This window comes from Protomyctophum bolini, assembly GCF_963924005.1.
Source record: "Protomyctophum bolini genome assembly, chromosome: 22".
NCBI lineage: Eukaryota > Metazoa > Chordata > Actinopteri > Myctophiformes > Myctophidae > Protomyctophum > Protomyctophum bolini.
This window is the reverse complement of record NC_137883.1, coordinates 19,659,518-19,803,696: the sequence shown is the minus strand read 5'-3', so window position 1 is coordinate 19,803,696 and position 144,179 is coordinate 19,659,518. Positions and strand designations below refer to the sequence as shown.

The 144,179-nt window shown below is 41.6% G+C and overlaps 6 protein-coding genes across 9 annotated transcripts in view; all 6 read right to left on the bottom strand.

Annotated features, from left to right (window-relative positions):
- Positions 1-5,533, bottom strand: part of rgs3a (regulator of G protein signaling 3a) — a 178,780-nt gene extending 173,247 nt beyond the window's left edge. Inside the window, exons 1-4 of the mRNA XM_080756473.1 lie at positions 5,483-5,533; positions 4,022-4,116; positions 3,488-3,556; positions 1,272-1,332 (exon numbers count right to left, since the gene is read on the bottom strand). Coding sequence (XP_080612599.1) covers positions 1,272-1,332; positions 3,488-3,556; positions 4,022-4,116; positions 5,483-5,524 — 267 coding nt within the window. The 5' untranslated portion in view covers positions 5,525-5,533. The remainder of the gene's footprint in view (positions 1-1,271; positions 1,333-3,487; positions 3,557-4,021; positions 4,117-5,482) is intronic.
- A 21,961-nt stretch (positions 5,534-27,494) lies between these two features.
- Positions 27,495-71,653, bottom strand: abl1 (c-abl oncogene 1, non-receptor tyrosine kinase). 2 transcript variants are annotated; one of them, XM_080755287.1, is made up of 11 exons: positions 69,757-71,653; positions 40,904-41,068; positions 38,288-38,583; positions 35,741-36,013; positions 35,314-35,398; positions 34,676-34,853; positions 33,379-33,563; positions 32,877-33,029; positions 32,138-32,227; positions 31,518-31,646; positions 27,495-31,206 (listed from the first exon to the last, which is right to left on the bottom strand). In XM_080755287.1, the coding sequence occupies exons 1-11, from the start codon at positions 69,881-69,883 to the stop codon at positions 29,546-29,548; spliced, it is 3,342 nt and encodes a 1,113-aa protein (XP_080611413.1). In that variant the 5' UTR covers positions 69,884-71,653; the 3' UTR covers positions 27,495-29,545. The 2 variants fall into 2 exon arrangements, with proteins under 2 accessions (XP_080611413.1, XP_080611414.1); XM_080755288.1 differs by lacking the exon at positions 69,757-71,653 and adding an exon at positions 49,743-50,399.
- A 1,122-nt stretch (positions 71,654-72,775) lies between these two features.
- On the bottom strand, positions 72,776-79,221 carry exosc2 (exosome component 2). The gene is made up of 9 exons (XM_080755794.1): positions 79,088-79,221; positions 78,668-78,769; positions 77,795-77,840; positions 76,981-77,070; positions 76,482-76,547; positions 76,320-76,388; positions 75,674-75,850; positions 75,064-75,192; positions 72,776-73,365 (listed from the first exon to the last, which is right to left on the bottom strand). Exons 1-9 carry the CDS (start codon positions 79,207-79,209, stop codon positions 73,285-73,287), a joined length of 882 nt encoding a protein of 293 aa, XP_080611920.1. The 5' UTR covers positions 79,210-79,221; the 3' UTR covers positions 72,776-73,284.
- A 5,231-nt stretch (positions 79,222-84,452) lies between these two features.
- prdm12a (PR domain containing 12a) lies at positions 84,453-88,219 on the bottom strand (the record flags this gene model as incomplete). The annotated part of the gene is made up of 5 exons (XM_080755380.1): positions 84,453-84,886; positions 85,103-85,217; positions 85,463-85,618; positions 86,144-86,334; positions 87,997-88,219. The coding sequence occupies 5 exons, from the start codon at positions 88,217-88,219 to the stop codon at positions 84,453-84,455; spliced, it is 1,119 nt and encodes a 372-aa protein (XP_080611506.1).
- A 4,820-nt stretch (positions 88,220-93,039) lies between these two features.
- fubp3 (far upstream element (FUSE) binding protein 3) lies at positions 93,040-124,900 on the bottom strand. 3 transcript variants are annotated; one of them, XM_080755997.1, is made up of 19 exons: positions 124,625-124,900; positions 117,370-117,442; positions 111,995-112,025; positions 111,477-111,526; positions 111,272-111,343; positions 109,876-109,933; positions 108,625-108,784; positions 106,717-106,815; positions 106,214-106,318; positions 105,671-105,791; positions 104,665-104,765; positions 102,492-102,621; positions 99,023-99,183; positions 98,665-98,738; positions 98,160-98,239; positions 97,647-97,703; positions 97,301-97,345; positions 95,462-95,665; positions 93,040-94,741 (listed from the first exon to the last, which is right to left on the bottom strand). In XM_080755997.1, the coding sequence occupies exons 1-19, from the start codon at positions 124,760-124,762 to the stop codon at positions 94,719-94,721; spliced, it is 1,782 nt and encodes a 593-aa protein (XP_080612123.1). In that variant the 5' UTR covers positions 124,763-124,900; the 3' UTR covers positions 93,040-94,718. The 3 variants fall into 3 exon arrangements, with proteins under 3 accessions (XP_080612123.1, XP_080612124.1, XP_080612125.1); XM_080755998.1 differs by having other exon boundaries at positions 105,671-105,773; XM_080755999.1 differs by lacking the exon at positions 97,647-97,703.
- Positions 124,901-137,244: 12,344 nt separating this feature from the next.
- The window catches only part of ass1 (argininosuccinate synthase 1), a 36,234-nt gene continuing 29,299 nt past the window's right edge, over positions 137,245-144,179 (bottom strand). The window contains exons 13-15 of the mRNA XM_080755441.1: positions 142,281-142,437; positions 138,191-138,256; positions 137,245-137,970 (exon numbers count right to left, since the gene is read on the bottom strand). Of these exons, the coding sequence (XP_080611567.1) occupies positions 137,922-137,970; positions 138,191-138,256; positions 142,281-142,437 (272 nt within the window). The 3' untranslated portion in view covers positions 137,245-137,921. The remainder of the gene's footprint in view (positions 137,971-138,190; positions 138,257-142,280; positions 142,438-144,179) is intronic.

Below are 144,179 nucleotides of genomic sequence, written 5' to 3'. Positions count from 1 at the left end.
CCCAAAATATATGTATTTGGCTGGCCTATTCAACAACTTCATGATTTTTCGCAAATGTATATACACTCGCACGTGTGTGTGTGTGTGTGTGTGTGTATGTACAGTATATAGCAGATGCTTTCCCGGTTTAATGGGCTAAGTGGCGATCGTCTGAGAGATGAATACTTTTGGGACCATTATAATGCACCTGCACTCATAATGAGCATTCATGTGTCTCCCTATCTTCCTCAGACTCTTCACAAATTGTAGTCAATACTCCTAAAATGTCAGACTCTTCACAAATTGTAGTCAATACTCAAAATGTTTGTTGTATTTGGGCAAAACAGGCTCTGCAAATGCTACTGAGAAACAGTTAGATGAATGAAAGTTGAATAATTAAAAGGTGAAATGGAAAGAGGAAGGGCTAAGACAAGCAGCCGTGAGGCTACAGCGCAGCAGAGGAGAAACCAAGCAGCCTGCAGCCAGAGAATGAAGCTGAACTCCTGGAACCAAGCTCATCTGTCATCACCTGGGATAGCTCGGCAAAAAATACATGTGTGTCTCTGTCGGTATAGTGAGTGTGCGCGCGTGCGTGTGTGTGTGAGATCACAAAATAAATTCCAGTTTTATGGTTGAAAATGATTTGGGGAGTAGTTTTTAGCAAAGGATTCAGGTAAGGGTTAGGATTCGGATTACCTCCACCTTATCGAGTATGTTTACTTCAAGCAGGTGTGTATTATCGTGTGTGTGTGTGTGTGTGTGTGTGTGTGTGTGTGTGTGTGTGTGTGTGTGTGTGTTTATTCCAGATTGCCAGATGTCATTATAGGCTAACTTTTTAAAATTAGTTGATAAAAAATAGTTGATCTACAAGGTCACAACCTGTCACACTGTGATACATAAATGTGAGAAAGATGGGCCATTACAGAAATTCAGATCGTACTAGTCAGCTTGTAGTGAAAACCTGGCCCAGTGCTGCAAGGTTAGTTAACAGGTCTCCCTTTCCCAATGAAACTCTATGTTGGTTAGAGAAGGGAGGGGGTGACTGGGCTAATGACCCTTTCTTTACTGAAAGAGGAATGTGAAAATAGCTGATCTTATCTGAAGGGAGAAGGGCCAGGGGGAAACCATTTCCTTAGATAGCTAATGTCATATCATACATCATCTGTATAATGCCATGTCATCATGTGTTGCAACACAGAAGTCAGCAACAATAGTCAAGTAGAAACCATTATAATATCCTGCCTCAGTGATACGTCCATGTTGAAAGGTACAGTATATGCAAACAAACTTACCTTGTCTGGTTCCATCAGGGAATGTACACCGAAGCTCATACAACCCAGTAGTTCACTTTTCCTGTACAGTCAGAGAAGATGATAAATGGATAATTAGAGAGATTTCTGTTTAATATGTTCCTGTAATGTAGAGTAGCCAATTATTTTTAACCCCTTTTTTCTTAATTTTTTGTCATGGTGCCAATCAAACCTCGCCACTGCTATTTTACCCCTGTGCCACCCAAGAAAGCACCGATGTGGCAGGTTTTAAAAGACAGAAGAATATAGCAATTTGGGGTATCTTGGGTGTCCATCAATTACATTCTTCACTTCGCTGTGTGAAATGCACGGTGTCTCTACATATCGTTGGCGCTATCGGGCAGAAACCAGCTATCTCCATTTCTTCAACAAAAAAAAAAGCAGTGCTATTGAACACTGTTTACGTCTGTGTGTGGATTGTACAAATATTGAACCAATGAAAGTGTGTTTTCCAACATTGATTAGAATGACGGTCAGAAGTCAGACGGAAAAACAATCTCCATGGTCAAAATTCACTTGAGCTGTATTTGGGTAAAGTGATGATAATATGCCCTTTCGAGTATCTAACAATGTATAAAGTTATCGCACCAACTTTGGTGAGGCAGTATTGTGTTGTTCTAAAAATGGGTTTATTTATTTTTTCCTGAAAAGTTGTTTTCTGCACAACAGCAGATATACAGTATTGTTGATGTCGGGACGAAACAGACACTTTGATACTGGCATCCCTATTTTTGGAATGTCATAGTTGAGGATTATAAAACTTAACACCATTCCCATGTGGATCCTAAGATCCACATGATCAGGTGTTAAACACCCAATGTTTTACCACAGAATGGATAGTATAATAATTCATCAGTGGATGCTCTCCCTCCAGCTCCACTCAATAAAATATAACACAGCTAGAAGGTCCTGGGTTTGATTCCCGCTCGGGACGCTGTGGGTGCTGGCGGCGTGTTTCCTCCTCCGCGTCATCAGTGCCCATACCCGAAGGCGGGGTTGGCGAAAGGGCCTTTCTGTGTGGAGTTTGCATGTTCTCCCCGTGTCCCCTAGGGTAGGTACCCTCACAAAAAACATGCAGTAATCCTGGTCACTAAACTGCCTCCCCCTGGCCAGCGGAGGCGCCTGATGGAGGGGAAAGGAACTGGTTGGAATAACGTGTTCCTTCCACGCGCTACATCCAACCAGGGAAACTCCCCCATGCCAGGTGTAAAGGAGCAACTTGGACATTCAGGCATGAAGGAAGCATGAGTTCAAGTCCGTTGCTCTCCCCATATATGGGGACTAGGTTGGTGGAGTGTGTAGAGCCCAGGGGTGAAAAATGGGTTACAAAATCGTGGGATAATAAATATATAAAAATAAATAAAAACATGTGATGATGTTCAGAGATTGTTGGTTCATCTGACCATATGTGCTCCGTCCCCAACCATGAGCCTGTTCCAGCACAAATCTACAGAGGCAAGGAGGCGAGAGTAACTCCAGACACATCACACACACACACACACACACACACACACAAGTATATACTCATGTACGCACACACACTCTCACACATGCACATACACACCAAAAGCTGCCCACTAGAGCAGCAAAATGTCATTTTATAATTGATGCTTCTGCCCAAAAATGGAAAGAAACGATACAGAAAATATTGGAGAGAATAACTTACATAATGAGAAACGATAAGCCTGAGTGAGTATAACAGACGATCGAATAAGTGGACAAATTATGGGGCCATTAAATTTATCATTATTTATATCACTATTATTACTTAAGTGTTATTAATATCACTATATTTATTTTGACTTTTGTTTGTGAAAGTCAAATACAATACTGCCTCATCAAAGTTGGTATTGGTTGGTATTGTGACATTAAATATCGTCAGACACTTGCATGAGAGTGGGTGGAGTTAGCTGCTTTAGCAGACAGTTTGAGGGTCCAATGAAGTTAGCTGCTTTTGTCAGAAGCACTTCTTAACAGACACCGACACACAGACGTAAACCGTGTTCAATAGCACTGATTTATGGGAAGAAGAAAAAAATGGAGAACCGAGTTAGCTGGTGTACTGAAATATGAATTAACTGCAATAAAAGTATATATATATATATATATATATATATATATATATATATATACTACAGCTACGGTACCTAGCTGTGCAACAAAAATGTGCAACATGACTATTCTTCTCACTCAGGTACCTGGTTTTGGTGTCCGAGTTCCACATGGTGAAGAGCAGTCGTTTATGAAGGTCCTTCGCACCGACAATGCTGGGGAACAAAGTAAGCTCAAATAAAAATGATCATACAGTAACAAATCCATAAATCTGAAATAAACATAGGGGGTCCAAAAGGTGGGGTGGGGGGGTCCTTGAAATAAAAATACATAGAGTATGAGCTAACGTGGCTAAATGGTTGCGGGGGGTGGGGGTTGTGTGACTGAGCAGTACATAAAAGGGTTGAGGGCATGAAGGTTAGAGCGACAGACTGGCACACTGTGAGTCATGCTGGCCACAACAACAACTGGAGGCTAGGAAAGCACTGGAGTGAGACTGATAAAAGAAAAGGCCCAGAGTCATTTGCACGCAAGAAATTCAAAAATACTTAGATTTAAAATAATATATTTGTACAACTATGTACTATTACGTATGCTTGCACAATAATGTAAGGCCAGTTTAGAGAGGCACAAAATTCACATAGGATTTGGATGGTAGTAGAACTGTTTTGGATGCTTACAAAGAAAAGGTCTGTAAGAAGATAGGGTTCCTACAATGCGGAACCATCTGGGTCTTCTGTCTGTCTTTAGGGTCACTATCTGGGACCATACCGATCTGGATAACACAGAGAGACACAGAATAACGCTAGAATTGGCTGATATTCCATTGATGTATTTCCATTAATACAGCCATTGGACACTTAAAGTATGTAGTCTCGCTTGTGTAGCCAGCCAGACAATCAGACTTCTCCGCTATACTGATACTGTATGTCTGACGACATCTAAGTTCAATGTATGCATGACCATTGACCACGGGCGCTGACAAACCTATGCCCACCGCTTTGAAAACCAATCCTGACACCGTCCCAATATGAAGGACTGCCCTTAAGTCTTTGTGTTGGGTCTGTGATGCTGTGATATGATCTCTGATCGTTTGACTACACGAGACCAAAGAACATTCTATGAAATTTCTTGGAGGAAATATGAATTGATCTCTGCAGCATTCTAATTTGTCGTGCTCTGTGTCTACTCGCCCAATAATACATTGCTGCGAATGGAGGTAAGTCTTTGTTATATAGTGTAATTCCCTTTGATCGTTTTAGCAGAAAATGTGGAGCCAAATATTTCCACTTTTTCACAGGATTCGCACAGGTTGTCATTCGCATCAGCAGTAAACATGCTGATGTCTTGATGAAAGGGTTGTCAGGAGCTCTCTGGTGGAGCTGTTGCCCCCGACTACAGATAAACGGTTGAAGATTTATCCATGGATGGATGGCTGGATGGATGGACTAAACATAATAATAATACATTTTATTTATATGGCGCCTTTCAGGTCACTCAAGGTCGCCTAACAAAACAGAAAAGAAATACAATACAATAAAGCAAGTTTAAAATACACACAAAGGCCTGCAGCAGACTTTTACTCAAGGTGGGAGTAAGCTTGTCTGAATAGGTGAGTTTTGAGGTGGCATTTGAAGGTGGGGAGTGAGTCCATGTTTCGAATGTCGGGGGGAAGGCTGTTCCAGAGGCGAGGGGCAGAGCGGCTGAAAGCTCTACCCCCCATGGCTTAACATGTACATTTCCTTCATTGAATTTGAATCCCTAGCCTACATTGAATTGCATTGAGTGTTCTATTGCTGTATATGAAATGCTATATCAGCCATTATCTCACTAAATCCTTATTTATGAATTTTGTACATAAATACTTATTTCTTTTTACATGTTAACCCTTCCCTTTGTTTGTGGCTGCAACGGAAGGAACGTATTCATATACAGGAACCCCTAGACTGGGTCATAACAGCGCTTTTTGTGTTCTCCTTTTTAGCATCATTGTATAATCGTACCACTGTACTATTTGCAAACTGTTACTAGAGTATTCAATCAATCAAAGCAATTAAACCAAATATATCATCCTCGGCTCATGTAAGCTAAATTACATGAACAGTGCCTAAATGTTTACAGTATATTCAATGTTTACATACCTTAACATAAGAGTCACATGTCCCTGCATCATCTACAAGCATGTCCTTAGCCTCCAGAACTGTGGACAAAGTATTACATCAATAGAAATGATTATTTATTGACCCGATAGTTCCTACTATATATGGTCTGTAACTGATAACACCTTGCAACAGGGTCATGTTTCTGTTTGTCTCCGAGTGTTGAGGGTGCACGCTCGGCAAGTGCCGATGTTTAAAGACAGATAACCTGCACTCAGGTTCCTCTATAATTGACAAAACATTACCAAACAGCAGCAGCTCCTTTAAAGAACCTGTAATCCAATTATGTATTTGATCGTACAATGTGCCTAACAAACTCAAATCTAGCCATGCAGGTTGGCTATTTATAAGAAGCATTGAGGGTTAAGCCAGTGCCCAGACATTTACTTGAGCTGAAATAATAATGATAAACCTTATTTACAGTTTGTATAGAACAGCTTTATTAACAATGTTACAAAGTGCTTATACCAATTATCAAAAAAATACATTATATTAAAACAATAAGAACAAGGCAAGTAAACAACAATATGGAACATACAGACAATAAACTTAAACTTGGAAACTACTACCTTAAAAGGCTTTTTTGTTTGTTTTGTTTTTTAAAGGGGTGGGGGGTACACCTTAACCTGACGCTGCCAGATCCAAAAAGCTTGCTACACAAATTTGTTTAATAAGCTGTGAAACAAATTTGTGTAGCAAGCTTTTTGGATCTGGCAGCGTCAGGTTAGGTACACCTGTGCACATTATGACATGAATCATGATGGTTGCAGTTATACTAGCCTTAGCCTATAGCACGATATATGGCCTACAGGCATAGTAGTATAAACATTACATTGGCCCTACGCCCTGATGCCAAATTCACAAATTATTAATGCAGGACTTTAGGTAGGCCTAGGTCACGCAATGAAATGACATGCAATATATCACGTCGTCTACTCGCCTTAACTTGCCTCGTCTCTCTCTCCCTCTCTCCAAAACAGGTTTGGGAATTGATTACATGAATCCGGCACGTGAGCAGAGTGCGCATGTACCCTCAATGTTTGTAAACAATTAACCCGCCTACCGGTATAAAACGTCTAACTAATTATTGTTATGGACTGCTTTATCAAGACAATAAATAAGTGAATGTTCTTACACCCTACTTTAGAAAATAAGCAATGCATCACTCGCTCTGCGGCTTGGCCAGACCTGTTTTGAATTTGTGCAGGTGTCGAGTGGAAAACTTAAAAAAAACGAGCATTAGCCTAGCCTATGGCTGCAATGTATAGCGTACTACATCAATTGTTATCCCTAATAAATATAGTAGGCTACTTGTAATTTAAACAAAATACCAACCTCTTGACGGTGAAAATCACTGGTTCAATCACTGTTCTCAAGTAGAATTGGTTACACATTCACATAATATATGGCCACACGTCTGTATGAAGTGAAGGTAACCTCGTCGCGTCACCAGACTTTGGCAACCTAGACTGAAGCAGTAGAGTACTGTAGACAGAGTAGGAGCAAAGCGGAGGTGCCTATGGGCTATACTATAGTTCCAAACACTGCTCCTATGGCTGGAACTATCCCATTTAGCTAGAATGAGCACTTCCGCATTCCATTGTTACAATGGGAGTCATCAACGCTAGTGTCGCCACAAGTTAGAGCATGAGCTGTACTGTAATGAGTCTAATGACACGAGGTTAACTGTGTAATTAAAATGTCTACATTGTGTAGCCTATGCCAATCAACTGCTCCGCCTAAAGTCCCTCCGCCGGAGAAAGTAGTCCTTTCTTGTTCACCAGTACGTCCTGAGCGTTCGACCTGAGCAGTCGCATTCCCAGGAGCTCTCTCCAACCAAGAACCGGTAGCTATGTTTTCAACTTGTTCCGCCTTTTACCTATTCTTCATCCTATGGATTACGGACGCATGCTTTAATTCAACATGGAGTTTACACCAAGAAGAGATGGAACGATACGGAAACGAAGCAGAGGAGTTTGAGTTTCACAGCGACTATTTCCTCCTAAATGGTTTGGAATGCAAACACATTTCTTTTGGGTCGGCGGCGATTCATGGCCTGTTAACAGCGAACCCGAATCGCAAGTACAAGCCCCCGACTGGCAAAATGGATCGCAGAACTGTGATTATTTTATGCCTGTTGCTATCGGGAGACATTCATTTCAATCCTGGACCGGTTACACGATCACAAGCGGTCTCACAAGCGAGACTGCTCCTACAGCAAGAGGTACTTCCGCAAGCCACAGCCGTTTCCATCGCAACGCGCCACGGCTTCCAGAGCGCCGCCTCCATGGACTTGACCACGGACGCAACTCCAAGATCAGCCTGGGAACGCTCTCCAGCCTCTCCCCCACAGCATACAACCAACGCCAGCGGACCCCCTTATTTCACCGCGGGCGTTATGTTTGCTGAAACCAACCCGGCTGTGATCGAAACCGAGGAACACCCCCCCCTCCCCCACACCCCCAGTCAATCCAGGACTACTGAGGACAATGGCATTGACATGTGCAGGACATGTCCTGACATGCACAGTCAATCCAGGACTACTGAGGACAATGGCATTGATATTCCACCGCCCCTCCCCACTCACACCTCAGCCACGGAAATTCCACCGCCCATCCACATTCACACCTCAGACTATTTCAACACCGACGAAATTAACACAATCGTCGAAACCAACGGCCTTCATCTGTTTCATTTGAATGTGAATAGCCTCAGTCGCAAACTGGCAGAGATCAGACATCTATTTCAAAACGGTAAGGCAAACATCCTGTGTTTTTCTGAAACTAAGCTTGACGAGTCCACTAAGGACCCAGAGATAGAAATAGAAAACTATACTGTCATTAGGAACGACAGAAACAGGCATGGTGGTGGCGTGTGCATGTATATTCACAAAGACACTGAATATGTTACTCGTACTGAATTACAGCATGATGAAATTGAAACTGTGTGGGTTGAATTAATTTTCAAAAATGCTAAATCAGTACTAGTTGGCACCGTCTATAGACCGCCTGATCAGCACGGGTTCTATGATATTCTTGAGGGGTGCTTAGCTGGGGAGGAATCTGTAGAGAAAATCCTGATTGGCGACTGGAATACGGACATGCATCGTAAGGAAGTGCCTGTGTTTAAATCGTTTAGTCGGCTCTGTGATCTGCATGGTTTCAGCCAGCTAATTACCCAACCCACAAGAGTGTGTGATTCTACTCAAACTGTCATTGATCTCATTCTGACCTCGGACAAATCCAGAATCTCCAAGAAAGGGGTTATTGTATGTGGGCTCAGTGATCATTTTATGATTTTCTGTACCCGCAAAATACAGAAACTAAAATTTGACTGTCACAAAACAGTCATATCTAGGGACCTCAAAACCTACTCTAGTGAGGCCTTTAACCTAGAACTGGAGAGACTGGATTGGTCCGATGTGCTCAGGAGCTCACTAGTCGAAGAAGCATGGCTTGGCTTTAAAACCAAATTTACAACAGTACTAAACAACATGGCTCCTCTGAGAACCATCAGGGTCAAAACCCGCTCGGAGCCATGGATGAATTCGGACATACTGACTGCAATGAAAGCCAGAGACAACAAATGCTCTGAACTTCTTAAATGCAAGTCCAAGCTAGCTAAGCGCTTCGACAGTGATCTCCAAACCAAACTGTGCATCCTTAAAACCCAATGTAACAAGCTAAGAAACGGTGTAATTGCCATGACCAAATCAGCCAAAAGTAACTTTATCAATGATAAAGCCGAGGAAATCAAAAACAATCCTCGGGAGCTCTGGAAGCTACTAAACAACCAACTAGGCTGTGGTCAGAAACTTAAAACCAGGTTTACTAACATAAACATCAAATCAAATAACACCCTCATCACTGACAAGGTTGATGTAGCCAATCACTTGAACATCTTCTTTACAAACATTGCAACAATGCTGGTTAACAAACTGCCCTCCCACTCTGGGCGTTTTGGTGTAGAGCACATCAAAGGCTTCTACAAAAACCTAGGTGTTTGTAAAGATGATTTTAAAATGACAATGGTAACAACTGAGGAGGTACTTAAGAAACTGAGTGCCCTCCAACCCCACAAGGCCACTGGCCATGACAATATTCCCTCCAAATTTCTCAGAGACTCAGCCATTTCCATAGCTCCAGTCATCACCCACATAGTTAACCTCTCCATCAAACAAGGACAGGTCCCCAGAGATTTTAAACTGGCCAAAGTAACCCCCCTGTACAAAAAAGGGAGCAAATTAGAACCCGGCAACTACCGCCCTATTTCTATTCTAAGCTCCATCTCGAAAGTGATGGAAAAAATAGTCTATGAACAGGTTGAAAAGTATCTTGCCACTAATAAATTGTTGTACGAGTTCCAATCTGGTTTCAGAACATCCCACTCCACTGACACATGCCTTCTCTATTTGAGCGACCACATCAAACACGAGGTGGATGCTGGAAAATACTGCGGCATGGTCATGCTGGACCTCCAAAAGGCTTTTGACACCGTGAACCACTCCATACTGGTTAACAAGCTTAAAGCTATTGGTTTTGATAGCACATCAGTGAGCTGGATGCAATCCTACCTGGAGGGGAGAGAACAGATGGTGGAAGTGAACGGAACACTGTCCCCCCCCCTCCCAGTGAGCTGTGGCGTCCCACAAGGAAGCATACTAGGGCCTTTACTGTTCCTAATATATGTAAACGACATGACTTCAGCTTGTGACTGCAACTTGTTCCTGTTCGCAGACGACTCAGCACTGCTGGTCTCGGACAGGAACAAACTGCAGGTTGAAAAGACCCTCAGCTCTGAACTCGGTAGAATCTGCACCTGGCTCGCTGATAACAAACTATCCTTACACCTGGGAAAAACTGAATCCATTCTCTTCGGATCAAATAGTAATCTCAAAAAGGCAGATGGCTTCTTGGTTAGAGTTGGTGATGATATTATCACACGGAAGGATCAAATTACCTACCTAGGTTCCATCCTGGAGGCCAATCTTTCCGGTGATAAGATGGCCACCAACGTAATCAAAAAAGTCAATCAAAGAACAAGATTCCTCTACAGGATCTCCTCACTGGTCGACAAAAACACCTTGAAGACCTTAACAGGAGCCCTTGTACAAGGTTTCTTTGACTATGCATCCACCTCCTGGTACCACAGCACCTCAAAGGCCCTTAAAACAAGGCTCCAGACCTCCCAAAACAAACTGGTCAGGCTCCTACTTGGCCTCACCCCCCGAACCCACCTCACCCCTGCCCACTTTGACAGGCTGGGATGGCTTAGGGTCGACGACAGAGTACAGCATCTTGCAATGGGTCTGGTCCACAAGATTAGATACACCACCAAGATACCCATGTACCTGTCTAAATACTTCCTTAATGTAAACGAAGTCCACACCCACAACACCAGAGGGAGTGCAACAAACCATGTACAACCCAGATTCGGCACAAACAAGGGACTAAATTCTTTTCGCTCCTATGCGACCAAAATGTGGAACGCCCTACCAACAGTCATTAAGACATGTGAATCCCTTGGCTCCTTCAAAACTGCTCTCAAAGGGCACCTACGGATGGCTGCAATTCGAAACTGGCCTCTGTAAAAGCTGAATTTGTATCTGGATTGTACTATGTTTTTGTATGGACGTGGTGTTGGGTGCCTGCACATATGCACACATGGCATCAACGCATGGTGTTGTGTGCAGGCGCCCTACACTCTGTCTTTGTACTATGGATTGTACTATGTTTTTGTATGGACGTGGTGTTGGGTGCCTGCACATATGCACACATGGCATCAACGCATGGTGTTGTGTGCAGGCGCCCTACACTCTGTCTTTCGTTTTCTTTTCTTTTATCCCCCTGTTCCCCTCACTGACTGTATATATACTTTTTTTCCCTTTTCGCTTCCTATATGATGAATTCCTGTTCTGTTCTTTAACTACATAGAAGTGTCTATTTGTTTGTCTCTAAATGTTTTGATGAATTGAACAATGTGGACCCTGTTGTAAACAAGTGTAAGGCTTAATTGGGTCGTCCACTCACAGTTAACAGTCTTTGTATTGAGTTTGTGCTTGAAATGTACTGTAATTCTGCAAACTGTTAATAAAGATTTCAATCAATCAATCAAAACCAAAGTGTCTATTTTATTTGGAATTTCAATATGTCTATGTATACATTAGTGGTGTAAAGTACATTTACTCAAGTAGCCTACTCAGCCTACTGTACTTGTAAATTATGATTTTATTTATTTTTTACTTTACTGGAGTATTTCCAGTCCCACAGACAAGTGATAACGGATTATAGCTGAAACAGTAGGCCTATAGTTCATGTGATTGGTCTTTGTAACCGGCTCAATAATTACGGGACAGGAGACAGCAACAACTTTTAATATTTTCCTTCAAGTTTTTTGTCTTTATTTCTGTACAGCACAGCTACAGTATATTCACCTCTAGCCTAGGCTGTATTATCAGTAGATGTCACCACACACAAATAAAATAATAATAGAAAGGGAGTTTGAGAGGAATGTAGCCTACATTCAATTTCAAATCTACAAAGACAGTGAGCAGTTGAGACAAATAAGCATATAAACCCAAAATGTATTCTGACCTCTCCACGAAAAGGCCTATCTGCCCTGACCCCTTATCCATAGTTTATACATTATGGATTTAGCATGGACTTAAATGGTTATTCGTCATCCGTTAACTGCATAATAGGTATATTATTGAAAATAATGGGTTTAAATTAATTAGCATTTGACTGCAATGTAACAGAATTAGTGTTTGAGTGGAATGATTGATAATGAATTAAACAATTTAAAACATAAATGATTTTGAAAGAGAAGAAAACAATGAGTGAAAGTAGCATGCGCAGCCGCTCAGATTGGTTCTTAGGCGGTTGCTTTCAGTGGTGGAATTAAAAGTATTATTTTCTTTATTTTTTCACATAACTGCAGTGATATTGATGAATTCCAAATCAACGCATTCTAATCTAAGGCACCCCTGGAATGGTGTCACGGCACCCACTTTGAGAAACCCTACGCTCCATCCCATAGCTCTATCCTCACTTGAACCAGAATTTAATTGCGGTCCGCCTGACTCCGCCATGATGACAGTCACGGAGGAACTCTTATTCTTGATCCAAGCAGTGAGGAGCATGGATTAGGAGGCCTCTCTGAGGATCTGTGAGCGAGGATACACGAGTACATCCTTTCCAGCAAGTCTTTCCAAATTGAAATAAGCCCCATGATGAAAGCACCATAAAAAATGCCACTGTGTGACTCATCATATCCCAGAGTAGCTGAATTACACTGTGACAGATGGGTGGTTTTAGGGAAATAAAGTCTGAGGAGATTCATCCTGAGGAGGATTATTATGTGCTGAAATTGAGTGGTGAACTTTTAGCCAAATGTATTCTACTTGTTGTACCTTGCATTTCCGTTTGCTGTGTCGTCCATTCCACTGTTTGCCTCCATGGAAGTTTTGAAAAGGGTTTAAAACGGTTTCAGTCTCTGAAGTCACTCAGGTGTGACAGTAACTATTCCTACACAGTAAATATTATCCAGATACTGTAAACGGTGAAGGAAGGGAGAATGTGAGGAAATTGAGTTTTCTTGTTAGCTCATACTGCAGTGGAGGGAAAAGTATTCACATAAGGATCAATACTGCAATGTATAAATACTCTGTTACAAGTAAAAGTCACAATTTACTACTTGTAAAAGTACAAAAATATTGGTATCTAAATGTACTTAAAGTACCAAAAGTAGAAAGGACACATATAGAATGTCCCACTTCACATGTTTTCAAATGTATAGATTGTATAAGTGAGATGGGTGTCAGCTGGCATGGAGCAAGGTGAGTCGCCAGGCTCCGGAGCAAATGGACGTGAATCGTCGCCCAATGTTCCAATAGGAATGGGAGGAACTAAGTCCGAGTAAGATTGTATAAAATCATTTAGAAAATAGCAGATCTGCAAGCTCACAATGCTTGCTTCATCATACACCCTTCCCCACACCCCTGCACCGCTTCAAACACACACAAACCCAAAACAATATCATCATCGTATAACCCACACAGACAGAAAGATGGCAAGAGGTATATGGCATGCCACCTGGCAGAGTTTTGCACTCTACCGAGTGCCCGGTGCCACTTTCTAGTTCACACATTAAATCAAAACATTACCATATAGTAACAAACATTTCGGAAGGTAATTGTGTTTTGAAACCCTTTAGAGGCATATTTGCATGAGGATTTATTTAAGACTGACATGACATACGCACAAAAGAAGTTTGTGTGGTTTTCACTTTATGGGTCTTTTCTACTCACAATTGTTTCAGAGAAAGAGGCATCATTTGTAATAGATTGATTGTCTGTCTGTCGGACTGTGTCTGACTGTCTGCATGTCATCTGTATGCTTCAACAATTTAATCACTTTCAACCTGGAAAAGGCTGGCATCCATATTTCCATATGTCCAAACATTTCCAAAAATCATAGGGCTTAAGTGGTTTAAGTGCCCCCTTCCTACAAAGACTCTAGAGGTTTGCAGACTAACGAGAATGATGATGGTATGAAGTGAATCAGACTTGTCTGACATACACTGACAACTGAGGTTATAAAATTAATGGCTATAGCTTTGGTTTTTATCCGATTATTAATTGCATACTCACCACTAACAACAAGCAATCCATCCCCTGGAACAACTGAGAGCTTCAGCTGTCCTATGGGAAAACAGAGAGAAGAAAAGCAGGACAATTATGATAGGGCTCTGTGAACTGTACCATGGTTCATTATAATAGTAGACTTCATGGAATCCAAGTTAACCAGTTAACCCGCTCAGGGGTCTATCCATGGCACACTCCTCCACCATAAATAGACGATTTTCATGCTGTGAGCATCTGCTATGTTCACTGAATGTTTGATTGTTCGCCTATTGTGACAAAGCCAGAATAGTTTATGGTGTGACTGTTTTTCTAGTTGAACTTTCCCAATGTCTCCTGGTCTCTGTAATTTCACTGCTGTTTTCTCTCGGTCTCTCCAACTCTGCTAGAGGGTCCCGCCTGCACTGTTGACATAGGCACTGTTAACACTGGCATCATGATTCTAAATTAAATCCTCCTCATAATAGCAAACTAGGCAAAGATGTGGGAGACTTGTAGTGTGATCACACTCCTGGAACTTCAGGGTTTGGGTACACGAGATGTTTGTCATTCCCACACTGAACTTGGCATGGTAATCAGCTTCTGGCCACCTAGGTCAAAATACTGTTTAAAATACCTTTTCTGGGAATGACCAGACACAATGGGACTAGCCTCGGAAACCCAGACCTTTAATTTCCAGGGACGAAAGTGTGCGGGTTGATGAAAACAGGTTTGACAACTTATATATTTTGGGTAAATGTAGGCCATCTATATTAAGTTAATATTACTATTTTTTACTAAGAATGTAATGTTTGCTAAACCATTTAAGCCCTCTATACTCTGCCATACAAATAGTGGATTTCCTTTTTCCTTATTACCGGTAGTTTTACATTTTAAATGTTGAGCTATTAGCATATTAGTGTAGATGGCTCAAATATATAGTGTAAATAATCATAGTTGCAGCATTTGATCTATAGCCATTGTACCCCTAAAATCACAAATGACCCACAATAATTTGATGCAATTGAATCTCCTCCCAAATTCACAGAAATTGAAACAGTCTTCATTGTATTTGTAAATTGTGCTTTCCTGTTCTTCGGAAACTCAAAGCAATTCACTGCATTTACATTTGGTAATTCAGATCACACACTGTGGTCAAGCTGAGCAGACGGTTTGTACGAGTATCATATGGTCGATGACAAGGACAAGTACATGGAACAGGGTAAAGAGGCCAACTGGGAATCAGGAGTCCAACTCGCTCGCCCTTGTATACACGTCCAAGTGTCCCTGAGCAAGTCACTTAACCCCTAACAGCTAGCCCTATCTACTCCCAGTGGAGACAAAGAAAACAGAGTAGACATCTTGGTGTCTCAACCCATACACACACATATCGTGTAACATAACATGAAATTATGTCTTGATCACAGCACTCAAAGGTGTTATTTTGAAGCATTCTCATTTGGCAACACAAATGTCTGTGATTTCAACACAGTGCTGAATTAGTGTTTATTAAGTTTAGGTGCATGCTTTGGCTGTGGGGAAAAGCTTTTGTTTAACTGACTTAAGACTAAGACAGCTCGTACGGAGAGTAATTTGTGCAGACAATAATAAGACTCATAATTAGCTTTTAGTTTATGTTGGCACAATATAAATGTATATTTTATAGTGAATCCAACATTGGTTGTTTGTATCAACAAACTTGTTTAAGCCGCAGGGACAGGACTCGGGAGCATTGTAATTGGCAAGCCTGGCTTGGCATTTATCCCATAGCCTGTAGCTAGGTACGACTAATTGAAGAGATGGCATAGTTGTCATTGACAGATTTGAGAAATATGAGAATGGAGGTCATTGATTGGCCTGCCCTGCTGTCAGTGTGCAAAGAAATATGATGCTGATCGGCCTAGTTGGTAGAATGTGAGTTTTGCTGACATACAGGCTATTTTACATCTGCTCTATGTGCAGTCAGTGTACATACAGGCATTTGACTCCGTCCACAGTGGAAAGATGCTGGACAGCACGCTGCTCATAACCATGACCAAGTTCAAATATATTTGAGCTTACATAAACTACACTGATGGCCTCAGGAGGAGACTGGTGTGGTCAGCATCAAAGTGTGGATGAGGACTCTCTCAACGACTGCAGTCAATCCTTCACTACTGCTCAGATACGTAGACTGCCATGGCCGAGATTGAGAAGTCACCAGATGGCCGCGCAAGGCCCTTGGTTTAACGAAATGTATGACAGCATGCTTAAGAGTAAGAGACAAGATCAAGGGTCGCTGTCTGAAACCTTCTGGCCACAATACCCGACACCCTGAGCATGCCACCTGTCAAACTAATCTGTTTGAGAAAGCAGGGCCCTGCCTCAAGAGGGACAAGACGACTGACCAGCTCAACGGGGACAGCGGCCTCACAACCGCAGAGGAGCTGCACTCCTGCATGGAGGATTGGGACAGCTGGAGGAAGAGGACTAATCTTACTGGCTCGTTGCTACTACCCACTAGATTTGGATTTGAAGTATTATGCTCCACATGCAGATAATTAAAATATATAAATAGTTGAAGGTAGTAAGTGGAAAGGAGGACTTACTAACTGTAAGAGTTATTAAGACATAATTAAAGTATTGAATGTATTGGTCAGTATTCTCTGTGTGTGTGTGTGTGTGTGTGTGTGTGTGTGTGTGTGTGTGTGAGAGCGAGAGCGAGAGCGAGAGAATTCTCAATTTTTTGGTCAAATATCAGTCCAATAATGGCAATGGGCAGCTATAGACCGGAACAAGCCAATTGCAGTAGGCAGTGGAACATGCATGCTCTGACATTGGTGTTACTATTTTACAGAGACAGAGATAGCGTGAGAGACACTCATTACGCCACCAAACCATAGTTCTATTAACTATAAGGGACTATAGTTTTAGTTATAAAGCCACTATTTGGGCATTTAGCATTGGGGAAGGGGCTTTCCCCTACTAAAGTGGTTATTTTGGTCACCTGTCTAAATCCCTAAAACACCTCCGCTACCCGTTACATTATGCATATAGGTGTGGTTACAATAATGAAACCAATCACCGTGCCACATGCCATTGCCTTGAAGAGATCCCTTATACGTTACCCGTTATGCCAAGTGCTATATTGCTTCATATAGCCTTACGGTCTATGCTCATAGCCCATGGAAGAGTGATGCGTTGCTGTCTCACTTGTGCATTTCTTTTCCCACGCACACAGAGCCAAGAACACTCATCTTTTCATTGAGTAAGAACTCGCTCAGATCTCGCTCATTTTTTACATTTCTGTGCCCGGCACAAGTTAAATAACTTCTTTGACTATTATATAACTATTATCCATCTATAAATGCACCGAAAAATGTCTGTCACTCAGTCATTCTGTCTGTCTGTCCTTCTGTCTGTCTGTACTGTAGCCTACACTTCATTATATTAACCAAACTCCGCCAGATGGGGCAGTAGAGAGTACTCTCTTGCTGTTCATATATTCAGAACGGGTAAGGACTAGTATACTACTATTATATAAACACAATCGACACAAGGAAGTGACAGGCACTCACTTCAAGTTCTGCTGATTATAGGAAAATTACAAATAGATGCGTAGGAGAATAAGGAGAGATGACGCAGCCTGACTGCCAAATGTGTGACACCAAAATAGCCATTTAGGGGAAAGCGTGCCAACACGTCCATGACCACACCTCTAGCGGGTGACGCTGGACCAAAATACCATTTAGGGACAGAGCAAGACCAGTGGCTGACTGGGTAACGGCAGTGACGAAAATAGAGCCCTATGTGGCACCGCTAAAAACACCCCGACATTAAACAATAAAATATAGGCTAAGTAATAAAAAGTAATAAAGTGCAGGGTGGTTAGCTTTAAAATAAAGGCAGAGACAGAGACTCTCAGACTCTAGGTAATACTTTTATTTGTTCACCTTGAACGCTCTGTGGCCCTGAACCCCTGCTAGTGCCCTCAGTAGCCAACACAATGGCTACTTTTTTCCATAATTTAATTTGTGGGACCCCAGCAACCTTTGCATTTGCTCTTGCCTTTAAATGTAGGCAGCCAAGGGGCACCTGGGGATACAGGCATCATCATTATTTAAAAGCTTTTGGCTTTTAAAAGGTTGTCCTTGCCGACTACGTCAAAATGTGGCACCGCTTAAAACACCCTGCACTTTATTAGCCTACTTTATCACTTATATTTTATTGTTTCATTTATAAATGTACTTTTTAGTGTCAGGGGTGTTTTTAGCGGGGCAACACTTGGATCACAACTCAGCCAATTTGTGTATAGCCCCAGATTCCCAGTCATCTGACAATGATAATATCAAGTGGAAGCTCCCAGTGGGAACTATGTAAGATGCTGTCTAACACTTTGTCAGATTTGACAGAGAGTAGAGAGAGGCCGACAGAGAGTAGAGAGAGAGAGAGATAGAGGATGATATTGCTTGCTTCAGACTTGCATTAAAGAGCAGTGCATTAAAGACATGTTTGGGGCAGCATATATGGTATAAATACTCCACCATCTAGTGGACTCTTAACTGTAATGCAGCAACGGCAACCAAATAAATAAAACAAATCTGACTTTTGAACAATTAAGCTAGGCAGGCTACACTTGGTAGGCTGAACATGGTTGGACATTATTCATTGACACGGTCCCAGAGGGCAGGGTCTGTACTTGGCCCCCTTCATTTCCCCCCCTTCATCAAATCTTTTTGCAGGAAATCTATGACATGACACAACGCAATGTGAACTAACATTTTCACCAAATGGATCCCATATGTCTCTTTTAAGTGCCTTCTTAAAACTCACCCTTTCATGTTGTCTGATTTGAATGGTTACGCATTTTTCTTTTCTTTTCTTATTTTCTTGATGTAATTTTTACCATGTTTACTTCCTACTGTGAAGCACTTTGGTCAATTTTTGTTGTGTGAAATGTGCTATATAATTAAAGCAATACTGGCAATGTAGAACTCTGGTAACAGATACACGTACAGTGAAAGTCTGAATTCAAAATTACCTGAGTAAAAAAGTACAAATGTATTGATATAAAAAAGTACTCATTCAACAGAATGTCCCATTTCACAAGTCAAATGAATACAAATATTAAAAAAATAGGCTAGTTGTATTCAGTATTAAATGCAAACATATAGTAATTGGCTTAAACAGTACTGTACATCCAATACCTAGACATACTATACATACTTTAGTGGTAGACGATTGAAGAAGAGGCATAGTGAGAATAGCAAAGAGACAGCATGGGCATGGCAATCAATTTGACTGAACCCATCATAGCTCAGTGAGGACTGTAGATGTTCAAAACACAAAGATAAGAAATATGCAGAAAGCATGGTTCCCATCCCATACATATCATTGCAGGAAGCACATTGAATGTTTTCAAAGATGCAACCACCTTTCCAAAGGAAACCCTGATCCTGTTGTGTTGCTCAGGTTAGGTCTGCTCTAGGCTTGTAAATCCTGATACTGTTGTGTTGCTCAGGTTAGGTCTGCTCTAGGCTTGTTGTGTTGCTCAGGTTAGGTCTGCTCTAGGCTTGTTGTGTTGCTCAGGTTAGGTCTGCTCTAGGCTTGTTGTGTTGCTCAGGTTAGGTCTGCTCTAGGCTTGCCACCTTTGAGATCTTGAAATAAGGAACATACGACCACGCAGCGAAGCAGCACGGTTATCGGATCACACAGACTGACTGGCCTTGGAACGCCTCAGGATCCCCCAGGAGGAAGTTACTAATGTTGCTCTGGAGAGGGAAGTCTGGGGCTCTCTGGTGGAGCCGTTTCCCCCGTGACCCGACTACGGATAAGCTGTTGAAGATGGATGGATGATTTCACATACCATATTAGCCTCTGGGGTCACTTGGTGGTCACTGTGGTAACATCAGCTATTCCTCCTCGGCTATTCAGGTTGTGAGCTTGTAGATATTATATTCAATCACAGTGGGGCTTTCCTAGAACTGCGGTGAGATCCATAATAATGCAGCACCGAGCCCTTAAAACAATGTACAAGGACTGTGTGGGCAACTGGGCATACATCGTCGTTAGAGTTTGTCAAGTTGAGTTGCATTTTTCCGAAAGACTTTGGTTGTTTTCGAATGTGTGTCATGATTTGTCAATGTGGCTGTTGGCTTTGTCCGAGGCTTACAGGTCTTTAAATAAATGTGTTTTGAACCGCCGGCGTCGGGAAACCATGGGAAAGTTAATGGCAAATTCTCTTCCGGTGCCCTTGCAGGGGGCGGGACTGGGACGCTCTATTACCTCACCTCCCTACTACTACTGGGGGCGAGTCCTACCTGGCCCTCCTTACGTAGTATAGTTAATCTACTTCTGATATAGTGCATCTTTTGTATGAAAATGTATTGATAAAATTGATTGGATTCTGTGTTTGTAAGATGTCCAGGTCCACATACAAGCACACAAAAATGACATTCACCACATCCCAAAGCCCACCTTTTAAAACCATGTAATGTCTCATGCATATTACAGGTGATAAGCCATAGTCTTTTGCAGAGCAGATGCACCCCCTCTCATCTGCCTGTTACACCATCAATTATTCAGGGTGTCATTAGATGAGGAGGGACACCCTCATTACCAGTCTAAATGACTTGTTGCTACACCTGAGCCCACTCAACACTGCAAATATCGATGTCATGGTCAGGTACACTGGGAGGCGATGAAGCCAGGCTGCCAGCCTATTTCATAGTAGGCAGTTTAGAGAGATAAAGCATGGCCGGTAGCAAGCATTACACAGCAGCATCTCGTAATAGTATAGTAAAGTATAGTACAGTACAGTATAAATTAGTACAGACAGACAGAAAGGCACTTAAGGCAGATAGATACGAGTTTAGATATAGAAAGACAGATAAAGACAGGCAGACAGATTGAGAGCACCCTGTTTATGCACAGTAAAGAAACTAGTCGGTTCCTACTGTAGGCTACCCCGAAGACAAATGTATGCTCCATCGCACGACGGCATTGCATGCTGAAAATAGCAGACGTACAAGCTCTACGGTATGTCTTGCGGATGCAATGTAGCTTGAGCTGCAGCGTGAGCTCACTGAAGTGCATCCACCAACAGATTACAGGCTGGTCCCCTGTGTCACATACTGACACACTCAAATGTCAATACCTGCCAAACTGGCAATATAGTGGATAGTTCTCACCGTGAGTTTGGAGGAGGAAGGAGGAGGCGTCAGGGGAGTTGGCTGATGGCTTCCCCAGGTGGATTTTATTGACTTTCAGACAGGCCATCCTGGAAGAAGCTTGCGACAGTATCAGTGGAGCTACAGGCAAAGAGAAACTTGACGCTTGTCTCTCTGTGTGTGGGGAGGGGGGGGGGGGGGGGGGGGGGGGGGGAGAGAAAGAGACATTGAGAGAATAGTGTCAAAACACTCACGACAACTTGAGAGAATGTATACTAGAAGAAGAAACCACCTAACTTTTTCATTAAATGATTTTTTTTTTTTTGAAACCTTATATTTTGAAAACTAAGCAATAATGCCTCATCAAAGTTGGTTTTGTGACTTTATATATTGGCAAACAGAGGCTGAAAAACAGCCAAAAAGAGACACAAACTATTAGGCTGGGTTCCAGATAAAAAACAGTGATAGTTCAATAAATAAAAGAGTCCGCACACCATTTTCAGCTCCAAGGAAATGTTTTTTTTAACACAGACGTAAAGGGTGTTCAATCGCATGAATATGAATAAAAATATAAATCCTCAAATGGAGGAGTTGGGTGGTTTCCTCCCGACAGCAACGTATAAACAATAAATGTAAAAAAATAAGCAACGAATGGGGAAAGTGGCCTACGTGCATGTACGGTGAATGGACAATATATGTATGGTTATGCAGTAGGCTATAGTAGGCCTACTTTAAATTAGTGTTTTGGCTTCACCCAGATTATCGTGTGACAGGACATAGCACACATTCTGGGAGAAACATTATGCAGTGAAACAAATGCAGCAAAATTTATATTTTGTCGTGTAGCCTTGTGCACCGAGATTAACTTTTGATATAATCCTGATTACCTCCCAGAAGGTCCCCAAATCAAGCTTAATGTAATGGAGATGAAAAGCTTTAGTGGAAAGAGAGGCTTAACTAGGGATTGACATTGATGACACAGAGCATTTTACGACAACAAAAAGCATGCACACACTCACACAGTCAGACTTATTAGCAGACAAATATCAGTTGTCTTTTGTTCGTTTCCTTTGTTTAGCTTTTCCCCATAGCTCTGAATCTCCATGAAAGCCGCTGATTCATCTGCTGCTTATCAGTATCAGTGAAGGCAAAACAAAGGAGTTCTCTCAAACTTCTACTCAACTTCCCGAAGGGAAAACTGATCTGAGATTATACTAGGACAGGATGGCAACCCTGTGTGTAGGAATAGATGCAAAAAAGTCCCCACATCAAACTTGCATTCACACACACACAATAGAAATGCATGAGCGTGATAAAATTCTCTATAGGAAAAGAAAAAGCTTTGAATGGCAATCTCCATAAGTCCCCCACTTCTCTCTCATCATAACCTATATAGATATTCCACTGTTAGGTAACTTCTTAGCTTACATATGATTCATGACGACAATTTTTATGTATTTTATGTATTACCATGTTTTTGTTCTTGCTTACTGTAAATCACTCTGGATTAAGAGCATCTGCTAAATTGTAAATTATAACGTTAGATTCTAGTGGAGAGGGACAGAAAAGAAAAGCCGTTTGTGTGAGACAACTCGGCCACCTGAAGTAGGTGGTGTACAGTAAATGGACAACAACTAGTACCGGTAGTTACTAGTTGTCTTTTGACTTTGAGGGTCAACTAATTTCATACTAACCTCACGTCAACTACCTGTCAGTGGGGAGTGTTACTGTGTTGGCTGGGCGGAGGAGTAGGACTAAGGCCCTATATGTCCTCTCTGGGGGGGGTGTAACTACCTGTCAGTGGGGAGTGTTGGCTGGGAGGATGAGTAGGACTAAGGCCCTATATGTCCTCTCTGGGGGGGTACTACATGTCAGTGGGGAGTGTTGATGAATGAATATCAACATCCTAATATGACCCCCCCCCAGTCAAAAAACACTTTGTTTGAAATAGACACTCATGCTTTCCAAGGTGTGATTTGGGGTCCTAAGGATGAATACAAAATTAATATCAACATCTTAAAACCAAAATGTTGAATTGTGCATGGGTTTGAGGGGGTAACTACCTGTCAGTGGGGAGTGTTGGCTGAAGAATGAATATCAACATCCTGATACATCCTAATACATATTATGACAGGCAATTCCTGCTGTCAAAATATGACCCACCAGTCAAAAATACTTTGTTTGAAATAGACACTCATATTTTCCAAGGTGTGATAGTAATCATTGCTATTTTGTGTGTTTATTCATTAAAAAGGGGTCTACCCGGCTCTTCAATAAAGAGAAAATTCATTTTCAGGTAGGTTGCACATTTTCAACTAACCAGGAGAGAGAACCAAATCAGCTGTTATATTGTTCCAGTTCCAATGTTGTCTGCTAATTTCTTTGATTTGTTGTGCACACTACAATTGTAGTAATGTAAACTGCTATAGTAATGGTATGTGCCTTTCTTCACAACTTCCTAATTATGGGAAAGGCTTTTTTTCCACACTCTTCACAGAATCCCCAAACATAAAATAACAGAACAGCACAACCTACTGGGAAATATGTGCAATATCAAAAGGAAAGCAAATGCTTGCTTTGCTACAAGCAGAATAAAGGCATTTACTCTTTTGCTTGGAAAGCAGACTAATACTAGGCCAATACCTTGTAGTCAGGCATGTGGTGTTTTTATTATTATTTTATTTGTTTTTATTTGTTTTTATTTATTTTATGTTCTTATATTCAATTTTGTTCTTTGCCATTGTTTTATCATTTTAACTACTTATTTTTATTGTATTCTATTTTTGCCCTGTGAAGCACTTTGCGCTACATTTATGTATGAAAGGTGCTATACAAATAAAGTTTATTATTATTATTATTATTAATACCAATACTAGACTAATACCTAGGCGTTACAGGGCCTGCCATTATTATTGCTTGCTTTACAATACATGAAAGATGGTGGTGATCACAGGCAGATCCAATAAAGCCGACATAAAGCAAAGATTCTCAAGCGACTCATACTAGTCATGTAAAAATACAGTATTTAGTTTGAAATTCCTATGGACTTTACAAATCAAATATTTCTAACACTAGTACATATTGTCAATATTAATCAATTCATAGGTTAAGGGAGTGGTTTATATACCAAAACTGCAGTGGATTCGTATTAATGCTCTTTTGTTGAAAAGCATCCTCAAGTATTTTCGTTGGGCCCACATGAGTTTGTTATTATACGCGAGAATCGACCTATAGTCCACAAAAGCCATAAAAAAAATACTTTAAGCCCTATACGGAGCCCTGGAATGGCCATAGAACAGAATATCTCGACCGGTCGAGATCTTAATATAACTAAAAGATACATCGCATGGATGCACCTGGGACGTATCCTCAGTGATGTTTCGGGTTTTCCAACATAACAGTCACCTTTCAAATAACCATTGTACACACACGCGCGCACAAAAATATGGTTTGTGGACAGTCAACTGTTTCCTAGCTGCAATATGACCAGCAGATGGAGGTGTTGGATATCACAGTCAGTCTGACATTTAATAAAGCTTTAATTAGTGTGTGTATGAATTTGCCATCTCAAGTGAAGTGTTACTGAAGAGACATTTTCAGTGTCACCAATTGCATCCAATCTGTACTTCCATTTGAGTTCCAATCCAGTTTCAATGTTCTCTGCTGCATGCTTCCATCTTATTGTTTATCATGTTTACTGTAAGGGAGTTCTCTGCTGATTGGATACAAGTATCCCAACCTGAAAATGCATTTTCTAAAGAGCTGGAGAGACAGGTCTCTCTCCTTGTTATATTACTGAACAAGCCGTAACTGAACAACATAAAACCGAAAAAGATTCCACGTAAATTGCACACTGCCTTCATGATGAGTCATTTTCAAAAATCCACCTTATCCGCTTATCAGCTTGTCAACATTGTGATTTGAAGCACAACGTACTCTAAAATATCCTGGTTGTGTTGAAACCTCAGTGTTTTATCATCAAGTCCAGTCTCAACACAACCGTCTATATAGGCTATGTCATAGCCGCTATGATATATTACAGCACTGTGGCTTTGGCCCACAGTGAGCTAAAAAGTTGTGAATCGCTTCAAGTATTCAAGATCTCAATCATTAATGGAGTTCATAATAAGGTGGCAAAATGTCTTTTCAATGTGCTTGTTCACCCCCGCAGCCCCGCTGTAGGTTGAGAACAAACAGTGGTTAGATGATCCAATATTCCAACAAATATTCAGGTTAGGATCAAATCTCAAAGGTTTGTAACTTACGCACACAAGTGGAGATTGGAGAATTGGTTGTGCAGGAAGATTTCGGTGTAGGAGAGGTTACAGGTAGAAAGTTTTGTGAGGATCTGAACCATTAGGAAGTGAGTGTCTGCCTACCAGAGTGTAGAGTAGGAGAGTAGCGACACGCTTTGATCTCTATGGGCTATAGTTCCAAACATTTCTCCTGCGGCTGGAACTATCCCATTGAGATAGAATGAGCACTTCCGCATTCCAGCCATTCTGCATCTGCAGTGCTGTCTACCTAAGTAAACAAGCTGCCATTCACTCAGGCTTGATTGGATGTTGCCTCTCCATGAGCCTTTTGACATACATGGAGCACTTATGCCATTTTTCACTATTTTGAAAATATTTTTTTAATAATTCAGCTAGCCTACATCATAGCTGTGTCACATGCTGTAAGCTTGTAGATTGGTTATTTTAAAAGGTTTCAAAATAGTAAAAAATTGCAAATAAATTTAGGGATAGGGATAACAATAATCCGTGCCTTTTCTGGTTTTATCCTCTTAGCAGACTTTAACCTGTAGCTTCCTCAGACTGTACCCTTTCTGCAAATAATTTCAATCAAAACCATCATCCTGTCTAGAACACAATAAGCGTAGCAAGGTAACCCTCAGCATCAAGCAGCCACAGACAACGTAATGTCACCACTCACCATAGGGCCTTTCTTGGCCCCACCCCTCTCTCATTTGTTTATTGCGAACGCAGTGAGCACTTACTATGAGACCTAGCAGATCATGTCTGTCTGTCTGTGTGTCTGTCTGTCTGTCCCGCTTTTGTGCCCATACATGGAGCTGAGTGATTTGTGTCACCATGACTCAGCCATAACCATATAAGGAGTCCCCAAAGCAGCTATACGTCCAAAACCCAAATACCCAAGTACGAGCTGCGTTCGCTTCCCGCGTCTTACCGGTATTATGTTAAGGATCCAAGATGACCCCAGCACCAGGAGGGGGTGGGGTGGAGGCTTAAGGCCTATTCATAATAGTCAGGATTTTCGGTGACGAGGTGACCACCGCTCCAGTGGTGAGCTGACCACTGGAGCGGTGGTGAGTAAAAACAGAGAGAAGGGCTGGAGTGGTGGCGGTGGTTTGCTCTTCACCGCGGCTCGTGACGTCATGTTGTAGTTCGTGGTCACCTAACCACCGTAAATCCAGACTATGTATGAGCCTTTAGGGTGCGTTCGGAAATGCGCACCGGGAATAGTCAGTTTGTTGAGTGTGGTGGGCGGTGACGTCAGTGTGCCTTATTTACGAACGACCACAGCTGTGACGCATTCACACCACCTACACCGGACAACCCCAGCTTCAGGGTAGGGTTGCTCAGTGCGGGCACTGGGCACACCCAGTGCGCAATGCACTGGATTTTCGAACAACAACGCACCGAGTGCACTGAATAAACGAACAACAAGAGAGCACAACAGTACGTTCAGGGCGCATTTCCGAACGTACCCTTAGATATAGGGTGTGTGGGGTTGTCCGGTGTGAATGCGTCACAGCTGTGGTCGTTCGTAAATAAGGTACAATGAACGCACTCTGTGACGTCACCGCCCACCACACTCAACAAACTGACCACATTTCCGAACGCACCCATATACTCTAAGGGTGGAGGTGAGCGAGAGGGGAGTTGCACCACTCAGTTCACACAGGTGAGATTTTTCTTCTTACAAATGATTTGATCGGCCCAAAACATTGTGTTTACGGACAGGATTTGTCACAACTCGAGTTGGCTTTGTCCGCGGTGTAAACATCTTTATATACACCGGTAAATACTTTTTGAAAAGTCTGAGGGAAATGAACAGGGAATTCACTTCTGGTCCTCAGGAGGGGGCGGGACTGCGAAACGAAGTTACCATGCCATCATGGAAGCCATTGTTCTCGAGATAATAAAAATCCTATATATTACACACACACACACACACACATGCCGATATATATTTCAAGTAACACAATTGCTTTGTATTTTATTGCAACAAAAATTGCACCAAGGCTAGAGTGAGGAACAAAGACAAAAATAAATGATCTATTTACAAAAATAGAAATGAAAAAAAAAAAAGTAGTGGCATGATTGGTATTAAAGGAGGAAGAAATTAAAATGACTAAGAACGAGCCAACATTGACAGTACCATGTTATGTTGAAATCAAGGCAGCTTGTGGTCGACTTGTGTCCCTAGGCATCGCAGTCAGACAGGGCACATGGAGTACAGCACAAATACTGTCAAATAGAGTGTTCCCACAGGAGCTACAGAAGTGTGTACAAGGAACATATAGGCTACAGTGGAATTGTTTTTGGCATTTATTTTTTTACAGTTTATAATGGTCAGCTTGGTTAAAAATCTTGTAAGAGAGCAAGTGACAGGTATCATCCACAGTTATATTTTTCAGTCCAGTGTTTCCCCCAGGTTGTTTTTTAATTATCTCTCTTTTTTTATAGCTGGGGTGTAAAAGACCTCTGAAACAGCATTTGAACCATGACACCAAAATCCCAATTGAGAGCAACACAAATTAAAAGCTCCCTCAGATGCCTGTTCAGTGGTAGGGGAAACACTATATTCAGTCCGATTTCTCTTGACAGAAGAGAGAGAGAAAGGAAGGAAGAGAGAGCGAGAGATTAGGAAAGATGCTACTGATGGCTTTTGTGACTGGTGCGTACTGTAGATACTAGATACTGTTGAATAAAAGTCATTAAAAACAGGAAAGCACTCACTCTCAGGACAGCAGAAAAACATTCAGATCCATAGAGTCCCTGACACTGCACCCTGTGGTTCCCCCTCCAGTGTAGACTGGAGACAGTGGTGTTTGGTTTACAGATCAGATGATTCAGTCCAACAGAGACAGATTAGCAAGGCTACCACATTGTTGCACTTCTTAACCACTTTCAACCTGGCATCCCTATTTAGGGTATGTCATATAGGTGGTGAACACTTTCAAAACATGTCAAAAAAAGATAAGAAAATGGTAGATCTACAATCTCATAACATTTTGTGACGCATTGTGAGCCTGTAGATCGGCCATTTTAGTGTGATACCAGAAGTATATAGTAAGGCTTTAGAGTGGTTAAGGTGGCAACGTTTCTTTTATAAAACGTAGTACTACTGATAGTGTTTAAGGCACTATTATTTATTGCCAACATGTGCTGAGAAGTAAAAATCCGTCTAGTAGGCTTGCATCCATCATTCCTTTATGGCACATAATTGCAAATACTGCAATACGCATTCATTCAGACTAAATACTGACACACATGCACTCGTTTCCACCATTCATACTGTATATATCACACAAACTGCAGAGGAGTCACGATGCATTGACAAGAAATACATAGTACAAGCTACGGGCAAAGGTGATGTGGCTAGTGACATTATGCTATATACACTGTGCGATTCCAGAAGCTCCCTAAATCTTACAGGTTGAAATGCAAAGTATGAGATTAGATATTTTAATGTTAGAGCTAAAGGCATCCTCAAACATAGCGAGGTTTAGCGTTGTTTTTGCACATTGTCAATGGCAACAATGCCAAATGTAACACACTGACAGTAGAAATGAATGTGAAAGTGTTTTAACTAGTAGTGTCATCATAGAGGATAAACAACTAAAAAAACGTAAGACATGATCATTTAAAAAAAATGATTGGCAAAAAGTCATGTTGATGCAGTATTGGCCCCCAGGCCTCTCAGTAAGGCCACTAGACATCATGTCCATTCATAGTTAACATTTTTCAATATTCAACTCAGTTTGAAAACGTCTAGCGAAAGACTCCTTTGATTTCACGCACGGTAACCACAGGCTTTAGCGTTTTGAAGTGTACCACAAAGTGTAAATGTACAACACTTTGCTGTAACACTACCATGCTCTACCATCTCCTCTCCAGCGATCAGCATGGACCACCACATTATCATAACAACCATGGTTCATGCAGTCACCCAGAGAGATGGATAGTAGCATACAGTTATCTATCAGTTCAAGTTTCCTCTCTTATAAGGTCGAGGGGGTCTGTGGCGCTACCTCTGAACAATGTCGCTGATCTCTTTGACAGAGCAAAGCAGTTTGCTGAAGTCCTGCTGGGCGCTGGCACCCCCAGTGGCATTGGGGCAGATCTGCAACTCACGCAGGCTGCTCTCAAGCTTGTTGATGGCTTCACGGAAGGCAAACTTATTCCTCATTTGCTGAATGGACTCCACGTAGCTGATGCAGTATTTCGATAGGTTCTTGCCAGCCTCTAGTACAGCACTGTGGCTACCCGTCTGCTCAGAGTTGCGGCCGATGGCGGCGCGAAGCAGCTCCGTGCCCTCCAGCACCATCTCCCGCGTCACGGCCGAGTTGGGCGTGCGTTCGGCCGGCTGGCGGGGTGCCGTTTTGCGGAGGGAGCGTCTGGTATTCATGAGGGGGATGAAGGCCGTGGGAGAGGTCTGGTCGCCCGCTGAAGAGAGGGAGGAGAATCCCCCCATGCTCTGGCTGGAGGTGAAGGTGGATACCGAGGTGGAGGAGGCGGAGGTCTTTAATGGTTGAGGTTTGGAGCTTGAGCCCAGAGACAGCTTCTTGGAGGCTTGGTCACAGGGAATGGTCGGGTGGTGAGGTTCAGTGGGAAGCACCTTGGCTTTGGTGTCTGAGGGAGAGGGCAACTCATGAGTGGGGCTCCGGGAGTTTTTGCCAGATTTGGCATTCGAGGGTGGGGGTGGAGGTGGCGCTGGCTTGGGCTTCTGGAACCTTCCTCGCTCCCTTGTGGACGAGGAGTCAGTGGTGGTGTGTTTGTTTCGGCGAGCCCTGCACTCGTCGGCAGCTGCACCCAGAGGAGGGAATACGTTGGGCTTAAGGAGCTCAGCCTGTAGGGCACTGGTCTTGGAGTTGTCCAGCATTTGGCCACCTAGTCTCCTGACCAGCTTGGGCGTTAAGGCTTGGGGACTGGAACCCGGACTGGGCTCAGTGTCTTTAAACACTTCATCTGGTGCATCCTCTGCCTTCTTGGGCAGACGTGGTGGGGGCGTGAGGGTCCCCAGTCTAGGGGCGTTCTCCCCTTTATGCTCACTGGCCCGTTTACGCGGGAGCGCCGGCTTGCCCCCAAAGGTGCCCGAGTCAAAATGCCGCTGACCAAGGTCTCTGGGAAGGGTGACAGACTTCCACTCAGTGCCATGTGAGCCAGGAGGCATGCTAGAGGCAGATGAGGACCGCAGGAAGCGCTTGGAGTTGGACACCAGCTCCTCCTCACTGGGCGGAGTGGTAGCCGTCTTGACCCCCTGACCGGGTGCCGCAGGGGCTCCTTTTTTCCTGGGAAAAAGTGGACCTGGAAAGTTGGGTGCCCCGTTGGCGATGCCCCCTGCCCCATTGTTATTTGCTCCAAGGAACTTCAGAGAGTTTAAAGAGTCATTTAATGCTACCGATGCGCCATTGTTGAAGCCATCCATGTCTCTGTGCTCTGGGGTTAAGCCCCCCCGCCTCTCCAGGGTGCCATCCATCTCTCTGAAGGAGGAGCTGCGCTTGGGTGGGGCCGGGGCGTTCTTCTTCTTCTTCTTAATAAGGTTGAGGAAGCTGCTGCCTCGGGTCTTGTCCTTATCCTGGCCTTTAGGTATTAAGCGGTCATCTTCACTCGGGCTGCTGTCGAGAAGCGGCCGCTCTTTCCTGGGTAGCATGGGTGATGATATGGCCCCCTCTGGCTCCACGGGGTCTTAGGGGTGCACGGAAAATACAGGGAACAATCAATGAGTCAGTGACCGGAAAGAGTAAAACAATTTAAAAAACAAACTAAATGTATAAACATACTGTAGGTCAAAGGTTTGCATTTTGACCATGACCTTTTCAAGTATTTTTTGGGGGGAAAGAAATTAATAGCGCAGGTTGGTTGGCTTAATCGGATTAGTACTGTCAGTTATCGCTGTGACAGACACGGATAGACGGAGCGTGTTAACAATACACCCCTGAACCAAGGGTGTAAACACAGAAAACAGGTCTACTCTGGTGTATGTATGCAAGTCTCACCAGGACTGTCTCCGTCTCGGTTTTCCATGTTCCGTCGTACAGGTCTGGTCTTGGTGGGAAGCTCTGGAGCCTGCTGGATAGGTCCCAGTGTCACCTTCTTCCCTTTCTTCCCAAGCTCTTTCTCCACCTCTGCATACAGACATAACAATAGTGAAACATTGCTTCTTTCTGACAACATGGAGCGTGCGAAAGGGACCAAGGAAAAAAAAGATCAGACCCGTCTGAACTAAGTGGTGTACTGTACTACCTCCCTGGCCTGTGTGTGTGTGTGTGTGTGTGTGTGTGTGTGTGTGTGTGTGTGTGTGTGTGTGTGTGTGTGTGTGTGTGTGTGTGTGTGGCTGCACAACAGTGACACTTGCCAGGATCACACATTGTTGGGCAATGGAGTGGCTGCACCACTCAAATAATAATAATAAAACTTTATTTGTATAGCACCTTTCATGACATGAAATGCAGCTCATAGTGCTTTACAGAGCAATGGAGAAAAAAAGAAAAGAAAAGAAAAGCAAGGCATACAATACAATGTCATAATGAACACTTATTATATGGAAAATGTTTATCATCTCGGATTGCTGGAACTACAATATAGAGGCCATACATGTATGAAAGCAAGTACTGACCATCACAGATACTGGACTCTTGAAACATCGTCTCGAAGGCCTGATGAGTCTCGGCAAAAGACGGACGCTCTGCAGGGTTCCACTTCCAACCTGGTATGAATGAACACCAAAACACCCCATCAGTCTGTACATCAATCCTCCAGCTGACATTGACAAGTACTGTATATATTGATCGATTTGATAGTTTATTTTATTTTCGTGTCCTGCACACAAAGTGCCTAACACACACATGCGTTTAAAAGACACCATTTTACACTTACAGCATGTTTACAGTAGATTCATATAATACATTAAATTACATTATATAAGACATATCTAATTGCAAGTCTTCTTTTTGTCTGATTGACATTTTTATTTGATTTTGTTAGCTTTTATGTTTTGCTATGGGTTAGCAGTAGCAGATAGAGACTGAAAATAGAAACGTTGCCCTCTGAACTATCACTAGAGTTCTCTCCTACAGCATGTTATCAACCCTAGTGGAGTACAGCAGTGGTCCGGACTACCTGTGGTCCTTGATGGGGTTCCAGGTGGTCCCCAGCTAAGTGATGAGTTTGTAATGTACCCTTATTCATTCTTTAACTTTTGAGAGTGTAAAATGAAACCAAATTCAACGATAACAATTCTTTAGTTTTGGTTCAGCAAGTCTAAATCTCATCAAATGGTGGTCCATGGCTCAAATGCCTTGACATGAAAAAGGTTGATAACCACTGGAGTATATTTATGATTTTTTTCAACTCACAGGCCCTCATGAGTTCATAGACCTTCTCAGGGCAGCCCTCTGGCCGGTCCATACGGTAGTCTTTCTCCAGCAGCTCATAGACTTGGGACAGGTCAATGCCAGGGTAAGGAGACATGCCGTAGGTAGCAATCTCCCAAAGCAGCACGCCAAATGCTGGAGATGTCACAAAGGTTTTATTAGTGGTTTAGTTCACAAGTTCGCACAATAATGAATGACGGTGACATTATCCAATTGTAATGGCATAGTGAAATGGACATATTTGGCAGATGTTTTCCAAGACATGATTTGTGTATCTTCAGCAAGAAGCAATATGAAAGCAACTTCTCTAGTGACAAAGACAAACCAGGCATAATCTATACATTACCAATATTTGGGTAAACTAATATTATGTCCAAAACAGATACTTTTCTGGAAATGCAACAAAGAACCTGTGTTCTTGCTCTTATTTAGTCAAATGCTCTAGTTTGTGATAGCTACTACAAGTGAGATTCGGTGTGCTCACCCCAGACATCTGACTTAATCGAGAACTTGTTATAGGCCAGACTTTCTGGAGCAGTCCATTTGATGGGAAACTTGGCTCCAGCATGTGCTGTGTAGGTGTCTCCAGTCATCAGCCTGCTCAGGCCAAAGTCAGCTACCTTCACCAGGTGGTTCTCCCCTACCAGACAATTACGAGCAGCCAAGTCCCTGGAGCAGAGATGACATACAGCAGAATCCAGTTATTTAAGGACATAATGTGCAAATCAGATTTTGTTTTGTCAAAATGTTTTTCATGTTTTGAGATTATTAAATAGACAATAGTTATATTTAAAAAATAATCAATGTGTTTTTATCACATCCATTGCAGAGTTCGCATTCCACTTGTGTTGTGTGTAGAGCGGAGTAATGGGCCGCGTCTCGACAGGCTTGAACATTTGGACGAAGATTGTCAAATATAAAAAGACATAAATTATCACTGCCTCTAGAGGGATACCTCATTAAACATGCCAGAACAAACACTAGCTATCTTGCAACACAGCCTCGACCACGGCACATTTCAGTATGTCTGTGACAAAAGATGTCTTTCCGTCTGTGAGCTGTGAGAAAAGGAGCTGGACAGAATGGAGAGAAAGAGCGAGCATGGAAGCAGTGAGTGGGTCGGGACCCACATGTAGGTCACATATTTACGGGTACCTTTATTTGTTGTTTCCTACATTTTGTTTTAATTATTATTTCAAAACATTATCAAAAAAGAAAATTCCATGAATTAGAACAAATATTTAAGAAGTAGTGAACGATCTACAAGCTCACAAATTGGCACGAAGCTGTTTTGGGTCACGGGCTAAAAGGTTTGGGAGCCACTGACGCTCCTTGACTTGGACAAGGTATCACCCCGATCAGAGCAAAAAGAGCTGGCAGTGTGTATACTAAATGTTTGTGAGATTAGCATAACAGCCACAGCATCATGCTTTGGGAAGTAAGAGCATCATTTAATAAAGTGGCATTACATGAGCTCCACTGTGACTTTAGAAGCTAATCTATTTGTAGGTCAAATAGGCTAATCTATTTGTAGAGCAAAACAGGCCATTCACAAGGCCTGCCCGGCTTATGAACAGACAACATACCGATCTACAATCTCACAACAGGTCGCACTGTGACGAGTTGACTTTTGAGCTCGTATATTGGCCATGTTCGCCACATGACACCATTGGATGATTAAGTATAAAATAGGGCTTAGCCTCGGAAGCCCCAAAAAAGCAATTTATTGCTTTTTGACCATGGCCCAAAGTGAAGTCAGATACTGATGTGGTTCCGCATACCTGTGAATGAAGTTCTTTCTCTCCAAGTATTCCATGGCAGAGGAGATCTGCGTAGCCATGTAGAGAAGCACCACTGCGTTGACTTCCTCTCTGTTGCACTCCCTCAGGTAGTCGAGCAAGTTGCCATGCGTCATGAACTCTGTGATGATGTAGAATGGTGGCTCTCTCGTGCACACCCCTAGTAAATAAGAAAAAAAAACAGTCACATACTGTAGTGTAGTCGCTCAAGACAGACATTTTCTAATGACATTTTCTAATGACAATGACAATGTGTACATTGGAAAGTGCTGAAATGCAAAGAAAATAAAGCAGATGTGTACTCTCCCCACTTACGTTTCGCATTTGTAGACCGTAAATAAATCCTGCAGTAAATTTAACTCCATCTACTTTCTAATATAAATTAGAAAATATCTTTAAAGATATCTTAAAATACATTATCATGATGAACACAGGCAGCATCATAATTGGTCACCCCACCGTTCCTGTCTGAGGGGGAGAAGAGTCGTCTGCCTTGGTAGACGCATTACGGTATGCCTAGACATACCTTTACTGATGAAACATCCAATGCATAGATTTCCGTACCGATAAAGGCATATTTGAGGGGGTAAGACATGTGATGGACGGGGTGGCCAACATACCCAGTAGCTGAACCAGATTGGGGTGTTTAATCTCTTTCATGACAGCCGCCTCTTTGAGAAACTCCTCCACTTCCATCGTGTCCTCCTTAACAGAATGGCAAAAAAGCACAGAGTCAATGTTTGTCCAAGCACTACCACAAGTAAAGTTGCCAGCTGTTGCATCGCTGCACCACCAGGTGGCGGTATAATGAACACCACACAGCCAAGCAAAATTCAACCTACTAGTGTGTGTGTGTGTGTGTGTGTGTGTGTGTGTGTGTGTGTGTGTGTGTGTGTGTGTGTTTGTGCGCAAGCGTGCGTTTTCAGAAGCCTGGCATTTTAGAATTGGCCTCAGGTCTAAATAGGCTAGTGGTGCACTACAAAAACAAGCTTCTCGATTAATCGAAAAAGTAAATCGACAGTATAATCACTAACGAATATTGCACACCTTAAGCGTCTTGACAGCCACTGTTAGACTGTACTTCTTCCAGACGCCCTCGTAAACCTCCCCGTACTGGCCCCCTCCCAGCTTGTGCTTCATGGTGATGTCGGTGCGCTCCATCTCCCACTTGTCGTAGTTGGGCGACACGCCATAGATGGTGGGCTTATTGCGCTTGGGAGCCGGATAGTGTAGAGTGGTGATGAGTCCGTCGGCCACCGTGGAGTGGTGATGCACCAGCTCCGCCAGCGTGTTGAAGCGGCTCTCCGACGACACGTACAGCTGGAGGAAACGATATACAATGACACCTGATGAGTCCATTGTCATGTTAGCAATGTCATATGGAGGGTAATCTGCTGTGCTTGTCAAATAAGTTATTAAAATATGTCACTCTTGACTGTAAAAAGTCAGGAGATGTCAATGAATATCTAACTTTAACAGCTAATCGCAATTACCTTAATTAAGTCAGCCTATTCTAGTACACTTGCTAAGTTTGTGTATGTAGTCAGTCAGAGCATCTAAATTCACATGTAGGATAATATTCTATTTTGAATTAGAACCAAAACTAAACACAGCCTAAGTTCCTATTAAAGCTTCCATTCTTTAAAAAGAGAGTATATCAGTGTCTGAAATGATTTATAGAGCTCACAGCTCTACCAATATGTACAGATATGTACAGAATATGTACAGATATTCAAAGGGGTTAAAACTGTAATCCGTAACTTTCATGTCCTACCGGAGAGTTGAACCTGAACATCCTCCAACCACCACAGTTATACTCCATATATACTCAAATAACACATTGGTTCTAATACTTTTACATTTCAAGGACCCTAACTCAGTGCATATTCAGTTTCATTTGTAAACTCTCACAGTTAAAGACCTGTAAGGGTCCATTTGGAACCCTCTCAAGGAACCCTGAAGGTTCCTGGACCCCACTTTGAGAACCACCGATTGGTATTATTATTATTCACACCCAATAGTTGCAGCTTGAAGAATTAAAAAATGTGTGCTTAATATTTTCTAAGATCCCTTCACAGATCCCTCACAAGGCTAAGTGAGCATGAGAAAGGCATTTGTCAGGCTGTTTGTTGCATGGGGGGATATTGGTCAGGACTGACTGGACAGTCTTTTCCATTGTCCAGGTCTTACATAACACCCGCAATTACTCATTCTCCACTCCGCTCCATGCATAGCCCGCTTCACCCTGAACACATACAGATCATTTTGTCACTCATGAAAGGGCTCTTTAGCAGTACAGAATTACTGTAAGGGGGGAAAAGACCCTTGAAATCTAAAGGGGATTTTATTGATCTATCATAATCCAAAGCCTTTACAGTATGCTAGCTAACCCTCATGGACACTTTAGCCACTTAAGCCCTATATGCTACTAAACATAATTATACCGAAAAGATGAACACGAGCAATCATGCGAGTTGGGCTTTTTGATCTGCTAGTTTCAAAATGTTCAAGAAAAATCTCGCTTAAGTTATAATGAGGCCCATTCTGCTCCTGTTGGTTTTATTGACAAGGGGCTTGAGTAATCAGTTATTGTTAATCACCCAGTCCGTGTGCTAGTGAGGTTCATGTGTGAGAACTGAAAGTGCTGAACACAGGAGAGGTAGTACTGACTTATTGGAAAAGTCAGACATACCAGACTTGTTAGCAGTGTAGGCAGCAGTACTGTAAGACACTGTGAGGTCTGTGTCATCATACATCTCTGCATGATGTGTGTGTGTGTGTGTGTGTGTGTGTGTGTGTGTGTGTGTGTGTGTGTGTGTGTGTGTGTCACGCTCGCCGTCTGTCCGTTTCTTCAAGCATGTGTCGGCATTAACCACATTTAACATGGCTTCCCTATTTTGGGCATGTCATTGGTGAAAATGTCAATCTTTCCCCACAATTTAAAGATTTCCAAAATGTTCACAAAAGGTTGCCAGGCGACAAAGTATAAAGGCTGAAGTGGTCAAGTGTGCGTGTCGGCCTGTCTGTCCGTGCACGTCTGTGTTTTCATGCATACGTGTCTGTGTAGATGGCCCGTCACAAGATCAGTGTCAGCGTCAGGGCTCGCCTTCTGGTCTGGCCTTCTGTTGACTGGCCATTATGTGCAGGATAGTAGTGGTTAGAGGCATTCCTGGCATGCCTGACGTTCCTTAAACCATCTCACGTCTCTACAGTACAGTTGATGACACAGCCAGGTTGGCAGCCCTAAGCAGACAGTGACATGGCCTGGCCGGGAGGGGGGTCAACTTTATCTTATTTCTTTGAACATCTGACTTCGTACCTCGATCTATAAATTACACTTTATGCAGCCAATGTGTAGTTATGTTTATAAAAGTGCAAGCCAGAGTCAGGGATGTTATTGTAAAGTTTGGGGGACTTTGTAGTTCTCTAAGCCAAATCGAGAACTGAGCTTCAATTTGTAAGCCTAACTGAGCCTCTGTTAGTTCTGTAAAATGCTAATGGTCCATGTTGGTTGGACCACACGTTGACAATCGGTGGTGTAAACAATTGCACTTCCACACCAGCTGTGACTCTCCCGACACCCCCGATGCCTACCTTGCTATCAGAAGCCGTGTTGATTCTGTAGTGGTAGACCCTCCCCTCGTAGCGCAGAGAGATAGACCTCTGGCCGGGACTGCTCTCACTCTCGCGGACCAGGAAGCTTCCGTTGATGCCGGAGCTGAGCAGATACTCGGCTGCGTTGCGCGACACGGGTCCATGGTACCAGCTGTGCTTCTCTAGGCTGTTGACGGGGGTGATGTAGTTGGAGGGCACCCAACCCTGGCCATTCTTGGTCTGTGCCTCACACCATTCACCGTTGTGGTTGTATCCCAGCACACGAAGCTTTTCTCCTGGTTGGGAATACGATGGGACAAAGCATTAGACTGACAATAGCCAGGGCAGTGAGGACATGGTTTACAGTGATTTTTAGAATAACTGGGTACCGAAAGGTGAATATGAAACCATTACACGTGGTTGGCACAGTATTAGTTACACAGTAATAGATACAGGTATGTAGTTATAGTACTGTATAGAGCATTTTCCAACGGCTTCAGCCAGTCATAATCAAGGACAGGAAATATATTTTTTTTTTACGTATTATTCTACCTGCTAGGACCTAGACTAACCACATGAACCTGAGTATCCGTATTCTGGGGGCGAAGGTTCTGCAAAACAATAGCAGATCTACAAGCTCGCAAAGTTATCGGTGTGGTGACATGTTGTGACCTTGCAGATCAGCTAATTTCAATGAAGAAGTTCAGAGCAGATGTAAAAAAGGAGAGGGCCTAGTATAGAGCCGGTCAACAAAGTGTATATATAGGGTTTAAGTGGTTATGGTCTCGTCTCTGTGTTTTTAAGTCAGACATGCAGGAATCCACTGTATCTAATGTCATGTTGACTCAGATTGGGGACGCTGGCTGGGGCTTTTGTTTTCCACTGGTCATGGTGTCGGCTAGGCACACTGACATCACTGCAGTGCTCGTGTGTGAGGTTGGTTTAGATTGGATATGACACCATTGTCACACCATAATGTGTTCCAGACACATCAGTAGTCGTGTTTGAAATATACTGATATACTGTAAAATAATCAAATTATCAGCTAGTATTAATGAATGCATAATCTGTGAAGTAGATTCATATAATACTTACTAAAACGTAATGTAACTGATAAAGCAAGGCTTTTTTGCAGCACAAAACATTAATACTGTATATGTAATTAATAATGGCAAAATAATTATGAATTGTAATCACGATAGTCTTATATTGTAATTTTCGCCACTTCCATAGTAATGGTCGACATTGGAATTATATATATAATTATTTTTATATATATATATATATATATATATATATATAATTATTTTTATATAAAATTGCTTTGAAGAGTGCATTTCCTTGATTATTCCAGTGCATGCGTGCTCTCCTTCCTTCCTCTGTTTGTCTGTGTGCTCCCACTCTCTGCAGTGTTGTTTTCCAGTCGCTTCAGTGGAAAGAACTCATGTGAGAGCCCACGGTCAGGAAGTGAGAGTCACAGAGGCAGTGGCTGATAAACGGGGGATGCGACAGGACGGAAAGCAAATATGTGGCTTTCCAATCAGAGGCTTGTCGTGCTTCTAAACACCTGCAACATATCCCGTCTCAGCCGAGGCTAGTGCCAGGCCCATGCTAATCCCCGTTTTAGAGAAAACTGATTATCGTTTTGAATAATACTACTTAAATTATGAAAATATTGTGTTGGATTCAAATTTGAAAACATTTAACTTGTAAACAAAAAAATATAAACAACCCTAACCCTTTTTTTAAATATAACTTCTATTATAGAACAAGTAAATATAGAATATCCATAAACTGAACATATTTGATTCAACAAATTAAGCCCCATTGCATTTTTTTCAGAGAATTATACTTTAACTATAACTTATATACTGCTGCTGAGACCAAGCTAGGGATGGGAAGTTGATAGTGGTAGCGGTTGAATGCGGAAAGTCACAACATAATGTCTTATTTATACAAATGAACATTACAGTGCATAGCATGACCAACTGACATCAGCATTTCTGAATTCCCCCCACCCCCCCCCCCCCCTTTCCCCTCACTGTATATGTATCTTTTCCCTTTTTGCTTCCTATATGATGAATTCCTGTTCTGTTCTTTAACTACATAGAAGTGTCTATTTGTATGTCTCTAAATGTTTTGATGAATTGAACAATGTGGACCCTGTTGTAAACAAGTGTAATGCTTAATTGGGTCGTCCACTCACAGTTAACAGTCTCTGTACTGTGCTTGAAATGTACTGTAATTCTACAAACTGTTAATAAATATTTCAATCAATCAATCAAAGCACTTGACTGCAGCGAACGTCCAAATAAAGCTTAAACAGTCATCCGTCTTTCTGGAAATGTTTTCCACTACCTTGTGATTTCCTAGATGTCTCATTAACAGCCGTGGTTTCAGATCAAAGCCATTTGTTCATTTGAAAAGACATCCCATTAAAATCCAAAGTGAAAAGTACTGGTGAACACTAGCATCCAAATACAGTTAAAACAGTCCCTGGACATTCTGGAAATGTTTTCCACTGCCTAGCGAAGATGGTAAATGATAGTAGTATTATTTTTTTGCCCTTCAAATCTGTCAGTAAAGCCTAGTCAAAACACAACACATAGGACAGACCTTTTGTGATGCTGAGGGTGTTGTCACCGCTGGCCACAAAGTCGTAGAGGGCAACAAAGAGGTTGGGGTCATTCTCACTGGGCCCAGCCAACAGATTCTCTTTAGAGTTCCAGCGGGCTGCTTCTGTCAGACCCTGGGGTTCAAAGTCTGGTCTCTGGAGAGCTTCTGAAACACAAAGAGAGCAACAACAACACATGAGTATAACTGACTGACATATTACAGTACAGTAGTACACAAAAACACATGGTTGACGGGTGAAAATGTGAAATTAATGATCATGTGTGGATGTATCTCAGTGATATCTGCAACAATTTGGCGTGGTTATATGTTACAGTGTTTGATTTTACCACTCCATATAGCATAGATATTGCTCAACAACATTTATTTAACAGTTTGGGTAATAGTCCCCTTTTCCCCCCCACTGCAGGAAAGGAAACCTCACACAGTCAACAACAATCAATGGTACTTTACTTCAACTTGTCAGCACAGCGGCAGGGATCCCCTCCATATAGTGGAACGATTAACTCCAAAACTTTAATAAAGGGCACTTTAATAACGGAGCATCCACCTGGACATGCTCCCACCATGTCCGCTTTTCATTTCCTGTGCCATCCCCTCCTTTCCAGTTCTACACTAGTCACAATTATGCACTTATGAGAGTGACAAAAGCTAACTTGGCTTCATTTTAACTGTAGAAAGTATTTTAAACATGTCTATAATAAATGATGCAGGAGGATGTGTGTAGAACAGACCTACTGACATCGCTTTTTTAAAATTACATTCTTGCCCGAATGTACTTTTCCTGAGTAATTTAGTTATGTTGTAATTTCTCTTATTTTTGTTTGTCTTGATTTGGCATATTTTAATATAATTGTGTCCATTTACTTAAATACAAAAATCAATACAATTATCAAACTAATTTAGGACAGTGGTTCTCAAACATTTTCATTTCAAGGAAATCCAAAATGTATTGGGGTATGGAGTCATTGGCCATTTGGAAATACCTCGTGCCAGGTACTGCATAAGAGTGCTAGATCAGATTTAGTAGATCATATTTAGTACAGGATTCTGTCTAAATGTAGGTGGGGAGATAGATCTGAATAGTCATATACATTCTGTCACTGGGCTAACTTCTACCCTGTAAAATAATAGCAAAATTAAACTGTCCCTCATCTTGATTAGCCCCTGGAAGCCCATCAAGGACCCCTCTTTGTTGACCACTAATTTAGGAAAACAAAGGTCTGACCAGAAGCTCGATTGTATGCCCTGCAGGCTGCAGCTGCTGTCACGCATGTTAACTAGGGCACCTTACATCTTCACCCCGAAGGCTGGGGTGACATAAATGGCTGCAATGTCAACATGGTCAATACTAAACACTGACACCTCTTCAGCTGTAACAAGTTACAACAGGCTAGAGAACAAGTTTTCAAAGGGTGATGTATTCTGCAAGTAGAAAAGGATATCTGACTATGGCAAAAAGCACTTCATTAATAAATACACAAAAAAGCATACATCTTAAATATTAACACAATGACTGGCTGCCAAGAACGTCTACTCTATAGACATCCTATCAAATCCAACGCTTAGACATTCAAAGGTCTCATCAGTGGTTTACGATAGATCGCACTCTTTGCCAACGTATGAATGGTTCTAGGTTGCTAGATGACCGATACAACCGGAAATTAACCTGAAGTGAAAACTCTGTCCCCATCCGTCTCAATGTAAATAGATTTACAAAATGCATTTTCTGACAGAGACGAGAACCTGTTCTTCTATAAAGCTATACTGGGAGAATGTTCTAAATACAGCTCATCTTTCCTGAAATGGGACTCTGAACCCTACCACACCCTGTCAAGTAATTTCCCCAAATTCAAGGTACCAAAAGTAAACTCTGAACTAGGTAAATCTGCCTTTAGCTTCTGTGGCCCAAATACATGGAACGACCTACAAAAGACATTAAAATTGACCACATTGGTATTACCCTTGCATCGTTTTAAAACCTTGGTGAGCATACAGACCAACAATATGTAACTGTTTTTAGATCATTTTGAAATTAGTTTTAGCTTTAAATTTGTAAACCTATGTAATTCACATGTACAGTATATATATATATATATGTTTTTATTTTCCTGATCTTCTGATTATATTGTGATGTGATTGTACTACTCGACGACACTGAAAATGAGTTTGATTACTCAGTGTAATTTCGAGAATAAATAAAACTTGAATGAATTTATCTCTGATTCTTTTCCCAGATTGCGTTCTTGGTCAAAAAAGAACCGATAAAGAACCGATGATCGTGTCTACAAAATAAATCTTCCGGGTGAATGAAAAGACGATCGTCCGTCACACCACACTGACAGTGGCGTAAGGAAGAATTACTTAATTATTACATGGCAGTTAATGTGTAAATATTAACTGAAGGAAACAGACCACTTGTATTCTTGACTTGTCTTGACTACAGCTCCAAAGATGGAGCCACCACTGATTATACTGTTACCCTATGGGGGAGAATGAAGAAAAGCGAGATTGGAGAAGGAGAGAAAAAAAAAAAGAGATTGGCTTGGAGGCTAGAGAAATACAGACTGATGGACAACTACGTGCAAGAGGCATCTGGCGACCTACTGAGGTCTGGGACAATGAGCCATCCATCTGTTTCACAACATTCATGAGCAATGTCGAACCTTATGCAACACGACACCTACAATGAGAGGACATCATTCCATGGCTTAACCAGAAGGCTTAGGATTTGTCCAATGAGGCATTTGGTGAAAATGTGATTTTAGTGTTAAACTTATCAGACCTAAGGAGTAAAAATACCACTGCTCCATCATCCATGAGCACCGCTCAAATTCTTTCTGACAAAATGACTATGTATTGACCCCATTTACCTTGTGTCCAGAGAAGGGTTATACTCCCCCCAGTTCAAATATATTTGCCAAGTTCAGAATGTATAGTTTAATTTGTCATGAGAAAGTCTAGAGTGTTTAAGCGTGTTAACCTCATTTCCTTTTGAGTTGTACAGTCAGTTTGTGTGTGACTTCGCAAAGTTGGTCTGTTCAGTTCCATCCACTCTCTCCAGCCATTGGCTGTGTGTCAGCGGTCGGAGGCAGAGGGGTCAAATTAGTTTTAACTTAAGTGTAGTTACAGACAGCGGCGATGCGCAGCGCTCACCACGAGACGACATGTCACGACATGATGAGTCTGACAAGCGGCAGCCCACTCCCGATGGATATCAACGGGCCGGCACATTCTCCCTATGCTCGTCCTGTGAAAGCCCCGGCCGTTACTAGTGATGAAGTGTGTTGCCTAAAGGTAATCCATACACATAAATCACACAAACACAAATACACTTTCACATGCACAGATCCACTGAGGAAGCTTAGACTGCACCAACACAGTGATGCAAATAGCCTGCATCCTGCATCCTTACACACTAAATTTGAGAAAGGACGCAATCATGTCACCATCCGGGGGTCCTGGGATACAATACTGTACTTGGATGTCGCCGAAGCAGTACTCGTAAAATGTCCCTGGGACTCATCTAATACCAGTGGGGGTCGAGAAGCCCTAAAGTGCGAGGTCGCGTGCGATGGCACGAGACCTGTGCCCTACATATGGGGCTTTCCCCATGTATGGGGTTTTTAAATGATACACTGAATGACTGACGGGAAATGCATGATGATCCAAAGCCAAAGCGGCAACCACAGTGGTTATCATGAGACTGTCACAATATGATCATATCATATATTGGAATTCCCATGCCCATATCTGACATGGTGTGACATCATAATAATGACTCACTGGCCAAAATCTCTACATTTGACCTCACAGTTCCATATATAGTCTATATAGCTGAGTTGTCATGACATCACTTCCCGGCTGAGGATGTTCCTGTGTAGGATGGTTGTCTAATAGTTGAATTATTCCTGTATAGCAAGTGACAATCTGTTTGAGAGCGATGAAATGTGATGCAATGTGATATGATTATTACTTTCGCAAGCAGAGTGCACAAGTACTAGTTTCACCCAGGACGATATTCGATGCGTATGCACTGTCCCAGCATATTCGATGCGTATGCACTGTCCCAGCATATTCGATGCGTATGCACTGCCCAGCATATTCGATGCGTATGCACTGTCCCAGCATATTCGATGCGTATGCACCGTCCCAGCATATGACGTCAGGGTATAAGTGGTATAACTAGCTCTCAATGATGACGTAATAAAGATGTGGATTAAAGGACCCAATGCCAGAGTGTAATTGGTTTTTGATGGTGACGTAATGACGATATATTTTAGGGTCGGAGGATTAAAGGTAATGCTCCTATGTATGTATGTAATCTGGCACCACTGCCGTATCAGTCACAAGTAGTCATTACGTCATTTTCTGGGACGGTGCATACGCATCAAAAGTGGCGCAAAGTAACCACAGTATACCGCTAATCAACTTACAAATTACATATACACAGAGGCATTTAGTATTAATATCACTATTGTCCAAGATTAAGTAAATTTGAAGCAATTGACAATTTAAAATAAATTAAATAAATATACGTGATAACATATTATATCATTTATATACCTTTTTTTTCATCGGATATCGATGATTTCTGTTTCTTTGAAAAACTAAAAAGAGCCAGAATAATTCTAAATCGATAAAACTGTATTTCTTTTATAGATAGAAACTTGTACCATACTTCATAATACTACTTTTTTACATGCATAAAGTAGGTAGGTAGCAAATAGCTAAACCTAATAATTCAACATTTCAAACGTTCCTTCACAGAGAAGCTGAGATTTGACAGTTTGTAGCAGTCGACAGTATTGCACGCTCTGCTTTCGCAACAAGTAAATAGGCACTCGACAGAGTGCAGTTCTAGTTACCTTTATTGTGTGTCTGTTTTGGTCCTGCATTTCAGTCTTTTATTTATTTATTTTTCTCAAGGTTAATGTATTGTATGCTCATGTGTAGTCTAGTGGTGTATGTGTATGTATGCATGCATGCATGCCTTCTTGTGTAAAATTAAAACAATTTAATAATAATAATAAAACAAAATGCAAGGTTTCATAGTTATCTGCGACCTCTGGTCGCAAAAAAAAGACCACCCCTGCCCTGGGTCCCGGGACCCATTACATTGAAAATCTATTTACATAACATGTAGAAGGCCTACTGCCAGCAACAGTATATACTGTCTGTGTATATATAATTATATGGCTCCATTTCCCATGTATTTGCCAATAAAGATGCCCACGAAAATGATTAGCACAAACATCTGCATTTTAACCACTTGATATGCGATTTCTGCATGGTATCCATTGTCAACACCTAAGAACAATCCCTGTAAATAAACGACTTTGTTGTAATGTAGCAGACACTGTTTCTCAGAGTGGATGATATATAGGGGGCATTCGGAAATACCGGACCGGAACGCACTCTATTAGTTTGCATTGCACAGTGCGCTTAGCGCCCAATATATCATGCGATATATAGTGACGTCATGGTGGGCGTGGTCATGTATTGACTTCAGGTCCATTTGTGTCCACAGAGTACAAATTGTAACCAAATGGACTCCTTGGACATTATAGTTAGATGACAATTGTATAAGTAGCTCTGGATAAAGAATTTGATTTAACAATTATAAATGTTATCACAATACATAAATTGTTTTATCCTGCTGTTCTTATTTCAAAAGTATTAGCCTAGGCTACACTTGTATTGTGCCTTTTGTAATCATTGAAAAGGAAGGCTCTGCCCTCAATTTATTTCTAAGAAAATAAATAAAAGGTTGAATGAATAAAGCACTTTTCTGACTTTAAGGGAAATTCAAGCTTTAGTGCTTTTCATGGTTTAGTCCTCAAAGTAGCCGTTTTTGTGTCGACTTGTGCTTTTGTTTGAAATGTACCCATTCTACACATACTGTGAAGTAAAAATGTCAATAAACAACAATTCAGCATGCATGCATGGATAGCAGCCACAGGTTCATAGTCATAGCCTACCTATCGTGTGCGACTGTCATTCCCTAAACAGAAGCTTTTCACTTTTCAGCACTGAAAAAGCTATGTTTCTATGTCAGTCCTGACATTTTGCTCTTAACATGTACAAATGCAAAATCTAAGGTGCTTACCCGGCACCCCACTTCTCAGGTTAACCTGCGATCTGCGTTTAAAACCCGTAGGTGCATCGTTTTCAATAAAATAAAATAAAAAAGTGTTTTGATCCTCATCTACTGTCTCGGAAATTCGGAATATGTCATCCATCTTGGATCTGTCCTCCAGTGTAACTGCGCAACAGAGCCGCTGGCGATCAGGTTTGCGCATCCAGTCGCACTCATTGGGGGAGACGAGGAGAGATCCAGGATGGACGACAGATTCCACGACAGTGGATCAAAACACTTTTCTCACTTCCTGGACTACATGTTGTCTCAGTAAGACAGCCCTCCGTCTATCCACAAGGAGGAGCAGTGCACCAAAGCATTATGGGAATTGTAGTCCAGGAAGGAAGTGAGCCCAGTGTCCATGACAGAGACACTGGGGGCTCACTGCTAAAATCTAAAACCACACATTACACACATAAAGACCCCCAAGAAAGTGTTCTAAATCTTCTAAACGTGAAAACGTGGAAAATCCATAGGTTTAATCATACTGCTCTTCCAAGATGGAATCTCAGCTTGGTCAGGGGAGATATTAATTGCTCTTCTGAGCTTCATGCAGGGCTGCCTTAGCCTGATGAACCCCTCCCCGTTTACCAGGCTAGGGCTGCCTTTCAACCAGCCTACTGTAGATATTATTTCTCACTAGAAGAGAAGGGAGGCCACTTCCCACCTCTACAGATGTGCTTGTTATTAGCACACTCTTCCATGAAGACTGTTAAGTGAGTGGTGCTGTACTGTACTCCTCCTTGGCCTGCGTGTGTGAGTGTACGTGCACGATCTACTGGCTACTGGGTGTTGCTACACGTACGTACACATACATGTACAAAAAACCCCAGCAGTGTTAATTGAAATCAGAGTGTAAAAGTGGATACAGTCCATTTTGGTGCTTCATTAAAACACTAGACAAACTGTGCATGGCGCGTGTGTCCGGTGCCCTTGAGAGACCTACACCACACACATGTCCATTTTACTGACCACAAACACCACAGGTCTTTGTGAGATAGTCAGACTAGCACATGTACTGAATAGGAGCACAATCACACATTTAAGACTAACTTAGGCTTAGGCAAAACACTGCACGACATGTCACTCAACAGGAAATTACACAGACTTGCCAGAAAAAAAAATGCAAACTTTTCAAGGTGGAAAATGGGTCATTTTGTTTTTGTCAGGGGCACTCAAAGTGATTAAATGAGTGGAATTCTTGAAGTACTCGCGGAACTATGACGGCATCGCTATGCGTAATAGGAGAGCACTTAAAACTCTCACCGCAACATACCGTTATGTGATAAAGAATGTCATGTGTATAGTGTAACTGAGATATTTCAACGACCATCATAATCCAAGTCACACTACTCTACATCCTGGGGAGGGTGAAAGGTACCCTTCCTGGTTGGATACTTTTATGGCATCACCTGGGTGGGAGGGGGTGGAGAACAACACAGAGCTGAACCAGGCCTTAGATCTCAAGGCCCTAAAATGCAGATTGAAGACTGGGGAAGTGTTAATACCAGGGCTGACACGCTACTGAATCTGGGAGAAGTGTTTACAGCCTCTCTGATGGAAGAAGACCATGATGATTATAGTCGTTAGATTAGACTTGAGGAAAAAGTTCTTTGCTCTTTCATTTGTTCATATTGAAGGTGATTGAAGAGTTGGGAGAACCCCAGAAGTCTCTCTATTGAGGCTTACTACCTGACTTTTAGATTTCCTTTTCTTTTTACGAGAGGTTTAATCTACAAAAAGAAAAATAACCATGCCATATTTATGCGTGACATTTTGTATGGCATATCTATGCATGCATGTATGACAGACATTTGACCTCATTGTTTACTGTCATATGATGCCGTTTCAAAAACAGCAGATCTACAAGCCATCTATCTACACATTTAGAGTTATAGATATGCTTTTAGGGAGGCCATGTTGAAAGTGGTTAATCAGTGTTATTCACTTTACTGGGGAGTGTTGCATGGCTTTTTGCTCCATTAAATCATTCGGTTGCACAATCTCTGGCACAGAATGGACTTCACTGACTATTCCATTACAAATCAACTATTCTGCTCGTGTGCCTTGCTTTTCGTTGATTTGCATTAATCTTTCATTCAGACAAGGCAAATTCAATTAGCCCATTTTGCTTAGAGTAAAAAAGTTCCTACGCCAACCTGAAGTAATGGAAAGTAAGTTAACTGTAGCCTGCACACCAACGACAAGGAATTTAAAGCATATAGGGTTTACATTAATGTTTCCACTGCATTATGCATAGAACAAATGACCAGGACGGAAGGATCAAAAAAGCTACAGAAAAGGTTGCAGACTGAGATTAGAGCCCACTCTCCTCATAAACAAACGTTAAATGGGACATGGCTGGGATTCTGATTTCCTTGTATTCTCTTCTCGCTCTTTTTTCCACTTCTCTCTGCAGCTAGCCAGTGTGTCTGGCCTCCCTCACCCTCCCCTGCACTCTACAGCTTTCTAACCCCCTGCCCCTCCTCCACACACACACACACACACACACAGTCAGTCACAGAGAGAGAGAGAGAGCTACGAACAGCCAGGGCTCCAGTAGAGAAAACTTGTCTAATATATCTTGTTCCTAACATTATTTTTCTTTACCATAGATAGACTTTAATGAACAACAAAAACACCCTATGAACGTACAGAAGAGCCTTCCCAAAACATTCTTACCTTCCAAGTAGCAGCTGGATGAGGATGAGAGGCCTTTTTTAGATTTACACCCCACCAATTTCAGGCAAATCTCCAACATTTTCATTTGTTGTTTTTCCACTTCCCGCTTAAAAATGTGCACCTTTTTCAAATCCAATGTCACTCTGATGTCCACCTTCTACTAGTGGCAATAACAAAAAACCTTCTAAAGCGCAAAAGAACCGAAAACAGATGAAAAGGACATAATACAAAGACATCAAGGGTGCTTATATACTTTCTTCTCAGATTCTTCCAGCTGTTGCAACCACTCCTATTTTCTCCAGTCTTCTTGACTTCCAAACAGAAAACTGGACTCCGCTCTAACCAACAAAGTCTACAAACTTTTTCCTCCCAGTGGCTCCATCTTGTTTTTCCCTTTAGTCCTTTGCGAGCCCCGCTTCAAAAAGATCAGAATCAACCAAATAGTGCATCCATTCAATCTAAAAAGTGTGCCGGACATGCAGATGTGTCAGTGGAGTGGGCAGCGTTGCCGTCCAAACACTGCCATTCCTCTCCCCTGTCCCCTGTGTGTGAGTGAGCGTGTGTCCAAAGCAAAGCAGAGGGACTTGCTTCATGCTACAAGCTGCCAACAAAGGCCCTCTTTCAGGCACAGCCTGCTGTGCTGAATGACATCAGCTGGCTAGGCCCCTCCTACCTTCCCTAGCAAACACGCGAGAGAGAGAGAGCAGAGAACCACCACCACACACTTGATAATAAGAACACAAACAAAACCACACCAACATGCAGCACAACGCATGCCAACCAAAGTGATGAAAGCTCATGAGATCCAACTGTAAACAAAGTCAAACTTGGAAAAAAGAACTGGGGAGAAAAGAAATCCCTTGTTCTTGTGTTTGCGAATCACAAGATGATTACAAGAAGCCCCTCCTCCCACATATAAACCCACAACCCGCCTCCCCCCTTTCTCTGCCTTTCCTCTCCCTCTCTCTCTCCCCCCAAGCCATGCTCTTTCCCTTTCCTAAAATGTTTACAGGACAAAGAATGAGTTCTGGAAGCTGGACCGGCTTTTTAAACACAGTTGAAACTTGGGAGTACAGAGCTGATAACACGGAGGAAAGCATAGCCTTCACCGTTCTCCCATCTAAACTTAAAAGCACTACTCAAACAACTGCCAGCCATGCGTTGTCTCAACTGGAGGTGAATTGTGAAATGTATGTTTGAAGTGATCATAATGAAGACATTTGTCTTCAGGGAAACATGCATAGCCATGTGTTTTTGGAAAAGGAACAGTTGTTTGGCCATTTCTGGAGGGAACAAAGAATCCTTGGCAGAAGCCAGGGGCTCTTGCGACATGACTGCACTATCTTCTGCCTTTTCTCAGCTGTCGTCAAGCACGCCTCTACGCAACTCATGACAGGTTGAGTGGTTCGGCCATACTGCTGCAGGAAACGTGCCAAGCAAGAAGGAAAAAAAAGAAGGTGCAAATGTTAGATGGTCTCAGAGTGTTGGCGGCAGTGGCAGCCAACACAGTGGCTAAAAGAACACCCCTTGAAGACTACCCTTCTCCGAACCCAATGGCGGTGGGTTTGGTTTTGTTTAAAGGCCCCTCAACATCAGATTTACATTTGAGGTTGATCGGATGAGGCATTTATGATTTTATTTAGAAAAATAGACCCTTCTTCTGCCCCTTTTTTTTAATGAATATGGAACCTATAGTGCACCTGGTTGCTGCTCAAGTCTTCCACATTGGGCACCAAAATGAGGTGTTCCAATGCGGAAGAGGGTACTTCCAGGTTCTTCATGCACTGGGTGAGCAGCCTAATTGAAATGAATAGGTGGGGGCAGGGCCATTGGTGCATGTGCTGTTAGCCTGTTACGTGTCCCCCCACTGTAGAGCATGTGCACATTTTGTTACGGGGCGGACCGTTTTTTTTTCTAAATCACCTTAATCACTGAATGCTCCTTTAAGTACAATCATGACCTCAGAACCCATTGCAGCTCCAAGTCACATGACACCAGGGCCTACCGCATGACATCATAATGCAGTCACATGAAAATTGAAAAGCACTGATTGAGTTACCGACCGTCGTATGTTATAACGGGAGGAGGCACAGACAATCTATGCCAACCCACTTCAATGACAGATGCTACCCCAGTGCATACATACTCCACCGGAAGTGGAGGTTTGGTCATCAACTTGATGACAATAGAGCGCCGCAGTCCCATTTCGGGCCGAACAAATAATTAGAAAAACGGCTTTGTTTATCGTCATGATTTGTCACAACTCGAGTTGGCTTTGTACGACGCATAAAATGAACCAGGACAATTTACAACACTTGGTCTCATATCACCATATTGAACCATCTACTATACAAGTGAAAAGGTGTACCCATACTCATTCTTTGTGCTCTATCTCCGACCGAACCACACTTTTACCACACATCTCTATATGCAAAATAAATTCGGAACGCTCACCGAACTGACATAGGCTATTTTTTAGCCGTTCAAGTGTCTTATTTACTCTATTAAATATTACTTTTATGAAACATTCCTACACGGAACACGGAATCACTGCTGCCCCAACACGGTCAGAAACAAGCCCAACCAGCCCACAAACAAGCCCTTTAAACCACGCTACTTACATACACTACAACTCGCTTACAATTCGCAAACCTGGCAACACCCTGCCTCATACGTCACCAGCTCTGTTCTGTCCGTTTTTGATGGGCGAGTGGACATTTAATGCAAATAAATTAATTATAGGTCCAGCAAGCAAATCATGATGGTCTGTTTGTGCTCAATAGGTCACAATAACATTCCGAAATTAGGTGTTGGGCTTTGTATGACATTTTCCCCAGTAGTAGTTGCATATCTATCTCAGCTTTGGCTTGATAGCACACATGCTAACAGTGGTGAACACAACGTTAGCAGCATTTGATGACAGGTTGCCATAGCAGCGTACAGTGTGCGCAGACCTAACGTCAGTTGTTTACCACAGAAACACACAATGTAACATTATAAACTCATGTAACCTTGCGTGTCTTGATTGCCCGTTTTTTATTTGACCAAGACAGACCATGCTAACGGTGTTAGCGCGTTAGCATCACACAGCTTATGACAATCCAAACGTTTTTAATGTGAGATGTTCGGGTGAGTTGGTGATCACAGAGGATTTTAATGCAAATAAATTAATTATAGGTCCAGCAAGCAAATCATGGTCTGTTTGTGCTCAATAGGTCACAATAACATTCCGAAATTAGGTGTTGTGCTTTCTATGACATTTTGGCCAGTAGTACTTTCATATCTGTCTCAGCTTTGGCTTGATGATAGCACATGCTAACAGTGGTGAACACAACGTTAGCAGCATTTGATGACAGGTTGCCATAGCAGCGTTGCGCGTACAGTGTGCGCAGACCTAACGTCAGTTGTTTACCACAAAAACACACGATGTAACTTTATAAACTCATGTAACCTAACCTTGCGTGTCTTGATTGCCCGTTTTTTAAGACACACCATGCTAACGGTGTTAGCGCGTTAGCATCACACAGCTTATGACAATCCAAACGTTTTTAATGTCAGATGTTCTGGTGAGTTGCTGATCACAGAGGATTGTGTATTATATCAACCTGGGATTTTATAATAGGCTACAAATTGCATTTCACATTTATTTTTGTCTCATGAAAAGCGTTAATGACCTGACAATGACAAAACAATTATCTTATTTCAATTGAAGTGAAAAACCATTTATTTTATTTCAATTTAAGTTCGTTAGCATCACACAGCTTACAGGCTCAGTGTTGCATGTAGAATACTTTCAAACATGACAATCCAAACGTTTTTAATGAGAGATGTTCTGGTGAGTTGGTGATCACAGAGGATTGTGTATTCTATCAACCTGGGATTTTATAATAGGCTATACATTGCATTTCACATTTATTTTTGACTCATGAAAAGCGTTAATGACCTGACAATGAAAAACCATTTCTTTTATTTCAATTGAAGTTTGCTTTGGACCAACACAACTACACACACTACAACTCGCTTTTCCAATAACCCATCCGTTACTACAGTGGCGGAACAACATTGGGCCGGGCCGGGGGGTGAGACAGCACGACCGGGCCTCAACGAACCTGACTCCCAACAGCGTCCCCCCCCCCCCCCCCAAACGGGGCAAAAAAAAATTATGCTAACAGTTGCTGCTAATTTGAGCAGGCGTACATGAACGAGAGAGGAGTTATATGTGTGAGGAGCTGATCACAGTCACAGATAGAGAGGAAAAGTGTTATATTTTGCCTATTATTTCTGCTATATATTATTGATCGCGTCTGTGTCTGTCTGTGACATTGCGCAGCAGTGCACACACACGAGAGAGAGAGATAGAGAGAGAGAGAGAGACGTAGAGAGAGAGAGGTGCTGCGTGTTAAAAAAAAATAGGCTACTACTCATCTTTGTGTTCTGTTTCAACAATATTGGACAAAGTTTGAGCCACAAACACATTGCTCTCTCTCTCTCTTCTCCTTTTCTATAAATTAAATAGGCCTATTCATGATTCTGCTTATAGAGAAGTAGCCTATGTTAGTTTGTTTTATGGACTTGAGAGCTACTTTCAAATCCCTTTCTCACAATCTACAACACAACGTTATCATTGTCATTGTGCTATAATAATAACTAATAACCCATCCGATGTGGAGTCAACTCCCGCCATTTCCTTCTTCCCATAGTGCGTGGCGAAGTAACTCTGGGATTGAGTGGCCGCGTAGCGGCCACGAAATTCTAGTTACTAATAGTTAGATTCTGTATATAGTTTAAAAAGCAGATGGCTTGCGCACAACCAGATCTTTGCTGGTGCTGGACAAAAGGTAGATACATACAGAGAAGGAGTAGTCCGCACAGTCTTTGCTCCAACAGTGTTTATTTTGTTAAAACACCATTAACTCAGGACACGACGTTTCGGCTGTGAACGGCCTTCATCAGGTGATAGTAATCAGTATATGATAAGCTCCCTTATATAGTTGTCGTAACGTCACGAGACCGACGTTAACAACAGGGCAGGTAACTTTCAAACCCACAGAGCGATATAAAATAAATTGAATAACTATTAACTACCACAACAAGCAAGTTCACAACATTACAACAAAGTTTAAAACTTGCTGGTATTTAGCTTGTTAGACTGTTTAAATATGTTTAAATATTTTGAAATGTATTTAGCCTAAATATAAGAAGAAGATTCTGTATATAGCCCAGCCCTACAAACCCGGCCTACGTCATCACTGCTGTAATGGCATGACAAACATGATTATCAATCATCATGAGGATTCATGCCACAACCAATGCACATACTGTGCTGTAGCTACTAGCTACAATCAAGGCGAAATGCACTCGCTTCCTTGTGCTCCAAGAAAGCCCCATTAACAATACCACAGTCACACAGCTCTGGGGAAATGAGAAGATGAAGGGAAGACGGACTATAAAAACCAAGGAGGAGGAAGAGAAGAGAAAAAAAAAGGTTGCAGATGGAGAAACATGAAGCACATTGTTTGGCAGTGAGCTCATAGGAGAATCACTCGCTGGCGTTTTATAATCCGGTCTCTCTCGGTATGTTAACAGTTAGCTGACGTACACACACACCCACGGGATGGTTTCTGGGCCTTTTCCACTTTTGTGCCCCCTCTCGCTTAGAACCAGACCGTTGCCAGATTTTTGCCGATCCCGACTTTGGAGAGTCCCATCCTAGAACACGGTCATCAACGTTTTGATCGACATTTTGCCAAAGTCTGAAATATCTTAAAAATCTTACATTTGATTTAAGTAGCCATCTCCATTTAAGAATATTGAAATTATAAGCAAGCAAAAAAAGAAAATCACATCCGTGTGAAGTGAGGGGCGCTCTTATCATACTGTTCATCTCATTCTGGCCAATCACAATTTGCGTCCGCACTTTTGTCTTCAATGTTTGTGTTTACACAAACACTCAAAGCTAGCACCCCTCAAAAATAAACACAAATAACATTTTGATTTAAAAAGAAATTGGGCAAGATTGATGTCATCACACATTACGTCAGAGATCCACAGGGAAGCCACACAGTTATTATTAGAACCGGTCTTGTTGCAATTAACACGAAGTACTGTTCCCGATTCAGAATTCTTTAGCAATTGCAGACACCAGTAATGAACCTTCTGGGGGATCCCACAAAATCCAATACTTTGCTATACGCTATATATTTGTTGCCCAGTATCCCCCAAGGAGATACTAGGGTCCATGTGGTTATGACACTATGGCCCATATCAAAACAACTGGTGACTGCTCAGTTAGTTTTACAGCCCATTACAATATATACATGCACACACATTCCTCCTCGGTTTATGCATGAACACACACACACACACACACACACACACACACACACACACACACACACACACACACACACACACACACACACACACACACACACACACACACACACACACACACACACACACACACACACACACACACACACACACACACACACACACACACACACACACACACACACACACACACACACACACACACACACACACACACACACACACACACACACACACACACGAAATCAGACTCTTGTCTAACAATGTCAGAAATGTCAGACGACTTATACTTGGCATCCGTCCTGTCCCACTATGTCGGAACGCCAGTTATTGTACTTAAAACCAGGCAGCCTTCTAATTACAGGGGGCATGGGAGAGGAGAGGAGAGGACTGGGCACCGTGCATGCGTTTGCATTGTGTGTGTGTGTGTGTGTGTGTGTGTGTGTTTACTCGGAAGCCCGCTGGAGAATGTAGCCAGAGTGTCTGAGTCGTGCAGGCATATAGTAGAGATGAGTAGAAGGGGTTTTGGATTCCACCTAATTCCATTGCTAGCATGACCCACAGTAGGGCTGGGAGATGTTACCCTCAGGGTGGGGACCCGTGGCAGTTGGAAGGTTAAGGGCTTAGGCTTGGAGCCTAATGGGAACATGTTCTGAATAAATTATTCATCATGCGCCAGAACCTGAGACTAGCCCAGTTGTCATTCATCACACTGTATTATGATCCACAAAGTCAACCTAGATGATTCAGACAAAATCATTATACACTCAGGCACACACACACACACACACACACACACACACACACACACACACACAAGATCAACAATAAAGTTTGAGTGCATGCCTGCATGCATACACGATTGCACGACACTGCAAGCAATGCATCTGTTTTTTGCGTACTCGGCCGCGCGCCTGTGTGTCTGGTCACGCCAAGACTGAGACGGACCACGTTGGTTCAGCGCAGCAGGCAAGTCTCCTCCCTTTCCGCCCATAAACATCACTTGAAAGTTACGTTTAAGAAAACTTTCATAATTGTGACAACAGCTAAATGTATGCAACATTGTTTACACTGTCGCTACAACATGGACCTGTGGCTATCAACAGCCGTGGGGACGGTGGATGGAGAGCCCGCTCTCGCTAGTAAACGTGCAATGGACAGGGCTGCGGAACAGTATGGATCTCCCTATAATATTACAGTAACATTCATCTAAACGTAGAAATTTAAAGTGGGTAAAGCACAGCCACAGCGCTTGCAAAGAGTCACAAAACCAGCAGTTTTGCCACTATTATGAAAATAATGTAGTATTTCCACTCACCAAACTTCCAAATCACACTGATAAACCAATGGAGTTTGTTCAACATAAGAGGAAGAACTACATGGCCAACAACTAAAAAGGTGTCTTTTCCTCTCATACGCGTGGTAAGAAGTGGTAGCCTAATATTAGTTTACTACGCTCTCATCAAAAACCCAGAAAATGAACTTATACTAAAGCCATAACGTTAACTAATAAGAGTTCACTATTTAGTTTAGCCTGTTATTTAATCTGTTGCCAAAACATCACAGCCCATTAGGCGGTGCTTGCTACAGACAGGCCAGACGGACATGCATACTATAGAGCCTGCCCTGCTCAGATTGGTGCAGGCCAAAGCAGTGTTTTTATAATAGCATGGATTGATAGCAGGTGCCGTAGGACAACACAAGCAGGGTATGCCAGGTGAGGAAGCAGCAGCGGTGCTAATCTCTTCATCGCACACTGGAATGCTGGAAACCAAGACGGAGGAATGTAGGGACAGCCGAAATATGCATATACTGCATGTGCGTGTTATATTATAGTGTGTGTGTGTATAAAAATACAGAAAACACTGTGATCATCATACAGCCACCATTAAAGTATTTTGTTCAACATCAAGTCCACTTAACATTTTCTGCAGAAATTATCTAGCTGATTAGTGTTGTGCAGTCATCTATCAAGTCATCAAGAGCAAACACTCGCTGTTTTTACAGCAATTTGTTTTGGAAAGCTGACTTGATGACATGTGTGTGTGTGTGTGTGTGTGTGTGAACAATACGAGTGGATTGATGCTCGGGTTGATAACTGTTATCAGGCCCTTGGTACTTCATCACATTGCTCACTCAAACAAAAGGTTGGGCATGTGATGATAAGTATACAGCAAACGCATGTATCCTGATCTTATAGATCTTCGATATATCTTCCATATCTTGTGAATCTTTTCTAACATGATTTCAACACAGATATATCTTCCAGACCTGGTTCTCTTTATAAATGTTGTCGGTTAGAAGGATGCATGCCATTGACGCATCGATGCGAGTTACAGTAGCTGAAGCTTCTCTCAATAGTTCCGGCTTAGTCTATTTTTACTATTTGCAAAACAGTGAATCGCTTCATATTCAGGTCAATAACTTTTCGCTTACCTGATCATCTCAGCATATGAAATTGTAAATGTTAGTTTCAGAATCAGAATTCTTACGGCCACCGCAACTGAAAATGAAAAAAGTCCTAATGTAAAAATTCAAATGCTCCAATCTTAAAAATAACTGAAAATAGCTGCTCTACAAGATGTCAATGAGTCGCAGACACTCTGCTATTTTTGCTGTGTAACATGCTTCCATAGAAGATATGCATGGCCTGACTACTATATGGAATCCAAATGACTGAAATCAGTCGTGGTGACTGAGAAGTTAATCCATGAACACCTGACACTCTCAAACACACCTGAACATTTTTAAATAACACACCTGTAGGTTCAGCTAAAGAGATAACGGTTCAGTTCTGCTACTACAGCTTCATTATAGGGGAAACACTGGAATATGTTACCATCTCTACCATTAGCTTGACTCTAGTTTATTCATTTGGCACACATAACAAACATGCTGTGATGATTTAGGATTGGAATGCTATCCAAATAAGCAAAAGTATCTCCATCACTGGGTGATTGCTCCTTAGACCTAAACGAGTACAGTTTATATCCACTTTGGATGGGCACGCGTAGTAAACAGGGCTGAGAAGCCCAGTAAATTCCCTGTCTCTTTTTACAGACTTATCAACCTTGACATAATGCCTTGCAGACGTTGTCTACACGTCTGGGTGAGGTCTATACTTGTATGTCCGTCTGTCCAGGAGGTAAAGAGACGAGACAGAGACACAGTAACAGCAGCTATGACTATGGAGCTTTCAAGACTGCAGCGAGCATTATGGCTGGAGCAGCTTGGGCTCTTCTTTGTGTTTAAGTGGATCCAGATGCAGTGTGCGTAGCAGGCCCCCCTCTTATAGCGCTATGGAGAGGAGCTTAGCAAAACACAAAGAGACAGGACAGAATATCTGCACTGGGTGGACTGGACTGGACTGATGAAAAGACATTAAGCGAGACACTCATTTGAGTCAGCCACCAGATCCTCCATGATGGCTGAAGGAAGGGGAGGTGTACAGATTGTACTATAATCACACTGTAGTTTGTCTTCAATGCATTCATTTATCGTTATCAAACATCCCATGAGGTTACCAATATATCCTGTATACATTTTCCTGAGATTGATGCTGGTCGATGCTTTATCCCTCATAGGCTTATTTATTCACACTGAAAACTAATAAATAGCATTTGATCAACACTTTAATAGGATAAATGGATTGACATCACTGTCAATAAGGAACTGCCCCGGTGAATGGAAGCCATTTCCCAACAATGTGAGCTGGGACATGGCTGAAAACACAGCCGGAGTCGCCATTCTGTGAACCTTTGCAGGTCACTGATTTTCCACTCTGTGTTTTGGTTCCTTTGCGTCCAGATAAACTCATGAATTTTCCTTCCCGAGTTCCCTCAGCAGTGACAGTTCAGCACGTGGTGGCACTACAGCTCACGCTGATTGGTCAGCCGCTGTATCAGCCATAGGGAAAGTAGTACAGCTTTAACTTATGTTGAATGCTCAGGTGCCATATAAGGCAGGGATTGATGGCCATTATAAATTGATAGGTAAAATATGAATTACGGTTCAACACTTATAAGAAATGTCATACCTCCATGTTTATGCCAAATACCTACATAGCTATGAATATGACTATGGGTTCGCACTTATTACACTTATAAGTGTAGTAGTGTACTGTGTAGCAACAGTGAAAACAGCACATTATGGGTAAGCAGTGCTCTTATTTGACTTTCCACAAACCAGAAGACCACGTTCAGGTGTTTGGACAGATATCTCATGTTGTGTTTATAGACGGTTGAGTCCCCTCTCAAACAAGCACTTGCCCGGTCGGGCAACCTGAAAGCAAACTCCACCTGCCCGAAAGTTTTATTTACCTGCCAGGTAGGTGGGCAAGCCTTAGTGTCAACGCCTGTTAGGATAAATATAGAGAATACTTTATATATAAATAAAGGGTCAAGAGGTTGATAGCTTGTGCTAACTGGTCCACTAGTCAGCCATATGATATCAGTTGAGGGCAGTTGACATATCAGTGCAAACTAAAGTGCCAACGTGTGCTGAAAAAGTGAGCTTAATGCAGAAGGAACTCAACTCAGTCACCATTTTATGAAAGTCAGCCTCCAAGCAGGACTGCTTTAGAGTTTATCTGGGTGCAAGGGCAGTTCCTCGTTGACAGTAATGTAATCTAATCATTAACATAAAAGTGCAAATCAAAATAATTTTCTGGTCGTCTTTGGGAATAAATAAGAGTGAATGTGTGCGATACATAATCACCAAGTAGGGGTGGGGGATATCATGATAAATATGGTTGAGAGTGAGACAATACAATGTCTCCACGATATTCCTTTTCAGAGATCATGTGATAGTCTATGATTTGCAATTCTATACCTTAATTTATACTTCTGTATTACGACGGTTTCGTATTTTTGTTACAATGTAGGTGGTTACCGTGGTTTTACTGTTAAGTAACTTGAAAAATAACCATTAAAAACAAATATCGTGATAATATTGTGTATCGTGATACTGCTTGAAAACATAGTGATATTATATTTTTCCATATCGCCCACCCCTATCACCAAGTATTTGTTGTTGCTATCCTCCAACAAGGACTGGAATATCAGTCCGATCCATTAGCAATGGCCGATACAGCTGTGCCCAAGCTTGCAAAGTTATCACAAAATCTCTTCCTAACAGTAACTCGGATACTTGGGTAATATGTAAAGTGAATACAGAATATATATAATGTACGTACATACGACATGTATGACATACTTCATTGTACAACAGTGTCACACAGAAGTAGCTCATAACGCATCGCGATGCTTTGTGAGCTTGTAGTGTGTCTATTTTCACTTTTTAAAAGTGCTATAAAAAAAACTTTTTCACCCGACGGCAACAAAATCCTGAGATAAGATTTAGAATGATTATAAGGTTAATATTCTGCTAATAGACAAATACATGTTGACTACCAAGTAAGCATGACAGACAGACCAAGGACGTCATTCTCAAGAAGACAGAAATTGGCATGACAAGAATTATCCCGATCTTAATTTTTTTTCCCCCTGGGGCAGTTGTGCTCCGTTAGGGGACAGAAGGTTTCAGAATGAGAAGGTCGTGACTGGATGGAATTTTTACCACGGGATGGAGTTGGCATCCTAGGTAGCAGGTTGTCCGCAGAGAAAACAACAGCTGTGTCTGGGACTCTGCCTGCTAGGGCCTGGAAAGAGAAATAGCGGGGTGGGGGTTCTCTCATGTTAGGAGTGGCAGAAAGCTCACACACATAATTCCCATCTAGACGTGGTTTTATGTGTGCAAACAAACATGGCGATTGAACTGAGGGTCTGTAAAGTTACATTTTCAAAATAACAAATTAAGGATTACCGATGTGTAAGGATTATTTCTAAACAAGTTTAATTTTGTATTGGCACACCATCTTCAAATCTACTACATGGTACATGATGGAAACGGTAGAGCATGGAAAACTAGAAAATCAGTTCAAAAATATTAGTCAGTTCTCTCTTTTCTGCCTTGTGCCTTCAAGTCCAAGTTTGAGCAGTTTATAAGGGATATTTCACTTTAAAAACAAACTTTGTCATTTTATCTTAACAGAAGGTTTTTAAGTTGCTTGATTCATATGTTTAATAATATTTGGACAGCTGACAGTAGGCTCTCTTTACTCTTAAAACATAATAATATATATATATTATTTTAGTAAAGAGAGTAAAGAGAGCCTACTGTCAGCTGTCCAGCAGTCCAAATAGTATTACATTAAATTTCAGAATGGTAGACCCGAGGGCCGAGGCCTACCATATCAGGCCTCAGGCCTACCATTGTGTGGCACATCTATGCACAAATTGTCTATGTTCACAGGCTTCTGTGTGCGGCCTATGAGGGCATCTGAGCATTTGCGGCACTACAAGTCTTACACCATATGCGTTTGGGAAACCTAGCCATTGTCCTTCTAATACGTGAGGGGCCGTGTTTTTTCAATTACCATTTTCATTTCTTTTTAATTATTCTTCCAGGAGTAGGCTATAGGAAACCAAAAAATCTAAAAGAATTATTAAAAATAAATGAAAACAGTAAATGAAAAAACACAGCCCCCTCACGTTAAGGCTCAATGACATCATAGTCTGGATTGTCAGTGGTGGGGTGACCACCGAACTACAACATGACGTCACCAGCCGCGGTGAAGAGCAAACCACCGCCACCGCCCCAGCCCTTCTCTGTTTTTACTCACCACCGCTCAACGTTATTTCAACTCCGGTGGTCACCTCACCTGAAAATCCAGACTATGAATGAGCCTTTACTTACCATCAGTCAGTCACCAGAAAAAAAGGACGTAAATGAAAAAACTCAGCCCCCTCACGTATTAGAAAGACAATATCGGTCACCAGAAAAAAAGGACGCGTTTTCGTTGAATCTATCATGGTTAAAATGGAGTTTGAAGTTACAATGGGTTTGTATAGGAAGGGGGTGGGGCAGCTAAAATTAATATCAAATATGTAAATACTGAATCGAGCAACTTAAAAACTGTGGTGTTCACATAAGCCTGAGTAGACGATAAAATGACCAAAGGTTTTTTTAAAGTGAAATATCCCTTTTATCCCAGACAGTACAGGCCATAGCTGAATGGGTAGATACAAGCCGCCTGGGAAACAGGTCCCCAGTTCTCGCCCCGGTTTATGTGTCTATATGTCCCTGAGCAAAACACTGATACTTAGGACGGCTTAAATGCAGAAGACACATTTCATGCCGGTCACGTGAATTCACATTATCATGTGTCTGCGCTCAGGGCCCTGTGATTGACAGATGCTGGTTTCACTGGGCCAAGACCGGTCTGCAAAAGATGCATGATAATGTGAATTCACATGAGCGGACAGGATAGTTTACCATTTCATATGAGCAAATATACAGTGATTAGTATCCGTTAAATAAAATTAAAAGCATGCCAAGCACTACTTCTAGGGACATGGAGGGAGGCTAAAAACAAATTTATGATTATATGTCCGTGCTTGTGTCCGTCCGTGTACAGCTAATCTCCAGCACCGTTAACCCGGCCGTTGCCAAATTTTGCACACACTCCCTGGATGCCAACGATGAACCGCTGCCCCAAACCTTCCAGAACGGCCTGTTACAGCGCCAACAGGATGCAGACTTTTGAAAAACATTACTACAGATTCTGTCCAAAAATCCCGCAAATCGTTACACACTCTCTCTATAGTCATGTGTTCAAGCCGGATGTCCGATATTTCATATTCCATTCTAATTGGGTAACATTGGCTTTCAAAGTTTTCAGGATTGGCCCGTTTTGAACCTACTGTACATCTCCAAAGACTTATCATCAACATGCCAAAACAGTTTGGCCAATAATTGCACAAACTTGGGGTCGTCACTGATAAACTCCATCCCAGCCCCCTCCCTCCCGACCCCCAATATAAATTGACTGCTACAATAACCTTAATAATAGAGACAATACACCATAAATAAATACTGAAACCACATTATGAAATGTATATGCATGTACTATGTGTAGGCCTACTATGTAAACTCTTCATTTCCATTTTCCAGCCATTCAGCAAAAAAAATAAAAATAAAGGTTTTATTTTTTGTCTATAATTTGGCGACCCCCCGAGGGGTCGCGACCCACGGGTTGAGAACCCCTGGCCTAGAGGACTAGCTTGCACATTGATGATAGACTCAGCTTGCTATTGCATAGCAGCTGGGGAAAAAAGGGAAACAAACAGAAAATGTAGCTGCCAATTAGTCTAAATCAGCAGACACGTTTAACTCCATTATTGCTTGCTAGGTGGTAGCATAAGCACACCTAACCTGTGCCACCCATCCGCTCTCACTCTACGATCCTTGTTTCATTTCCTAATGTGCCATTGGTCTTGTTTTGGAAACTAAGTATTTAATAACTTTGTTTTTCTTGCCTTGATCTCCTACCCCCCCTTCTTCCCTTTCTTTGGGTCTTGGAAGAAATAACACAATGGGAACTATGCACAAAAACTTCAACTTCAACTTCACATCAACAAATTTCATCCAACTTTTTACTTGTAAAACCGTGATGTGACAAAAAAGATGATTCTATGACCAAATCGTTTTAATATCAATTAATAGTTGTTGGTTTACACTAAAGCCAAAGAACCAGGGTGCAGGGCAACAGATTAAATGTCGGAATGTGTGTGTTTTCATTCCTTGGAGCCACATGGCTGCGACGTGGCTAGCCAGGGGTAGGGACAAGCCACCAGGGGCCCCAACAGCTGGCCTTGAATGAGCCTTACCAGGAGGCGCCTACTGTGCTTGTGTTTGTGAAGTGCATACACACCTAACCCCCCCCCCCCCCCCCCCCCCCCCATCTTCAGGACCCATGGGGATCATAGGGGGAGATTTGGTGTCTAGACTGTACAGATTCCACGGGTTCCAGCCAAGAGAGAGAGAAGTGGGCTGACTGACTCCATACATGCTGAATGCAGCTGCTGCAAGAGGAGCTCACACAGAATGCTGAATATACCAGGAAGTGGGGATGATGTCATACAAGACTAAAATAGAGGAGGGGTCAGGCAATCTGGCCACACCCCAAAATCTCCCCTTTTCTAACCTACATAAATTACAAATAAATATAAATAAGGGTAAAGTCAATGTCATATACAGTACAGTACTATAACCATGATAATTTACAGTTCTTGTAAATGTATAAAGGTCTGTGAATAAGATATATATGACCCCTTAGTTGTGTGACTAATTCTCAGTCTGACCCCCACTCTAGATATACCTAACACAACACAGACCCCCACCCCAACACATTTTTTACTGGAAACCACAGGGGCTGGCCTACAATACAAAAGTAAGGCGGTGTAACTGCAAGGAGAGGGGGTCCACTGATAAAACTTTAATGTCAATTACAGTGGAGATTATTAAGCATACTCATGCTCAACTGGTTTAAGTTTTTTTGGGGGGCAAAAAAAAAGGAACAGTATGTGTTTGTGCCATGTTTTACTCTAGAATCAAACATGACAACATTTCCCCTTAAGGCTAGTTGTTACTGACCACCCCAAAATCTCACTTTTCCAGCTGGAAACTTGTGTTGCAAAGTCATACCTCATCTCTGCCTTTCATTTTCTTGTCTCTCTACTACACTCTCCTGTGCAAATAAAGAAAACTAAATAAAGCCAAAGACACTTAAAAAGAAAAACGTCAAATAGCCTTTTTCACTATTGCTTTTAAAAGAAAATTAATTTGAACAAATTCTGTTAATTAATAGATAATGGGGAATATTATCCTCAGATCTGAATGCATTTCCTCAGTACATTCTGTTTGCCCGATGACACACATCCGTTTACAGAGGTGCCATGGAGCTATATTTTGTAGATCACAAAAGCATATTGCGATCATAACTGACACTGCACTTCTATATGACGGCTCATTTCAATCCGGCCCCTGGAAACAGTATAGCAGGTTTAAGTGCCTCCATCCTCCACCCCTGAGATTGTGGGTTTTCGTCCCATTTACCCTGGCAGTGTTTTTTCAACAAGGGCAGGAGCACAATGAGCATCACCGATTCATTAGATACATTTACACAGCACTTCCATATCCTGGACGCAGCAACAACAAAAAAAGGCACACAGAACAGGAATACAGCACCATCCTAGTTCCCAGTCAGAAAACGAAACCTACAGCAGATACAGAACACAGGAATCAACAGGGGATGTTGCAGCAGTGGTGACTAGACTTGACAGTGGATTGCGAACACACTCTCAAGTGTTTCCCCATAGACATTAGTGGCCAATGGCCACCCACTAATCGAGAAGAGCTGCCCACTAACGTTTCCCTCATTCCCTTGGCTTCAACGATGTCAACTTTTAGCAAAGCAAACAGCTAATACCACCAATACCATGCCAAAAATGATAATCGATGGATGAAGTTGAACTCTTTTCCACATTATCAGCAACTCGTGGCAATGTCACCATGTTGCTGACTGAGTCAGTATAGCTCAGCTACTGTACCATCGGAATGAATGACTGCACTGCAGGCCACTTTATCACTTGACTGCCAGTGTGAGTGCGACATTTAGAAGAACCTTGAGGAGTAAGTGATATTTTTTGTATTTTGTTAAAAAGGTTAAAGAAGCACTATATTCTGATAGTAATGATTGCTATATAATCTTGTATAACATAACTATTATAACACTGCAATCAGTGATGCAAATAGCCTGCATCCTTGGACACTTAGACAGTGATGTAAATTAATTTCAATGTAATGGGTCCCGGGACCCAGGGGTGGTCTTTAGATGGGTCCCAGGGACATAATGAGTCCTACTACAACAACGTTAGAGTACAGTATTGCATCCCAGGACTCCTGGAGGGAGACATAATTGTGTCCTCTCTCAATTTTTGTGAGTCTAAGGACGCAGGACACAGGCTATTTGCATCACTGCTTAGACTCACTAAATTGAGAAAGAAAGCAATCATGTCACCCTCAGGGTCCTGGGATGTAGTACTGTACTCTTACGTCGTTGAAGTAGAACTCAGAAAATGTCCCTGGGACCCATCTAAAAGACCTGAGTCCCATTACATTGAAAACCTATTTACAGACTCCTGTTACTGAACAATGTGAACATACACTAGAGCAGTGGTTCTCAACCTTTTTATACCAAGTACCACCTCAGAAAATATCTGGCCCTCCAAGTACCACCAAAATAACTGTTAACAATACACTGGAGCGTAGATGTATGCATGTATGCATGCAGTGGTAACAACGATGAGCCCTGACAATCTATCTTTCAAAGTTAGTAAGCTGACGAGTCAGCAGTAGGTTGGGCGCTCTGCTCGCGCACAAGTAGGCCATTCATGGCCAACATGTGCAATGTTCAAGTTGGCAGCTCGATAGAGTGCATTTCTATTTTTTGTCCCATTCCTAAACCAATAATGCTGCTTTGACGAAAGCCTGTCTAAGCAGCACAACTGATGATATTTCTAATGTTATTAATCAGTCCTCAGATCTTCTATTAATGGCGTGTGCTGTCACACTCATTTCAACACAGCTGGAGAGCATATTTCAACTAATTGCTTGGTCAGAAGAACTACTTAAATAAATATTTCATTCCACTCTTCCATTCCATTCTTTTTTCACGACTCCTCTGTGTACCACCAGAGGGGGGATCAAGGAAGTACCAAATGTTGAGAATCACTGGACTAGAGTAGTATATTCAGACAGTCTGCCTGTCTCTCCAGATCTTTAATAAAACAGAAGAACAACATTTCAGGTAGGTGACAAAAAGCCAGTCATTTGTATAGTGTTCCAGTTCCAAATGTTCTCCTCGTTTCTGTTTAATAAAGAGTTACAGAGAGATTGAGACTGAACAAACACACACACAATATTGAGCTATTCAACACTCATTTTATTTTTAACCAAAGAACCGTACCAAGAGATTTTTAGACATTCTTAGCATGAAGGAGAAAAACAATGTGCATCCACATTGGTTAACCACGTTATGTCTTATAATGAAACCTTCAACAGTGGTAATTCTGCAGGCCTTGTGGCTATCAAAAATATTGCACAATGCAGTTGTAATCAATTAATCAATTAATTCACCGCTTTGTTTTGCAAGGATAACAGACAGACACTGGCCATTTTAAGCATGTTTGGAGTTAAATAGTAAATACCCAATGAGAAATGAACAAGCTACATCACAGTGACTACCAGAGCACACTGAGAAGTAGTAAATGAGAATTGGCCTCGGGCTGTGATTTGTAATGAACAAAAGGGACATTATAAACAACCAAATGGGCAAAAAACAGGCTCCCCTGTACTAGATATGCATGATTATTGAATATAAATTACCCCCCCCCCCCCCCCTTGCAAATAACTCTGCTTCCAATGTGCTCAGACAGATCTCTCCAAAACGCTGTGCAAGATAGCCAATGACAGCATACCTCCACACTGTACTGTACTCGACAGTGCCGAGAATGGAGACAGGTCTTTGCTTGCCCTACACCGTCTCACTCGCTCTCCCAGGTGGCTGCACGCAGAGACCTGAACATGGCTGGTGAGAGGTAGCGTGGTGCTGGCTAACCTTGTACAATTGGTACAAATGTTCAACTAGGCTCACCAGGAAGAACAACAATACTGCAATGTAAAAGTATGTGCTGACATTACCCTCCACATGCACTGAGTCACATCCCTCTCATAACCTATTCCTCTCCTCACCAAATGCAGAGGAGATGGTGGCGATGAAGGGGCCACAACCTTTTATTCTGTTTTTCTGACCTGGGAAGGTCTTTTTCCCCCCCGGTATATTGTGCAAGAAGATCCATGAGTGGAATGCATCCCTGGCTGCCACGGCATTCAGGACTCATTTGGTAATGTCATCAGCTTTTAACTCAATGGCGTGCATCCAATTCATGAATGGCAATCACCTTAAAAAATCTAACTATTAAAATCAGTCTCAATTAACAGATTTCCCTACATAGTTTCTGATGAATAGTACTACACATGAAAGCATGACCAGTCTAGATTAGCTTGGACAAATACCTTCCATTGACATTGTACTATGCCTCACTAATGCTTTATTTTATATCCTACCTTTCCTCATTCTGCCTGGCAGATTATGATTATCTGGCCATAATCAGTCTGGGGTTAGAAAGAAACTCTCCATGAGCCTATATACTTGGCATTGGCAGAACCACAGAGCATTCCAGATAGGATGTAGGAGATCCCAAAGACCCTGGTTAATGCCTTAATTCTGACACAAAAGGAAGCATTTATTGACATAAACTATGATGTCTTGTGTGTTGGCTTATGTCATCTTCCTTTAACATACAGGTGTGTTTTATTGTAATATGAAAATAAACAGACAAGATTTGTAAGAACGTCTTCTGGTATGTGAAAACAACTGCATGCACGTAACAAAAAGAAAAAGGTGATCAAGCAAATTATCACACCCCTCTTGAAGCAACTGAAGTATGTCAATTTGTCATTTTGTCTTTATATCAGTTTTATTGGTCCATTAGATATTCCTGTTCTTTCCTTGAGCTTCCTAGGTAGTGGGTACTGTGCTTAAAAATGTAATTTGTCTGTCCTAAATGTGTTGGTACTGGCAGAGTTTAACACTATTTGCCTCTTCTATTGGCCAGTTAACACTTGTAAAGGAGACATCAATGTGTTATTTTACTGGTTAAATGAAGGTGAAATTACTTTAGACTGGATTTCCATGGTAGAAGTCATTTTCTCTTACCGTGAACAGCGAAAACATTACAGTGCTGGGCCCCATGGCGCGATGACTCTCTTCTCCCACCCTTGATGAAGGCCGGCAGACTGGGTCTCCTCTGGTCCCCGACAAACTTCCCCGGCTGCTGCCCCATAAGGGCAGGGTGCCAGGCCGCAGCCGGGACTTCTCCAAGCTGGACTCACTCCCTCGCCGTCCGAAAGTCAGCACAGCAGTCAGGTAGTGAGAAAGTGGAGAGAAAATTGGAGTCCCTTCCGCCAGCTCAGTTTGGCTTCCCCTGGATAGCAGGTTTTGGCGAGGAACACTGCAGGTCCTTTTATATATCTCAGTTTATCATGCTTTGAATGGCACCCAAGGGTTTCAGAGTTCAAATAAAAGTGATTTGCATTAATATGAGGGGGTAAAATACTTCAGATACACTGATGATGATGATGGTGGTGGTGGTGATGATCTAAGGGCAGATTGTAGTCTTTTGACAGAGAAAAACACATTCACGCCGCTCAAAAATGCAAGAATAAGCATAATGTAAGTCTACTCGACTGCACCAAAATGAATTTGCAATGTTCTTTCTAGAGATTAGTTAACACTATGGCACAACAGTAAACTATATCCAAGAGGACCAGAGGTTTATCTAAGATATACATTATCTAGGGATCAATTAGCTCCTATAGTAAAGTGTATAATGTATCTTAAGGCAATGATGGACCAGTAAATGATACATTTAGTGTGTAGGCATTCAACATTTTTTGAAACAAAGTTGTTTACACTATCACTATTCTACAGAGTAGTAGATAATATGTCAATGTGAGACATTCATTACTCTGTTAAACATTTCAGCTTCTTTTTGGATATTGGAATGTGAAGCCACTTCGATTCACCATGAAGACCAGCAATCTGACAAGCTAACAGGTCAAACAAGTCTTGTGTGTCACAGCAGGCCATAGATGCAAACACCATTGCGTCCCAAGTTGACAGGCAACATAGAGGTGTTGGTTTTAAAGCTTTTAACTATGAAAAGCAAACTGATTACTGGCTTTAAAGCTTTTAACCATGAAAATCACAAAAAACTATTCAGTCATAACGTTGATGCCAATATAATATTTGGTGCAAAGAAGACACTTCCCCATCCCATGGCAAAAGAAGGCACTGTCAAGTCAAACACATGAAACCATCCTATTTAGCCGATGAACTGAAAATGACAAAGTTCTACAGGACAGAGGATTGCTCCAAAATAAACTATATATTTACACTAACGAGCGAAAGTGTGAAAAGGCAGCATAATTAAGGCCAAAGAAGAAAGTCTACACTGCTGTCTGGTCAAGTTAGCACCCCAAAGCTAAGGTTGGAAGAGATAGCTACGAAGGCTAACTTCTTTAGCAGCGCGAGACGCTTGAAACACACACACACATCAACAGTTGGCTCGCGCTGATAACACGCCGGCGATAACTTACGTCGGCCACAGTCAGTCAGTCAGTGGACCTTTAATGTTTACAGCCCGAAACATTAACCGTGAAACTAACTAACTAACGCTTTTTGTCAATGTGTCCCATCCATCATCATCCAACCCCTGCCTAGTGGGCTTTCAATTAAAAGTTTCCAAACTTCCGTGTCTGTCTTGCAGTCAAGAGTTTCTCTCTCTCTCGTGCATCGAGAGGCACTTTAATCCAGACGCAGAGATTCGAGGCAGCAGCAGCAGGTCACAGACAGTGGTGTTGTTGTCAGATCGTTTCTGCAGAGAAGAAACACACTCCGGTCGCGATCATCAATCAAACACGCTAAACTCTTCGTTCGCTGCACACTCTCGGCTCAGCGGCGTGTCTGTTCAGTGTTCCCCAGTGAAAATATGAGCAATAGTAAACTTTGTCCGAATAGTTGTCGCTAAGGGCGCCATATTTCTACTGCAAGGTGGTTTACTGAAATATGTGGGTGTGGCTACGTTCGACGTCAGCGAACGTGCGTGGGCTAGTACTGAGGAGACGCCCACTCTACCTTCTTCCACAAGCCACAAGGCTGGTGGGTTGGTGTCAGAGGTCAAGGTGTCCATGATACTGTAGCACTAGCATTGTCCAAACCCCAATTATTGAAATCCACTACACCGAATAGACTTTCTTGGACCAGGAAAATTAGCAATCCATGCTGCATTGATGATGCGTGTATAAAGCCAGACAGTCAGTATACAGGTTTTGTTAGGACACTGATAACATACATAATACATTACAGGTCAATACAAAAAGTTATCTAGGAGTGAGGATCTGTGGTATTATCAATGCTTCTCAACTTTTCAAGAACCTCCAGTTTGATGCACTAGCCATTTGATCAGGGACGTGTTGGGGCCACTAATTCAGCCTGTACTGGGAAATGGAGTTAGAGAGGCCACGCGCCTCCAGCGGTGCGGACCAAAATATTAACCGGTGAACGGTGGCAGTGATTTGGCCTTAAAGATTAAGTGTACAGTGATGGGGTCAGACGAAAGACAGCGAGATCGACATGGTCGGTCGATCTTGCTCCTCCTGGGTCAGACTGTGTACAAATGTAACCATCTGGACCTGTAATGGTCTACTTGGTTTCCAAACTTATGTGTCTGTCTTGCAGTCAAGAGTTTCTCTACTTGGTTACCTCTTGTAACTCTTGGGACCCATAATTTGGTTCACACTATCAATTATTTAGCCAGAGATCCCCTGGAACCCGATTCAAGGGGCCCTGGGAGTCCCCAGACCCCATGTTGAGAACCTGTACTACTCAAATGAAGTAGTAGTGCAGTGACCAATATTAGCATTAATTTGTTTAAAAAAAATCACACGAGTGTGAAGTGAGGGCCGGTCTTATCATCTCATACTGGCCAATCAAAATACCTGTTGCCACAAATTTACGTCATACGACATTTGACCTAATTTCTCCTTTAAATGTCGAAGGCAAATATGAGACGTGTGGGGACAAGATGACGTAAATATTCCCTTCATTGTCAATGGCATTTAATGTTTGGTGTTGTGGACATTTTGTGGGGACAAAAATAAATTGGTTGTTTGCAAAATAACATGAATCAAATATGACTTTGGAGTATGTGCTTTATATTACTAACATAATAATTACACAAGGCAAATATCTCAAATTGTAGTAAACAACAGACATACAATGGTTATTGTACATTATGTCAACAAACGTGACATGACCGTTTTTTTTTTATTCCACTCAACCCTTCTCCATACAAAACCTTATCAACAACACTTGTATGTATACTTGTAGAAAATATTCACCAACAAACAATAGGAACAGTTGCTTTAGTGGCTATTAAATGCCACATCATTCTGATACTGTAAATCAAACTATGATAACAAATGTGACCCGGGACTGGAGACATATGGACTTTTCCTGGTCAAGCTGCCAATTATACTGCATCAAAACAGAGATGATAAAATCCAATGTCAGTTGCTGGGCTGGTGCTCAATCCGAGTTATCTTGGTTCTAGACTTGGAATGCAGGACAGGCATATTTTGTCTTGTAACAAGACAGACGGGATGGGGTTTCATTTCACTGTCCCTATCCCTCCTGTTCTATCAGCTTCTGTTGTGTCATCATCACAATCTCCTCCATAACCTCTGGTTTTAAAATGTCTTTCACCTATAAAGAGAGCATGATTACAAATAATTCAGCGTGGCTTTATGATGGTTAATTAATTGATTAATCAGAATGCTGTGAATCGCCACAAAAGCATATTGTGTAGGAATAGTGCATGTTATGTACATCTTGCACACACCAAGACTTCAGTTTATTTCATTTTTGAACAGGGACAAACGTTTCGGCTATCCAGCCTTACCATCATAATGCGTGATTGATTTGAATAGGCTTTGTATGTAATACATATTTGCACACTGTTTGAGCAAACACGCCATGTAGCCTAGATTAACTAATTTAGTTTAGTTTGATCTCAAGGTGCACTTCCACATTCCACATTCTAAGTATCATAGCCTAGTGAGGTTATAGGCTGTAGTGTAAATAGCTTCAATGTCAAGACAGCTGTTGCCTCACACAAATTAGTTAAAGTATCTTTAAGTAACAACTAAATATTTACACAAGCCTTTAGGCAGCAGTAATATCAACTGCATCCTCCCCAATGTGCTTTGCGAGATAGATTACAGTACATCCATTGGATATTTAATCCTACCTAAATATTCAAGAAATAATTGATCTCTCTGTTTATTCCTTCAGTTTTTTTTTTTTTACTGAATTGCATTACATTATTTTAATGCAAGTATGCAACTATACATAACTAAAAATACATTGCATGGATGCACCTGGGACGTATCCTCAGTGAGTGATGTATCCTGAGGTCAACAGGGTTACGGGGCTACCAGTTACATCATACCCCTCACTCAGGCGACCCAGCCTAGGCTCTGTGGGTTGACTCCAGTCCGGGCCGCTCCTACGTCTCACCAGGTCCACTCCTGCTCTCACCAGGCCCAGGACCTGCACGCTGCACCAGACTCCCAGCACCAGGCACTTCATTCAAGAGTGGTGGATTATAATGGCCCTCCTAAAGGCCTCAACAAAGTTTGTTGGGCTTCCTCCTCACGGAGGACACAGGCTGGGGCGCTAACCCATACTGCTCACCCAGGTGCCGTCTACATTCCGGCTGTCACCAGACTATACCCGGTTGTCACATAGTCTATTCCTATGAGAAACTATAACTAAAAATACATCGCATGGATGATGCACCTGGGACGTATCCTCAGTGATGTATCCTGAGGTCAACAGGGTTTCGGGTCTACCAACATCATACCCCTCACTCAGGCGACCCAGCCGGGGTTGATCAAATCCCGACTTACATCCCAGTAGCTACCCTCGATCAGTCCATCAGGGAATGACCACACAATCCGTTGCTCCGGAACTACTCTGCCGGGACTGGGAGAACCAGATTCTGGCACGTGGAAGGACTAGGCTCTGTGGGTTGACTCCTGTCAACATTACTTTATGTCTATATACCATAAATAGCCATGGTGCAACATCATTTAGTAACTCACTTGCTACAAAATATCTAAATGAGTAGCTACCAAGCCTTCAGTTACCCATCCCTGGTGGCTCAACCAGACAGTATGCATACTCTAGGAAAGATCGAATCATGGAAAAATGGGACCACAATCTGTTAAAAACTTGCAGCACTTGTAATGTATTGCTATTTACCATCTCTTTCCAGTCTTTAGCTTGCCTTTCAGCGACAAGAAAACTGCATATTGAAAATGTTTGATATAAACCTGGAATCTCATGATCACCTATACCGGTATATAATTAATTATCTAATAATCTCAACCAGTGTCTTACCTGGTGGTGAAGAGAAGACTCATAGCAGTAGAAAACACTGGTGTCGTATACTTGGACTTTGTGTGCAGACAAGGCCAGTAAGCAGTTCCTCAACCGTGAGATCACTTCTCGATCTGACAGAGATACAGGCTGAAAGAACAAGGAGAATTAAAGTATGTGCGTGCGTGTGTTCCTAATGAGCATTATTTACAGTGCAGCTAAAGTAATAATTCAACCTTTCAGACGAGCATCGATTAACGCAGACGTTGTCGCCTGGATCAACGACAGGTCTGCTCCAGGCCTGCTCAATAGGGGCGCGACAACGCAAGCGCGACAATTTCACGGGACCACGCCAGCGTAAATACGCTTGCATTGTTGCCCCTCGACTTCTCATACATGAACCACATGACCAGGCTGTTTTCTGTCCCCTCAACGTAACTCTGCCTTACTATGGCTCTGCCTGATTTACTATCATCCCTGATGATGTCACGTGATGTCACGAGACCTGGGCACCATTAACGGGGATTTTGAGTGATACACTGACTGACTGACGGGAAATGCATGATTCCATAGTTAATTGCGACCTTCGGTTAGATTGCGACCTTTGGTTGCAATCAAGTTTAGCCCTCACCTCCAGGCTAGTGTAGAAACCCCCAGCCTCCTCGTCCTGTTGTGATGGGGTTGGGTACAGCCACACAAAGCCATTGTTTCCCAGAATTATGGATGCTCCACAAGGAAGGTTGTGGAAATGGGTTTTTTGCCTCTTGATCAGGGAAGGAGAGATCTGCACCAACACTCCTTGACCTAGCTAGTGACAGATACATTAAAAGAGGATAAGATTAGATAATGTAGTTTGTCATCAACCTTGTGTGAACAGGGTAATGCAAAGCTGTTTATCTAGTGACATTATTTTGCATGTAAATCCCTTCGTTTTCTGTATTTTGTCATTTGTACTGGTGTTGGTGCCATGATCATATGCATGCACAGAACCACACACATTGCCAACTTGTATTTCATGGCTGTCAAGTTTGAACAGGCACTATACCAGGCATATTTACAAAATAAATAAATGATCGATATACAGTCAGACCAAATGTTTTCTCCCAGTTCTTGAATATCAAATAACAAGAAATTACAATAATTATTACAAAAATACGACTAGATTATACTGAATAGCTCAATTGTCATATAGTGAAAAGTGAACAGAAATGTGTTCATTCATTGTATTGCTTCACTTGTAATTGATACAAGATGACAAAGTGTTTGCTATAACTTACCTTTCCATACTTTAAACTGCGAGTGTGAAGCAATAGGGCTCCATCTGAATAGACAGACTGTACCTCTGCCTAAAAGAGCCAGACAAAAGGTTGAATCAAAATGATAGCCCATTAAAGTCAAGAGTCAGGAAAGATCATTGTAAATTGTAAACATGCGAGTACACTTATGAGATCTCCTTCCTGGAGGTACTCCCTCATAGTCAGTTCATCTTCTGCTGATCTTCTCCTCTTAAAAAAAAGAAAAATAAATTTAGACAATTGATTGCAAAACAAGTTCACCAAATTGGTACTATAAACTTTTGATTAAAGAATATTAACAAGAATAGATTCTTATTTACATCAATAACTTATACAAACCCACAACGCATCATGATGCGACGAGTTGTAAGCTTGCAAATCGGCAATTTTCACTATTATAAATGTATATTTATTTTTACTCTCACAATGTATGCAATTATGACATCCAAAAAATAGTGACTCCATAGTTGGTGTGGTTAAGGTTAAGGGTGCAGTTAAAGGGGACACAATGCCAGCAAGGATAAGTACAGTTACCAACACACTGGGCCAGAGCTACTATATCAAAACAATGTAGCACAGAGAGTACTTCTCCTGATGAATCGTAATTTCAATTTGCAAGAGTTGTGCACATATAGCAACTCACCAGTTCTCCTCCAGGCAGATTAACTGAAGATAGCAGGAGAACTGAGTCCAGTCGGGAGTTGATCTCCACCTTCCAACGTTTCTGCTGCACCTACAAACATCACAAGAATAAACTTAATAATATAAATTGAAACACAAATTTAAATACAATCTAATAATTGTATGCCTCCGCCGGCAGTCGTTTTTTCCCCCAACCATATGAATGCCTTGAGGAAATTTCCTGACATTTAGCACAAACATCAAGAATGAACTCATTAGAAGGGGTCAAAGATTAGGCGCTCGGGTGGCACAGTGGTAAAGTACCTGCCCAGTGCCCACCACCGCAGAGTCAGTAGTTCGAAACCACCGCTTGACCGTGGTGCATCAGACTTTGTCGAGCGTCTATATACTCACACAATTGGCATGGCACGTGTTCGGGGAGGGAAGCCGAGCCGAGCCAGGCCGGGAAGCTAGGTTGGGTTGGGCAGGGCCAGGGTGATATTTGTCAATGCATGTATTCCTACAGGCTGGTGGTGCCAACTGCCAAGTTCCTCACAGGCAGGTGAGCCAGTAGGATAAAAGAGCAGTGACAAACTGACAACCTTTGGCGATGACGCCCATTTGGTTCTGAACTATTTAAGGGTTTCAAAGCCATAGCCATACCCATGTAACTTGAGAAAGCCCGGACGGGCGAAACATTGCATGATACTATATCAGTCTTCACAGACACGGATGCTTTTTACTTTTCTTCCACACAATCACCTTCCCTGGTGTAACCATGTGCTGAAATTATTCCTTGAATTTATAATGAAATTAAAATCAAATGATGATCCTACCTCAGTGATTCGGCCAACAACCACATCTCCAACTTCTCCATAGTACCTGCAACAAAAAAACAGTGAAATGTGGCAAAACAATCATACTTACATAATTTATTATTTATTAGTGTTCGAGTTTGAAAGCACTCCTTGGAAATCACTCAATGCCACGGTCTTGCGTACATGTACCACCCGTTTCAAAATTGCACGTAATGCAGGACGTTGTGATATTGAAAAAACGAGTGCTACCAAACTCCAACATGAAAAGAATCACCTGCAGTGAACGGAATTTATTGAAAGTAGCTCATAATAACATGTTAATGGTGGTGATTTTTATTAAACAAAACTTGACGGATACAAATATATGGGTATGGCGGATAATCCAAGCTTTCCTTACAGCTGTAATCTTGCACAGTTTAACGATGTTTATAGCAGAGTTGCTTGCAGCTAAAGTTGAATCATTTAGATAATGATCTACCATGCTTGCATGTTCCAATCATGCATACTTGACATTATTTCTAACCACGTTTAAAATTATACATTTACGCTTTGGTTTTGTAGAGCTATAGTGTAGATTTTTGTCCCAACACAAACATTAAATGCCATTGACAATGAATGGAGAATTTACGTCATTATGTACATATCTGATTCTGAGCAAATAGGCTATTTTTGTCCTACACAAACATTAATTTCCCATTAACAATGAAGCAATAGAAGTTGATAAGAGCGCCCCTCACTTCACACAGGTGTGATTTTTTATTTCTACATTTTTGAAAAATATACATCGAGGTGCCCACTCGACCTGTCCTGTATAACCTAGGCTACTACACAGTCAGTATAGTAGTAGACTCACAATCTATAGCAGTTCAACTTTGGCTGTCCTTTACTTACCTTGTTTTAAGAGGTCTGACACAGATTAGTTTGTCTACTCTTTGCACCTCTCCAGCAACAGATGCTGTCAGATTCTCATCATCCATGTAAGTGCCATGACCCCTGGACATAAAGCATAATAAAAATAATATGACATGAGTAATGAAACGTTACACATAAGGTTATAGTTTATTAAAGCCCACAGTACTTTCGGACACACATATACTACAACCAACTGCTGTCTGTACAAAAACATTCTAGGGCCCGGCTAGCAGAATGGGTACATTTCAAACGAAAGCACAAGTCAATACAAAAACTGCTACGAGGATAAAACCAGGAAAAGCACCAAGACTTGTTTACATCAGGGTCCTCCATTTTCAATTCATCAGAACATTTAAGACGTACAAATCACCATCTGCTCCTTGATCTTACGATTCTTACCTCATAAAACCTGCGTCCGAAGTGATCACATCACCGGGGACCACCAGATCCTTTCGATCTAGAGAGGATTTTGACAGTGAAACTTGTTTCCGAATAACTGGTAATCTCATGTCAGCAGCCATGCTTGTTGCACATCAGACTTCAGCGTCTGTGTTGGCGCCTTAAAGTGACGTCATCACACACTTTTTTTCTTTCTTTAATTTCCCCCTTTTATTTCAGAATGCATTTTGTTGTTATTATTATTATTATTATTATTATTATTATTATTATTATTATTACATATATTTAAAATACCATACATTTGTCAAATAAGGTTGAGGCATAGACTGTAAAGGGTTGAGGCGGGGGAGACATTTTTCTTTTCATGTTCACATGGCGCCCTCCAGTGGTTGCATACTTCAAAACGTGCTTGCCTTCTCCAAACGGTACATAACAGTGAAATCAGGTCCAGGTATAGGAATGTCACATCCTTGTCACATCTAGAGAGTGGAACTCTTCAGGCAACATTAATGTAAATAGGGTAGGCCATATATAGGTACATAGCACAGACAGACCAATGATTTATAATTAAAATATATATATATCTTTTGTAAACTGTATATTATAAAAAAAAAGTGTTTTCTTTATTAAAATTAATTAATTAAAATCACAACTATAAAAAGAGATTTAGGTGAATACCCTGTAGCTGTGGACTAAAGCGGTGACCATAGATCACCCCCGCATAAGAATACAATAGGCTACACAGTGCAATTCCTGAAATTCTATTATCATAAATGAATAGCCTACCAAATATACCTATAGGCTGCATCCACATGAGCTGAACACTCGCCAAATGCAAGAGCCCCTGTAGGCCCATATAAGCTCATCCTCGATTCACAGTTGATATCCAAAATATTTAGTGTAGGCCTACTACCTGTGTGTCTCCTTACATAGAAATTAACTGTGAATAATCAAATAAACATGTTTTCCTTTCCAAATAGACAGTTGTTAATCTTATTTAAGTTTCAGTTTAGTTTATGTTATACTGGCTTCAGTTTTTCTTACTTCCTTACTTACTTAGGCTTTAAATTCCCTGAGAAACATAGGCCATTGATGAGGCTCCTTTTCGGTCTTGTGCCCTCCGCTGCAGTTGACAGCCTTTGCACCTTCATCTGCTGTTCTGTGGTTTTTCTCCAGGTGGCTTATCCTCTCTTCCTCTTGCCTTGTGGGTTTCATGTTAGTGAATGTTTTGTTATTGATTTGTTATGTCTTCACAGTGTATGTCCTACTCCTATCCATGTCCATTTTCTCCTCCTATGGTGTCTTGACTTGTGAGGTCCCCTAGGTTTGCATTGTATATGATGTTGTGCCAGTAGATTCCTAGATGTTGGAGGCAGCGGTGGAAGAATGTTTGTATTTTGTTGAGTATGTTGGTGGTTATCTTCCAGGTTTCTGAACTGTAGAGTAGGGTGGATTTGACAAATGAGTTGAAGATTTGCATTTGGTTTTGCGTGATATATCTTTTGCTTTTCAGATTTTGACTGCATCCTACAAAGCTGTCCACCATACTCATCCTCTCGCTTGCCCATAATGCTTATGGTAGTACTATTCACCTGACCCTATCCACACTTTTCCTGGGCTGTGTGTGCTCCAGTTCCTGTTGATTTCATTGGATATCATTGGTCATCTGACCAGTTTCATTGGCTTTCATTGGATCGTTACCAGTGGACTAAAGAGCCAGACCTGATAAAGAAAGAACCAAACCTAAAAGTCACCAAGCACAGACAAATACATTTGTCACGTTTTAAGCTATTTTAATATAAATGTTTATTTACATTTTACTTCTTTACTAAAGACATTTAGTTATAATTATTAATTCCATCACTTAATTGTATCAAATAAATCCATTAAAGACTAGGCCTAGTTGGTCCATCTGTTAAATCCATTAAAGATATAGCTGTAACTTATTCATTCTATCACTGAGGAAATCTCTTACATTTCACAGATTGCACAGTTATTCCCTGTTCAAATCCCAGGTCAGGACTTCCTCCTATAGCTATAGTTCAATGCTGGAGTATTTCAACTTCCCTTTTACTCCAACAGCACTGAATGAATGATATGGTGGTGTAGTCCTCTATGATCGGACTCTCATCACAGATATTTCATGTTCAAACTCCAGTCTAATACTTTTCAACTTTACCTAACTGAAGGCTAAAATACAAAAGAACAACAACTATGAGAGATGGTGTACTGGTCTGATGTTCAGGCTCTCAACACAGAGGTTCCATGTTCAAGTCCCAGATCTCCTAGTTCAATTCTGGAGAACTTTGAAATATATATATTTCTAATAAAGTGCACGAGCCAAGTATAAATTCAACATTGCACAAAGAAGTTAATATATATATATATATATATATATATATATATATATATATATATAATATAATACTTTTCTCTCTGCACAATTAGCCACACAACGCCTAAGTCAGACGCATGCCAAACACTCACTCAGCAGTGAAGTAGAAGTGACCTATTTGTATGTCTCTAAATGTTTTGATGAATTGAACAATGTGGACCCTGTTGTAAACAAGTGTAATGCTTAATTGGGTCGTCCACTCACAGTTAACAGTCTCTGTATTGAGTTTGTGCTTGAAATGTACTGTAATTCTACAAACTGTTAATAAATATTTCAATCAATCAATCTGTCACTCCCTCCATGAACGAGTCAGTCGTTTCTGTTTACTGATGATTTTATTGAGCTCTCACTCTCTCAATAGACCAACGTCAAAACTGATGAACACACAATGAATAAACAACGATCAGTACATGAACAAACTTAAGCACATAAACATAACGAACATGGCAATATAATGCATACATGAACACATGGATTTACCTCACTGGCTGCATAAGGGGAATGAAGGGAATGGAATGACAGGAAACCCATATGAACAACAACAAACGTCAAACTGTAACAAAAACAAATCGCATCAATTAAACTCATATACAAATCAAACATACACCTTAAATGTTGACAAAGAACGTGAAACATTGGTTCAGAAACAAACAAACAAACAAACCTTCACGGAGGCTTGACAAACAATGTTGTGAGCCATCGCTGGTTCAACACCAAATAAGGACATGGCACCGGACGTGACGTAATTCCAAATTACCTTTCCCAATATAATGTGAAATAAAACAAAATAATGACAGAAACATATTTCTGGCAGCCAAACAATCAATAAGTCTCAGCTCACTGACTCTAATTCAATGTCTTATGATTATGAATATAATCAAATGTAAATGTGTCTTATAAACCCATGGAGGTTGGGCACTTTGTGTGCAGAACACGAAAATAAAATAATCAATCAAAAATCAATCAACAATCAATCATAGCAAAAAGAGTTGAAAGTGAACAGTGCCAACGTTGTCCAGTTGAAAATGAACTACGCCGACACGCCATCCATACGACGTTGATACGCCGACCTCTCTCTGGACGGCGTATCAACGGCGTATCAACGTCCGCTCACGCTGTCGGACAGTTTTTGACTATTTTTGTGTTTTCAGACAGTTGAAAGTGAACTGAAAATGAACTACGCCGACACGCCGTACACACGACGTTGATACGCCGTCTCTCTGTTGGACAGCGTAGTAACGGCGTATGGACGTCCGCTCACGCCGGAAATATAAGATATTTCCTCAGTGATAGAATTAATAAGTTACAGCTATATTTTTAATGGATTTAACAGATGGAATTAATTATTACAACTAGGCCTAGTCTTTAGTGGATTTATTTGATACAATTAAGCGATGGAATTAATCATTATAACTAAATGTATAAAGCATTAAGCAATGTAGTTGCTTGTAGTCAGTGGCCTTAATGAACAGATTCATAAGACAAGTTATAATTATAAATTGACACATGTTCATGACTTTGTTCATATCAACTTTCAAGTATTTTTTTGTATTGTAATTTTGTATCGTTTTGTTTTTGAAGATTGTGTTTATTTGCCATATCTTTCCCTCAGCATCTGGCGCCATCTTGTGGATGTAAAGAGGCAGCCAATGAGACTAGTTCCATAAACAGTGAAAAACATCTTGTACTCTAGATGCTGACCCCATGCACTTTACACCAAACATTGAATCATTAGACCAGACAGGAAGCAGACCAGACATGCTAATTACTTCAATTAATAATGAAGCTTGAATGTTTGCACTGTCTCGGCTCTGTATTTAAGAAAAGTGACAACCTTGCCAAGGCTCTAAATACATCTGTCAACACGACTCTATTCAGGAATCCTGTGTCCTGCCACACATCTAGCAATTATGTGTGTTTTTTTCACTAGCACTTTTTAAGTGCCACTTTTTCAACAACAAAAACATCCGGTATGCTTTTGAATTAAACTGCATCAGGAAACATACAGATACTCAGAATGAATACCTGACAAAAAGATAGACAGACAGTCCCAAATCCCCATACAGGCAACAAGGGTGTTCCTATATTTGTCGGACACTGAAGACAATATCCAAGTTAAATTATTATAATTCTATGAGAAACACCACTGGTACTTACAGTGCACATTATCTAATAAATAATGAATAATTTAAAATGTTTTACTTATCAATCAATATTCTTTGGTCTAGAAGTTAGAGAGAGCGAAGCTATATCAAACATCATCATTTATTTAGACTATAAGAAAGCACAAATGTATTTACATTCACATTTACATTACACTTTTCAAATTAGACAATGCTCAAAAGTTCACATTATGTACAAGAATAAAGTGACAATTTAAGTTTACAGAGTGACATTTTGATATAGCAAAAACCATGTACACATATGGCCAACATTGACCTGACCCTCTCTGCCTATGGTACAAATAAATCACTTTGTTTTGTTTGAAAGTACAATTTGCCTGAGTTTGTGGGAATGAGATATAAAATAAATGTAATGCAAACAGTAGAAGTAGCTGTGTTGTCTTACATAGTTACATGAGATATTTGCTCACATTTAAAATGTCCTGTAATAAGGAGATGTGATACTTCATAATAATATAGAGAAAGAAACAGGACAAATTACTTAAAAAATAAAACATTGTTGACATTTCTTTTTGTATTTTGGGTTCCAAAATATAGACAATCATTAAGCTGTTGTTCCGTTTGAACTATAATCACATAAAAGCCAAACGTATAATTTCAATGAAAAATAATAATAAGGCAACCAATTGAAATGTCTTCGACAAATGCAGTACTATTACATACACCCATTTATTTGATGCAGGGGTCTTCCCTCACAACCTGACTCTTGAGTTCTCCACTATTACCCTATACGCTAAAGTGCAATGTTGTTTTGCATGACTGTCTCTTATGCCTCTTCCCAGTATAATCATAGCACCATGGTGGGGATGTGGTGTACCATGGGCATCTGGTGCTGATGGGGTATGCTTGTCATTTGTGTAGAAGGAGGAGACACTTGGGAGGCCGCGTCAGCGGCCGCTGCTACTGGCTTGTGCCTGGCACTCTTCTGGTGTGCCCGCAGGCCAGCCAGCTGCGAATAGGCACTCTGGCAAACGTGGCACTTGTACGGTCGTTCGCCGGTGTGCAAGCGCACATGGTTTCGCAGAGTGGACGACTGGCTAAAACGGCGATTGCAGAAGCGGCAGACGAATGGCTTGTCCAGGGTATGAATGCGCATGTGGGAGCGCAAGTTGCTGCGTGAGTTGAACCCTCTGTGGCAGATAACACAGCGCATTCGGCAGCTGGCGGCCGAGGAGGAGGAGGGCGAGCACGAAGAGGAGCCATCACACGGATGGGATTCATCTGTAAAAGTACATAAAAACAGGAAAATGTGTCACAGAAGAAGATTGCAGTAAACATGTTGGTAGACAGAACTGATACTTGATTACTTGAGTACTAAAGGCCTATAGAAATCAGCTAAAGCCATAGAAGTCCCATATTATTCATTAAACATTCCTAAAGAGATAATGACCATCATAATGATCTTCTCTCATATAACCTGCAGGCAAAGGGCCTCACCATTGCGGATCTTTTTCAGAGGTTCTTCTTCTATGCCAGGAACACCTGGAATTCCAAGGAATGTGTTGTGGGTGTTTCCATACCAGACAAGAAGTTCCTGGTCTGGTGGTATGGTCTGAGAAATTAAGAAAGGAAGGAAGGAAGGAAACTGGTCAAATAATGTAATAAAGTAATATTTCTATTGTTTGCCATTTTGTGACAATGATGAACTGAGTCAGGGCCTTTGCCAAATTGAGAAAATAGATCAAATATGCAATTATACTTTTGGCCATCATGGTGCGCTATTATGCAAACAATTTGCACAAATTATGTGCAATATGGTATTCTATGGGTCTCTAAACAGACTGAAGGAATTCTCACCTCTACAGCTTTGTAGAAGATGCTGGTACCAATCTGTACCACTTCCAGGTTCTGCTCCTGCTCATTGCGGGCACATTTAATGTAGGTCATCCAACTGCGCTGATCTTCCTGGCTGGCATCGATAAAGCAGCGCACTGTGCCATCCTCATTGAACACCTGGAAGCACATAACATGCATGCCTTTTAGAATGGTGGAAGGAGTACTCAGATATTTTACTTAAGTAAAAGTAGCAATTACAATGTGGAAATACTCTGTTACAAGTAAAAAGTCTGCATGTGTCACTTGAGAGTAAAAGTATTACAGTACACTATTGACATCAAAATATAAAATGCCAAAAAACAAGCTCACAACGGGTCATGTTGAGCTTGTAGATCGGCTATTGTCAATTAGCCTATATAAAATAGGGCTTTAAAATATTGGTTAATGTATGTTTTATACGGTAATATAAGAATGTATATCAGTATATATATCACTATAGTAACTAAAGTGTTCAAATAATTGTAGTGGAGTAAAAAGTACAATATTTGCCTGATGATATGGAGTAGAAGTTTAAAAAGTATTGAAAATCGGAAATACCTCAAATTGTATGCTAAATGTACCAATATTGCTGTCAATCACATTCACCTTCAACACCAATAATGCAACCATGTTGCAGGGCATCATTGCACAATTTGCACTCACCTCCCACATTAAGTTGTTGTTCTTCAGCAGGTCAACGTGTTCAGGGGACAAGACTCTGCCAGTGAAAGGGCCCATCTCAGTGCCAGCCTTGATCCATGTCTTTGAGAAGATGCCGAGGCCTTCACCGGGTATGGAGCTCTGGGCAATTATCACTTCACTGGGAAGCACAAGGCTAGACAGCTTCTGCACCTCTGGAGAAAAAATAATAGAAAATGTAAATAGAACTTAAGCTATTGGTATAAAATACAACAATTAGCTGTTGTTGTCATTATTATTATTGGAAATAATAGGCCTATAATAAAACGCTGGTGAAAATGACATTTAGAAAGGCCTACAATGTTTTAACTCATGTAGGCCTGGATTCTTCAAAAACATGTCAAAGCAAAGGGCGCAAAAAAAAGAAAAGAAAAAACATGCATGCTTCTCACGAAATAGGATTTTGGAAAGGTCCTGAAAGCAGTAAATGGGCCACATTTTGGCCACGAAATATTAAGCTATTCTCATCCGCCGTTTAATTCGATTAGCGAGCTGGTGTGAAAAGTTTCTGTTGGGAAGAGAAACCACACTGTGAGCATTTTCATCCCCATTCAGAATAGGCCTAATATGTATAAAAAAGGAAAACTCTTGCTTTTCTTTAATGTCGGAATCAAAGATTTATTTTTTGGGGGGTATTTGGGACCGCGAAAAGACCGAGCGACTGGGGGTTAAATGGTCTCCTATTGCCAAGGGTCCAGCGATTTGTCATGCTTCAGATGTGATATTCATTAAACCTTACTGGAAAAGAAACGGCTAATTCCAAATTCATTATCCTTTTAAGAACTTTGTAGCAATAAATTTGCACTGAATGAAACGAGGACTTGTTTAAAAGACGCAGGAATTTCTCAAACAAAAAAATGGAAAGGCGATTAGATGGTTGACATGCAATGAATAGCATTAGAATTAGCCTTCACGGCGCATTATGCGAGGAACAGAGATCTTTTAAAGGCTGCAGAGAAAGAGAAAGGCTCCGGAGCCCATAGCTGCCAAGAGAGGAAAAGAAACTGTCCGGAGATTGATGAATGCAGGATAAAACCCGGGACATCTCAAAGAAAGGGAACCTTTCTCTCCTCGGGGTTTAAGTGGAAACTTTCCCAGGTCAAGCACAAAGTTAACCAAATGAATTTAATACCCGCCGTCTTTCAGTCAGCAACAGTTACACGCCTAACAAGCTTCTAAATGAAAGGTCTCAAAAGCCCTAAACGGGTTAATGCGTTAAATGGGTTGAAATAAAAAAGCAAAATTGGGAAAAACGGTAATAAGCCCAAGGCACATAAACCTTGGGAAAGGTAAAGTTCTCACTGTCTGTCTGTCTGTCTGTCTGTCTGCGGTCAAACCTCGAAGAGCATGCGGGAGCTCCTCGGGTAGGAGGCTTTACGCACCGGGAAATCATAAGACCTCTATAGCCTATAATTATAATACATGAAGGTATATAGTTGTCATAGGTTTTCTTTCATTGGTTGTATAATCTGAACATTGTCCGTAAAAAAGTTTAATGTAGATATCATAAGTTAAATACATTTTTGAAAGATTGGCTAGGGCTATAAGCAAATATCATATTTGTCTAAATAGGCCGATTTATAATGAAATAATAAGAATAATAATAAGAAATAGCCAGTATATTTAAGATCGACTAACAAAACATTAGGCTACGCCGTCACCAGACATTAAAAACTTTAAACATATATATATAAAGCCTATACACTAGTCCTGATTTATAAGTAAAGAATCACGTCGGAAACGTGCACAAAAACAAACAAAAAACACTGAAAACGATCACATGCACCAGGCACTAGTAGCCTACTAACAATAATTACCTCCCACGAAGGACTGTGCGAGCACCTCTGCGGTGAAGGCTGTCTTGGGGCTGACCTGGCTCTGCTGCCTCTCCTCCATCAGGTGCTCCCCGAGCACGTTCCTCCACCTGCCGTACAGGAAACTGTGCAGAATGTCCGAGGTGATGATGTCGGAGAGCGAGCGACTCGGACACTTAAATCCAGACTTGAGCGCCAGAGTGTCTGTGGGTAGCACGGAGCCCATGATCAAGAATGAACTAAGCTGCAGGCTGCTGCTGGTGATGATCAGCGGAAAGGCTGGTTCAGTGGTTCTCCGCGCTCCTACTTCTAGAATGTCTATGTGGGGAGAGTGTGTGTTGTGTTCGCTGCTGAGCTGTCCCTGCCTCCAGTCGTAGCGCAGCGAGCGCCTCTTTATAAGTGGTCGGTCGGTGGTGTGACCCCTGTCTAATTAGTTATTAATGACACTCCCCCCATGCAGTAGCTAATAGCTATAGGCTACTGCAGATCCGCCACAAGAAAAGCACCATTAGTTCAGTCAGTCCACCCCTCCTTTCACCAGGAGCAATGAAACGATTTGTGTGTGTGTGTGTGTGTGTGTGTGTGTGTGTGTGTGTGTGTGTGTGTGTGTGTGTGTGCGAGAGCGAGAGAGAGAGAGAGAGAGAGAGAGAGAGACAGAACCCCAAAAATAAACAAACCATTTTTTTTGTTGCAAAATGCTTAACACTTGACACTCTTTTTTACACGTGGATGGACCTCAAATTAGTCCAGCAATGCATGATGTCATCTACACAGTTTAGAGACGCACAAATAGGCCGAAATAAGCATATAAGGAAGAGTAGGTCTTTTAGAGGTTAAAAATCTACATTTTATAATCTAAACCTAATATCTGCCAAACAAGTTGGTATATTGATTTCAAAATGTTGCTAAAATAAAATGGATGTGACACTTTGCGTGCTCAATTATGTTTAAAAAAACATTGCTCACTTATTGGACCTGCAGGACCTCTAAACTTTTGTCAACCAAAAATATAGGTCATTGGTCTGGGAGTGGCTCAAACTTTTTTTTCTCATGGCATTTCGTATTCATGTCATGGCAATATTAATTTTTTGTTAAGAGTTAGCGCGGGAACAACAGAATAGAAACAAGCCGCAACGTGCTTTTAGGTACTGCATTGTTCCCATGCAAAAAATGCAAAGCTGCTTTGACGTGGTTCACTTTTCTAGCCCTTGTTGAGGTAAGCGGTTTAATATTCATGGCTGTTCTTAGCCCCAGTATTGTGACAACGTTTAGATGAGTATATACGGCTCTTTTCTTCTCAATAGTCACAGTCCTCAGTGCTTTTTCCTCTCCTGCCTATTTTTCAGGCTTGATGGACTGGGGGTAAATGGGCAGTTTTCCTTCTTTTCCAACAGAGAGGACATCTTTATTCCATCCCCGGCTCACGGGTTTCCTATTCAGCTCCTCTCCAAGTAATGTCAGGGGCCTGAAAAGTGCTGCAAATCAATCTTTCATGGTGTTTTGAGGGCAATTTGACATCCATGCACTCCTTTCACTCCAACAACTACAAGGGGATTGTCCGAAAAAAGGGGGGAAATGGGCAAGTTGGGTTCTCTGGAATGGAGACTGGACGAATATGGACTAAAGGCCTACTATGGCGATGTAATGGGAAAGAAGATAATATGGCAACACTAAGTAACAATAGCGGATAGTTTTGAACGCAGAGATAGTGAAAAGGCAAGGTGAGTGACAGGGCACGAAAAAAGATTACTGCGAAACAGCTGCTTTTTATGAGCGGGCCCCGCCCACATTTGTCTCACTTTCCCAGATGAAAATTCTCCCCTCTGTGAATGGCATTCTTTCTCATCTAGATTGATTTACATTTATTGCATTCATTGCACAAATCCAAACTAAATGGCGGGGCCCAAGGGGGAGGGCCCGCTCTTTATTAAAGAGGAATTAAATTAATTGAATTGGGGTAACGCATGGATTTGATTTGCTTATTTATGCATTAACCTATGGCATTATTTCGAGCTGGTAAAGCCTCGGGCATGTCACAAATAGCAAATCATCCCGCTTAGCCGTTCTATTGTAAAACAATTTAAAGTATTATTCTGTCTATTTAAAGCTTATCAAATGAATATAGATGATTGACAATTATTGCACAAAGAATGTGGTCATTGTTTTATTTTAAAAAGCGCATGTGATGGGATGAAAGGGCATTAAAAAGTATAGGCTATCAATGAAAATAGTTAATGCTCAAAGATTCCTGTCTATAATTAGTATGTCGATAATAGAACAATTTCTTTCCAACATTTCACTAACAAACAAATTAAAGCAATAGCAATATAGCTAAATGACGAAACTGTCTTTTAAATTATGTAATCTCACATGCATTGTAGCCTATACCAAACATAAATTAATTCAAAGTATAGTACAAGCCTATAGTTTAAAAAAAAGGCCTGTGTGAAAATCATGGTCATATTCACTCAAACTATATTAAATACAGCACATAATGCAGTTGTTATTTGTAATGGGCTCGGCTATTTTCGCTAGTTCAAAATAAATAAAACATTATAATTTTTTTCACTTTGATAATCTATATAACAACTATCAAACGGAACGGAGTCAGCAGCGTCCATTCGGTTTTGGAATTGGGAATCAAATTAGGCCATTATACAATCGTACTTGGTTGCTCATGGTGTCTCAGTCTCACATCGAAATAGCAGATCTACAAGCGCACAGTGCACAGCAGCCCCATGCTGCTGCGAGCTAGTAGATCTGCCATATTATCAGTGTGAGACAGACACTGAGACACCACAGCACTCAGCAGCGCATGTAAAGGCCTAGCCTAGGCTACATCCAGGCGTTATTATGTCTGCGCCTCCGCGAACCCCATGCAGACACACTTAACAGCTGGGAGTGACTGACAGAGTGAGTCTCCAGGGATCGTCCATAGGGCCATTAAAAAGAGATTAAGGTAGCTGTCACAGCGTGGTGGATACTGTGTAGATCGGCTTATCTGTTGCAAAGGTGAGAGGTTTCCGTCTCTCCCAAAAGGGGCTTTCTCATGCTGTACAGCACCGGGGGGAGACAGGACACCTGCTTGTCTAAGCAGAGCCTCTGAAGTCTGAACAGGAGAGATCTGTTTATAAATGAATTATAGGCTAATAAACAGACTAACAGAGTTATCTCCGTATAATTCTCCATATAATGTTAACACTCATGATTTTGGTTCTGGGTTGATGGAGACGTTAGCTTGCCTTGTGGTATTTGTTTAAAATATCGCAAACGTATGAGTTCAAATACGTGATTATGCACGGGACCGGGCACTTCCGGTCAAAAATAAAATACAAAATAATTATTCTTATTAATTAATATAATAACAATCCATAGCGATTTGCAGTAAGCAAGAACAACACCTGGTACATCAAATACATAGAAATAATCATCAATAAATCATCAGTAGGGAGATTTGATGTTGTTAAATATCGCAAACATCGACAGCCCAAATAGTTGATTATGCACGGGCAGTGCACGGGCCACGGGGCAGCCTCGTGACGTCACGGACGAGCAACGTATAGAAGTGAACGGGGAGGATATAAAGTACATAATACACGGATTGTCGTGTATATTTCGCCATCTTTGGGTGAGACCGGGATTTTATAGGCTACTAAAAGCTATATCCAACAACTTCCCAAAGAGTTAAAGACCAATGTGCCATTCTTGTTGATAATTAATTAGGTAAAAGAGCTGTATGAATTAGAACCACATTCAATTATGTCAACCTCAGTGGCACTTCTTCCAAAGATACGGCAACAATAAAAGTATATGGACACAAAGAGATCAATAAGGGCCATTAAATCAACACACTTCGTGATAAAAGCTTGGCAGAAATATGCTTGCACATTAGGTTTCAATACGGCAACATAAAGAAACCATTGAAAGTGAAAGGTAGAGGCTAGAATGGCCCTTAATAATTGTGCCTCTCCAACCCCAGCCTGGCATGTGATCTGCGGAGAACTAAATTATGACACGACAACAATGGACCACCAGGCCAGAGCTGTCCACACAGGGTCGGCACATTAAAAAGGAAGAGGATCAAAATCAAGGGTTGGATTTGGAAACAGCTGCACAGCATCAATGGGAGGGCCAATACGGAGCCGTGCAGGGTCCTGTGTGTTGGGAGCCTCCCTGCCGAGTGCAAAGATGCAAAAATGACAAGAGATGGTGCAGGAAGAGGAGGGCCATCCTACCGCGGACACCGATTCGACCCAAAGGACCCTCAAGGATCTATAGCCTACTTGTAGGCAGAGATTTAGGCCTAATGGGAACAATTTGAAGGTTGAAACGTTAACAGTCATTGAGTTCGAAGACCACAATTAATTTATCATTTGGATAATGTTGCAATTGAATCAAGTGAAGAACTGAACCAGATATATTTTAGCCTATAAGAATCAGTGGTGACTCTATAGGTTATTGTAGCTGATAATATGTAGCCTACATGAATTACACCAAAACGTGTTTAAATTGTTTGAGGGGTTGACAAGAGTATATACACAGGCATTTGCTGCAGGCAATAGGCTTTTAGCCTATTATAATCTGCCATAATACTACATTGTCAAATAGTTTTAACCCTATACCATAAATAAATACCAATTTCGAGAAAATGGCACATAATGGAAGGCTATACCGCCCCTGCAATGTCTGTAGCAAATTGTCCAAATCATGGTTTATCCACGTCTTCAGTGGTATAATGGATCCAAGACAGAGACAGACACAATAAGAATACTGATACAATTCAGAACTTTTCCCAAGAGAGCAAAGTAAGACCACCCTCCGTCTGAGATTTGGCCCACAAACTTTAGTCTGAGGAGAAAACTGATGTGCAAACTTTTGCAAACATTGTGAGCCGACAACAGATGGCTTATATGCAATTGACTCTACTGCACATGAATTGAACATTGTGTGTGTAGGGCAGGCTATATACTTCACATGTTTGTAGGACAACATCTTTGGCACTTAACATTATGAAATAAAAAAAATGCATGCTTCAAGCACAAGAGAGGCTTGCGGAACATTTATTTTAATTTGTGAACTGAAAATGCACTATAGAAAAAAAATATATTTTCTGTTGATAAAACATGAAAACATACAGTTTGACCTACAGCATATCCCTATAAGTTTAGAACATAATTTGTACAATATACTATAGAAGTCTGAGGTAAACTTTCAAATGTAAAACTAAATCAGCATAATTAACACTTGGTATTGGAATGAGACTTGGAACACCAATAAGCCACTGATGGATATGGGCATCAGTTTAACAGTCGACAATAAAAAGTAGTCTTGAAGTTTTTAATACATGTTTAACTGTACACATGAGGGGAAAACAAGAAAACACCATAATTATATCCCTTTTCATTAGGAAATTAAGTTAATACTATAATAATTTCTGTCACAATGAATGCATTAGATCACACAAAGTAAAAATAAAAATAAATGAGTTATTAGCACTGGACTGGGTCCAACTCTTTGAGTGCACAGTGGAAACGAGGTGAATGGGGTTTTCCAAATTAAATGCTCATTCATTTGTATATACTGTATAAAACAAAACAAAAACACTACAATTAATCATCACACAGGTACACTTCCAAAGGCTTAGCAGTCTTGAATAGTTAAGGTACATAAAATACACAAAATCCTATAATTTCTTATTTTTGTCCATAGCAAGATGCAACATCAAATTTCATATCACACATTCACAAACTTTGAACAATTTCAGTATGAAAAAATAAAAGAGGGACAGTTTTCCTGTGATAATGACTCCATGGAAAAAAAATCTTTGATTCAATTATATATCTCGCTCTATATATCTATATCTATATACAGTTATAGATATAGATATATTTAAATAAACTATTTTTGTCAAGTATCTGAGCATATATACATGTTTTACAATAGCAAAGGCAAAAAAACAAAAAACAACAATAACTGAACAACATCCCCCTAAGTCGTATATCAGTGAAATAAATTATCCATTACATTTCCATATTAAAAAGAAAATAATTAAAACTACAAGTTAAAAATCTTTCAAAATATAGAACCCATCTTTGTTTCAAAAATGAAATAAGATATTGCACCTTTTTTTTTTAAACCAGAGTACAATACAATGACAATGAAAAACAATACAAAGCACAGGAATTACATTTGGAAGTGAATGTCATTTGCTGACAGTCACTCCTATTACTTTGTAACAAAAAAATACATTTCCTGTAACAAAACATCACAGTTTCATTTCACTGATTTATGTAAAAGGAAAGAAAGCAAACAATTGTACACATTCTTTAAACATCTTATGACATAACAAAACAAAAATATATTCAAGACCGCTAAGCCCATTAACAATTTTATTGCAACAGAACTAGAAAAAATAGATTATATTTCATTTTCTGAAATGTTACATCTCCTGGGTTCATTTTGGCGATTAAATCTGAATCACAAAGTAAATATATAAAACAAAACAGGTCTCTATAGTCCAAAAGGGATCCCAGATATAGTTTATTCAAAATAACAGTATACGTAAGTATTTAGTAACAAATAAATTGTTCCTGATTTAGAAATATTCTTATAAGTCATTCTAAAGCTAGTGTTTCTCACTAACAAAATTCTTCAAGGCGTTGCAAATCTAGAAACCCCTGTTATTAAAGGTTTTGTTTCCCCATCCTTTCAGTGACTGAAAAGTCTTAAAGGGAATCCTCTCGTGATGCTGTAAAAACAAAGGTCATAGTTTGTAAGCAATAACTATTCACAGTCCTATTATGTGCATCAGTGCCTTTTCACGAAAGTTCAATCACTCGATTTCTATTGATGAACTTCCAAGATACGTTTAAACAACTGTGTGACATTTCCTCCTTTTGGGATGCTGTATATGGGTTCTCAAAGTAGTGAAAAGTAACTAAGTACATTTACTCGAGTACTGTACTTCAGTAATGCAAAAATACGTCAAAATTGTACTTGAGTATTTCCAATTTTAGTACTTTTACTTCTACTAAACTACATCTCAGATGCAAATATTATACTTTTACTCCACTTTGAAACTACTTTGTAGATTTTGATTACCGTATTACAAAACATACATTACCCACTTCTTCAGCCCTATGCAGTATACATTTCCGCCATTTGAAAATTGCCGATCTACAAGCTTACAATGCATTGTGCCGTGATGCAACACATTGTAAACTTGTAGATCTGCCATTTATAAAATATTTGTATACAATTTATATAGCCTACATTTGAAAACTTGTGAAATGGGTATGAGGATATGGGTACTTTCTACTTTTGGTACTTTAGCTAACATTTTGATACCAATAGGCTACTTTTGTACTTTTACTCAAGTACATTTTTTATTCCAGACTTTTACTTACAGTACTGATACCGTTTACTTAAGTAAAACATTTGAGTATTTTTTCCACCACTGGGTTCTCACCTGTAGGCCAGGGGCCAAGGTCTGCTGCACACCCCACTACAGACTGGAGGGTCATTGGCGTGAACATGTGATCCCACTCATTCCATACGTCGCTAGCCGAGACCTGAAACTCAGAGGTGTACTGCTGGGAGCTGGGAGCCGCCGTCTGGCCTGGAGGAACCAGATAAGTGTGTTGTTGGATGGAGCGAGGGGACGCTTCCGGGTCTGGTGGAACGAGACATGGATAAGAGCGTCAAAAGACATATGAGGTGTTAAGGAGACAACTTAACTACCGCGCACAGTCAACAACTGTGCGTGGCAGTTAACAACTCATTTAACCACTGAAGCTCTATATACTGTACTTTGTCATAAGGTGAGCAGTGAAAACAACCCATCTACAATTTCACAGTGCTTTGCATCGACGTGTTGTGAACTTGAAGATTTGCCACTTTCAACACCAGGTTGAAAGTGGTTAGATCTTCTTTGGAGTAACATTTACCAATAGTCTGAAAATGCGCACTCAGTTCTTACAGCTGACAGCTTGCAAAACATATTTGCTTTGGGCATACTAGCAAAATACATGTCATTACCATTTTAAGATTGTGAGTTTCAAAGTAACCGAGTGACTGGCAATTTCCCTGTCCTCAGTCAAATGTCTTTACATTGCTTGACTTCCACTTTTGTCCAAATAATATACGTTCTGTATATCTCTGTGAGGAGAATAATTGTTAATGCTTCTACTACATGTACAGATAGGAGAAAAACACGCTCGCCATTATTGCAGTAAATTCTCACACTTACAGTATGGCTCGTTATGTCTACCTCAACTTGATGAGTTTTAGGAATTGCCTAAAAGACTTTAGTGGGTTGAAAAAGGATATCTGTAACAATCTTAGGATCATATGGCAGAGGGATCTAGCATGTGAATTAAGTGAGGACGAATGGATGACAATAATAGTAAATAGAGGGTATGCGTGTGACATCATTATACCCAGAAGTAATGCAGGAATGCCTACTGAGTGTCAAAAAACTACTTTCTGGCCTTGACAGCCCATACATCCAAACAGAAAAGACCTATCTGATTGCCTTAAAGAACATTAAACGACATTAAACTCACTTTCCACTCACTGTATGCATGTGCATAACCTCTATACTGGGAAACATAAGGGAAGTCAGAGGGAAATTTACTCAATATAAGTTAATTCACAGATTTGATTATACTCAATAAGATGGGCATACAACACTATAATTTATGTTGGAAAGGCAAAACGGAAGCGGGGAGATTTTTACATACTTTGGGAGTGTGAATTAGTCCATCTATAGATTCAGAGGAAAAGTAATAGAATATATAGGGAACTGATTGGACACACCGTTTCACCTCTCTTGGGGGATCAACTACAAATACCTGGTATATCAAAATAGGTCATATGTACTAGGTAGGTTGGTCACGGCTGCACGAAATATTCTGAGATTATGGATGTTGGCAAGACCAAATAATGACCGCTTTTTAACTTACCGGTACTTTACTATAGTATAAGTAGGACACAGTGATCATGATGGTGTATGGCTGTGACTACATGATCGGTGTGTGAAATTACCTGTAGTTGTTAATTGTTTATTTAGGGACCAGATGGTATGCTTTTGTGAGGTTTTTGTGCTCAAGACTGAAGAAATAAAAACGTCTCATTATGCATAACTTAAACGTTCCTATTTCCTACTGTATTGGGCTGATATGTCGTGGGGTGAAAACCAGGAAAACTAATTTGTGATGTTCTGTACAACACCATAGCAGAGGGTCAAACTCCATAGCTGCTATGGATAAAACTTAGCAAGTAGGCACCTCTGAGTAATGTTACTCACCCCAGCCCTTCTTGTATTCAGGGTTATGCTGTCCTGTATGCTGTCCTGTAAGCAAACAGAAGCATAATTTCAGATTAAATTTAGAAAACCATAATGCACATGTTACTTTGGCCAATATTTAATTCATTTACTATATCATCTATTAAAAGTATTGTGTTGAAAAGTTAAGATAATAAATGGTTACATAGAGTAAATGCAAAAGTTTGTACTATAAACCACTGTGAACCAATTAAGAGAAGGACAAACAAGATAAGCTACCACCAAAAAAACAAGGTGAAAGAGCAAGTAAGTATACTGCAGATAAACGGCACCGATGCCCTTCGTGATATCCCTAAATGACACTTGCCTAGCTTTTTTAAATACTCCATCCAGTCCATCCGTTTCACATGGGGTGTATTGTGACCTGAAACCAGACACAGATACTACATGATGGCCTCATGCGTTGGGTTGCAGATTACCATCCAGACAGGGATCCTTGTTTTCGATTACCACCAGCCCTTACAACTTGATCTTCTACTGGCTCATTTCCTTCCTGACAACTTTCATGAAGAGCTCAATTTGGGAACCACCTCTCTTATGCATTCAAAGAAGATATTATAGATGGCCACAGGGAATGTGAGAAAACTACCCCAGTCTGTCAAATGTAATAAATTCACAATAAATGTCACTAGTTATTAAATTAGTTCCCATTTACAAAGTTATGGAACAGTTTGATTTTAAATGGGAGAATCAAACAGATCTTTTCCTTGCTCAGAATGACATCTCTAATGAAAATAATTTCCCAGTCAACGTATAATGTACATGATCTATTGAGTAGGTCTTCAATAATATTTCCCCAACTCCTTCGTAAATCACTCACTGTGGTCCTGTTGTCCTTGTTGAGGCTGCCATATCTGAAATGTTGTACCCATTCCTCCAGTCATTAATGTCTGAGGCCCACTACAAGAAGAACAGAAAGAAACACGCAGTGAATTGAAGCCATTTTAAAACTCATGCAAATGGTGAAATTTGTAATATAAATATAACTTAAATTAACCCATTCATGAAACACTTAACATTTTATGAGATTAATTTAAAACGCCGGCATCCTCATTTTGGAGATTCCATTTTAGGCAATCACTTAAGCCCTATATTATGTCAGATGACACAGACAATCTCCAAGTTCACAATGCTTTGCATCGCAAGTCGTTGTGAGCTTACAGATAAACCATTTTCATCCTAGGAAAAAATATATAGGGCTTAATAGTGTTAATTCAAAAGAACGTATTCATGAAGCACTTAATGTCCGACTTAGCAGATCCATTTAAAAGCTGATGTAAACAAGGTACGGTGAAGGGGCAAACAAGTTTAGAAAAGCTTCTTACTGATGAGGAGGAGTAGTTGGTCCTTGGGTGACAGGATTCAGACCAAAATTGCTGTTGCTCCCCATTATCGGGGCCTAAAGCAGAGAAAGGGAAGAGGAATCAAGTGAGAGACCACACTTGTGGTTAAAGGAGCCAACAGGCAAGGTCAGAGGGCAGGGCTGGCCACTGATGCACTCCATTAAGTCCATTTGATGGATTCTTCATGTTTAACCCTTGGTGACATCCTGCTGGCTGCTAGGACCACAGGAACCAAGCTCGCCCCAGCAGCTCCCCACAGTGACATGTGCACTCATGAATATTAGCCCAGACAATAGCGTTTTGGGGGGTACCATAAGGGGCCAGACCCCGGACCACCTACCCCAACTCTCTCATCGATCAGCTGACGGGCCTTCTCCAACTGCTCAGGGGTTCCTCGGAGGGAGAAGATGCGTACATTGGGGTCAGTGTTGGGTGGTGGGTTTCTCTGTAGCTCCACGTGGGCACGAGAGTGTTCTTTTATGCTCTTGATGGTCTCTCCACCTAAAAAAAAAGGAAGAATCAAGCATTAAATAATGATTGCACAAAGGAAACAGCAGCATCTGCTTAAATTTATATCCAAGTTCAAAAAGGTAAAACAAGGAATGCCCTTTGGATTTACTTGTATCAGGCTACTAGGAATCATGTATCTTCATCAGAACCATTTTGACTCGTGTGACAGAACCGACATGGTGGTGATACTGTGATATCTTATAAGATCATAGCATGTGTCTTAACACTTTGCCACCAGTCTATCTTAACATCCATGTAAATCAGAGACAAAGGAATCCCCCCTTCTCCCAAGTTGACAAATCAGATGCCAGCTTCCCGACGTGTGGGGACAGCAATTAAACCAGCAGGGAGAAATTAAACCTTGCAGGCAGGAGAAAAGGGCCAAAATTGAAGCGTATCCTCCTTCTGGGATATCGTTTGTCTCTCTTTTAGCCTTTTCATTCTTGACTCCGTGTTGTCCTCTGTGATGAGGGGTGGGAGTACGGAGAAGACAACCACCTCCACATGCCCGCTCCAACAAAGAGGCTGAGGGTGCTTCCCGGGGGGACACCGGGGCTGTCCCAACATCAATTACACATTTGTTCACTGGTGGCTGACACTCAAGATGGCCCCGGCTGACCTCGCAATGAAAACGCTCATCAAAAAAACCTCGACTCCTCCTGTAGCCTATTCCTCGCTGCCAATAGACTGCACATGGGCCATTAACCCATTGTCAACCAAATGAAACTTCTGCCTTAATGAAGCCATTATGAGCTCCTCTAGTCAGACAGCAGAGAGCAATGAAGACCCTGACTATTCATTTCATGGACTAGGCTTTGGTGCAGACAAATAATACTGGCCTTATTAATGAGACTGGTTTAGTGAACTGGAGAAAAGAAGGGGAGACAAAAGTGCAACTGGTGGCGGCATTTAGGGGACAACCAAGAGACTGGTTAGCTGCTGCCGTGTCTGTAATGGGAAAATGTCGACTCTTGGGAATCTAGGGAAATTAATACACAAATCTAACTAATTCAATGTGCTTGGGGAATTTCTTTTAACATACAGAACAGAGGCTATGAAAGTGGCTTTTAATCACTTTAAAGCTCGCATCCATATTTTGAACAGTTTAAAAAGTCAAACATTTAAATCTTTTCAAAAATGGCTGATAAGCTTACATGTTGTGATGCATTGTGAGCTTGTAGATTTGCTATTCATCACTGCACATAGGAGTTTTATTAACAAACAAGCATTAGGCGCTATACAAAAAAGGGTGAGATCATGTTATGTCCAACTTGAGAAAACCATTGCGGATGACTGGTTTTGCTTTTCCAAGACAGCAAGATAAGAAGACATTTTATTTCAGGGTAAGCTTACTCTTGTGAATTTCAACTGGAAACTAATTATTCAAGTTCGCCCACTTGCGACACAATTGCTCCTATACTGGATTCCCATGTTTATGAATGGCAATATGACATCATATGGACCAATATAAATTGGTTGTTATGCCGTTTGAACTAAGTCCTCTTTAGTAAAGTTGGAGCGGGCAGCAGGCTGGTGGGTGGCTTGATTCATCAGCAGGCAGAATGTGCGTACGGGGGGTCAGAACAGAAGGGCCAAATGGGCTGCATATGGCATCGTAAAGATATTAATCACTGCATCCTTTAAGGGATCGCTGACAGGACCCAGACCCCACCGCCATCTCCACCATATTGGCCCACTTCATATGGTAATGCGTTGAGAAGGGGACGCAACGCCCAGGTTTATTTGTTTCCCTGGCCTCACTAAATGGACAAAAGACACTTGACATTTCTATTGCCATGTTTTTATCATAGGTAAAGAGGCCCCCTTGGGCCACGCCCACCACTGCGAGCGCGCACACACACACACACACACACACACACACACACACACACACACACACACACACACACACACACACACACACACACACACACACACACACACACACCTTCTTCCAATGCAGTGGTCAATGACTTTTAAATAGCTGGCAATAGAGTGGGAATGAATAGCCAATAAGCTAATTCCTCCTTTTCATTCCGTCGCTGCACTCTATTGGGCTGAAAGGCCCTCATTAGATGCCAGGCAGCCTTCCACATGATTGAGGGCTGTTATTATGCACCTTTAACAATTAATGTCACATTACACGCATTATCCCCGTCATTAAGCCCTTAGTGAAACCAATGAATGCCACTTGTGCTGTATACATGAGCCTGGGGTGGCGGTGGTGGTGAGGAGGGTGGTCACGCACTCTTCTTCTGTTCAGTTTAAACCACACTGCATTCAGTTATGAGAGGCAAAAAAGCTTTATCCAATGACCTTGCTATTACGATGCATCACTATGTTATTCTTAAGTTTGCTCCTACTGTATATCGTTAGGTTTAGACAAGGACGTATGTTGCAACATTACTCCGCATCAAACGCATCTGTAATATTGTTTTCATCAAAAGTTGTTTTGTCACCTTCAAACGCTGCGTTCACACAAAAAGCTACAAAATGACCAAGAAGAAGTGTGTGTGTGTGTGTGTGCCAGCTATATTGCTGCCGAGTCACTGTTGAAGAGTTGCTCAAGCCACACTGCGTAAATGAAAAGGGTCAGGTTAAATGGCACAGGGAACTGGTTAATTGTAGGGAGAGAGAAGAGTAGAAATAGTGAAACAAAAACATAATTGATTGATGCTTCACTACGTCATTGGGGCGCTGGAACAAGTTGGAAGCCAAATCAACTCATTTTGGAGCGCGTCACGCCCATCACGCTGTGACAAGTGGCGGCCGTCAGTTTGTAGCTTCATGTAACTGGATTCCACTGGAATTGATTCATAGCCCGTTTGTTTCCGGTAGTGTGAACGGAATTAATAATGTAACATGGCTGTCATATTATAGCATGAATTTCAGCCAAGACTACAACTGACTACATCATCAGGAGTCAGTGATTGCAGAGGCTTAGTGGCTATGTGACATCCAACTTCCAATGACCAGAATAGATTATCCAAACTGTAGCTAGAGCAAAACTAAACGGCAGGCCTCATTATGCAATTGTTTCTGGTGTGACATCACATAATCAGTTAATAACCGATGTTGAACACTTTCACATCACTTAATCAACATCAGAATTCAAAATCCAACCGAAGACCAGACAAATCTTGTTTTCAATAAAATGTGTGCCATTATATTCAAGCTAGTAACAAAGACAACTGCACAGATGCAGCACAAAAAGTTTAAGTAAATGTGTGTACAACAGCAATAGGTTATTTAGTGAAACCAGTTAAACTGGTTTAATTGAATACATATTATGTCCTCACCTTTACCGATCACTAGGCCACACTTGTCAGCAGGTACGGTATATGTCACTTCCTGCACTGCCCCAGGCCCTCCCATGTTAGTGTCACTGCGGCCTCTACGTCCAATCAGACCACCAAAACCATCTCGCTCCTGTAAAGAGGGATCCATATAGTGAAAAACACTTGGCAAATATACATGACACTCTGCAGAGACCTTTACTGGGGTTAACATATCTAAAACAAGACTAAGCGGTATTGCCACTAGTGGAGAACGATTTGGGAAGGATTCTGGATCAGTTGATAACTTATAGGGGGTTTGAGAGAGCATTCTGGCAGACAGCCAAGGAAGGAGGTGCAGTAGTAAAGCCCGGAGAGGAGAAGCTTGGATCAGGATCTACAGGCAGCGTAGGCAGAATCCTACACACTACAACATTCTCTGGACATACAGGAGTGATATCACTGCAATAACAACATGTGTGCCTTGAAGGACACCTGACTGTCCAGGACCACTTCCCAGGTTCCTCAGACGGAGTCTGAGAAAGGGCGAGAGCCCGAAACGTCACAGCAGCACTCGGGTGCAGCAAAACGATTCTACACAGTGTGCGAGCATTCTTCTTTTAGTTTTCATGTTATATTTTTTAGATTAGCACCTGCCCAACTTTGGGTTTTTGGGTTTGTGAGAGATACTCTCAGATTGATGTAGCAGCAGGGTTCCGACAAGGGTGATTTACAACTACAATTAGGGCATTTAGCAGAAGCTCTCATCCACAGCAACTTATAATAAGCAAGGTACTTGCATACAAATTAATCACATACATTTAGTGTAGTACATTTTAGTTGCAAATGTATCTATCCAGCTAATCAAAGTTTTCCACTGAATCACTTATGGCATGTAAAATCAAACAGGCCATGATTTGCATGGTGTCATATAAAAAATAGGATAAAGCTTGTAAATGTATTGGTCATATCGCTGCCAACAATTACAATGCAAAGCCTAACTATTAGACTACAGTCAGGAGTTTGTTAAAGACTGAGACTTAACATTCCACCAACAATGTCAGGGCTCGAAATTAACTTTTTTACTTGGTAGCACTGGTGCTCCCAATTTCAAAATGAAGGAGCACCAGAAAAAAATTAGGAGCACCCACCAAAATCTAAGGAGCACCAATATGTAATCGATTTTTTACATTCATAAAAACAATAATATAACGTGTGGTTTACAAATAACATAAAATGACTAAAGTATAAAAATACATGCCAGAATTTAAAATGTAGTGTCCAGACTTTCTGTCCCTCATCCATCCATCTCTTCAAAGAGGCCGAGGCATCAAACATCTCCAGTTGAGGACCCTCTAGTCTACACTGATTCCGGCCAGTCACATCACCCGTTTTCTTTTTCTTTGTTTTGTGTTTTTCACCTTCATAGCCTATTTAGATCATATAATTAGAATTTCTAATATAAAATAATTTCTATGTAAAACATGGTATTTATAGCTATGCCTACTCACTATGCCTAGTATGCATACCACTTCAGTGCTGGAAAATTACTCTAATGTTATAATTAAGTAAAAGTAGCAATACTGCTGCTATGTAGAAACCAGGTAGAAACACTTACAAGTCTGCTATTCTCTCTCCCTCCCCCTCTCTCATTCCCTCCCTCTCTCTCATTCCCTCTCTCTCTCTCTTGCAAGCGCGTGAGCGCGCACACACACACACACGCCGGTCCGCCTCCTTCTCTTTTACATTCACAATCACAGAGTCCGTAGCGTACCACTAGCTGGCTAGAGGCTCCGGTCTTTTCTGAATCGCTGCCTTGAAATAATGTACTTTCTGACACATAGTGAAGTTGCGAGCCGAGGCGCTCTGGAATGTGAGCGATGCAGTGCTCAACGTTGTCCCGTACCGTTGTGTCAAAGAGTAGTTAACTACACACGTTGGTTTGTTAGCATCAAGTGCTAGTGCAGCTAGCAGACAGGAGTCTGCAGTGTAGTTGGATGTCAGAGAGCTGCTCAGAGCGCCCGTTTTTCGACAATTGATCGTTGTAGCCAGGCGCACCACAGTAATTATTTGTAGTGGCACTGGCGCTCCCAAATATATTTTTAGGTCGCAAAGGTTAAAATTCAGGCGCATTTGCGACCAAAATGGTCGCTATTTCGAGCCCTGAATGTGTATAAAATGACTATGTTTTTAGTACCTGTGCTGTATGAACCAGCTCATTGATGAGGCATACTGCATGCTGGCAGTGGTCAGGCTGGCCTATCACCTGGGCAATCCTCTCAGTACTGACCCCATCATCTGGAAGAAATTTAAAAAAAGGTTGGTCAAATCATGCCGCCTGACTGGTTGACACATTGCACACATGCCCCTTTGTAGCAGGCGAGAGGTATAGAATGAGGCAAGAGGCTGCAGCTTTAGTCTTGGCTGTTCTGCAAACAATTACTATTTCACCTACAATGTCCCAACAAAAACAGCTTCAGATACCATTTTAGGTAAGATATAGGCTGTGCAGTTGCTCAATGTCGATGGCTAGTTTAAATGTTTGCCAACAATATTCGTGAGGCAGAAATGTGCAAAAATTCTAAACATGAATGTTGCATAACAACCGCCTGTGACTGCTTTCTTTTAGAAATTAATCTTGTAATGAAATCGTTATCAAAAAAGTAATATAACTTGGATATGTCTATGATTTTCATCTCATCATATCTGGTAACAGTTTTATAAAAACAATCACTCACTAGTCCAGCCCATAGAATATTGTAATTAATCACTTAAACCCTATACTCTACCAGCGGCTCCTCCTCCCCTCCCAAATGCATTTCCCCAAAATAACCTATCTAGAAGTTCACAAGGCGTCTCAACACATTGTTAGCTTGTAGATATAGCATGTTCTCTGGCAGTTTGCCAAGCTACCTAGAATAGGGAGTAGGGACGCTAGGTTTCATGTGGTTATATCACACCTCAAGGGGTTGATATAACAATATATTGACTGTACCATGTGATATCCATCTATACATTCACAAAACCTGTGTCTGAGTGCGTCTACGTGTATGACTGTTGCAGGAATAACTTGGCCACCATCCGACCGTGTGACCTCAAACTTGCGGTGGCGCAGCAATGATGCGGGGGTGTGCAGTGCCAAGAGGGAATTGGGTTGACCAGTGGTTGTCGAGAACTGAAAAACCATTATTTTATTTGTTTACCTTGTCTGAACTGGATCCTGACGCCAGCATCATTTTGAATCTTCTTAATCATCTCTCCATTCCTGCCTATAATGATTCCCACAGCAAATCTTGGTACGGACACCTGGGCAGAGAGAACAGACTGCACAGTCATTTAGAAAGAAATGTAACCGTTTAGATGGAGAATTTAGAATTATTTTTTTGCATTTTAAATTACTTGCTTTATTATAATAATTGTTATTATATAATTACTATTAGAAAAATTACTCAAGATCATGCTGAGATCAGTAATCTTCACAACACTCTTAAGCCATTTAGACCTGGTGCAAGTTGCAACCTATACGTTGTCATACCTCAATCCGGGAGCTACCTCTGTGTCTCAGTTGTTGCTATACTCTACATGAAGCAACATCGTTTTTTTGGTCTGCACAACTAAGTAAGTAAAAGTAATTTATACTTTGTGGTATGACAGTGCCCAGTAAGAAAAAAAGCCCATCTGCCATTTTCAGCATGGGACATCGTCGTGCAAAGTTTTGCATAAAAAGATAAACATAAGATCCTTACATCCAAGGTGCTTCCACCCATTTTGGGTACAAAGTCTCCTCTGCCAGCTCTAAAATCCGTCTGTTCTTTGTCCCGAATGAGCTTCACCACCAACTCCCGGGCTAGCTGAAGATCAAAAGAAAAACAGGAAATCTTTCAATAAAAACATATTCACAAATGGAAAATAAATCACTGATCTGCTGTGGGCTAGGTCAGTGGTTCTCAACCTTTTTTAATCTTTGGGACGTCAATCTACACAGTAACATCTTGGAACAAACAATCTCGGAGTAACAAAACTGCCAGGGTCCATTTGATTCCCAACTAGCCAGGTTCCACTTGGAGGAAACCCTCCCAAACCCATAGAACCTCTGGACTAAACTGGCAAAGCATACATAGTAGGCTTGACAAACGCCCGTCTTGACAGGCTTTCAAGTCTTCACATGCACAACGGACGGCATGCAATGTGTAATATTGAGAGTAAACTGTGAATACATTTTGCACACGTCAAGGTTTGCATGACTGACCTGCACTTTGTAGGGGTCCCCGGTGATTCTCAGGGGCTTGTCAGCTCCAGTGGGCAACGGGTCACTTTGAATCATAAACATTTGTACTCCTGTCCTCTCCTGCACTCGTCAAATCAGAAAGAGGAAAATGTACAGTAAATATGACAACTTAGTGTGGTGGGGGTAGAGCTGTGCTTCTAGTCACAACACAAATTGCACAGCCGTCCCAACAGAAATGACATCATGCTCAACACACAGGATACAAATATGCATATTTCCTTTTTGTCTCAACATTCCAGAGGATGGACAAAAGCAATCACAATATATCGATATTGTGGGGATGACTATAGGTGCTTTCGCAACACATTTACAAATGAAGATTTATGATATCGTTGCTGTCCGGAAGAAACTACCCAACTCCATTTTTTTGGTTTTTAATTATTCTTTCCATATGATATTATAACACCCTTTAGGTCTGTGTGTTGGTAAAAAGAAAATCACACCTGTGTGAACCGAGCGGTGCAGGCTGCTCAACAACACCGCTGGCTGGATACAGTTATAGTTATAGTGCTCAGTGTGAATGGCCCTTTAGGCTGCTCAACAGTGCCACTTTAGGTCACCCAGCGGTATTGCAGCTGTTCATACACACAGACAGTCATTGGAGCACAGCTGGCTGGCTACAGTTATAGTGCTCAGTGTGAATGGCCCTTTAGGCTGCTCAACATTTTAGGTGACCAAGCAGTATTATAGCTGTTCTTACTCTATCTAAACAGACAGACAGACAGACAGACACACTGCCAAAAATATTTAACCAATGGAAAGTATTAAAAAGTGCTTCGGCGGACTGGGCCGTGGCTCAGCGGTCCAGGCACCTTGGCCGGTAGCCCAAGTCTGGCAGTGTGCCGCAGGTTCGACTCCCGATCCCGACGGCCTTTACTGCATGTCACTCCCCATCTCTCTCCCCCATTTCCTATCAGCCTACTGTCTGTTCCTCTATAAAAAAGCAGCAAAAAAAAAAAAAAAAATCAAATCGCCAAACTATCTGCCAAACCAGCTAATTCCACCCGTTTAGCCATCTTTTCATTTATTTATTTTTGTTCATAAAAAACACCCTTACATCTGTGTGTTGGTTAAAAAAATATTCAAAAAATTTACATTTTGGAGTTAGGTGGTTTCTTCCGGACAGCAGAGATATATAATCAGTAATAATTATATAAGCACAAAGTGGGTAAAGGCTAATAATAGATATAACTAGGTCAGATTATTACATCACTTTATGGAAATGCAACCTTTAAAACAAAGAAAAGACAATATCACAATATCCAAAATGACCCAGAGAAGTCTCATATCACAATATCAATATTGATTCATTGCAGAGCCCTAGCTTGGGGTCCAAATGGCTAGTACACAACATCGGTCATGAACCCTTAAAGTAGTTATTAACTAATTTCATATCTACTTTTTATCATTCCCCATATGAAATATATATATATAGCATCTGAAATATGATTATCTCTAGATATGTACTAGTTCATAAATATCTCGGTCTGTCCATTATTAGTTCTATCTTTACAGAAATTAGTTTGTGTTCGACCTACGCTTCACAACTGAACAAAGTAACAAACATTATGTAGCCTGTTTCGCTCAGGTTGATATTCAGGAGATATTTTAGTGACAATACATACATACAATATCCAGATTTGCTGAATCAGCAACGTGTGGTGTCAACATTTCAATACTCTCATGGAGCCATACCATGATATGATATACACCAGTGGACTTTGCTTCAAACCACAAACCGGTTTGCTTCACTCACTCGCTCACTCACTGCACAGGACTCGTTTCTCATGCAAACACCGTTTGTGTGCGAGCATAACGTAAAAGGCTCCAAAAGTATATATTTCAATATGCTACCAGAGTTTATCATACCTGCAGCTGTTTGATGGTTTCTCCTCCTTTGCCGATGACAAGACCCACTTTATTGGCAGGGATAAGAATCTGTTGCATGGAACTGCCATCCATGTCGTTGTGGAATCCTGGCCCATACCGACACTGCTCCACGATATCCTTTAACAGCCTCTTGGCTCTCCTGTAGGACCAGTGAGGGAAACAAGACTTGAGTCATCTCTCTACAACACAAGGAATATCATAGCTACACCCAAGACATGACACATACTGCAATTGGAATCTAAAATAAGTGTTCAGTCAGTGATTGATAAAAGAAGTCGAGAGAAAACACATTTTTACCATTAATTCTTGCTGTGCCGCTAGGTGGTAGCATAAGTATAGTTAAGCTGTGCCAGCGCTTGTGTTCACTTTAAGAGGATCTGTTACATCCCGCTGTAGCCCCCTGCATCACTGTAAGGACAACGTTTACCTCTCACCAGAAATGTTTACATGTCGGGAGCAATGCGAGACAAAGTCCCAAATGACATCCGAACTTCACCAAGGACAGCGCTCGTAGTTTCCGAGTTAAGCTTTGAATATCCTGCTTTTAACCAATGTAAATGGAGAGGAGTTGTAAAGATCCCATAGCTGGTGGAGGCGTTGCATAGCAACCAGACCAATGTTAAAAGCTGCTATGGGGCTCAACCGCTTCATATATGGAGTATACAGGGGGTACGAACATGTTCGTACATGGCTGATAACGTCCCATAGCTGGGGGGTACGAATATGTACGGATTTAGCAAAAAATAGTTTAGTAGTACCGGTAGGTATAAATTGAGCATGTCATGCAATGATGAACTGCTGCTTAAAGTAGCCTTTCAGTGTGTCAATAAAAGTAAAGTGGGCCTCATCCACAACTATTCTTAAATTTCGACTATATTTTAGTGCAATTCTTCTCCCATTTGTACAGCCTTGATTTAATACTCCATACTAGTATTGTGTTGGTCATCCAAAAGAATATCTACAAGCTACTGACAACGCATCGCAATACCATGTAAGCTTGAAGGTTATATCTGGTGTATTCTTGTTTTTCTTTGTTTGGCAGTGAAGTAATTGATTTAGAAGAATAAGGCATTCTGACCTCACGTATGTTTTGAGACAGAGGCATGCCTCAGAGCAAGCGAAGGTTTTGTTTACACCAACAAACTAATCCAGCTAAGACAAAGAATGATGAATAAGACTATGGTTATGGAAATTAAACATGAATGAGGTGCACTAAGTTTGGGGACTTACTCAATGTTTTCTGGACTTCCAGTGAGAGTGCAGGGTCTGTCTATCGTTCCTCTCGTGTCTGTGTAAGAACAATGACCAGATTAGTTTATTTACATACCCATCAGATATATACAGTAATTCAACGCTGCAATCAATCAAAGTTCGTATTATTTGTAGTTCAAGTTCGTAGTTTGTAGTTCAAAATATTTGAAATTGGCACCGCATGAATGGAAAACAAATGTAGGCTTAATAATGTGTTTGAGTCGGGTTGACAGAATTGCAATTCACAACACTACAACTACCAGAATGCTTCCAACTGTTTGGGTCCATTCGAGGTGCTCCTGAGCGAGATGCCTGGAGAGTGACTTATTTTCCATTGTCTTATGAACGGGCAGGTGTTTTTGCAGCCATCATGCACTCACATACAGGCTGCCTTAGTGTGACGTTATCTGATAAGGGATCCAAGTCCAGTGTAGCCCGAAAAGGACTAAGATCAACTTTCATACGTCATGCAAAAGAGGAATTCCAATTCAAAATGCACAAAAACACTGCATAATCATGTTTAGTATGTCTTCATGAAGAGGGGATTTGGGTCAAAATAAGCCATGTGCCCCGATCTAAGGAGGTTGATATCGGGCCCAATATCATTTACCTGTATTTCATAGGTTCATAAATCTGACTGGCTCACTATAGCCATTATAAATTTAGATTGATGAGTGACTGCATATACTGTACCAATGAAATAGCATGGCTTCTGGATTATCAGAGATACTTTGGTCTGAAATCTTACATCTTTAACAAATTCTAGTTTAGAATACTGGAAAATATCTGAAAAGGCCTCAGTTGACATGACCTGTGTTGAGCAGGGTTAATTTCTGATGTGTCTATGTGTGTCCATCACTGACAAAGCATATTGGAAATAACCAGTAAACGCACACAGTTAAATCAAGTAGGAAAACCTGTGTGAAGTGAGGGGCACTAATATATTAAAGTCTAATATCATTTTTTTAGATTAGGTGATGTAATGGTGATAAAAAAACAGTGCCACCACAAACATTAAATTCCATTAACAATAAAGAGCCAATATGACGTAATGAGTTACAAAATGACGTATGTTTTCCCTTCATTGTCAATGGCGTTTATTAACCCATTTAGGCCTGACGTCGAAATAAAAAAAAACGTTAGCTCTGAAAGAATATTATATTCAAAGATTTGTGCCGCATTTTTACGGCCACTCTGTGGCGCGCTATGAGCTTGTAGATCTGCTATTTTCCAATAGCTAAAGTATAACATAATGCTTAGTTAAAGGTTAAAGGTTAAACAAACATTGAACTAAAGACAAACATTAAACCTGTATATAGGAGGGCCTCAAAAAGGAAGCAGGGATAACAGGAAGCCGTCCAGAGGTTAATCTTACCTGCAGCTATTTGGATCTTACAACCCGATTCCAACTGAATTCTTGAGATCTGCTCTCCTCCTTTTCCAATGACTAGGGGAAGGCAGAGAAAACAACTGAAAATGGCCAGTTTTAAGCCCCCATGAATTTAAACGTGAACCCCACAAATGGAGGAGAATAATGGCAATACCAGGACAGAATTTGGTGAGCTCAAGGGACTACTTACTGAATCCCACCATCTTATCAGGCACTTTGAAGTCTTCTGTGGTAAGAACCCTTTAAGAGATTAGAGATGACATGAATAACCCTGGTTGATCAAGGATGAATGAATAATTCTAGATACATCTAAAAAGGTATATGTCATAGAAAACATGTTTGTAAGTTATACAGAGACAAGTAAAGGGGTCAAGTAAAGTACATTATTCACACTCGATGTGCATCGCACGAAATAATATAAAAGTCCCTCTCTGCCCCTCACACAATCTATAAACCCTAACCCCACTCACACACGACACAGTAACACCCCCAACACGCCTAAAGGCCTAAAGAGAAAGACCTTAATTCTGCTTTTAAAAGATGCTCCAGCTGTAGTATATCACAGGTCATTGTTACAGAATAGGACCAAAAAGTAACTTAATACACGATCAGCATATATATCCCATTTCAATAATCCGTGTAAATTAGCATATACCCATGTCTCCCATCAACAGAAATGCTCATACTGTATATAGTTACATATCTCACCTTTGATGTACCATTCCAGCAATGTGGTTTCCTACAGAGAGACAGAAGAGCAAAAACTGTTATTATGCAAGTAATAAACTGAGATTTACAATTGCCAATAATTAATCTCCAACTCATCAAAAGTAGAAAACATTTACAGCGATGTTAATGTTAATAACCAATGTGAATGTGTGAGAACCGACGGTGCCCTCCAAAGCCACAGGCATTTTTCATATTGTCTCATCCTCTTTAACACACGTTGCGTTGCGTTTTTACCAACAAGATTCTGTATGAGGGAATACCAAGGATGAGCCAGAAAACATCAGCCAGGAGAATGAGACTAGCAGGACACTGCCAAAGACACCAAGAACTGCCAGCCAGCAGCTGCTGTGGGAATCAACACACGGGCATCGATCACAAGGACGTCCCACACTAACATACGTGGATGTACTCAAGAACGACGCAGGAGTGCAAATTACCAATAAACTGGCCAGATGTATGGAGAACTTGGATGACTAGAAGCGACGATAGAGGGCTCATCTGAGGACGACCTAGAGAGAGACAGCGTTGCATTGTGCTGCGTTGCATTTGCCCCCATTAATTTGTTGACGCAAAACAACGCAACACAGTAGGTGGAGCTTTGGTGTAAGAAATCCAGTGTTTTCCTTAATACTGAACAAGTCTACACTTTTTTTTTAACAGAGTTGTTAAGAGGAAAATATATGAAATGAAGGCGACAGTGCAGGAATCGAGTAGAAGAAAGACAGCCATATAGAAGAGCATAGTTCAGAGAATCTGTTCAGATGAAGCAGTGACAAAATGCAATGTGAGATGCACAATGTATGACCTTTAGCAGTTTGTGAGATTTGCCATGTACATACACACAAAAACCTTCAGCCTGGTGGAGATATTAAGTCAGGCCTAAAGGAGCTGGGAGCAGATGGAGATGGCCCTGCAAATCCTGTGTGTCATAGTATCTGACCCATGGCAGGGAGTCTGATTCAGTATGGAAATTAGGCTTTTGAGTGTTGCGTTTCGATTGTGGTTGTCTGGAAAAAGAAGGTAGCCCCTGGGTCAGTGGTTGATGGAGTCAAATTGAATTTTGACTGGTAGCAGCACCAAGCAGGGGTCCACTAGGGCCAGGAGTCACTTACGGATATGATGCCAACAACCTCAACATCTCTGTTGAGAAATATCAGGTTTGATCAATGTTATGGACGTTTACGGACGTTCAATTCAGCTGGAAAAACATTGGGTCATTGTGAATGTAGTTACGTACAATACAATATGTCAAAGCTATGCATTCAGAGTTGACATTAAATGACATAGCATACAAACTGGCCATTAGCCTGACGGCTCATTATTCATTAGTGACAGTCCCAGTTTCAATTTACCCTGATTGGTTCCTGACTGACTAACCAGCAGACTCTTTCTGTCTTGGTCCGTCCTGGTTCCGCCTTGTTTATGTTGAATTTGCTAAAACAAACATATGCCCAGTCACCATGCTGCACCTGCGATGTTCCTTTTTACTGACACCACGTTTAAAATAACAATCGAGTGCACAGAATATGAATATGAAGCAACTGAAAAACATGTTATTTCAATGGTAGTGAATGGAGCGAGAAGACTTATGTCCAAGAGGGGCACAACCACATGCGGGATTTGACAAAGGGTGAATTGTACAAAAACTGTCAGGTTAGAGTTTATAGTCTTATTAGTTATAATGCGTTCTGTCGTCAGACCAATGGTACTTCAAATGGGCTGTCGTACTCGTGGCACCCAATGTGGCAGAGCGCAGAATTATTTGGGGAAGGATTTGGGGAAATTGCATTAATTTACTTAAAAAGCCATAACCATATAATTTTGCCTTAACTTTGTTGTCTTCAGACATTGACATTTGACAATGTCTGACAGATACTAACATTCTGCAGATACTTACTGTATTTTTAGAATAGCTAAAAGTGATGTAATTTTGCAATTGTGGGCAGCGGGCATTACAGCTGGAACCAGATCTGCTTGCTTTGCTTAGCCAGATATCTAGCTGGAGCTGCCATGAGCTAGATAAGACTTCATTCATTAACAAGCACTGTTGTCATCTGAAGTCAGTAAGTAATGGAAAATCCCTTGTTATTTAAAACCATCCGCTTTAGGAAAAAAGCCTCTGCAAATATACAAGGCTAAATCAAAACATACTGTGTTAAGCACCCAAAATAAATGTAATGCATATATTGGAAACATCTTGTCTTGGACTACTGATCCAAAGAGGCAAAAATCGGTTCTAGTTCATTCTGAATATCTATAAAAATTGAAGCAAAGATTAAATGTATTGAAAACAAATAGGAAATTAATCTTTCAAACACAATGGCTCTAAATGTAAATAAATGCAGCAGAGTGGCTCATAACCTCTGGGCCTAAAAGTCTAATATCTCCCCTGGATTATAGAGATACCTCTTTAGTCTAGTCTAGTGGTTAAGATGTTGGCTTTCCATGCAGGAGACCCGGGTACAATTCCCGGGAACTAAAAAAAACACAACCCTAGTACAGCACATACTGTTACACTTAACAATGGTGTTCAATAAATTGCTGTCCTAACCAGGAGTCGATCCTGGATCTAAGTAGTAGTAAGTAGAACACCTGCTTGACCAGGAAAGATATTAGCTGCAATACTGTTTGCCTTCTCAGTGGGTTTTCAATGTAATGAGTCCCAGGATGCAGGGATGGTCTTTTAGATGAGTCCCAGGGACATTTTAGACAGTTAGGAGTCATATTTTGCCATTTTTACAAATTGCAGCATTTAACTCCATTTAATTTTATATGGTTATAATGGGATTGTATTCATGTAGAAAACAGAAGAAATGAACTAAAGCTAGCAAAATAAACTAGAATAAAAAAAACAGTACAGTAGTACAGTAGTGGGTGAAGAGGTCGTTGTTTTATTATAAACTATAAACTGCGTTTTGGGATGCAAAATGCAACCCATTTTAATCTCTGCCTTCTAGTAGGTGACGGCGTTGAAGGCTAGAGTAACATGAGCCTTTATGGGCAATATATAAGCAGTTTTCTTATGTTGTTCATCACATTGCAGAGGAATGCATTTAGAGTTATCCACACCTTTTCCACTGTATTAAACAGCTTCCTTTATGGAGGGCTGCAATACTGCAGTAATATTGAATAGTGTTGCATGATTGTGCAATATAAGATGCCGACACGAAAAACAAATATCAGGAAAGTTTCAGCTGTGCACCCAGCACATCAGAAAACCTGTACAAATGGCAAGTGTAATTGCTCTACATCCCAGGTAAAGAAGGTGAAATATACTGTATAAGTGTAACCTACAATTATATAATGTAAGCCTAGCCAGAAAAGTCAAACTACCCAGATCTACTGAATTGGCAATTCACTGTCAACATGTCAATACAGTCACACAGTCTCAGTTTATCTTCACAGTGGACTTTGCCTCAGACCACAAACCTATTTCACTTGCTTGCAAAATAAGGCTCGTTTCTAAAGGGAAGCAAGCACAGCTGCCTTTCTTAAACAAGTGAGAATCTATTATAATGGTGGTGGTGTCTGGAATTCATCGTGGTTCTTCAGCAGTGCAGCACGTGGGAGGAGAGAGCTAGAACTATCCCCTGGGTGGCCTACTATGGGTAGCAAGAAATCTGTCACTGTGACTGTACTGACCTAACTTAATTCACTTTGTGGTGAGCAGAGAGCAGATAATCCTGCTCTTGAAATAACGAGAGAGTGACTGCCGATTCCACCGATAAGCCCATACTGTAGTGTATATTGAAGAATAAATTGGGGTGGCGGTTCTTCCCTGGCAAAATCCCATGCAGGTCCAGCTGTGTCTCAGATTAGCGTCTCACAGACAGATGGACATTGAACAGACAGACAATGCACACACACAGATCAGACGGACCAAGGGATCCGACTTGAGTGAACAACGGTCGGACATGCGGTCAAACATGCGCCGCACCCGTGCTTGCGGTTATGGTTGTCGGTCTATTAACACTCGGACCAATAGTATGTCGGAACTAAAGCCTGTCCACAGACAGACAGACAGACAGAAACGAGCATAAACATAATCCCTGCCCCCAGCCTTCTGGCCTATAGCGAAGATAATAAATATTAGTATTACCTTTTGTAAGCTTGTTCTTGACAATCGGCTGGGAGCGACCTCCTGTAGATGCAACAGTACTGACCAGTTCTGACATAGCATAGATGTGCATAATTGTCTATGCTAAATTATATAATGAAATATAAATATATATATTCTTTTTAATCTGCCAAATTTTAGGAACGAAACTTGAATGTCATTTTAGAGCTCAGATGACTGCCCTAAGATGAATTGTGCATTCATTTGACCGAAGCCGTCCAACGGCTGAATATCCACTTCCTAACCACACTGTGGGTAGTATAAATAAAATAAAGTAATAACACAAATCTAAATTTAGGATATTAATCGCAATCCAATGAATGAAGCTTTGGAGCTCCAACCAACCACGTCTCTCCAACTCTACTGGAGCGAATTATGGAACACCATTCTAACAAAAAGATAATCCTTTGTTGGGTAATTGATGACGGCAGTGGAGAATGCGGTCTAACACGTCGATCCAAATTCTCCCATAGGTGTTCAACTGGGTTGAGATGTAGTGACTGACGGCCATAGCATGATTCACATCATTTTCATACTCATCAAAACATTCAGTGACCCCTCATGCACTTTGTGGATTGAGGCATTGTCATCCTAGAAGAGACCACACGCATTAGGATAGACTAGAAATGTTTCATCATTCCGATCCTGTATGATGAAACATAATGGTAGGATAAAGATGATCCCTCACAATAACTTATTAAATTATTTGCAGCCAGTGACCCAAGTGGACCCAAACCATGGCAGGAAAATGCCCAGCATAACGGAGCCACCAACTCAACTCAACACCAACTCACTGTGTGTGTGTGTGTGTGTGTGTGTGTGTGTGTGTGTGTGTGTGTGTTTGTGTGTGTGTGTGTGTGTGTGTGAGAGAGAAATGCATGATCATGTTTAATGTCAATGTTGAAGACATTACAATTCTATTTTAGTGAAAATAGGTTTTGATTGAACAACCTAGGTCCAAAAATTTGGGGCGGAGGTTCTTCCTTGGTCTACTGTACTGGGAGTGTGGGTGCAAAGTTTCACGCCAACACCTCCGTTCCTTCAGTGGGCGAGACAAAAAAGCCTCGCCAGCATCCTGTCAGCTGGACCACTTAACAATAACATTAATTAATGAGTAGTTTGAATGATCTGATTTCCCCGGGCAATGGTTAGTCAAAAGTTAGTTCACAATAGTGGAATGTTCTGGACAATGCAGTTATTATTTATGTTGACAGACTGAGATTGTGAGGATCCTTACCAACATCGTCCAATGAATGTTTCTGTCCTCCATAGCTGTACAGGGAGGGGTCTATCTGGTCACCCATCACCACCTGGAGACAGAAGAGGAATGATATGCATTAGGTCACAGGTCCCCATTTCATACAAAACTCTGCATACTGTATCCAGTAGTTCCCAAACATTTTAGCCCGTGACCGAAAAGAGAAATTTTATGTTTCCCCGGGACCCAAATAATAAATAAAAAAAGCAGATGGGCAATTTTCCCAACCCACTGTTGGGAAACAGTGTCAAATAAAACAATATGAATCACGACTCAGCACTTGAATTTCTCACCAATCACACAAAATGTTCACATTGGTGTCTTTGCCCCATCAGTGATGTTCGGCTAGTTGGAAAATCTTGGTGGTGCAAGAACTGCCGATACCAACTTCGGCAATGTGTTTGTTTGCACTGCAATGACGTTATTTTGCCCTTTACACCTCACAAACTTTATTTAAGAATGCTACCCATCATGTTTTAAGTAAGGCTTTGACCTGAAGTCTTGTTTTCTTAAACATTTAAGGTTAGTCGAATGACAAAAGTAGTTTTAGGAATGAGACCCGTGTGCCCCATGATATAGATAGATAGATAGATAGATAGATAGATAGATAGATAGATAGATAGATAGATAGATAGATAGATAGATAGATAGATAGATAGATAGATAGATAGATAGATAGATAGATAGATAGATAGATAGATAGAGCGAGAGCGCGAGCGAGCGAGCGAGCGAGCGAGAGAGAGAGAGCGCGAGAGAGAGAGAGCGAGGTCCCAGTCCACAAAACGCACTATACCTCAGCAAAGTGTCAGTGGTGATCGATCAATCAATAGAGTAGATGCCTCTTGTGACCCTTTCCAGCTGAAAATATGTAATTCGTGTCAAGCTAAATGGTTAGACATACAATTAAGGATGTCCCAATAAAGTACCGACAACACATGCCTTTTTTTTATATCTAGCTCGTTCAACAAGGTTTGGTGAAGACTTTGCCGATCAATTTGTCTGCACTTTCAACATTTTAGCCGCTGTTAAATGGTAAACACATTTCTACCTGGCTGTCACAATTTGTGGATTAGGGGAGGGAGGGGGTGATTCTGAATTAATTCACATTTGCCAATAATCTTTTTCCCACCCCACCTACCCACAGTTTTGCTGCCAATACGCTTTCCCGCTTCAATAGCTGTTAGCAAGCAATGTGGCTCGCTACTAGTGGGCTCTGCCGCTCAGCTGTGTCAGTTTGTGTACTGTACATCAATATGTACATCTGCGTCTTTGTTTCTCTGTCGCTCCGTTTCGGTTGCTCCCCCTGTATGGGACAGTAGCCATTCCACTGTGTGGATGAAGCACATGTGTGTTGTTGCGCTCTTTAGAACTCTCCCCAAAGACAACGAAGCTACAGGATGTTGACAATGTTGGAGTAACTTAAGACATAGAGATAGCTAGAAACACGGATTATGTTTTACATGCTTACAATATCAAATAGGATGCAATATAGTTGCATACGTGCTTGTAGCAGGGGCGAGTGTGTACGGTACGCCATACAGCTGTTACTGATCAAAATTAAAAGAGGCCTACACCTTGACCCAATCCCTAGTTTTTCATCTGAAGCCATTGCAGTAGTTTTGCTTAATCTGGATCCATGTTTCCTGGATACTACTGACAAAGCACTCCCCATCTGCATTCAGGCAACTACTGGACACAAATAATGAAAACATGTTTACATCACAAGCTCAAATACTTGTCACTGTCGGCAAGTCACATTTGTTATCTCCACCAGGTCAGTGGGCTGTGCAGGAGACTATATCATTATCCAGTGTCTGTATCCGCGGGTATCTCCCAAACATTGAATAGCTTTCCAATCCGTCAATGACAACTATGTTATTCTCAGACACACCATCCATCCAAGCTACAGGTCCTTGATGGTGTAGACACGTAGAGTAGGACTAGCCAATCTGGAGGATGTTTAGTGTACACTGTACACTATGTCTCCTCCCTTCACTACAAGCTTTGCTATTATTGCCTCATAGTGCACACGCACATACACACACACACACACACACACACACACACACACACACACCCCGGGACATTTTATAAGTCCTACTTCAACAACGTTAGAGACAGAGTACAGTACCGAGTACACAGTATTGCATCCCAGGACCCCTGGAGGGTGACATGATTGAATCCTTTCTCAATTTAGTGAGTCTGGATGCAGGATGCAGGCTATTTGCATCACTAGTCTGTAATATATATATATTATGTTCCTGCAGCAACTATTCTATTCACACCAACATTGCTGTGGTCAAGTACTGTTGGTCAAGTTTATTAAGATTGCTACATCTCCTCCCTCCCCCACCCCAATCCATTTGTACACACTCAAGCTGCGATCAAATTAGTGGCCAAAAAGCAAAAGGCTACAAGTCATTTTCAATGGAAGTCAGCAACATTAAGCTTCAACTGGCACCAAACCAAACACTGTTACTGCTTGACGGGAGTGATGTGATAATTTTTTTTCAACACTCCAATGACGCAGTGAAGCGTCAATCAATATATTTTTGTTGCACCATTTCCCCTTGCATTTCCTCTCCCCAGAATTCCTGCTTCCTGGAAGAAAATCTTATTCTTGGCGTTAACCAGTTCCCTGTGCTGTAAAACCTACCCTTTTCATTTACAGTGTGGCCTGAGCAACTCAACAACAGTGTAGGCGACACTGTTGTCACACTTGGGCCATGTTGCATCAGAGTAGGGATGTTAATAGTTAAGTCAATCGATTAATCGCCGTTCAGAAAATAATCAATTAAACTTACCGGTAAGTTAATAATTAAATGGTAATTAATCGAAAATTCTGCGGTTCCATCTTTGGGTGCTTTTCTGTGAATGTAATGCTGTCTGCGCGAGCGAGTGGCCGAGGAACGCAGATACAAAGATGCCATTGCCTGTCCCTGTATCTTCAATGTTCAAATAAATATTTGTTTAAGGAATATAATATGCCTTTTGTATTATTTCTGTATATCAGCTAAATGTAGATTATGTTAGACATTGAGGGAAATTAACTGACTTATTTTTTTATTTTTACAAAAACGCAGCTTAATCAACTAACTGGTTAATCGATTGATGAGGTTATTAAAAACTAAATGAATTAATTGATCATTCCCATCCCTATATCAGAGTTAAGTGAATTGTGCATGTTCAATAATATGGGTCCATTTGGTTACACTGGTACACTCCCAAGAGCTAAAATAACAGATGACTTCACAGTCTTGGTGGCTAGTTACACCAGAATTGGTAACCTACTTAAGTGTGTGACTCCAGTGCTTACCGTTTGGAAATTTCAACTGCCATTCGGGGGCAGAAATCCATCCAGATAATCATGATTCATCAGGTAAACAGACTGGTTTAAAATGATGGCACACTTGAAAATCGAAACCGCCCATAATCAATCACAGATTTAATTTCAACAGGTAAAAACTGATTTGTAAAACTCTAGATTATATAGATTATGAGACCATGTGTGTATTTTGTTAGGTAGACAGTCACACAGGCATTTACAACTTCAAACTATATTACATCACCTACAGCATTTGACAGACACACACTTCCCTGTTCCCTATACAACCAACAGCTTTATATTATGTACAAAATGTAAAATGTTTACATCCAATAAATCAGTGGTCGTCAAAGTGGGGTCCGGGGACACCCAGGGGTCCTTGAGGGAGTTCCAGGGGGTCCCCAGCTAAATGTTAGTTAGGAACCATATGTACCATATGTACAGAGAGTGTACATATGGAACCAAATGGACGCTAACAGGTTCATTTGTTTCCATTTGTACACAGAGTTAAATTAACATACCGGTAGATTTTACAATGGTGTCCAAGAGATATGTCATTAAATGGGGGTCCGTAACCTAATGCATGTCAAACTGCGGGGTCCTTGAAATAAAAATGGTTGAAAATCACTGCTAGAGCATCTTTTAAAATCAAGGGCCCCCAAATTGACACTTATTAGGCTGCAGACCCCCATCTGCGGGCTAATAAGTGTCAATTTGGGGGTCCTTGACATAAAAAGGTTTGAGAACCACTGCAATAAACAACAATGTTTAGTCTAATTAAGTCAAATGATTGCATTGATTCTATTTACTAAATGCAGGTGCGTATGTCCGCCCATGTGCTTGCTTTTTGGGTGGATGAAACTTGCAAGGCTCCAAAATCCAAATCATCATCCCTGCCTATGTCACTTTATGACTTTGGCTCCGAGTAGGTCATGCCTAGTGGTGTAGATATGTCCCCACTGAGTGTCCCTTTCTTGTTTGTATGTGTATTGTGAGCATGTCAGTTACAGGTGTGTTCAAAATCAGTGACGTTAGATTAGCTTTTGCCTCACTGTGTTGTGTGTTTGCTATAGGTACGATTACTGTGAGATAAGACTGATTAGTGTCATTCACCTATACCTACTGCTATGGCATATCCTAAACATTGTTTCTATACGATACTGCACTTGTACAGGGAAAATAGCAGGAGTAGGGGTGTAGAATTGCTAGTATTAGTGTATTTTGATATTGTTTTTGTCGTCTGGCAGGGTTAACCGACTAAAAGCTGGACCACAACAATGCAACTACTTGCAACGATTATTTGCAAATGGCAACAGTCTGCAACTGGTCAGTCAGGCAACTGCAACGGTCACAAATGCGGTTTTGTTACACAGAGTTGCATTGGTGTGGACTGGCTTTTTAAGCTAGTGCTACCAGGAGTCAGGACTATCAGTCTGTAAAGTGCCAGCCTTTGAATAGCAAGGTTCTTGGTTTGACGATCCTCCTGGGCACTGCCATCTCATCTTATGAGTAGCATGGCTTGGGTAACTAAGATATATGGCAAGTAAGGGGAGCTGGTGGTAGGTGTGGCTCTCCACCTCAGCAATCCATCTCCCAGGGTCTAGTACAGTACATTGTAAAGGGGATAGACACCACCCTCGTTGCTTGGCTGATACGGACAATAAGCCAGTTCGACTTACTTAACCTCGTGCCTCTCTGAGATTCACTCAAGAGGTTAACACTCACAGTCTCGACAACAATCAACTTAACTTGTAGAGCAGTATCTCCTCATACAGGTCTCTGTGGCACTGCCGGAGGTGTAACAACAAGTTTATTGTGTTTCCTCAGATTATCACAAAAGGTGTGCAATATAATATTATATTGCATATAGGGACTAAATCATCCTCAATATTTTTTCAAGGCTTATTTAATTGTATCTTCTTGCTACTGGATTTTATGCAGATTCTGCCAGTTTCAAACTGATTAACAACTACTAGGGGAAAGACTGATTGACAAAAAATTGCAATGTACCTTAGAGTTTTTGTATGAAGTGTCAGTGCTCGTGTCAACAACTGTTGAAACATAATTCAATGCGATATAAACTCAGAGTTAAAGTAGATTCTACAATTTTGACTACATAAACATGAGTTGATGCTTTTAGTCTATTTATGGTTGGTCCCCATTCCCCAATGCTGGAGGGACAGCTGGCTACAACAACTGTTTCAACCTGGGAGACTAAAACCAGAAACGATAGTATGATGAAGCATTGGTCCACAAGTTCCCAGCTCTCATGCGAAGTACACACAGCTGAGAGAGTGGAGGGGGGACCTCAATGTAGAGGGTATGCGCATGCATAAAGTGAATGTCAAATTGAGTGGCAAAGTGAGTTTAACATTGTTTAATGTAATTTAATGCAATCAGATAAGACATTTCTGTTTGGATGTATGGGCTGTCATGGCCAGGAAGTAGTTTTTTGCCACTCAGTTGCGTTCCCACATAACTTCCGGATTTGATGGCGATGTCACGCGCATACCCTCTATTATGAAATAGACACCAGCACAACCCAGGCATGGTGTGCTTATCTGGGCATTTCTGAAGGAACAAACTGTAAATAAATGTATATGCAATGCCATGAATTATGTTCAACTTTTAAGAGGTTTCATAAAATATTCTTAAATGGAATAAAGAGCAAAGATACACGTTATGGCCGACAGACACTGTGGAAACTGTAGCAGTGTCCAGGTTTCCAGGCACAATTACATTAGTGCCAACTATGAAACAAACTACTTTGGAAAGATACACACATTATGACAGCTCAACATACATATAGATTGTAATAACTTGAAGGAATATAGTCTTCTGAAAACATATATTGTAGTGTCTTCTACGACTATTCGCACGTATAGTAGGTAAATCCCAAGTGTATAAAACAAGGGGTGGGCTTATTTAACAGGTGGCGTTGTCATATTGGCTACCTCCTATTTTGCCAATGTGTGGGCAAATGCACTAATCCCACTAAACTGACCAACGAGGTTATTATTGTGATCCTTAATAACTTTACCAAAACGCCCAAACTGCACCATGCTATGAGTGACAAGCTAACCTAGCAGCGCAGCACTGACACTGCTTTTCTTTCCAACAAATCTCTTGATGTTTCCAGTGACAAAAGCACCACCGTTTTATTGCTCATGTTGTTATTAAACAGTGCAAGTGGTTTAAGAGCTTAACTTTAGATCATAACACAGTATGTCTGACAGCCATGGTTTCCTAAGGAACTAAACAGCAGGCTACAATGGATGCTTCGAGCTCGTGTTAGTGGTAGTACAGCTAATAAGCTAACTGAAACTTCACAACAGGTTGCACTTTTCTGCTCATGTCGCTTTATTCATTATTAAAAGTTACATTCGCTTCGACGTTGGCGGGGCAAGACGTTTATTTGTCACGTCTGACATGTGTTGTTCGTTGCTGTTGTCGTTTTGTGTTAACATTTATTTACTTTAATTTACAGACACTGTTGTAGTGGAAGCTGGCGTTATGTAGCTTTGGCTAGCAGATGAGCTCGTTTGCTGTGCATTAGCCAAGTTAAACTCCCGTCGTACGGTCGGTACGAGGGGGTGTCGCGCGACGAAAATAGCCGATCTACAAGCTCACGAGGCGTCGCGGACGCAACAGCCCGTGAGCTTGTATATCGGCTATTTTCGACGCGCGGCACTGTCGTACGGGAGAATTCTAAACACGGCTTATGGAGTGTTTTCAGTAGGAGGAGGGGAGGGGGTTCTTGGGGGGGTCAGGGGTTGGACAAAATGCACTTCCAAAGCCACATGGAAAGCAAGGGGTCTGTTTTTTTGTTGTTGTTGGTGTCATCCGATTAAGGTTTATTATTACTCCTACTACGGGTCTTATTCCTGCTTCAACGTGAACGCATGTTACCTGTCTGATCCGGTGCATGGCGTCTGCGAAGTCATCCTTACTCGTCCCACCGACACCACCACCACCAGGCTGGCCCAACACAGACACCGAGGCCTGGTGTCCTGGTCCACCCTGCACCAGCTCCGCCATCATCGCCATCCAGCAGCAGCAGCAGGCAGGCAAGGCAAGGCAGGCAGATCGAGCGAGGTCCTCGATCGGGACACACACAGTACACACAAACACACACACCCACACACACTGTGCTCAGAGACACACACTTCAGGAAAAAAAAAAAAAAACTAGCAACACACGTGCCGACCCCTAGCTCCGCGAGCCAGAGGATCTCGCGAGTTAATCACAGCGCATGCTCAAATGAGTGTGGTGGTTTGTGAACCACAGATGAGTAGTTGGAGAGACCAGAGCTTGAGTTGATAATGATAATATTTAATATGATAATATTAAATTATTAATAACATTATATATATATATATATATTGTGTGTGTGTGTGTGTGTGTGTGTGTGTGTGTGTATATATATATATATATATATATATATATATATATATATATATATATATATATATATATATATATATATATATATATATACACATACCGGTGTATATATATTCAAAGTTTATTTTTTCTAATCTGTAAACTCCCCCAACCAACACCACTTTCAAGAAGATATCTTCAAGAAATATGTATATATTTTTAATAAATTGGCATAATAATTTAGTTCACAGTAGAGAGCCACTGTAATGTTTCTAAATTGACTTGTGCTAGTTTGTAGTTCTAACATTGTAATCTGTCTGGTCAGAGTGAAACTAATCTCAGCCAGACGTGAAGATATAAGATATAAAATGGAGGAATATTGGATTTCCCCTCTTGCCTCACATGTGGAAACATCTATTGTTGCACATCTGGAAATTGCCAGCAGCTAAGCAGAGGAGAGTAAAATTGCTACAAATTTCCAAACTGATTATGCAAAACAGTTCCTGCTCCATAAATTGTATCCAAACCTCGATGAGGGAAAGCGAGCCAGTAAAGTCTAAAATGATTGCAGGTCCAAGTATAGCAGCCTAGACTGGAGCTAGAACAGTTCAAATGGTAATATTCCATTGAGTGCCTGGTAGTTAAAAGATTGGATGCTATGCTCAGTGAGTTATATCCAGCAATACATGCAGTGAATACTGATTACGTATGGATATTTGACATATGGTAAGATCACAAAGGACATGATCTAACTTTTCTTAATTGCCAATTTGTGGTCTGACAACTGTAATCAAAATTCACATACAGGAAGACAGATACAGGTATGAGCAATAAAATTAAATGGAGTGCGGAAAATATATTTTGCATGTTGTTCTAAGGGACTGATTCCTAATGCCGATATGTAACATACTCAAGTTACTCAGATATACATATAGCTGATTACCCCTGGCTGTCCTAGAGACAAGCAGATTGACGTCTCATCATGGATCCGTTGCCTCTGAGGGGCAACACAGAGATATCAATTTCCCTGCCTGGTCAGCCTCTGGGCATTTTATCACCTTCCAAAAAGAAGGAGAAAAATTAAGTGGGTGGAGGGGGTGGAGGGGTGGGCTAGCGGGATGCTATTACTCTATCCAGACCAACACCTCTAAATGAAGCGCTCCAATTTAGCCTGAGTGAAGTATGATATCTGGCCGTGGTAACATATTGCTACCATGTGCTAGCCAATGTATTCAGACACCCAGAGGTGGCTGGGAGATGATGTCTGAATCAAAGCATCAAAGGGTTATGCACTGGCTATAAACATAGTCAGACATGCTCCCCTCAACCCCCCCGCCACCGACACTTATGCAGGTGTTCATGTCTGGAACGCTGTCATTCAAGTAGTGAGAATTGGATAAGAATAGAATTAAGCGGTGTCTGCGAGTGACTGTAATTCTTGCACACAGGGTCCACTGTGGTGAAATGTATATAAACTAGGGCCACTCAAACAACTTCAGTGTGTAAGTGCAACCAATGGTCACCTAGGACTAGGAAGCACTGGCTAGTATGTTGCATTCAGCACAAAACCAGCTCTTCATCAGAAATGATAAAAACAAAAAAAAGGAACATATACACTACCAGGAGTGGTGAAATTACACCAATGGACCAATCAATCATCAATGAACGTGTGTGTGAGAGACTTAAGATAATGTGTCTGGGTAAATGCACAGAATATAGGCATTCTCATTTTCATGTTTTATGCTTGTGTTGTCGTGCTGTAGTCTTACAGCTAGCTCTGCTGAAACAAACGTTTCCAGTTTTGCACATCTGTAACCATATAGCACATTGCATTTACAGGAAAACACAGACCATTCCATATAGAAATGTACTGCAAATCCCTCTATTGCATGGTTAATCCATAATCCATGGCCAAATACATATATTTGGTGGTCCTGCAGGTCCTTGACATGAAAAAGTTTGTTTACATTTGTTTATCAGGAAACTGATGTAGAAGACATTTTGTAGAATTAATTTGTTGTAGTTTCTGTTGCTAGGCATGCAGGCTACATACTGTACAATCCTGGACCCTTCCTTCATTGGGATTCTGTCAACATATGGAAACGACACACCAACACTGGCGAGCTCAATCTTTTTAACAACTGAGCTTTTACCTCCTCGACCCTCCTCTCCCTCAAAAGAGCAGGCTATGTGAAACTATAATTGTTTTATAATTGCTGTGGTCCCTCTATGGACGTACATTTCTAAAGGCAAGGATACATTCAGGGATATTGTTTCATTCAGAGACCACTTGCTATCCCCGTCTCAAGCACAGCTTTTATTCAAATACAAACACATAGTCTGTGGAGAGTAAAGAATTTAGTGCCACTTCCAGAAAAGCCACTAACATTTGAAGCGCCAACCCCAGCAATAAAAGACAATGCCGCAATTTTACTGGCTTCAAGCCCAACCTTTGAGTGTGGTTTAATTTAAATCAGTTGTGTGACAAGTGTGAGTCACTAACCATTACATGTAGCCTATACTGCATATGCAATGCATTATCTATTTTCCCTTCTTCACACAGGAAATGTGCACAAATGCATACCCCCCCCCCCCCCCCCCCCACACACACACACACACACACACACACACACACACAGACACGTACGCACGCACGTGTGTGCGCACACACACACACACACACACACACACACACACACGCGCGCACACATACACACACACACACACACACACCAGTAGCTTACTTTTTTTTCTTCTTTTTTCCCACACCCTTGAAATTAAAGTTACAATCCATAAGACTTGTCTCCTTCCCGGGATTCAAACCCACATCTCCCGCACATGAGACATTGTATTAACATACTACCATACAAAATGAGTTCCAGATTGCACTTTAGAATAAGTAAACAAACAAATCAACAAAAGGGCCAGCGTGTTAAAAAATAATATATTGGGGCACGGTCTGTAGTGCTGTCGCCTCACAGCTAGAATATCCTGGGTTCAATTCCCGCTCGGGACGCTGTGGGCGTGTCCTCTCCTCCGCCTCATCAGTGCCCATACCCGAGGCGGGGTTGGCAAAAGGGCCTTTCTGTGTGGAGTTTGCATGTTCTCCCCATGTCCCCTAGGGTAGGTACTAGAGTTCTCATCGGGCCCGAAAATTAAGGCCCGGCCCTAACTGATCAGGTCCTAGGCCCTAGGCCCGGCCCGACTAATTAGCATAGATTTTAGGCCCGACCCGGCCCTAAAATGTCGGGTCAGGCCTGGTCGGGTTTGTGCAGAATTTGAGAACTCTACACAGAGTAAAAGTGAAACGCCAGTCAGCACCATCTTCATAATAGATAAATACACAAACAGACAGAACAGAACTATTATTTTTATTATTCTAAACAAATTCAATATACCGGTATATATATTTTTTCATGGAGCCCCAGGCCCGGCCCGGCCCTACTGATTAGCATACATTTTAGGCCCGGCCCGGCCCTAAAATGTCGGGTCGGGTCGGGCCTGGTCGGGTTCGGGCAGAGTTTGAGAACTCTAGTAGGTACCCTTACAAAAACATGCAGTAATCCTGGTCTCTAAACTGCCTCCCCCTGGCCAGCTGGGGCGCCTGATGGAGGGGAAAGGAACTGGTTGGAATAACGTGTTCCTTCCACGCGCTACGTCTAACCAGGGAAACTCCCCCCTGTCGGTTTAAAGGAGTCACAGGGGGGGGGGGGGGGGGGGGGGGGATGGGTTACAAAATCGTGGGATAAAAATGATATATATAAAAAAAGAATGTATTAAGGAAAAGGACCCCTAATTTTAGTATACTATACAAAATCCTCCTCAGTGTTAATCTTTCGATTTGTAACTCTGAAATGGTATACAAATACTAAAAAGTGTCCATTTGGTTACATTTCTACAGAGTCAGAGTTAATTTAACATTGGGGATATTATGTAGCTGCAATGAGTATATCAGTTTGTTGATCTTGTTTCAAGATCAAATAGAAGCTAAGAAGAACTGCCATATCGTGGCAGGTTTACCAAAAAAGAAAAACTCTTGACAGGTCACATCCTGCCTAGTGCCTTGATTGACAGATGAAAAGAAAGCGATCTGCATCGTCCAATAAGAGGAGAAGTACATTTCTATCTCTCGATTTTTTCCTTTCTCTTCCTTTTTCTTTCAGCCTCCTCCTCTTCCACCCTAGCCATTTTGCTTTGATTCCACCCCGTATTTGTATCTTAAATGACTCAATTACAGGGAATCATGTGGTGAAAATGACGGATGTTTTCCACTATTTCTCTCCACAGGGACACTATGACGGTATGACCCCCTCCCTGGCACCAGTACCCCCCCATGCCCACCCCTCCCTTACCTCTCCTGGCCTCCACCTGTTCTTTTTTCCACCACAAAAAATAAATCTACGCTTTATTGTGTGTATCTGTGTCGACCGAGAGGAAATAATAACTAAATAGGCTTGTTTGTGAGCTCTTTGCACCGTGAGCTGACAAAGAATGTTTTTGCTGGCAATTAGTCTGCTGTCACAAGTGAGCAAGCTGCCATAGAGATGTCTTTACAAATGACAGGATCATTAAAATCCAAGGTATGACAGGAATAAAAGCACACAAGCAGGGACAGTTTTGGAGATGGACAACATTTCTATTTATTTATCTTTTTTTTTTTATTCTATTGAATCCTCACAGCATGTTACAACCACAGGAGTGCAGTATTTTAGGAGTGGAATTGACTATACCTTTGGTGCACTCTGTTGATTTCAAATCTATTTGCAATCTATATCCATACTCCTTTGCATGTCTCACTAGCCTGACATTCAACGAGATACTGACAACTAAATGAATGAGCAAAGTGCACACACAAATCAACTATAAAACAGCACTGTTTGAATGTCACACAATACATAACATGACTTCTTTACAAAAGAGAACAGATATTATATTTAGAAGTTAAATCAGATGCACTTTATATGTTGCCATCTAGTGGACCAATGGAATAAGGAATGAAGTAGAGTATTATTTAGAACCCATGCAAATACAAACTAAACCCCAAATACTTTGTATGCATGGCCTGCATGGGCATAGTTCACACATATACATTGCGTACATATACAATGCATTGGTGGTAATGACCAAATTCACTCAAACATTCAGAAAGGATTCAGGAAGAGTGTGAGGGAAGGCTACACTGGTTGCCACCTTGAACCTGATAGGCCACTCATCCTTTCACTACCTATAGCAGCGCAACAGATCGAAGAACATAATGAGTGTATGCCAGCAAACAAACCCAGCAGTGGACCCCTGGGAGCACAGGCAGGGGAGAGGGCCAAAGAGAGAGTAGTCCCTTATAGGGAAGGGGATAAATCTATTGATTTGAGATAAACATGCTGCATTACTACTGCCCTGGGGAGTGGAGGAGGGAGTGGTAATGATGAAGGTGGCTTTTTGGTACAGCTGGTTATAGCGATACATCTTTTTGAAACTTTGTTCATTTAGCAGGTTAACTTTGCACCTGGCATCCCTATTTTGAATTATGCTAAATGTTTTCACCTAATTTCTTTCAAAATATTCAAAAATAGCGGAAATTGAAAATTGCGGAAATTGCGGAAATTGGAGATTGCGGAAATTGGAAATTGCGGAAATTGGAAATTGCGGAAATTGCGGAAATTGGAAATTGCGGAAATTGAAAATTGCGGAATTTGCGGAAAGCGGAAATTGGAAATTGCGGAAATGGGCCTGGATTTTTTTTATAGCAGCGTTGTGTGAGTCTGTAGAGCAGCTAAGACATTTATCTTTGAGGGGCGCTAGCCCTTCCTATGCCCAGCTTTGTGTTTGTGTGTACCCCTACTACCCCATAGCGATGATTTGATTGGCTGATCACCCCATAGCGATGATTTGATTGGCTGAGCAAAGTACGTATTGAGGATAAAAAGTGAGGACAGAAAAGTGAAGACGGAAAACTGAGGATGCAAATTGTGATTGGCCAGAATGAGATGAGATGGTATGACGATAAGAGCGCCCCTCACTTCACACAGGTGTGATTTTTAGTATAAACATGTTTGATTCTCACACCTATAAAAGTGGGTCATCTGTATAAACTATAAAGTGAAAGATGTTTGGTGCAAGGCTCAACACAGGTCAATAGAGACCTCACAGCTTCAGTTTGATAGGAGATAGCAGACCCAGCACATTTAACCCATTAATACATGAGGCAGATTCAAATAAATCAGTGCTTCTCAAATGTTTTTGTGCCAAGGACCCCCAAATTGCTATATATTTGGCTGCGGACCCCCACCTGAAAATGTTTTGTGGATCCCTTCTTGCTCACTCTAAGAACAGAGTTAGCCAGGTGAGAAGTTCCTGTATTTTTTGCAGACATATTTGTTTGGCATTCAAGACAAAGAGTCTTTTTCCTCGTGCTCAGAGTGCTTTAACCACTTAAACCAATTCTATACTTAGTAAACTAATACTTAGTTGACCCGGGTTTGCTCTGTGGGCCGAAGATAGCCCACCTACAACGTATTAGGTTGTGATGCATTGTGAGCTTGTAGATCTGCGGTGTTTGGTGAATGTTCACCCCAGAAATAGGGATGTTCTGGTTCATATGGTTAAGTGCCGTTTCTGTCACGTTTCGGCAGGTTTCCCCTCTCTGTCAGGGTGGCCTTTGGGATCTTGGTCACCTCATTGACTCGGCACCTTCTTGCCCCGTTACTGACTTTGATTTTGGGTGACTTTTCTAAATAATTTGGTGGACTCCAATCGCCTCATAGAGACATCTCATGGAGGCTCAAAGGATACAATTTTAATTGTCCCACCCTAGCAAAGGGTCTGAATACTGAAAATCTGTAACGACAAAACATGGTAAAAGTTAAGAGGTCCGAACACTTTTTAAGTATGAAAGTCGTATGAAAGAGAACAGTCCTGAGGCAAACTGTCATTTGATGTTACAATAACAGTAGCCTTGATACAAGACTGTCATATATTATGTCCGATGACCGAAAGCTACAATAACAGTAATACAAAATATTCAAGGGATGATGTTAGGAAATGCTTGCAAGAGAAGCCTAAAGCTCTTGATAGAACTGACAAATAATTACTCGTGATGCAGTGCAGACAGTAACGATCATCCTGCCAACAATTGATGTGTACAACCTAATAGTAAAAGTACTAGTTTACACTTTGAAAAGGTTTGTGTTGGAAAACTTAATCCGATATTGTAAAATGCTATAGATTATTTTTAGCCCCATAGAGACATCAGAATCCAGTGTAATCAATGTTAGTGCTTGTAGGGCTACACGTGTAACAGGAGACAGGGAAGCCTTAACACTCATTAACCCTTTTAGATGGGCAACATTGAGCAGCAGGCAAAATATTTCTATTTTTCCATCAATATTTCATCACAGGCTCAGGCCAAACAAAGCCAAGAGCTTTGACCGTAATGGCCCCATCTGTCTATAGATCCTAAGGATAGAACCGTATGGGTGTCCTTTGACACCAGAAAATAGGCTTTACCAACATGGAAAATTCACGCACACACGCACGCACACGCACGCGCACGCGCGCGCACACACACACACACACACACACACACACACACACACACACACACACACACACACACACACACAATCCACGGATATTAGCAAGCCTTGGAGGCAAGATTTATCCCACTTTATGGGTGCATCTTCACATATGGTCTCTTTATGTCACAGTATATTATATTTCACTAGACTATGAATGAAGTAGCCATTTCAACACTGCTGAAGGGCACATCTGCAATGTAAACTGATGTACAATTACATTGTAGTATATATTGAGTTAATTGACAAATTAATGCAAGTATTGGAGTTGTATTACCCTTTTGTATCATCTCAGTCAAGTCTCAACAAGACTACCATAGCTCTGTCTGTGCCCAATCTACACACTCACATGTCACTATAATAATGTCTTTGATGCTACAAGCTATCTTATTCTTGAGACTTGTTAGTGTCTCGCCCCAGCAAGACAGTTATCCACTGAAACTATACTTCATTGACAGGAGTCCCAAAGGGGTCTAGAATTGGTCCTCTCCTTTCTCCCCCTCTACACCAAAACATCTTCTCAGAAAATAGACGATTTACAAACTCACAAGATAGGCTATTGTCACTTTACTGTACAGTATGTTCACCTATTTTTGCAGAATGTTCGCCTATTATGCCATCATCCCCAGGCGAGTGATGCTACGGTTCATTTGGTTAGGGTCTGCTTTTAACTATGCATCCCTGTGGTTTACTTTATGCAGTGGTATCAGTAACATTTTATTGGGCCAACTCTAAAGCAATCTATGGTGTCTCTCAGCAGATAAACAATGACATCATCATCGTTTTTCAAGCCCATTAGCTTTCTGTATGAATCTCAGGGGAGGATGCTGTTAATGTTGCTTTATCCAGCAAGCAAAGGGTTAAGTGCAATCCCAAACAAAGCAAAGGGATGTTTAGATTTAGCGGACACGCTGCTATTGTGTTGTTCTTAGGTATGGATGAAACCGTGATTGTGTTACTGGAGAAAAGAGGAGTACAAAACACATCTATGATGATACCTGTGAAAGGGCACTGCAGACTGCAGTATGTGACAGCCTGATCTGAGGCAATCCGAGGCATGTATTGTAAAGTATAGCTTCTTCTCCGTCTACCAAACTCGGCGACCTGAGGGGGAACCGTCTGACAGACACACTTCAAACTCGCTGTGCGTCCTTGACAACCCGGCGTCGAGTCGTTGAGCCCATGTAAAGGCATATGCTGATGATGGCATCAGGAACTCCTATAATGAGCATAAAACCGACACAGGCAGACACATAGTTATTTATTGCCGCAGATTACTATATGAAAACCTGTCAGTCAGTCAGTCCATCCGTCACGCCACCATATCTGGCCGTCAGTCCATCACGCCTCGTGACACACTCCATATATGGCCGTTTACATATATGACGATCACGACACGGACCTCATCAAACTCTGGATAGCCATACATGGAGAAGACTGGTCATCTAGATCTGCATATATGGAGCCAGCCAGCAACTCTACATCTGACCTCAAACCTCAAACCCTTAGATCTCCATATATGGAGCTGACCTATTCTTACATTCCATATGTTGATCCGTCCCCACCTGTCCTTCCTCTTCGATGTCTCCCTTTTGACTGATACCTGTCCATTCACACTATAGACGGGCCCCCCCAAAGTTATTAGCGCAGCTGCGCCCGGCAGCCGTCGACAACTAGAGTTATCAATCAATTAAGGCCTGGCTCTACCTGGGCCCTAACTGGGCTGTCCGACTTTTACCATTTTACACCCTACCCGGCCCAAAAACGTCAATGAAAAAATATGGGCATTCCCAGACCTGTTGTTTCAGCGTGTGTGTGTGTGTACGTGTGTGGGTGTGTGTGTGTGTGTGTGTGTGTGTGTGTGTGTGCGTGCGTGTGTGTGTGTGTGCAATGCAGATGTCGTCAACAAAAAATCATTCAAGGATCATCATTTCGTGTATACCTGGCCTGGAACCCTGGAGCCAGGTGACGGCAGGGCTCAGACACTGGGGAACGGTCGTCACAATAGAGCCATCATACGTACAGCTCTCTGGGCTTGGGTTACACACAAACCATAATGAAGGTGGGTTCTACTTGGGATTCTAATTGGTGGTAATTGACCCCCCCCAGTGGTTATTGTTCCTGTCTCATTGTGTCGCCTGTCGTTTAAGGGGAGAGGTCAGTGAACACGGGAACCTCTCCACAGACAGGTAGACATGGAGCAGGGATTGAATGACCTGAGATTTGTGATGGGTTTGAGTCTGAGACAGAAGGAATTTTGAGTTGTGGAAAGTAACTAAGTAAATTTACTCAAGTACTGTACGTCGTTTTGGGGTACTTTCACTTAACTTGAGTATATGTCAATTTTTCAACACTTTACTACATCGCAGAGGCAAATTATTGTACTCTTTATTTTATTATCATAAAAACCTGAATATATCTGGTATACTATTATCTGCAGATATTATTTTACTTTCTCATTCCTTTACCATTAGTATGTATTTTACTCGTATTAGGAATATTTGAAACATCTGACCATGTTTCTTTCTTCTTTTCCCCTTTCTTTTTTACACCTTTAAACCCGTGATGTGACAATAAAGTTGAAGTCGATAAAATACGGAGCACGATCGCCTCGCAACCTGAGCGTCCCCCCCCCCCCCCCCAACCCCTCTCCACAGTTCCATGTGAAGGAACTTCACAAGCCTCAAAATCATCCCTCTTTCTGCATGGCTGCTCCTTCTTATTGCCAGCGGGCCTTTAGCTCTCCGTCTCAAGAGGCTAGCGCAACCGTGGACAATGGCGTCCTTTGTAACACGCCCTACGAGAGAGTGACAAGGACTTGAAGGTCGGTCGAACGGGGGCCTTCCAGAGGAGCCAGACACAGTCGCACAAGGGTGTCCATTAGGGCTCCATTCTGCGACGCCGCTGACTTTCATGTTGCGCTATTGTAGCACTGCTCTCCCCCGAGAGGACGACACGGAGCAGGTAATGAGGGGTAATTGGCGTGGGGTCAAGGATGATTAATTCCCTTGGTCAGGTGTCGGCCAGTTTTCATACCTGGCTGGCTGGGTACTAGACGGGTAGGAGGGAGGAGCTTGAGGATGAGGGTGAAACGAGATGGGTAGGTGCAGGTATATGTGCACATATTGTATGTACACGTTTAATACACTTTCTCCTGATTGACCACTCTCTTGTTGATCATCTTCAAGTTCACTGTGAGATCTGCAACATTTTTGACAACAAAATGGGGATGCCAGGTTGAAAGTGCCCCGCTTTCAAACCCTGTACAATACAATGCATCACATCAGTTAGAATTTCTAGCCGTAATATCCTGCCAGAACACGACAACATTGAAAGGTCATCACCATCCACCTCCTCAAACCATGGAAGTCAGATTGAGACTGATAGCCATCCTCTTTCCCTCTCTCTCTCTCTCTCTTCAGCTTCACTGACTAATCTGAATCCTTATCCATCCATCCTACACATGGCAGGCAATTTTAGCCGCTGATTATCCTGCGACCTGTATGTGTGCCTATAAATGCAGTGGCTGCCTGGTAATTGACCAAGCAAAGACTGAGATGCTTGTCGTGTAATTGAGCGGGGGCTGAGGGGTTCTTGCGGGACTGAAAGGGCCCGTGGACGCCTCTTTGGCCATTAGGCCCGGCGGGGGGTCTACACTGTGAAGCCCTCCACAGCTAGCCCTCCGATGCTAGATTGACACCTTTCAGTGCTGTATAAGGGATGGATGCACAGAGGACCTCGTCTTATATAGTGTGACAGATCTTGTAATATACAGTAGTTTACTTTATATCAAATTATTCTTAATCACTTAATCAGCCATGTATACACATTGTAGACCCGCGTCCCTCAGGTGACTATACAGGACCCCTCCATTACCCCCTCTGCAACAAAGCTCTTTGACAAAAACAGCTGAGGTTCTCCCCAGAAAAGAGACACGATAGGGTTTGTGGTTTAAAACATGTAAAGATCTTGTCATTTGTTCAGTAGGCATATTAAGGTCCAACTACTAGTGCATCACTGTACCAACTACCAACTGATTTCTACAGTCCTAATTTATACCAGTGCTCAATCACAGTACCTTAGTCTGCATCACAAACTGATCCTCCATTCTTTCTCAGTTGCCTTCTCTTCAATCCTCTAAGCATAGGGGCCCCATGCGGAGTAGGGGAATATACATACGTGACAAATTGGCTTTCCTTCCACCCGACTTGTGCTATTTGAGCTCAGAAATAGCCTCATCACTTCTGCTCTGGCGGTTAGCAGATAGTCGCCAGGCTGACTTCCATCTGTAGCCAAACTCCTGCAATGGTGCCACTAGATTTACATGTTATTAAGATACACTGTGCTATGCCTGACAGTACTACACTCATGGCATACTATGAGTTAAACAGGCAGACAGTCATAAACGGACATATGTGGTGCCACGGCATCAACTACAGTATTACTATCGCCATCTGAATTAATAAAATCCAATATAATGCAGGTTGATGGATAGTATGTTAACCACTTGTGTAAATGTAGCTAAGGAAGAGCCGAGAATACAACATTCAATTTAAGGCAACATGAGACTTAAGTCAAGTATTTCCTTGCTTTTATTAGCGTAACAGAGAACAGTATTAGTGTAACACAGAATTGTATTATTAGAGTAACAACAATGCTAAAGTACTGACCTAACAATACACAGAGAGGCAGAACCCCTCAAATGCGTTCACATGTATTCTATCACCAGCAAATTAAATCTAACCCCCTATTTTGAATGTTTATTCATGTCTCTTGTGTCGACCAATTTCTCATCAAGATCAATACAGGCCATCTTATTTTATCTTATTATCTGCTGTAAAGAAAAAAACTACAATGCCAACCGACATAGCATGTGTATCTATTTAAAACCATTTAAAGACAATAAGGCAAAGGTAAACAACATGGCACAATATTCTGTTTTGTAAGTTATTTGTTTTTTTAGCCTTCACCTAGGTGCAGACCGTACAGCAGTGGTTCTCAAAGTGTGGTCCAGGGACCCTCAGGGTTCCTTGAGGGGGTTCCAAATGGACCCTTACAGGTCTGTAACTCTGAGAGTGTAACAGATGGAACAGAGTTTTAGGGGTCCTTAAACAATTTGAGAATCACAGCTATAGAGAGACAGGAAACACAGAGAGTAGTTTAGAGACATGCGACAGGTTCCAACCGCCCGGGAATCGAACCGGGAACCCACTGTCAGGCATTAGAGCCCATGTCCCTGAATCAACCGCAATTTACATCTTGCCGCCCTTGAAACCCTGCAAACGGTGATGTTCCCTCAGCCTACGGAAGAGAAAAGCATGGAGGAGAGCAATAAGAAAGGGCAGGTGTTTAGGGATACAGTCTTGTTAAAGGCTAAAGCCTGAAAGAGTTATACTTAGTTGCACGAGGGTGTCGCACACTGACAATAGCTGCATGTCTGATATTGTCAGTGCGCAACAACACTGTTATGACACTATTATGAAGTTGAAGCAAAGGACAAACTACTGGATAAGGCACCAACCTGACAGCATTGATCTTGATGAAGCCAGATGCATCGCATGGGTCATAGTCTCCTTGCACGTCCATGCTAGAGGTAGAAGACAGAGAAGGAGTTACAGGAGAGAGAGTCATGTGGCAAATAAACTGATCAAGACATTTGGGGTATCAACACAGTTAAATGCAAGAGCCATGGTGCCCCATTAAGTACTGGGATAATTGGATGATTGATAATCAACTCCTTAGAAAATTGTGTTATATCGACTTCACTGCCGACACTGTTTGTACTTGAAAGAGAGAGAATCAATACTTGGGAAAACATTTCCATACACAGAAACACATAAATCCGAACATCCCACTGCCATCAAACACAACCATCATATCAAGCCCAGGCTAAGCGGAAGAAAACGGGTGACTTTGCAACCTGATGTTTCTGTCTTTTGTCCGTCAATGCAGCATTAAATCTATAACTGATGTGGCGATGTGTATTCTCTTTTGTGTGGGACTCTGTCATTTATTTTCCAGCGTGTGTGTACGTCTCACAGAGTGAGTGTGTCTGTGTGTGTACGCTATAATTACAGTAGTTTCTACCTGCAGTGCTCCCCCCTTTCTCTCTCCGTTCTCTCCTCCCATTCTAACCCTCCCAGCTGCCAATGGAAGGTCTACGTTCATCTTTCAAAAACACTTAGCAACGACGGAAATTGCCAACAAATGATAGAATAAAGACTCTGAAAAGAAAGGCCGACAACTAAATCATCAACTCTCAATACAAGGCTCCCTACCTAGCACCTATAAGAGCCATTATGAGTGAGTGGCCTCAAAGAATATGCCTCAGTGCATGTGTCCGCGTGTGACTGCGCACCACGCTGCTTTCGGCATCTGCGTGTTTGTGTGTGTCTGCGTGTGTAAGCATGTGGCATTTTGTAAGGAGTTACTTAGTGCAGCCTTCTAAGACACCCTGCAGTCTAATTGAGAGTGGAGCAGAGGAAAACTAGTGGGGTGACATTTTTCTCTCAGAAGGGTGCAGAGACTGGCTCCAGTACCACTGAGTTAATAATACTGTTTACAGAGAACACACAGGACTTTCACTTCTACACTGGTGTGTGTGTATGTTTCTATGCGTATGGCTGGTGTCTCTTAACCACTTTCAACCCAGTGTCCCTATTTTGAGCATGGTTGGCATTGTTGGCAGAAAAATATAAGATCTACGAGCACACAACCCGTTGCATTGCGACGCGTTGGCGAGCTGACACATTTTGGGTAAGTGCCATCAAGCGACAAAGAATTGAAAAGGGGCTTACGTGTTAAAATGTAAAATCAATGTGGGTATACAAATCAGCTGGAGCTTCCAGTTGTGTAGCTGATGTATATAAGCAGCTGCGATACAAAGTATAGAGCTGTGTGTCTGACTGGGTGTGGCTGCTGTGGCGGAGGCAGAGTTTGAGGTGATGTCAGAGAGTGTTTGGGGGTGATAATAGGTTCCTTCATGGGTTACCAGTGAGCCCATCTGTCCATGGCCCTGAGGACCTAGTTGAGGTGCAATCCAATACCGCTGTCACCCTAATGCCCCCCCCTCACCCTCCCCCCCAAAAAAGAAGAAACCAGAAAGAAAGAAAGAAAGAAAGAAACATGTGCAACAACGTGAGAAATGGCTGAGGTAATTTGGGAGAGGATTTGGGAGAGTGTGTATGTTAGATCTTTATTGTAATTGTTTTAACCCATTGAAACTGGGAAAGCAAGCAACAAGCCCAGGTCTACTATTTTTGATTATATTTTTGAAAATGTGAGTACCGGTAGTACTGATTTATATTTTGAGAAAAAAAAAAAGATGGCAGAATCCACACCACAACTGTAATGAAAATATTTAATTTCCCTTATTGGTCCCATAATATGGTCCATGTGCACAACATAAAATAAGTAGAAGAAAACAAACAATAAAAAGTCAGTACAAAGCAGCAAATCAAAGTCTAAATCAGTCAAAAGAGACACATGAACAAATACAGAAGTCTCCGGTCTTGGCCTTAAACTGATTAAGCTACAGCAGAGAGTCCAATGTTAAAGTGCTTTGTCTCAAGTTTGATGAATGTGGATCAGCAAAATAAAAGGTGGTCTTGCCAAGCTAAGGCTGAATACAAGGGACCTCAAGAACAAGCCAATCATTTCATCGAGTAGGATAAGGATTAACATACTGATTTAACATAATGGAGATGTGAGGTGGCAATTTCCCAAGAGGCGTGTTGAGAGAGAGAGAGAGAGAGAGAGAGAGGGATAGAGAGAGAGAGAGAAAAGTATTTTGCCTAATTTCAAAAGATGACCAACTAACCATGTCATATAAGAGTATTATAACTGGCACCGGTGATGTTCAGATAATTAGCCTATCGTTAGTTACAGTATGTTAGGCTGCTTGGTGTGTACATCCCTTAAGTAAGCGAATGACGATAAAATATGCTGTTATCACACACGCACGCACGCACGCACTCACGCACACACTGCTTTAAACTGTTTTTTTGTATTAACTGTTTTTAACTTGTTGTACGGCGACCTTGAGTGCCCTGAAAGGCACTTTATAAATAAAATGTGTTGTTGTTGTTATTATTATTACATAACTTCTAAAACATAGTTGATGCCCATACCCTAAATCTGTTGGCTTTTGTTTGCCAAACCAAGTCCAAAGAATGGAGTGAATAACTGAGTGGTGAAAACAAAACAAAAACAATACATGCAGCCTTATCCCCTCCTTCCTTCCTGACCTGCTTAACTAGCATGACACTGTGGCACTTTCCTCTTAAAAATCTCCCTCTCTATCTCTCTCTCCCCTCTGGTTGGAAATGCTATTAGCTCTCTTACTTTAGGGTACAAACGGTGTGTGTGTGTGTGTGTGTGTGTGTGTGTGTGTGTGTGTGTGTGTGTGTGTGTGTGTGTGTGTGTGTGGAGAGAGAGAGAGAGAGAGAGAGAGAGTCAAGAGGAGATGGAGGGGCATATGGAGAGGTCTTTGCTTTGGTCAACACTGAGCTTGCCTTGAGGGCATCAGGGGTCACCCTCCTGAATGCACCCACTGTTGCACAGCTAAAAGAGGGGAGGGAGGGGTGGTGCCCTCCAGGAATTGGGCTTGGTGGTCCTCTGATGTCTTTGTCAAGCCGGGTCCATTTAGATGTGTTGGTGTGGAGGTCACAGGAGGATGGCTGGCTTGACCACACAACCAACAATGGAAGCCATGGCGGACCATGTGGAACGACAGTACTGTAGCCAGCAGGGCAGTCAAACATTCATACAGCCGTCACATGAAAACAAGCATCATGTTTCTCGGGCGCACCAACATAATAGGGTTGACCGAGTTTCCTTTTCAAGCACATCTGTGCGCAGTTGCCCGCACTCACTCAGACACATTGCAAATCCTTTTGAGTGGTGCAACCACTCGTATAGACAGCTGTGTGTCCCCCTGGGTACCTGGCTGGCTGGGTCTGTCCGAGTACGGAAATAGCTGGGTCTGTCCCTGGCTGGCTGGGTCTGTCCGAGCACGAAAATAGCTTTTGGTTGGTTTTCACAACCAAGTGTCACTGTTGCGCAACCTAACACACACACATATCATATGATATGATAGGTGTTACAGTCCAGTCCAGTCCAGCACAGGGACCTCCACACGGTAACTCTGTCATTTCTCAACCATTCCGGACACGGGGTGGCTCGCTGGAACCGGGCTGACCCCCTGGGCGCGTTCCTGGGGGTCTCCCCGGGGACCCCCCAGGGACCCTGTGGGGACCCCCACATGGAGTTGCACCATTCACTTCACACGGGTGTGATTTTTTTTTACTAAATATCTCGATATCAATATTGTATAAAAAAAATCTAATCTATTTTAAATCAATCGATTAAGGAAAAGAGCTTGTAGATCAGTTATTTTAGCCATTTCAGATTTTCTTTAGACCATTTCTAAAGTATAAATAAGACATAGGCCTAAGTGGTTAAAACCAGGAAAAGACAATACTTTTTGATATTCCGAAATGCAAAAACCCAGACTATATCTTGTCTCATATCATAATATCAATACAATATATTGATATCGATTGCTTAGCCCTACACGACCGCACACTATAACTTTACCCTCTTGAGCTTACCTGACCAACTCTTCATTGTAGAGGGACTTGGCAGACTCACGTCCCAGGATGTAGACCTGGCCCTTGTAGATCTTCAGCTGCACCTTGCCCTCCACACGCTCCTGGGACTTGGCTATGCAGTCGCGCACAAACTCACACTCTGGACTGTACCAGAAACCTAACCCAAACACAGAGCCCAAAGTGACCATTAGGCATCATGGAAGATGAGGGATTCTATTGCTACTGTAGACACTCTTTAATATTAAAATCACATCAATATCTATGATCCCAGGCTAAACTTTGGCTCGAATGGCAGATCTACAAGCTCACTATTTTCTAACTAAGTAAATAGTTGGGCCAAGAGAAAAAAATATGCTGGACTCTATGGAATCAAAATGACTAAAATCATTGTGGAGAATGAGAACTTTAATCCATGTGTCTGTCTCGAGAGACGGACATAATTGCGTGACACCGGCAATCCCTCGTTCACAGCCCATTATGTCGGCCCACACACCCTCCCTACCTCCCGTCTCATTTCTGTTCCAGGTGAGGTTCATACATGCCTCTCTCTCTCTTTCTCTCTTCTGTAATTTCACTGATCTGTCAGTCTTGGGGACAGATGGGCTAGGGATGTGGTGTGTGTGTTAGGGAGCCGGGCACGCCCCCTCTCAGCAGGGGGTCCCCTCTCATCAGTGGGTGACCTCTACTTCGTCAACTGGTCACGTTCAAAGGCACAATCCTCCCCTCCATCCATTGTTCTCTACCTCATCCACAGGCTTCGGCCAGGACAATCACACACAGGCCCCAAATAAGTTCACGTCAATTTAATTCTGTTTGATGTCAGTGTTAATGACTAGAAATCTATTTCAGATGGAGACAAGTTATTGTGTGGGTTGGTACAATTATAGATTATAAATAAAAGGAAAAACCACACAATCTGGCTCTAGGTGCAAGTATTTACAGTATTTAACAGACCATTCTGCTGCAGCCTTCATCTGACCAAAACGATACTTTAAAAATGGTCTAAAAGATCCAATAAATCGTTATCCCTGGCATCTAGAACAACAGTACCACCAAACTACCACTACCATCACCTCATAAATCAACCAGGTGTGTGTTTTCTCCAGTCTACTAGATAACTGTATATAGTTTAAGCTTAGTTTAAGTTTAATGCATGCTGTGCTGTTGCTCTAAGCCCATGAGGAATTGTTTGGAAGGAAAACCCTCCACTAATACAGAACAGATGCAGACGCCTGGACTTCCAGTGGCTACGACTGTAACAAGCCACAGTGTTAAACCCCCAGGCAGTCTTGGAGGATCTGAAGTTGTTTTTCCATGCCTTAAATCCACAGCGAATTTTAATCTTTACCCCTGCTGAAGGCAGCAGTACCTTTTGTGCGTTATGCACGTGCATTTGCTTTGCGAGACTCTCTCTTCTGTCTCTCTTTCTGACCAACACACTCTCTCTGGAGGGTATAATTGCAGTGTCCCAGTAATCAGCCTCTAATGGTGCTGATCCTATTATGTGGTTGAAGGGCAGGGGACTGGAGCCAGAGCAGGAGGTAGGATTAAGACACCTGAGCTACATCACACATCTCTACTTCTGCCTCACTCTCATGCACGCGTGCGCACACACACACACACACACACACACACGGTCAGTCCTCACAAATTACAAACAGACAATGTGAGAGTGTAGTTGTTAAGTGACAAGCTACTTTCAGAACAAGTTTTGGGGGGGAATGAAGTCATTAAACACATACGGTGTGTGGGTCTTTGTGCACTTTATGTGCATTTCTTTAATAGCAATCATCTCCAAACGGACACAGATGCCTTCCCGGTTTTAATCGGTCGAGTCATTATTATTGCACATACTTTCAAATACATCATTTAATGGTATTACTGCCATCTGCAAACCTT

Bases quoted from the DNA above. Each gene is read 5' to 3' on its own strand.
- abl1 (XM_080755287.1), bottom strand. From the start codon at position 69,883: ATGGGGCAGCAGCCGGGGAAGTTTGTCGGGGACCAGAGGAGACCCAGT. The intron at 33,564-34,675 runs GTATGCGGAACC...TCTCTGCTCCAG, and splicing joins AGAAAGAACTTCATTCACAG to GGACTTGGCTGCTCGTAATT. The intron at 31,207-31,517 runs GTGAGACTTGCA...TGCACCCCTAAG, and splicing joins CCGAGACGGAGACAGTCCTG to ACCCCGTGGAGCCAGAGGGG.
- exosc2 (XM_080755794.1), bottom strand. From the start codon at position 79,209: ATGGCTGCTGACATGAGATTACCAGTTATTCGGAAACAAGTTTCACTG. The intron at 77,841-78,667 runs GTAAGTAAAGGA...TTTTTGTTGCAG, and splicing joins GTCAGACCTCTTAAAACAAG to GTACTATGGAGAAGTTGGAG. The intron at 76,389-76,481 runs GTACTCGCATGT...TGGCTCTTTTAG, and splicing joins AGGAAGGAGATCTCATAAGT to GCAGAGGTACAGTCTGTCTA.
- fubp3 (XM_080755997.1), bottom strand. From the start codon at position 124,762: ATGGCGATGATGGCGGAGCTGGTGCAGGGTGGACCAGGACACCAGGCC. The intron at 109,934-111,271 runs GTAAGATTAACC...GTTCTTACACAG, and splicing joins TAAGATCCAAATAGCTGCAG to ACACGAGAGGAACGATAGAC. The intron at 104,766-105,670 runs GTAAACAAATAA...AATTTCTTCCAG, and splicing joins CAGGATCCAGTTCAGACAAG to ATGATGGGGTCAGTACTGAG.